This window comes from Protobothrops mucrosquamatus, unplaced genomic scaffold (genome assembly GCF_001527695.2).
Source record: "Protobothrops mucrosquamatus isolate PMUCROS unplaced genomic scaffold, P.Mucros_1.0 scaffold192, whole genome shotgun sequence".
In the NCBI taxonomy this organism is placed as follows: domain Eukaryota; kingdom Metazoa; phylum Chordata; class Lepidosauria; order Squamata; family Viperidae; genus Protobothrops; species Protobothrops mucrosquamatus.
This window is the reverse complement of record NW_015386548.1, coordinates 171,240-294,343: the sequence shown is the minus strand read 5'-3', so window position 1 is coordinate 294,343 and position 123,104 is coordinate 171,240. Positions and strand designations below refer to the sequence as shown.

General features: G+C 37.9%; 4 protein-coding genes across 4 annotated transcripts in view; 2 read left to right on the top strand and 2 right to left on the bottom strand.

Moving 5' to 3' along the window:
* Window positions 1-17,202, bottom strand: part of MCM3 (minichromosome maintenance complex component 3) — a 21,934-nt gene extending 4,732 nt beyond the window's left edge. The window contains exons 1-15 of the mRNA XM_015813764.1: window positions 17,037-17,202; window positions 14,256-14,368; window positions 12,182-12,390; window positions 11,416-11,546; window positions 10,866-11,104; window positions 10,171-10,279; window positions 9,040-9,193; window positions 8,432-8,563; window positions 7,186-7,394; window positions 6,275-6,449; window positions 5,961-6,087; window positions 4,931-5,081; window positions 4,359-4,499; window positions 3,063-3,166; window positions 2,214-2,305 (exon numbers count right to left, since the gene is read on the bottom strand). Of these exons, the coding sequence (XP_015669250.1) occupies window positions 2,214-2,305; window positions 3,063-3,166; window positions 4,359-4,499; window positions 4,931-5,081; window positions 5,961-6,087; window positions 6,275-6,449; window positions 7,186-7,394; window positions 8,432-8,563; window positions 9,040-9,193; window positions 10,171-10,279; window positions 10,866-11,104; window positions 11,416-11,546; window positions 12,182-12,390; window positions 14,256-14,368; window positions 17,037-17,120 (2,170 nt within the window). The 5' untranslated portion in view covers window positions 17,121-17,202. The remainder of the gene's footprint in view (window positions 1-2,213; window positions 2,306-3,062; window positions 3,167-4,358; window positions 4,500-4,930; window positions 5,082-5,960; window positions 6,088-6,274; window positions 6,450-7,185; window positions 7,395-8,431; window positions 8,564-9,039; window positions 9,194-10,170; window positions 10,280-10,865; window positions 11,105-11,415; window positions 11,547-12,181; window positions 12,391-14,255; window positions 14,369-17,036) is intronic.
* A 14,671-nt stretch (window positions 17,203-31,873) lies between these two features.
* On the top strand, window positions 31,874-43,901 carry PAQR8 (progestin and adipoQ receptor family member 8). Its single transcript, XM_015813763.1, has 2 exons — window positions 31,874-32,080; window positions 42,282-43,901. The coding sequence occupies exon 2, from the start codon at window positions 42,293-42,295 to the stop codon at window positions 43,352-43,354; it is 1,062 nt and encodes a 353-aa protein (XP_015669249.1). The 5' UTR covers window positions 31,874-32,080; window positions 42,282-42,292; the 3' UTR covers window positions 43,355-43,901.
* A 6,023-nt stretch (window positions 43,902-49,924) lies between these two features.
* Window positions 49,925-63,530, top strand: EFHC1 (EF-hand domain containing 1). The gene is made up of 11 exons (XM_015813762.2): window positions 49,925-50,023; window positions 51,085-51,306; window positions 52,363-52,650; window positions 53,271-53,420; window positions 54,464-54,656; window positions 55,221-55,441; window positions 56,321-56,461; window positions 57,770-57,983; window positions 59,266-59,413; window positions 60,950-61,163; window positions 63,390-63,530. The coding sequence occupies exons 1-11, from the start codon at window positions 49,961-49,963 to the stop codon at window positions 63,459-63,461; spliced, it is 1,926 nt and encodes a 641-aa protein (XP_015669248.1). The 5' UTR covers window positions 49,925-49,960; the 3' UTR covers window positions 63,462-63,530.
* Window positions 63,531-69,485: 5,955 nt separating this feature from the next.
* TRAM2 (translocation associated membrane protein 2) lies at window positions 69,486-108,585 on the bottom strand. The gene is made up of 11 exons (XM_015813761.1): window positions 108,409-108,585; window positions 84,851-84,914; window positions 83,535-83,644; window positions 82,508-82,624; window positions 76,925-76,983; window positions 74,042-74,126; window positions 73,071-73,141; window positions 72,583-72,687; window positions 71,941-72,084; window positions 70,610-70,779; window positions 69,486-69,831 (listed from the first exon to the last, which is right to left on the bottom strand). The coding sequence occupies exons 1-11, from the start codon at window positions 108,526-108,528 to the stop codon at window positions 69,758-69,760; spliced, it is 1,119 nt and encodes a 372-aa protein (XP_015669247.1). The 5' UTR covers window positions 108,529-108,585; the 3' UTR covers window positions 69,486-69,757.
* Window positions 108,586-123,104: the final 14,519 nt, after the last annotated feature.

Here is a 123,104-nt window from a genome sequence, read left to right as displayed (position 1 = left end):
CAGGCGGGAGGTGACGAGAGCTTGAGTGACTGTGCGCAAAGCGTCCCGGTCCAGAAAAGGACGCAACTGGTGAATCAAGCGAACCTGATAGAACGCCCCCCTGGTCACGGCCGACAAATGATCTTCTAATGTCAGCCGTGGATCCAGGAGGACACCCAAGTTGCGTGCCTTCTCTGAGGGGGCCAGAGTTTCGCCCCCTCTTATCTATAAACAAATCTTTAAAACCTCATCATTCAAGCTTAATTCAAAAATACATTAACCACCAGAAAGAGCAACATACTAAAAATCTTAATATTTAATCCCTTCAAATAATGTCCCACACATTTCTTATCATTTTTGCTTTGTCTACTCTCAGAAACTGCTTTCCAAAATTTAACAATACATCTTTCCTTTACTTTCAACACCATAGCTTATCACTGTCTCTAAAAATACAACAAAAAACTCTTCTTCCCATTATCTTATTTTTTTAAAAAAATCTTTAAAGCCTCATCATTCAGTTCTGGTCAAGAAAAACCTATTAAGAGCTACTAGAAAGAACATCATAAATATTTTAACCTTGATCAAATAAACCAACTTTATATTCCTTTCTTTTACTTTTAAAACTTTTGGTGTCTATTCTCTTTAAATAAAATCCTAGGAACTTATTTTTCATTTTTTCTTCTTTTCTTTGAAATTCCTTCATTAGTTTAACAAGTCTCTTTTGTAAGTCTAAGATAAGATAGTTGTCCAAGTCACTCTTCTGATTATTTATGTGTCCCTTTTAGTTATTAAGCCATCAGTCTGTTTCATTTGTAAGTAATGTGTAACCACTTTTTCCATATCATTCTTGTATCTTGTCATTTTTAAATTCATATTCAAAACAATCTATAGTAATTCTGAGTTGCATTTTCTTCTATCTTCTCATTTAAACTCATTTTTATGTTGGCAGATAATCTTAAAACAGATTTCTAAGTGCATTGTTGCCAAATATCCTTGAATTCTTCCAAAGTTAATTTTTTTTTCATTTTGTATTAGTGGTTCTCTACTCCTTTAATTATAGTATTTAGTTCCTTCTGGTTGCCTCTATTGTCCAGCCTTCAAAGTCTCCTCTTACCATGTTTTTCTCTATTCCACATTTGGATAACCCACTGTGATGAAACTTGTCATTCTAAAGGTTCTTAATATCCCAGAAGTAGTTAACAAGCCATTTATAGAAGTAATTAAGAGAGGATACATCCAGTGTCTATTTGAAGGCCCTGAACTACAACTTGGGCAAACCTGATTCTCTTGGCTCTCAAAGCATTAAACCTGCCAGTCTTCCCATGGGGGACACCTATATGGAACACTATTGGCAATTTCAGGTCCCCCCATTTATCCAGAGAGGAATTTCTAGGTGCCAATCCATTTGTCAGCTTGTTGTTCTGCTGCAATCATTGGTTCTGTTAAAAGCAGTCTCTCATTGCTTCCCCGGACATCCCAATCTTTCAGAATCTATAAAACCTCTTGGGAAAGGCAGCAATAAAGGCTGGCTCACAAGATATGAAGATGGTACGATATTTTATTATATAGCTACCCTAACCTTATGTGTAGCTATTACACATATCCCTGGATAACAATAATAATGAATAAGGAAGTTTTAGACTGCATCAGACCATATATGTAATTGGATTCCGTGATTGCCATGACAAAACATTTCAGTCTGGTGATGTTATGCACTCAAATTCCTTATGGAAAAAAAATCAGTTATTCTAGGAAGGATTGAAGATATCAGGCTGGCAAAGAACAAGCTGGATAGATACTATCAAATAAGATACAAATAGTCTTCATTCAGTGACTGCCTTGTTTAGCAACCATTCACAATTATGGTAGTGTTGAAAAAGTAACTTTGGGACCAATCCTCACATTAATGGTATTTTCAGGTCTGTAAAGCAAAGGACAGCTAAAATAAGATTGTAAGCACAGTTGTGATTTCACTTAATGACCAAGTTGCCAGTCACAATTGTGGTTTTAAATAAGGGCTACCTATAATGGTTAAAAACTGCAAACATTAAAAAATAAAAAAGATCAAATCTACCAAGCCTCTGAAAGATGTGATCAAACTGATGAAGACAGTCAGATATAAACGAAATCTTTTCCAAACTCCAGAAGGATTGCACTGTGCATCAAAACTCACAGCAGAACAGACTTAGTTTGCCTGAATCTATTCCTTTATCAGTCTGAAAGAAATGACTTACTTTCTGGCATTTCTGCTTCTGCGTCACTGAAGTCATAAGGATCCTGTGTTTCCCCTTCTGTGGGTGACTGCTCACCGGAATCTGTTTTCCTTCTGTAGAAGGACATTAAGTTAATAGTAAGCCTTTTAATGAATGATCTTCAAAATATATTCATTTAGAAGATTTACACAGCCATTTAACTTGGATAATTGCAAGTCAACACAACATACAATTAAAAACTCTCCCAAAATATAATAGTTAAGAACCAGGCAATATCAACACAAGGCAAAATCCAGAAACTAAGGTATCAACAACATGACTCTTGTCTCCAGGAAGACGGGTTCATTTATTGTATTGCCCCAACATCTAGGAGGAAATCCAAATTTTTAAAGCTTTTCTGCTGGCTAAATATTATTCCTTGGGGCTGATGAAAATGCATTTCATTTCTTCTAAAGAGACCATTCTGAAGAACAATTATGGATAACACCATCCATTAATAAAGAGGAAATGAAGTCTCTACATCTGTTTTGGTAACAGGAAATAGCTACTAATCTTAGGACTCCCAAGTGCCACATAGTTCAACAGTATTTGGTGCTAGCACGTAAACCCCAAACAGGTCAGCACATGCAAGACACAACAGGTCTCAAAAGCATTACCAAATTCCAAGGTTATAAGTACGCAGTTTCAGGGAAACAACTCCTCAAGTTAATCCCATCTGGACACGTTGATGAAAAAGGCCAATTATTCAATTCCATTTTAACGCTAACAGTCTGTTTGTCAAGTCTGGAGGATCAAGGCTTTGTTTTAAAATCAAGGATTTATTTTAAAATCTTGTTTTTTAATTTCCCCTATAACACTTTTCTTATCTACCTCTTTTTCTTTCTTTCTTCCCTTTCTTGGGACATTTCACCATCTGTCTCTTCTTCTGGGTCCTCTTCAGTCTGCTTTTTCCGCTTCTTTTCTTTTTCCAGAACCTTTGAAAGTGGAGAGAAATCAAAGAGTCCATATCTGGGCCAATCAACTGCTGCTCAGAAGCCCAGGATGGTCTGAGTTCCACAGAGGAAGACAGGAGCCGCATGTTTCTTCCTCCAAGGATGGGAATCCCTAATGGTTTTAAATACTAATTTCAGCCTCAAAAGAAATAAAACCATCCAGTATTTTAGTTTCAACAGACGTAATTGCCTTAAAAACATCTGGCATCTCCCGTGATAGGATTAAAGCTACAAAGAAAAATCTCAAACAATCACTAGAAAAGTATCACAATTTCCTCCTCAGCAAGTGTCATAAAGTTGCTGATGAAACTGAATTGTAAGTCTGGCTCAAAACCAGATGGCCATTTTACACACTGTGTAATCCTGTCACAAGGCTGTCTACAGGACAACCTCCATCTCTTTCGTAAGCACTTCAGACACACCAAAGAAATAATTAGTCATTCATTATGGGTATAGTTTCTACTGTCTCTACAAGTCTTGGCTGCTGGCAATGACTGAAAATGAAACCAATGACCTACATTGGCATCCAAATAAGGAGGGGCAGATTCCTGTACACGCTTGAGTGGGACATTTCATGCCATCTCTTCTGCTCATATCCTTTTGCTTCGGTAATTTTATCTACTGATCGCGGTATAAATTGAGGTATTACACGACAAGTAATGATATCAGTAACATCGGTTGAATACACATAGTCCTCGACTTACAACAGTTTGTTTAGTGATCTTTCAAAGTTACAACAGCAGTGAAAAGTGTGACTTATGACTATGGTTCAGTTACGACCTTGAAGCATCCCCATGATCATGTGATCAAAATTCAGATGCTTGGCATCTGGTTCATATTTATGACCGTTGCTGTGTCCCTGAGGTCATGTTTTCACCTTTTGTGACCTTCTGACAAGCAAAGTCAATAGGAAGCCAGGTCCACTTAACAACCAGGTTACTAACTTATCAACTGCAGTGATTCAGTTAACAACTGTGGCAAGAAAGGTTGTAAATATAGGGCAAAACACACTTAAGAAATGTCTCACTTAACAACAGAAATGTTGGGCTCAATTGTGGACGTACGTCGAGGACTACCTGTTCTGAAGACACTTCTATATTCAAAGATGCAAACCAACCACTATTCAGCATCAGCCCAGTTTTTAATTCTTTTCTTACAACTCTTGTTTACTTACCTTTTTGAAATAAGCAAATTGTACCAGCTCTACAGCAGCTTTGGCATCCTGCTTCTCAATTATTTTACTCATCCTGGCTTTAGCATGTGCAGTTGACAGCCGGATCAACGTCTCTAGAGTTCGGGCTGTAATAGGGGAAGTCTGAAAAGAGCAAGTCAAGTCTGAATGCTTTTGATGATGAAAAGATGATCAACATTCGAAGTGTTGTGCACATGTACAGACGTAAGCATGTTTGGTGCAGTACAACAGTATTTTAGGACTGGGTCCTATTCCTGAACTAGACTTCTCCATTCATACAGGTATTAGATGGGAATTCAATGAGGTTGCTGTGTATAAAAATGGGGGCATGCCTCCAAAATCCTGGCTAGCATTCAACACCATGCTAGATGGCCTATTTTATGAGCCTTTCCAGATCATGAAATTTGCAGCATTTCTGCATCCCTTATTCCACACAGAAGGGGATTTCCTGTCAAAATTCAATTGGACGTTAAGATAAAGAAAGATTTCTAGACTGAATTATGATTCTCAAAGCAGTGCACATTGCAAAAAATAGAGCTTGATTTGTGACTCACCCTGGCATTGTCAGAGCTGATCTGCTCCTGACTGCGAAGGGAAGAATATTCCTGGGCTATGAGGGCTGCTGCTTCCTCGGTCAAAACTGGCTTCAGCATCTTGGCAAAATGAATATACTTCCTCATGAACTCCATGCTTACGATCTTCTCTCTGAGTGTGATCAAACAAAATGCATAAGCTTCCGTTTATTAGAGGGTAATAGGAGTCTAATTACCATCTCTGGGGATTTTTGGCTGGGAATCACTGATTTGTAATTAAACAGAAACAGCATGCTCTGGGCAGATACTGAGAAGCGGAGCTAAAGAAACCAACAGGTTGACTATCCTTTAAGAAAATGTGGTTGCTGAAATTATGCTCCTTGATATTAGTCTTAATACCTGAGAGTGGAATTTTAGGATGCAACTATAAACCAATTCCTGAACTCAGAAACGGTCAGACTTGCCTTAGCTTTCTAATTAAGAAAGATCCTTTACAACAGACATGTCAAACTCGCGACGTCACATGACGTCGCACAACGTATCAGAGCTTTTTTGCCATTGCCGGCAATGGGGTGGGCGCGGCTCCGGTATGATGAAACCGGCCCACGGGCTGGCAGTTTGACACCCCTGCATTACAATATCAGGTTGAGAAAGATATAGTTTACTAGAAGTCAAGTGAAACATAGTAACGAGAAGCCAGAACTGAAATTCACATGCCAAAATCCCAAGTGTAACTTTTTCCTCCAAAAAGGTGCCTCCCGTATTTGATCCCCTCACGTCCACTCAAATTTAAGAGATATTTTTAGAATGGTCTCCTGAGGAATGCAGCTGGGCTCCATTCCCAGGCAGTTGACGTTGAGACAGGAATGGTGAACTTTCATTCCCCTGAAATATGCTTCCCTCCCACCTGGTCCCTAGAGTTCAAGGCAGACTGGCACTGAAGGAAGTTCTCGAAATGTAGTAGTGGAGTATCGAGGTGGCATCTGACAGAACCTCTATTCTTCATGGGCAAGCACTATTTGACAAGACAGTGAGTGAAGGAAATACTTACTTCCGCCTCCTAGGTCCATGCAATAGGTCGTCATGCCTTTCATACACTTGTAGCTCCTGATCTTCCTCCTCGGTAAAGGAAGGGTCCTCAGTGGCCAGCAATTCAACTGTACTGCCTAAAGGCATGGCTAGAAAAGTAAGGGAAAATATTCCTTAGGGTTATCTAGAATATATCAGTACATTAAACAACACTTTCGTCTATTGAAATGTATAAAATAATCTGAACTTTCTGAAATAAGTCAGAAAAGTTTTATCTAACATCATAGAGAATATGTTTGACCCAGTTGATAGATTTCAAGGAAGTCAAAGACTCACCATCTCCATCCTGTTCACCAGCTGCTCTGTAACGATGCATTCGCAAGACATGGTCTGAGATTTCCCGATCTTGTTCTGGATCCATTTGATCCAAAACAATGAAGAGCAAATCAAACCGGGACAGCAAAGAATCCTGAAGGCCAATATTCTCCATGGGAGTTTTGTATTGGTCATACTGCAAAAATGCAGGAAAAGGTTAGCGAGTTAGCAGCTCTTATCTGCTAGAATGTTAAGATTTCACATTATCTCTACAAACACATACACAGAGGGGGGGGGAGAGAGCTCAAATTTCAAATCTTGTATTGCTTCATTATGCTGTTGTTTTGAGCACAGCAGATGTAGAGGAAGGTCAATCAAAACTTCTTCTTTAGCAAAAATCACATAATTCAAAATTTTATTTCTTTTTCCCATCTGCATGCTACATAGGAAGTGATTTTGTATATGTTGTAAATACAAATATTTTTTCTACTACACAGACTAAGTACATTTATGAATCTATGTGATATATGGAGCTGAGAATACAAAAAAAACATTCAATAACAATGCAGTATGTAATAAGCAAAAAAACCCCAATGAAATACAGTATTAAAAGGAGGCAGACAATACTCCAGTAGGATGCCAATCTTCATAGATTTGGATGACCAAGTGCAAGGAAATAGTAATATATGGACTAACTCTGGAGAATTTAATGAAGTATTGCTGTGTTCCACAAAAGCAGGCACGAAAACATATAATCAGTTGAAAAATCATACTGACTTAAAAAAAATCCTCAATTTAAGAACTATGGGCAATAAGTAAGCAACTAAGAACTATGGGCAATAAGTAAGCAATATGATATCAACTAAAAATATAACAGTAGTAGCAGAAAGTTGCCACCTAGCTTATCAAAATGAAATCCCTTCCACGCTTACCCTTCCATAGACTGGATTCGCAGCAGCTAATACACTGCAACGGGCATTGAGCTGGGCCTGAATGCCTGCTTTGGCAATAGTAACACGGCCTTGCTCCATCACTTCATGGATAGCAGTACGATCAATATCAGACATCTTATCAAATTCATCAATGCACACTATTCCACGGTCGGCCAAGACCATGGCACCAGCTTCCAGACAACGTTCTCCTAAGGATGGGGAAACAAAGAGAGGGCTAGAAAGTATATAAAGGTTGAACAGAATGCTCTCGTGAGTTTCTAAGTCAGGATTAGACTACTAAAGTTCTCAAGCCACCTTAAGTACCGTTTTTCCACTACTGCTCCATTCTCTGAAAGAAATAGTAGTATTATCCCATCTACTGAAAAGCCAAGGTAATTAACTGAAAAGTTGACAACACAGTCCCTGTATAATCACTTCTCAAAACGGGACCCACAATCCTTCCAAAGTAAAATGGTTTAATTTTAAAGATTTAATTTTTTTAAGAAAACATTTTGTTGTTTTTAAATCTTAATGTGAGATTAACCAATTCTAGCAAAGTTTCAGATATTATAGGAAGGTCCTGGATTATCACACAATTAGACCTAGGTGGCTAAAAAACATGACAGTCCCTGATCATGCTGCTGTTGTTGGGGGCTTTTTTGCAACAAAATGAAGGTGGGTTGTTATTGCCGCCTACTGGGGTAAGTTTTCTTTTCCAATCTGACCTAAAGACCTGGAATTCCTGATACTTTTCTGTTCAAATCCTAACTAGGACTGACCCTAGTTATTTTTCAGTCCAAAGCATGACAGGATTTTGAGCTATTTCATCTATAATATACACTAGATGTAATTATGAAGGATTTGATATCCTCACTCTTTTATGCTAAATAATATTCTATTCCATGCCATGCCAGCAGCAGTCCAAATGACAAATAATGAATAAGAGGGAATTGTCTTGTCTGTCCATTTCAAATTTTGTGAATATAGCCCAATTCACGCTGGCTTAAGATTTAATTCCTTAGCATAATACTGCATCACTAGGTCACTGTTTTACTTATATCTCAAGCTCTTTGTTCACTGCTATTCAAATTTTCAAAATAGACATAAAGCAACTCATCAATAGTAGGCATAAATTGAATCAATCAATCAATCAGTCCTCTTGGCTGCAGTGAGACTATCAGCTGCTTTTTTTCTCTTGACTGTACCACCTGTTCCCTTTGCACATCATTTGCTTCTAAGTTCTCACCAGTTTCCTGATCTGTTGTGACAGCAGCAGTCAAGCCTACTCCAGAAGAACCCCTGCCAGTAGTGGGAATGGCCCGAGGAGCAGTACATAACACATAACGTAACAACTGAGACTTCGCAACAGAAGGGTCACCTGAAAGTACAAGAGATACTGTTTAGAACATAGAATCACAGAGCTGGAAGGGACCACAGAGATCTTCTAGTCCAGCCCTCTGCTCAAGAGAGGTGTCTTACACTATGCCAGTCAAATGATTGTCCAGTCTATTTTTGGAAACTTCTAGTGATGGAGCACCCACCACAGGTGGCAAGCTATTCCCTTGCTTAATTGTTCATGGTCAGAAAATTTCTCCTTACTTCTAGGTTGCATCTTTCTTTGACAAGCTTCTATCCGTTACTTCTTGTCCTGCTCTCTGGTACCCTAGAGAATAACTCAATCCCCTCTTTTTTGTGACAGCCCCTCAAGTACTTCTCCCCCCAATCCTCCTCTTTAATAGATTATAGACATATCTAGGTCCCTCAAATTCTACATAATTGCCAGCTGCACTCTCCTATTATAGGATATGATCAGTGTTTCTGGAATATTCAAAATGCAAGGCCTCCATGACATACCAATCAGTAGGATATTAATGTCCCCTCGGAGCCGGCTTCCATTCTCCAACACTTTTTCAACTCCTCCCAGGAGCATACACAGAATTGCCTTCTTGATGTACTCATGCCCATGAATGCTGGGAGCCAGAGATTTTGAAAGCTGTTCAAAAACATCCTAGATGCAGGAAACAAATGGGACAACATTGAACTAGAATATCCACATAGGAGTAAAGTCAAAAAACAGTATGAAGGGGGGGTTACCCTATTACTTCATAAAAAGTATTGCTTCATCAAAAATTAAAATATTACATGCTAGCTCAAAAATGTGAATTTGGGGTAGAAAGACCAAATTCATTTCTCATTATTCTTAACGGTTTGCTACATCACTGAAACTTGTGTGTGTGTGTGTGTGTATGCTTGATATATCACTGAAACCTATATATATATAGGAGGCTATGTTCATCTCACTGTTTAACATCACAGGTCATTTTGCTACAATATGTAAACAATTTGAGGGGCATACTTTTTTTAAAAAAGGCTAATGGAAAAAAGATTAAAAGAACACAAAGTAAAATTTTTATACAATCCAAACAGAAACAGGTATATATGCAGATGGTATGTATAGTGGTGTAAATAAATTTAAGCAAGAATGGACCCTATATATACTGTATGTCACACAGCAAGGCAAATACAAACATTGGTTTCTACAATTTATAAATACCGAAAAACAGTTGGAGTACAAAGAAGGGGGAAGACAGAAATCAAATATTTATCTATATTATTTTTAGTTGTTTATTTCTTTTCTACATGTTAATTACCAATAATACAGTGGAAACCTATACTTTTTATATCATAACAGTAATTCAATGTGTTTTGAGATCCTGGAAGTCAGACAGTGTATAAATTCAATAAATTATTTGCCTAGCACGGTCAACTGTACCTAGCATGAATTGTATAACTTCAGTTTTTGTTGTCCACTTATTATATAGTCTGAAACCTTTTTTAAAAAAGTAAAAGAATACAAATATCCATAATTTTCAAGTACTTTTACAATTAATCATATTTGTACTTTAAGACAAACCATCCCTGGGCATAACAGACCTGAATTTCTATGAACATGTGTAATGAATCAAATGCCAGCATCCAGTTTACCTTTGAGTGCTGTTTGCTAAATTTTTTAATCTTGCTAACATCTCTAGATGAATATTCAGGCTGGACTTCCTTGCTCATTTGCTTTACTTGGCAAGCAATCAGGATGGTCCTGAAAAGGAATAAATCAAGACAATCACTCTTTTTCCTTTTATGTTTAAACATTTCTCTGCAGCTTTACAGGAACACTAATACCAGTACTATAAATGTTATTAGCTAAACAAATACCAGATTAATTTAAGGCTTCTACTGCATTGAATTTCAAGAGTAACCATCGCGGGAGGAATCTCTTGGCAAGTTCTGATGTTGAGCACAGTCCAACGTGAAGACCCTATAGCTGTGTCAAAGCTAAGGCAAATATTTTAAAAATAACAGTTTTTATTTTTAACTCAGTTTAGAATGAAAGAAAATGCCTCAGGAGCATAGATTCCACTACATTCTAATAATTGCTGTATTTCTTTAGCACTATTTTATGTACGTGGCATGTTCACCGATAGACCAAATTATTTTCCCAAATACAAGGCTTGAAAGTCGCTGGAAATGCAGATTCTAAAAAGCCAAATTTTTAGAAGGACAGCAAAACAAAAGCAATGACATTATTCTGGGAAATGGTTTTGTTGCAGGAGAGCTTGATGCAACATGGATCTCAAGGCTTGGTACATCAGCCGAAAACCAATAAAGCAGCTTATACTACTAACCGAAATGTCCCTGAAGTGTAGCCACCTCTCTTGCTTGGCAGACAACGGAAAGTCCCAATGATCTGTATTCGGTCTCCTGGCTTTACTTTGTCTACCAGGTCATCATCTAAAATGATGTCTACAGAGCGAGGAAGTTGTCCAGCTGGTGCTTTCTCTGGCATCTCCTGGATTGTGATGGTTTGATGATCTTTGTAAGTTGACAGGCCAAATTCTGTCTCAAGAGGATTGTTTTCTTCATCCTACAAGAATGTACTTTTGTTTTTTACTAGTTTTTTTTAAGAGGGTTTTTTGGTTTACTTGCTAAAAAGTGGGATTTGAATTTATATTCCCCATATAAATATGCTATGCAGATTACTTGAATTCTTGGGTACATGTTGTGCCACCAACATTATTTATATTATTTATAGCATTAAATACTGAGCACCAAATTTGGGGGTCGAAAAATATTTAACTATATCATGTCTGTATCCTAATATCTTTTACAATTCTTTCATAATAGAGACACTTCTTTTCTAGGAGCTTGAAAGCCTTCTGAATCCACACAGCTCACCTTGGTGGGATAAACAGCAGAGGATGGAAAAGCTTCCAGGGAAGTCAAATCAGTGTATCGACGCTCAATGGTTTTCTTGGTCGCAGGGCAGTAATGCACACTTCGAACCACCTTTGGGCGCACCAAAGAGCCTACACGGGAATAGAAATAGAAAAGGCATCTGGAAATAAAGAAAAGGGCTAAGCCAACCCTCAGTCTGAAAACTTACTTCAGATGTTCCCATGCTAGATTGCAAAACATTACATGTTTTAAGTTGATGTAACATACCAGGTCTTTTCACATCAATTGCACACTCAATCCCATTAAATTTGTTTTAATCTATTCCTAGACTGTTTTAAAGATAACAGTGGATAACACTGCATCACAATCTGCTCTAAGCCCTTAAAAACACACACAAAAATATTTAACACAAGTACTTTCAAATGATTCTTCTGAATAACATTCTCAACATTCTCGTTTTGATCCTGAATGTATAATGTTTAGCTTTATTGGAACAATTATTACTTAAATGTCTATTTCACTCTTTTACAAAACCCTGGAGAGAAAGAAAGCCTCGTTATTCATGGAGTACATTGGATAATATATTGTTAGCAGGAAAGTAGGTACCACCATGTTCCTTCCTCCCCCCCCCCACACAAGTCCCAAAGATTTCTAAAACTGAAGGAGTTACTGCTTTTTAAACATAATCATTCACCAATCATATTCCATCCATTTGGAATCAAAAGCTGCTTTGAACAGCTTTTAGTGCACAGACTGCTTCACTCACATTTTGTAACAATACCCTCCACACAGACAATACAGCTGAGAAACTGGGATGTCAACGTCCGAGGTGTCACATGTTTAGATCCAAAGCTGCCTTCTAACCCAATATAAAAATCTTCATACTGCTTCGAATATGTAGCATCCACAGAAGCAACAAAGTCTTTCAGGGCACGCTGGAAAGCCACCAATTCCTCAAAGGCGTTGTTCAGCAAACTGCAGCAAAGATGAACAAGAGTTTTAATGTCCTGTCAGAAAAAGCCTATATCATAACAGGAAAACAATTCTCATTAAAACAACCCTATCAAGAATTAACAATGTTGTTAATTCCCAGTGCTTCTTTCAAAATAAAGATTGCATCTGTCACTGTAATCTTTAAGTAAGCTAACCATCTTTAAATTTTCCTATACTGCACTTACCTAGAACCTTTGCTATTACCCTGAGTCGTGGTTAAAGATCAGAAATTAGGCCCTCACTTGCTCAATGACAAGCATCAGAGAAAGTCTAGCCATACAAACACTAATTTTACAAAGTTAGAAAGGATATTTTGATTGTCACTGAAATTTGTTATTTTTAATAAGACCAGTACTGTAGAATATTTGGTTTATAACATGTGCCTTACTGTGTAACTAAAGGAATGTATAGATCAGTGGTGGCGAACCTATGGCACGGGTGCCAGAGGCGGCACTCAGAGCCCTCTCTGGGGGCACGCGCACTGTCGCCCCAATCCTAGGCCTTCAACTGGATTTTATAAAACCTTTTCACTTTAGGCCTCCGCCGCTATGTGCAAAAAAAAAAGATTCAATCAATCGGTCAATTTCAACTTCTCGCGGGAAAAAAAAGATCTTGCAAAGTTGGAATTGATTGAACTTTTTAGTCCCACCCAGTCTGCCGTTACCACCGCAGCCACGCCCACCCAATGGGCCACACCCAGTCAATGGGCCACACCCACCCAGCACCCTACGATGCATAAGTGGGTTTTAGGTGGCAGTTTGGGCACTCGGTCTCTAAAAGGTTCGCCATCACTGGTATAGATTAATGCCCAGATGGATTAACATATAATAACAAATATTACAATTGTTGACAACATTCCAAAAATAGAAATAAAGACTTCTGGATGCTCTTTTAATGATCCTTATTATTCTATGCACATCAGTAAAATGGGGGAATTAGAAAACCCTGGTCACAGCAACTGCCCAACTTTGTTTGGATTCAAAATCCTCCGAGTTGGCCTTGTTAGTACATAGACTAAAGATTTTCAGCAAATTCTCTCCTAGTATTTTACATACTGAGAAACCAAAACAAGTCCCAGAGGGTGACTCGTCCCTAGGAGTCAAATTCACCAGAATACCAACTTCACCATTTCATTTTGCCATCACTGAAGCAGATTACATTTCCCAATATGTTAACATAATCCAAATGACCTAGCTTTGACATTCAAGTATTTCAAAGATAATATATTATGGACTACTCTTCTGCCTTCTTATTTATAAAAGCCAAATCTCCAGGAGATTCTTCAAATCAAAACTTCATTTCTTCAAGTTATTGACTAGAAATCTAACATTACAAATAAGACCTGAAACATGGTAAAGCATTCAACAATCTTCATGTATAAGCAAAATTACCTCTGAAAATAGTCATTCTTTCCCATGATGGTAACCTTCATGCAACAAAACTGCCATTAAGTAACAGCATTTTGTCTTAGAGTGATATAAGGACTTATGTTAGCCTTAAAATACCTTACATAAAGTTCATCAGAGTGACCAGGAATATTACAAGGGCTGAGCCAGCCATTGTCTTAAATCAGAATAAAAGGCACAACCTAGAAAAACATTCTGTAGGGATTCAATCACACTATAATTAGCAGAAGGGAGATGGGTTAGTGTGTACAGACTATGATTATTGAAAACTTTCCTTATTCGGTTCACAAATAAAATAATGGTCCAGAGTGATTCCAAACACAAAGCATGGTTGCTTTCAAAAATTCCTAAATGAGACAGGGACTGGAAGACATACATAAGCTACCCCAAGTTCCTTTTCTGGGGAGGAACCAAATACTTTGCTAACATTCTTATTCTTACCGACTGGCTCTTTTCTCATTCTTTCTGCGGAGGTCATTGATATTCACAATCAGACGATGTCCATTGTCATTAATCATGTCCCGGACTTTACTCTGGTAAATTCCCTGATCTTCCTAGAAGGAGGGTAGGTAAGAAGAACTGTTTAGACAATGTTAATTCATTTATTCTGATTCTATGGAAAAATGGCCAAGAGGCCTTCTACTTCATCATGGTTTATTCAATGTTCTCTAAGTGAAGTTGGATTGTGTTTCCTCTCATTATTCTCAGTGACACAAGTTGAACTGGGTGGAGAATAACTATCACAATGCTTAAAGTTTTGCATTAAGTTTATTTAGTGAAATTGTATCATGCTCAAATTCACAAAAATAAATACTTTCTCTTTCTGCAATCACTTTAATAGGACTATATACTATAGAACCTGTCTACAAAACTCCCTAAACCACTTTTTAAGCTTCATACAGCAGCTGCATATAACAGCCACACAAGCCCGTGAAAAGACGCATCTGTTATATGGAATGGAAACAGGTGCTATACTTGTATTCTTGCATGCTTCAGAGCATTATACATCCCCTAACTGAATAATTTTGCCCTTGTTCTACAAATGAAGAACATGCATAACATGGTTTTGTAACCGGCAGATAAATACAGTAGATACGTTTTATGCAAAATACTGTGAAAGAATTGATCAGATACATCCCAGAGCAGACTGCTTTAATTTTTTTTTCTTTAAAATATAACACAATAACAAAAAGATGCTGAGTTTTCAAAATCTACAATCATTTAATTCTGCTTTTACATAAATTTTACATATTAAAAACTCTAATATGGGATCCACATACAGTACAAGCTTAAAATAATATATTTAACATAGTATTGTTTGCTTTTGCTAAAATAGTACATTAATATAAGTGGAAAAATGCATCCTGATGAAAAGCCAATATTTCCTTACAATTTGAGCAATTTGATTTTGTTTTTTAAAAAAATTATATAATTTCTGACAAAAATCAGAATTGGTCATCCAATCCAAAAAAAGAAAATTAAAAATGTGTAAAGCAAACTGTCTTTGCATTCATTGGAAAGAAAGTATTGGAATTCAGGGTATGTACAAAAAAATACAAGCAACATACAGAAGTGAACCTGAAAAGCTATTGACAATAAATGTCCCATTTTACAAAGCTCAAAGGACACCTTTCTAATAAAAGTGCACACCTTCCCAATTTCACCTAAAAAATGAAACACTCCTACTAAGCAATTCTTTAGATTTTTAAAGGTAGCTTTACAATTCTAAATAAAATGAGGACTCTCTGCTTGTCTGGAACAATAAGTGATAAAGAACTTCCAACATGACAACAGTTATTTCCCACCCAGTTCAACATGTATTACTGAGGACAATGAGAAGAGCCACAATCCCCATTTCTTCCATCCACTGAATAAGCCATGTGCAGCTAAAAATTCTCTTAACCCTTAACTGGGGAAAATTCCTGGATTCACTTATTCTCTCAATGAAAAGAAGGAAGCATCCATCTAATGCAAAATAAATAAAAGGAGGGCATACAGGTAATCCTTGACTTACAACAGTTCATTTAGTGCATTCAAAGTTACAATGGCACTGAAAAAAGTGACTTATGACCATTTTTCACACTTAGAACCATTGCAACATCCCCATGGTCACGTGATCAAAATTCAGATGCTTGGCAACTGATTCATATTTATGACGGTTGCAGTGTCCCTGGGGTCATGTGAACAGCTTGTGTGTTTTTCTGACAAGCAAAGTCAATAGGGAAGGTAGATTCAGTTAACAACCATGTTATTCCCGTAACTTAAACAACTGCAGGGATTTACTTAACAACTGTGGCAGGAAAGGTTATAAAATGGAGCAAAACTCACAAATGTTTCACTTAGCAACAGAAATGTTGGGCTCAATTGTGGTCGTAAGTTAAAGACTACCTGTACTCTTATTATATCAGTTGCCCTATCCAGATCTTTTCTTTTAAGAGAAGGAATAGTTTTCTTCTTTCTAGCTGACATTATTCTAGGCAGTTAGGGTCCCACATGGATTTAAATAGTACTTCAGGTTGTTTTGGTTTTAAGGAATTTATAACATTCCTATCCTTTCCTCTTGTGTATCATGTTGTTTCAGCTGAGAGCAGGCACTTTCCAGATGTTTTGGATTTCAACTTCCATTAGTTCTAATTAGCATGGGCAATAGCAAGGGATCATGGAGTTTTAGTTAAAAACTGACTAGCAAAATAAAGGTAGTCTTTTACAATCAAGTTTGGTTCCTCGTGATTTTATTAATAAAGTATTCCATATAAGTCCTGCATCCAAGTGAAAGCCTATATAAGGTTTAGCCTCTATTGATCGCTCCCTTCTAAGGGACTGACCTACCATGGAAGACAGCTGCACGAAAAGGATTAAAAACAACGTGCTTAAACCATTATTAAGCAGCTAAACCATTACTTATTTCATCCTTCACAAATTATTTGGGGCTGTGGAATTATACTCATATATTCTTAATGGAACAGATTTGAAACTCGTCAGGTTAAGTGCTATTCCTTCCAGGAATTGTAATACAACGTATCCGAGCAGAGTGCTTATCTCCTTTTAGAAAATAAATTATCTAATCCCATTTTAACTCCTCACGAAGTAGATTCCATCCATTATTTTGCAGAAAACTGTTTTCCTGAATTCCTCCCACGACAAGATCTTGCCAATAAGCATTTTTACGGCTTAGTAGCAAGACTGTCGCTTGGATAAGCCCAAACTCTGACCCCTGCTCACCTCATCATCCAAAAAATCCAAGTAGTCTCGCTGAGCTTCTCGCAATTCAGCATCATCCAAAGTAGTTGGCGCGGGTGCTGCCATCTCAGACTCGAGATGAATTCCCCCCTAGGCTGCTTTTTCTTCCACGCATATACAGGCAACCACACTAGAACTCTTCCTGTAATTCTACTTGGCGCGAAAACCTGATCCTTTTTCCCGCCAAACTGCACGGCGGTTCTGCCTTCTCCCCGCCCCCGACATTTTAGAGTTATTGCACCAGCGACCAATAAAATCGCGCATATTTTACTCTACGGGTGCGAACGCTCCGAAATAATCGCCAATCAATGAAGAGAAGGCTATGTGGGTGGGTTCGATGCGGGTATGTTTTGGCGAAAGGTATTGTGGGAGTTGTAGTGTCTGAAACTCAATTCTTTGGATTTTTGTTTGAATTATCCATTTTTCCATTTATAAGCTGAAGTCCTCATTTGGAAGAACTGTGGTTCGCCCACTTCAATTTAAAGAGGAAAAAGCACACGGGATCTACAATACTTTGTTTAGAGAGATAAAAAAAGTTTTCTTCAATGGCAGTAGACCGGAAAAGGCCGAGTGACTTTGCTTTCCATATGTATGATGGGAAGCGTAGTTTATTTGTATACCTTAACAATAACAATTACAAAATAACAGAGTTGGAAGGACCTTGGAGGTCCTCTAGCTCAACCCCCTGCTCAAGCAGGAAACTCCATTTCAGACTTTTAATTCAAACTATTGTTGGACGCTCCCTTTGCAATTCTTCATCCCGTTGTCTTCGTTTTATCAAAAGACTCCGCTGTTTCTTTTCTGTATAAATATTCTTCAGGAATAATATATATATACATATATTCCATGAAATATTATGGTATAATAATAAAAAATTACAGTGTTTCAAAGCTAGGTATCAGATCTGATCTGCAAAGATTCGGATACCCGCTAGATATTGGGAATGAAATTTAGAAAATCCAAATTGCTTGCTGTCATCTAGGGGTCATCTGGATTTTTGAATTATTCAAGACTTCGACATTCTTAACCCAAATTTGTCTTTGAATTAAAGGGAACGAGATGGAGAAAAATTAACATTTATTTCTATGTACTGTAGCAGCTACCGGTAGCTACCTAAGCGAAACCATCAGCAATATTTCCGGTTCTCTAAAAATAGTTTTCTTTATTCTCCAGGAGGGGGAGCATTTCTTCATCTGTTTCTGTTTAAATGTTTCATTTGTACCGGGAAAAGACCAATGGACAGCTCTTTAGAGCCAAAACCAACTGGAGGATGGAGGATATCAGAACCATATTAATTCGAAGAAAAAAAATTACTTCCTACTTTTCTGTAGTACCTCATTCCTGATCTTATCAAACTACCTCCATATCTTATCCTACAAGGTTGCTATTTACATTGTATAAATTAAGTATTCAGATTGCATTTACAGTCTACCTTTGTCATGAGGATACAGGTTATAAAATATCTCAACTATCTTCACTGGTAGTGATAACTAGCCATATCCTCCATACATTTCTCTCACCCATTTTTTTTTAAAAAAATTCCTGACTAGGTGAGCAGGATTGAATCTGATAAACAATTGGGTGGGAGATCATTAGAAAATCACAGGGTTATAAGCTAGACTGAGAAGATGAAAAAAGTTCCCAGAAGACACCAAATGCAAATCAGATTCTGACAGAAGACAATATTTGTAGCTCAGGGTTGAACTCAGGGATCTTTGGTGCTCTCTGAGATTGACCTGTGTAAACAAAGAACCTGGAAGTATTTTTTACTGCAATGAGTAGAAGAGGTGTAATGACCATTATCTTCTAGCAATAGAATGATTCAGCAGTGAAGCCTGGAGCAACAGAAGCAGCCATAAAAACCAGTTATAGGTATTTGCATTACAATTCAGCTCATGTTTAAGAAACAGGATAACATCCATTATTTTTCACCTCTAGGTTTACACTGAAAATAGCTGGGTGTGTTGAGAGATTTTATTTGGAAGAATCATAAAAAGGTCTTGTAAGCAATTACAGTGTCTTCAAGTCAATCTTGACTCTTTAAAACTGCTTGAACTGGTCCCTGCAGTTTTCTTGGCAAGTTTTTTTTTTTACAGTGGTTTGCCCTTGCCTGCTTCCTAGGCCTGAGAGACATTGATTGGCCCAAAGTCACCCATTTTGCTTTGTGTCCAGGACTGAACTACAACTTACCCTCTCCCAGTTTCTAGTCTGGTACCTTAACCATTATACCAAACTGCCTCTTGTAAGCAATTAAAATGCTGTTTATTATTGAGGAAGAGAAGTGGGGCAATAGATTTGTGGCCAGATATGTCAGAGAACACTCTTGTCAGAAGATACTCTATAGCAGACATGTCAAACTCGCGACGTCACGTGACGCCGCACAATGTATCGGAGCTTTTTCGCCATTGCTGGCAATGGGGTGGGCGCGGCTGTGGTATGATGAAACTGGCCCATGGGCCGGCAGTTTGACACCCCTGCTCTATAGCCTTCCTTCAGTGTCTATGTAGTCTTTAATAAGAGGGTCCTCAAAACATTGGCTCTTAAAGATACAGTCCTCAATGGATATGATGGTCTTTAATGGTATATGCCTCAAAAGGTCATCAAAACTATTTTTTTGTGTATCTTGTACATTTGCCAGTTTGCTTTCCTCATTTGGAAAGCCAATTTGCTATAGTGGTTAAGGCCTCCGGCTAGTAACTGGGAAATTTATGAGTTGTAGTCCTGCCTTAAGCATGAAGCCAGATGGATCACCTTGGGTCAGTCACTTTCTCTCAGACATAAGAAGGCAAGAGTAAACCATTTCCACAAGTCTTGACAAGAAACTGGCAGGGACTTGTCCAGGCAGTTACCAGGAACAAAATAGTAATAATTTCCTCATTTGGGCATTTCACATTCTAAAGTACTTTTTCTTGTAACTTGACACTGCTATAACTTGACACTGTACTGCATCGCATGCATCTCTTTTTAAAGCCGATAGTATGTTTTCTAATCCATGGTAACTATTCAACTTTACCTTTTATTACTGTATGTTTGGGAACTCCTCCCAGCTCTGGTGTTTTGAGAGAGATTATACTCGCTTGAATTTTTGTTCCAACTTCCTGTTTTATAGTCCCTTCATGTTTCAATGGTTTCTTATTTAATAGTTTGTGATCCTGCTGAACATCTTTGTCCATTTTCCAATTTCATATGTTGGTTCAGTAACACACTGTATGTCTTTCACTTTAGATCTGGAATGCATCTTAGAATTTGTTGTGCAGAGATTAGGATGGCTCAGTAGCCTAATCTGAATGTTTGGAACTAGTCTAATAATATTATCTACTCCATAGATAGTGTGATCTGTCTTGATTCCTGGATCTGGTGAGGGATTGAAAAATGGATTACATTTTTCCATAATGCAGCAAACAGAGGCAACTTTCACAAACTAGAATTTTAGGAGGCAAGATATGTCAAATTTCATAAAAACATCAGTGCAACAAATGTCAGACTACATACCTTTAATATAAGACTCCCTTGAGTTGAGTTTGACTCTTGGTAACTTCATATTTATATTAATGGAAGGCTCTTGGCAACAATACAGAAGTTGTCTGCCATTGACTTCCATCAGAATAATCTGAATTCCCATTCTGTCCCACAGCACTAATAAGGACTGAGATGACTTTGGAGAAGCTATGCAGAGTCTGTCACAAAAACATATGTTGAGTCTGGGAAACAAGGAAAACATTAAGAATTCAGCTTGCTTCTACCCTAATTCACTGGGGTATAAGAGAAAAGGAATGCAAAACGCAGTCAAGTTTTCAAGATTCTGTTTCTATTGCCTATAGAAATAAAGTACAGTTCCAGTTAGACTAATAGAATCGCTTTCCTAAGCCAGTCCTACCTGCTTGTATTTCACGAAGTCAGTGAGACTATGGCTGCCTATTGAATATGCATACTATTCCTTTAATACTGTAATGCTCTCTACATGGGGCTTCCCTTGAGGAGCACTCGGAGGCTCCAGTTAGTTCAGAATGCGGCCGCGCGGGCGGTGATGGGAGCGACTCGTCGCTCCCATGTAACGCCGCTGCTGCGCGAGCTGCACTGGCTGCCTGTGGTCTTCCGAGTGCGCTTCAAGGTGCTGATTATCACCTTTAAAGTGCGCCATGNCAGCAGGCAGGACTGGCCTAGGGGGTATTTTAATTGGTTTTAACAAAATTTTAATAGAGCGGCCAATTCAAATATTTATTCTTAATTATTTTAGATTTGTATTTGGTATTTATGTGGGATTGTTTTAAACTGGCTGTAAGCCGCCCTGAGTCCTCCGGGAGAAGGGCGGGGTATAAATGAAATAAATGAAATAAATGAATAATAGATAAAAAATGGCAGGGATAGAAGGTGGCAAATTCTGGGGAAATAACATGGGGAATCAAGGCAGTCAACTAAAATGTAAATAGGATAGCAAAGGAAGGGCAAATTGGAATGGAAAATGGTTGCAGTCATTTCTAAATAATTATTTGAGAAGGATAAATAACGATTTACTTTATTTGGAGAATGCTCACTTGAGTAGAACTGTAGGTTAATAAATGAATGTTTTAGAACAAGCAAGACTGGAGAAATAAAGAAAGGAAGGAATAGATAGCAAAGGATAGGACAGATCAAATGAAATAAAGAATAACTAAATTGCTAAGGTGGACTGGATGGCTAATGCAGCACTGAGAGATAGAGAGACAGATGGACAGAGATAAACTATTAAGAAGCAGGTAGCAAAACTAAGTCTTCTTCATTCCATTGTTTCTCAATTTCCGAAGAGACTGTGGTTTGGGTGACTAATGGTAACCTGATTGCAAATCTCACACATCCTTTTTCTAGCCCCCTCTCCCCCCCCCCAGTTTTCTGCCCCTGGGTTTCTCAAAAAGCCCCTTTTCCCTCCTGCATTTGCAAAAAGAGTTTCAGTGAGGATCTGAGCAAAGCTCATATTGCCCTGTCCACTTTATTTTAGGCCAGTGAAAATGGTTTCCTAAATGCCCTGCTCTATCTCAGGATTTGAGTATCTGCCAAATCCATGCAATGTCTGTGCCTAACATTGTCTAGACCCCTTGATAGAAAATTTCTCCTCTGTGATATTTTATTTTATTCTCTACCTCAAGATCCATTTGAGTATTTTAGTCTGAGGGAACAAAGCAAGATTTCAGAGCCTTCTCACTGATTTCTTTGCTAGAATCAATCCCTTTTGAACTTATTTTACATTTTTCACTCCTTGATGAAAAGAGTTTAGAGTTTGGCCTTTCTTTCTTTTTCTTCATAATTTATACGGAGAGATGAACATATCCCACTAATTTCTCCATTCCACCAGACTTCATGCAAATCAAAAACTCTTTCACAAAAAAGGTTACCCAATATACCCATCTATGATAAACAGTAATGAAGGGCCAGGAGGAGAGAAGGAAGGAAGGAAGGAAGGAAGGAAGGAAGGAAGGAAGGAAGGAAGGAACAGTGAAGAAGAAATGGAAGGAGGGACGAAGAAGAAGGAACAGTGAGAAAGGGAGGGAGAGAAGAAAAGAAGGAAGGGAGAAAGAAGGAAATAAGATAATGACAGAGAGGGAGGTGTGAGAGGACAGGCTACCTATCAAATGGCCAGCACCTCTCCCTTTAAGGCTTCTCCCTAGCCAGCTCAGCAATTGTTGGTTACAAAAGCAGAGAGACAGGTGGAGGTAGTGGAGTTGGTGTGTGGAAGGGAGGGAAGGGTATGTGTGTCTGTAAAGCAGCCTAAAGCAGATAGAAAAAGAGAGTGCTCTCCAGCAGTAGCACTCATAAGGAGTGGTAACTGAAGTAGTAGTAGTAGATGTAGTAGAAGTGGGAAAGAGCAGAGTAGTGATCAGTGAGTACTAACCTTTGAGTGTTTGTGTGTGTGTTGCATAAGGACTTGTGTGGTTGTGTTGGCTGTTGGGTTTTAGAGCCCACTGATTTGGGTACACATAAAAGAACTAGGAAGGAAGGGAAGGAGGGAGGGAGGAGAGGAAAGAGTAGGGAGGCAAGAAAGGAAAGAACTTATAACAATATAATATATAGCTGTATGACTTATTTGCATGGTGTGATGAATGCCATCAAGGCACTGCATAGCTAAAATATAAAAAGAAAAAAATGTAATTAAAAGCATAAAACATTTACAAATATTAAAAGCCACTAGTGATAACTATTAGTGTTTGAGGCACCATATTTTTAATGATTACATTAATCAGATATTTTTGTGTCTACACTATGATCTGGAGATTCAGCTACACTGATCATCTATAGAGATTTTCAGTCATCCAGGTCATGGTTGTCTCACGGGTGCTTTTTCAAAAGGCAACTCGACTTTCTTGTTTTTCTTTCTTTGAAGGCATTTCGCTTCTCATCCAAGAAGCTTCTTCAGCTCTGACTAGATGGTGAGGAATGGAAGGATTTATATTCCTTGCAGACAGCTGGTCATTTGCATTCTTTTAGAGAGTCATTGAGCCACTTGGGGTTTGTCTGTGTCCTTAGGGTGCAAATGGGTGTCAAGATTTCTTGGAACTGCTGAAAGGACTGTGTTGTAGAGCTGTGCTTTTTGCAGGATGTTTTCTGCCCCGTGTCCCTTCACTGTTGAACACAGGTACAGGCTGTTGGGGATGAGTCTATGTTGTCTGCATCTCAAATTGAAGTGCAAATGGTTCCTGTAGTCTCCAATTTTTCTGGAAACCCGTTATTAATACAAAGATTGGACTGTTTGTTGTGGGTCTCCTAAAATCATTGAGATTCAGGTGGCATGTAAGTTTAATAAATTATTTTGATTGGTTGGAGAATCAGCCAGATGTTTAGACTGATTTTGACAATTTTGTCCACCTATCAAGTCCTTCCCAAAGACCTGGGATAGGAAAATGTTGTTTGATGGTGCTAAAGGTATTATACAAGATATAAGCTTTCCAAGTAAAACTATCTCTTGCAATTGATGGATGGGGATTTAGTCAATGCTAATAGTGCTCCTGATGTTTCAGGATTGCACCTAAGGTGCCAATCACTATTAGTACCATCTTTACTTTCTTTTGCCATAACCATTCTACTTCTCTTTCCAGGTCTTTGTATTTTGTGATTTTTCTCCAGTTCTTTCTATCCTTATCTTATTCCTATTCTTTTGTCCAGGGATGCTTTGGGAAAAAATGAATTGGTTATATTGTAGTCATTTTCAGTTTCCTATCACAGCAAATTTCCTCATGCAAAGAAATAACGTATTCCAGAGAGAAAGAAATTCCCTGGTGATGGGCTTTAACACGTGTCCAAAAACTTGGAAGAATAAACCTTTGGTCCCGGTGACTGATTCAGACTGGATCTTGCAACATTATCCTGGGACACATGTATTTACCTTCATTTGCGAAAGAAGTTAAAACTTATTCACCAATATTCATCACTCTATGTCAATAAAGAAAAGTAAAGCAAAGGAAAAGAATTAGAACAATAATTGTTCTTCTTTAAGATTTCTTAATTTGGGAACCCTAGATAAAGAAAAATATAAAAAGAAATTATCTTGCTCTCATGCTGATATGACATTCTGCATTGACTTCAGCACTAAGGCCAAACATAGTCATATCAATCAAGACACACAAAAACTGGAACTCAAATGTTTGCACCAGCATTAATGAGCGGTTCTGTATATTGGTATAACAGGATGTGGAAGCATGTAGATTGATTAGCAGCCCTGAATGAAAGTAACAATTCAACAATTGTGGGAGACAGATATCATGGCCATTCATCCTGCATGGATTTTATAATTGAAAGAGGACTTGGCAAGGCAAGCATTGGACTACACGGTTTTTTCGTAACCTGAGGCTCCTTGGCCTGCATGAATTGAGACAGCAGTTCTCAGAATCTCAGCCAGGATGCAAAGAATTGCTGTCCCAACATACTGCAGTGAGGAAGGCTGGGGAAAGTGGAAAATATACTGCACATAGGCATAAGCTGATCAAAGGCAGAGTCGTGGTGTAACTTCTCTACCTCATAATTAATTGGATGTTATTTTCAGTGTCAACCAAAATATTTCTCAACTCTATTGAGAAATTGAGAAACTTAATCAAAAATAAAATTTAAAATAAAGTCCTTCCTTCCTTCCCTCTCTCCCAGTGCATCTGTAATGCAGCCCTGGACTATCTTCTGCTATTTATGTTCTCTGACAAGAAAATACTCTGCCTCATATTTATTTAGCTGGGAGTTCCTTTCTGGATTTAAGGCTGGGCAGGATTGTGACCAGATATCTCATCTTTCTGGATTCAAGAAATTGTACTGATTCCATTTTCAAATAAAGTACACAGCTTGTATTGCTACCATATGAAGTTCAACTGCACAGGCAGAGACCCTCTACAATGTGAACAGTAGACTCTTGCTAGAGTCACATAAAAGTGAAATGGTTGGCTATATAAATTGAAATAATTAATTAACATGCCCCCATGCTTTTGCAAATCAGTCTTATGTTTAAGTTTCACATAAGATGAGTCATAAACTGTAATGAAACAATATTTGGAGTAAAAATAGTGCTTCTCCTTTTACACCCAGTCTAAGTAAATTTTCCAATAAGCTCTGATTTGTATCAGCATGCCCAACTCCTTTTCTTCTGATCCCTCACATCATCAAAGCCTTGGCTAGAACCATAGTTAGTAATTTTAAATGGAGTGCCCAGAACATTTCCCTTGTCATCATGTCATCCTTGCTTCTGCTTTTTCTCTGTGTGTTTGGTTATCATATGAGATTCAGATGATATTTGGAAGAACAGAAATTCCCCTTTCTTCTTTTTGCTGTGGAAAGCAGTCTTCAAGATGAAACTTGAAATAGAATTTTTCTCCAAGGAACATTCATGGTACAAATTACTACTGAAGCAATACTCTAGATCTCCCCCTTTTAAATTCAGAAGCGCTGGCGTAATATGGGTGTCCAGGCTGTATGCTGCTTATCTCTTGGAATATTTTGGGACTTTGTTCCGGTAAATTGTGTGTGACATTTGAAGTATGCAGCAGAGTAGGATAGCAATGCTGAGAATCAAATTCAGTTTAAAAATCCTGTCTGCAATGAAAAGATACAGAGAAGGAGGAAGTACAGCAGTCGAAAGTTGTTGGACAAAGCGTGCCAAAAGTCTGGAGCTATAAAATATGTACAAAAAAACCCCACCACACCCTTGGAAAAAAAAAACCTCTGATGAAAATAGTAAATAGATGAGAATAGTAGAAAGTATCAGTTCAGTGTTGAAAAGCTGCTGGGATAGTAGAGAAAGATAAACAAGTAATGATTATAATCTATCTCAACTGCTGTTGTGAAAAGCAGCTTTTCATAGCTTTTGTCATGCAAAAGCGTCTCACACATAGTTTTTTTATGCCACCATCCATACTCTCCTAATCAGAAAGCAAGTAAGTTTTCTTTCCAATTTTAAATGTTGTTTTTCTAGTGGAAAGAGGACAGTTCAGCAAGTTTCTAGTTTGCCCTGTACTCTCTGCTTTCTTGACATGCCCCATGAACTTTTGTGTACAGCCCCTAGATCTTCCCCCCAAAGCTGGTGCATTATAATTTTTAATATGATAAGTCAATTTAATTTTTAAATCTTATCTTATTTTGCAACTTCTTTGTCCTCTTCTCCACCCTTCCTATTTTGGAGGACAGCCCTGCACATTCAGGGGCGACGTATGACCTTTTCTCCCATCAAATTATACAGAGATCCATACTACATTATTAATAGAAAGTTTTGATGTAATCATGGATTGGATATATAGGCATGGACCTTTCTTCAGAGGAATGTACACTAGCCTGGTATCAAAATATAATTTCAATTAATTGAAATAATCACAAGACCATACATCCAAGTTCCTTATTTAGTCATCTCCCACCTGTTGGTGCAAAATGAACAGGTCCATCAATATGGAATATATAATAACAGGGAACCAAGGAACTAAAAATAAATAATTAAAAGTAAGAAATTAAATTATGGAATTAAAACTAAGGAGCTAACTAAAAGTAAGAAAGAACAAATGGCTTAGAGTCAAGTTCTATGACCTTTAGTTGAAATGATTGTGATTGTTGGTTGACCTTGAAACTGGCTAATAGACAACATGTTAGGAAAAGGGAATGAATGCCAGGGTTTAGATGGAAAGTTAAGAATTAGCAGGGATATGGCCAATCCATTTTTGGGGTGTGAATCCCAGCACTGATACCCAAGGGCCAAAAAGTATATTACTGTAGAGAATGTGGTAGGTCTCCCAGGCATCATACAGGGAAATAATAAAAGACAGACTAGCCAGAGATGGTCTTCTTTCCAGCACTCAAAACCCTATAAAAAATTCAAATGGCGAACAGGATATTTGAAACATTCAAAAATTGCTTGTGAATTGAATAATCTCTACAATAAAGATTCAATGTAATTTTCTAAATCATAGTAAAACTAAGGAAGGCCGACAGCTGCCTGCCTGAGTAGATGCCACAAAATGTCATCGATAATTATAAACGTTCAGATGATTGGATTTATTCCATTTTGTTGGAAAAAATACCTGATGTAAGAAAATCCTTATAGTATAGTATCAAGGAATGACAAGAAGAACACCACACTTTGCAAGCAAGATTTTAGAATTGATAAGAAGGCAAAGACAACACCCTGCTGAGTCACAGAAATGATCTGTTACAGAGAAGGTTTGCCTTTTCTTCCAGGAATTTTTGTCAACTTTCCAGTCTAGCCTGTAGTCCTAGAATTAAGCCCAGGTCAACAACTGTTAGCTTCCGGTTGCTCTGATGTCTGTAGTTATGAAAACCTTTGAAAGGTTAGTGCTGGTCCACCTGAAAACTATCACGGGTCTGCTGTTAGACCCCTTGCAATTTGTCTACCACACAAAGAGATCGGCATATGATGCTGTTAATATGGCACTGCACTATATCAACATCTTGAATCTCCAAGGATTCATGCAAGGATTCTTTTTGTAGACCTCAGTTTGGCATTCAATACTATCATTCCAGATATTCTTCTCACTAAACTGACTCAACTAGCTGTGCCTGACCACACCTGTAAGTGGATTATAAGCTTTCTAATAGACAGGAAGCAGCAAGTGAAGCTAGGCAAAATCGGATACCTGTACAATTAGCACAGTTCCCCCTCAGGGCCATGTGCTCTCTCCATTACTCTTCTCTCTATATACCAATGATTCCTCTGTTAAAGTACTGAAGTTTGCAGATGATACAATAGTCATTGTAGTCATTGGTCTCATTTGAGATGACGATGAATCTGCATACAGATGGGAAGTTGAACAACTGGCCCTGTGGTGCATCCGGAACAATCATAAAGAGATAATAATATATTTTAAGAAAAGCCCTCCTATTCTACCACCTCTTACAATACTAGACAACACAGTATCAACATTAGAAACCTTCACGTTTCTGGATTCTATAATCTCCCATCAAAAATGTCATTAAAAAGCATAACAAAGAATGTTCTTCCTACGCCAACTCAGAAAGCTCAGACTGCCCGAGGAGCTGCTGATATAGTTCTACAGAGGAATTACTGAGTCTGTCATTTGCACGTCTACAACTGTCTGGTTTGCCATAAAACCAAACAGGACAAACACAGACTTCAAAGAATAGGTAGACTACAGATAAAACAATTGATACCAGCCTGCCTTCCATTGAGAACCTGTATGCTGCACGAGCCAGAAAGAGGGCTGTGAAAATATCTACAGACCCCTCACATCCTGGACATAAACTGTTTCATCTCAAATTGTAGGATATCCTTTACATGTTAAAGAGGATCCCATGTGAAGGATGGGACATGTAATGGCACCTCAACATTGCTCACATTTGATGAAAACAGAATCTAACCAAACTTTGATGATCCTGAAAAAGCCAAGCAGGGTCACATCAGGAAGGATGTGCAGGGGGGATGACGGTACAGGCAAGACTAGAAGTTAAAAATATCCAAGATATAACGATAAACCTGCACAGTTGCTAAGATAACTATGTGGACATGTTTGTAAAATCATAGTCAACTCAAGGAAACTCTTAAACCTCTGTTGTGTAAATAGAAACTCAACATAGATAGACAAGAAAACTATATACAAGAGGAAGATTTATTTATTTATGAGATTGGCATGGCCACCCAACTTAAATAGTTGTGATTCTGGACAATATATACTAAAAAAAATTAAAATCATAACTACAAATAGATGCTCAGCAACCCACAAAATACATTAGACGCCTCTACCTGGGAACTCCAAAGATAAGCAGCTATGTCATGCTCTACTGAATATTATCTAGGAAGGAACATCAGCCTTATTTTTTGGCAGGTACTTCCATTGTGCTAAAAATTGATTCATTTCCACATTTCAGCATTATTTGCTAAATATTGTTTTCCCTATAGCTAAAGGAAAGGAATGATTAAAAACTAAAAGTATACTTTCAGCAGTGGGAGACATTGACACTATCTCTCCGTTTTCACGTCCCAAATAAACATACGATATATTTTTTTAGAACATCAAAGGATTTTATTTTACAAGATGGTTTTCTTTTCACATGTGAAATTAAAATATAAATTCATTCAAAAGATATTGAAGGTCTAATAAGAGATCAAAGGCTTGGATTGTCCTAGTATTTTTCCTCCCTGTGGATCTTTTAATGCTGATGATTGCTGGTTATTGTCACAGAGCTTACAAATTAGATTTGAAGAGATATTTGGAAACATACAATAGGGGCTATTGAAGATTTAACTGTGGAAAAATACAAGTAGCACACCTTTTACAGTACTAACAGCGTAAAGAAATAATGAACATGTGATTATTTCAAATGCTACATCATGCATGACAATCAACTTTTACTGTGCCAAGCTGAATGTTTTTCTAGACTGCTTGTGTCTGTGGAAAACTATGACTCAGTATCCAGCTCACATTTCTCTCCATGATTGCAAAATATTGATAATGGTCTTCTAAGTATGTATCTAGGCATGCAGGTTTGTTTTAGTTCTAGTCCTATCTTGGTCACAAAGCCAGCTCGATGACCTTGAGCTAAGCACTTTCTCTCAGCCTAGGAGGAAGGCACAGGCAAACCAGTTCCAAAAAAACTTGCTAAAAAACTGCAGGGAGTTGTCCAGGCAGTCTCTGGGATTTGAACAGGATTGAATGAAATACAGAGAGAAAAAAGGGGGGACAGAGAGAGCGAGGGGGGGAGAGTGAGAGGGAGGGAGGGAGGGAGGGAGAGAGAGAGAGAGGGAGGGAGGGGGAGAGAGAGAGAGAGAGAGAGAGAGAGAGAGAGAGAGAGAGAGAGAGAGAGAGAGAGAGAGAGAGAGAGAGAGAGAGAGAGAGAGAGAGAGAAAATGAGAATCTGCTTTTTTGGATCAACCAAGTGTTGACCACTGGCTTGTTGCCCAAGCATGTTGTGGGATGTGTGAGAGAGAGACTGGCCTAAAGTCACCCAGCCGGCTTTCATGCATAATGTGGGACTAGAATTCATTGTCTCCAGGTTTCAGTCTGGTGCCTTATCCACAAGATCAAATTGGCTCTCCCCCAGCTCCCCCCCTCTGTATATATGAATATATTTTAGACTAGCTGTACCCAGCCACGCGTTGCTGTGGCTCAGTCTGGTAAAAGTGTGTGTTGCTTTTACGTCCAACAGATGACGCTGTTTTTCAAAAAAGCATGTTTTTACCTGTCACAGGTGTGACATGTATATAATATAGGTATATAAAAACATGCGCGTATTCGAATGCAATGTTGTGTCAAAATTTCAAAGCAATCGGTGAAGAACTTTCGGAGATTTAAGATTTTGAACAAATGAACATTTACATTTTTATTTCTATAGATTGATTGATAATTAATCCACAGTGTGCTAGTGCCCGATCACACCTACTACAGTATGTGTTACATACTAGTGCCTCTGAGAAAAACCCATTCTTCCCTCTGATTATATGAGTAATTTTCATCCCCCAGTGCCTTTCACAAGACCCCTCTAATCTCCTATAATTATGGTGACCTTATTTTCTTGGAAAAAAGTAAAGGACAAACCTGCAAAAGGGGCAAATCTGAAAAAAAGGTTTATAACAGTGAAAAAAAATGTTTATATTTATAACTTTTCTTTACAGAGGAAAATTCAACAGCTAATTCAAGAAAAAAAACTGTGCAAACCTCCATATTCTAATATAAATATGTGAAATCAAAGCGTATGTGTACATTTGTTTTAAAAAGACAATTCAATATCCGTATTTTTCACATGACTGGGAAAGACTGTGCATTAAGTGGGACCCTATATACTGTAAAAGTGAAATGACCAAAACAAAGGACAAATGTGAGCTTTTGAGAAGCAAATAAATCTAAAACACTACTTTCTGAAATACAGGACTATTCTTTACAATAAAGGACATATGTCACTATACCTATCTTATACAGCTTAACGCTATAAATCCTCCCCCCCCCCTCCGGCTGATTTCACCGGATAGGCCTCTAAACGCGAGAACTCCACGCATCCGCGGGTCCCCGTTTAGCGAACTTCTCAGCCGAGCAGCGCCGGGCCAGATGTCAGCGAACCTGCAGGTGTGCGCTTCGACAGAAGGGACAGTTGAGGCAGGGGCGGGGCGCTCTCATCGCGCGTGGCGGCCGGTGCAGGTGGCAGTTCCGAGCGTCGCTCGCCTTCCTGTCTTCGCGGACTGGGGAGCAACTGTCGGAAGGCGGGTGGGAGGAGTCGGTGTGCAGCGCAACCCGACGCAGCGCAGCTCAGAGACCCGGGCGGCCGTACAAGGCCCCGAGTCCGCGCGGCATCCCTGCAAGAACTAGGGAGGGAGGCAGAGAGAGAGCGAGAGGCGCTTGCCTCGCCTTTCCCAGTCCGGGGCAAGCGCAGGGTCGGTTTTGTCCAGAATCGCGCTGCGCATGGCGAGGGTGGAGGAAACAGCCTTTCGACGAAACGGGAGCGGGAGACTGGCATGAAGCGACTGGAGCAAGAGTCTCCCCCTCCATCCGTCGTCCCCAGAGGAGATGGCGAGTCATCTGACCTGAAGTGCCCGTAATCTCGCTGCTTCTTTGGGGTACTTTTCAGTGAGTGTTTGAACCGGGATTCCGGAGAAAGCTTGGGTTGCATTTCATTTGCCCCGGTAGCTTTGGAGGCAGCGCTTCGGAGCGTGTGCCAATTTCCCCTGTCGCTCCTGAAGCCGGAGGAACACGCTCACTGCAGTTGGGTCTCCCAAGCCCGTTTCAGTTCGCCCTGCCCGCCGCCTCCCCCCGCCCAACAAATTAGCTCCTGATTGAAAGGAGACCTCTTCGTGCTCGTCAGATGCAAAAGATCCTTGCTTGTTTTCTTCCCGGCAGACTCGTCTTTCTAGGTGGGAGTGTGCGTGTGTGTGCGCGCGTGTGTATGCGCGCGCGCCCGCGTGTGTTTTGTTTGTGTCTTGGATTCGTGGGCGGCGGTGACGTTATGCCGCTACATCTTCCAACTGCGATGCTTTGCTTACACGTAGTTCTTGCAACGGTTTGGGATAAGGAAGAAATTGGCAGCCCGCGGAGTAAATATGGGGAAGCAATGAAACCCCCCGTTTTCCTTTGGGCGATTTGGTCTGCCCAGGTATAAGGAGGGTATAAACCCTCCTTTCCTTCAGCTTCGCCCTGACGGCTCCCGAGCAACTTATAGAATTCAGAATTTACAGGCGAAAACTGCAAGGAGGCTTTGCAATTACAGGCGGGCATGTTCGAGGAAATCCTTTCGAAGTATCGCTTGCATAATATGATTTACTACTACTCAGAGCTGTGATAATTTCTATCCAGAATAGTGTAAGAGAAGGACTTCTTGGATGACTCTGGTGGAGATGAGGAATGCAGCCTTGGTAGGAGTTTTACCTTCATCGTTCTTCCTTTTAGTTCATTAGCCACAGGAATGCCTCCTGACAAGTCCCTGCACTTTTCTTATCAAGATTTTAGAAGTGGCTTGCCATTGTCTTCTTCACAGAGCTGAGAGAGACTGCTGACACTCAGAACTCACAGTGTCCTGATTTCTAGCCCAGTGCCTTAAGCACTATGCTAAACTGGCAGTCTTGCATCTTAGTTGTTCATAGGGGCTTGGAAATTCAATGATGGGTGCTTGGTGACAGGTAAAAGGGTAAGAGTTAGTCTTTCCTTCCAGCAAAATCCACAGTGAGGAGTTTAAAGTAACAATTGTAATGGCTGCTAGTATGATTTGGGGAACAACTTACAGTCAATGAAATGACCTCAGCTAGTTAGGCATTCAACCTGGATCTGGAAATAAGTTGCAAGCAAAGGAGTGGATTTGAGCTGGGAGAGCCAGCATCAGTTCATATGCTCCTGTTTTGTTTTGTTTTTTGTTTTTTTTGCTATCTGTATTAGAACTGAGTTGGTCCAAAGATCTAGCTCCTTCTTCACTGAATTTGGCTCCTTCTTCACTGAATTTGAGGGTCTTTTAATGACCTGCAATGTTTGGGGATTTTGGGATTGTTTTTTTTAAATATTGTGTTGGGATATTACTCTTTTTTAAAAAAGAATAATTAATTAAAGAATAATTTGGAGGTTACTCATGAACAGAAATCCAATGTATTAATCCTATCAGTTAAATACAGTTATAATGTTCCTCTCTTTTGCGATTGTAGAAAACTTCTAATTTTTTTACTTACTTCTAGTAGTTTTTTGTTCTTTAGTATATAATCTAAACCTGAGTTTCCTATTCTGTCCTGAATCTCTTATAGCGTCTTATTTATGACTTGTTATTTTAAATTTAATTTTTTAAAGTTGTTTAATTTTATACTGTCTTTTAAATTTTCCTTAGTGGCTTTTAAAGGCTTTGATAAAGGATAAACATATTTTAATTTTTTAAAATATGAAAATTTATTGCTATCACATGGACAACGAATGTTTGTTTATGCTTCTGGCATTGATTCCAGACAGTTTAGTGCCAAGTAATTCTTGTTCCTTACTCCCAATCTCTAGTGCAAAATGGACGAGCCTGAATGAAAATTCAGGAACAATCTTAATTTGCAGAGTCGAGATTTGAAAGTCATTAAAGACTGATGTGAATAGTTCCGGAAAATGAAGCTTGAACTGTTTGGGTACCTAATGCATAATTCATGTGAGAGCATGGAGCACTACAAGAAAATGGATTCCTACTGTGCAGTAAATAAGTTTATTTGATTTATGTCTTGTCTTTTATTTTGTATGTTAAGGTGGTATACATACTGTAGAATTTTCCCCACAACCCATGATTTAGGGTGATCTAGGATGGTGTGACTGCTCCAAAGTCACCCAGGAAGCTTCTACATTTGAGGATAGACAAGGATATAGTTCCTGCTCATAATCCATCCCCTCAACTACTAATCAGCTTGGATTAGTTTTTGATTTCTCAGTGTAAACATAATTATTGATGGACAAAGTGGATTGTAGATATAGAATACATGAAGCTATATTCTATATGTTTTTGTCTTAATCACCAAACAAATGACTGAATAATAAGTAAAATTAGAAGGGAGAACATTCCTCACTTTGGAGCCTTGTTGGAATTTGAACATTTCAGGAGTTGAAATTCCAAACATCTGGAAAGATACTAGCTTGGGAAATAGGACTCCCTATTCCAGTGGTGGCGAACCTATGGCATGTGTGCCAGAGGTGGTACTCAGACCCCTCTGTGGGCACACACACTGTCGCCCCAGCAGAATTTGCCAGAGTAGCGAGCATGTGGCGTTTGGAAGTGACAGGGCAGGAAGTGAGCAAGCAAGTGGCGTTGGCCCCCTGGGAATGCCCTGGAGATGGCGAGGAATTAGTCCCCACCACCCTGGTCCCAGCCCACCCACCCCGGCCATGCTCACCCAGTCTGCTGTGACCACCGCAGCTGTGACCACCACAGCTATGCCCACTCAGTGGCCATGCCCACCCAGTGGGCCACGCCCCCTGCTTCTCCTGAGAGCAACACAATGCTGATGTAGCCCTAGCACTTTGCAATAAATAAGTAGGTTTTGGGTTGCAGTTTGGGCGCTCGGCCTCTAAAAGATTCTCCATCACTACCCTATTCAGTACAATACAAAATTATATTTATCCAAATGAGAATTTTTCTTTTTGTGGTTGGGCAGTTTTTGGACAATAGGCATAGAGTTTGTCTTGGATGTCAGAGTTCCTTAATCCTTGAAAAATCTGCAATATTCTGTAAAATATTCTGCAAAATTCTGTAAAATTTATGGAACAGGATTTTCCCCACTATAAACAATTGCCAGATAATATTGTGTATCGAAATATTTGGTAAAGAATGCTGAGGTTTTACTTTGCTTCTTCCCATTTGCTAGCTATACTGGTTCTGCATATGGTATGGACCTTTCCTTCCTGTTCTCTGGAGCCTCAGAATGAATTTTACATAATCCTGTGGTGAAATACAATTGCAAGTGAACTGTTGCTCTCATTTGTATTTTTCGCAAACCCCATTTTTTTTTTACATTTACATCTTTTTGCTTGCATTTTTCAGAATCCTATTTTTTCAGTTCTTGGGGTTGCTTATATTTCTTTTCTTTTTTTCTTTCGTTAAAATGTGTGAACTGTGAAAATTCTCTTCAGCACTACCTCATCGTGTTCATCATTCCCTGTCTCCTCAGAAAAGTATTTAATTGATATATACTACACTTGATCTTACGGTAGCTAAAAGGCTGAGAAGCAATATAAACCATTATGAGCATATTTTCTTGCTATGTGAAAAAACCTCATACATTTTGCAATGAGTTTGTTTGAGTCATCTGCCTACTTGTGTTTCTTTTCTGAGCTACATAGGGGAAGATTGATTCCTTCCTCAGCCGCAAGTGGTGCTGGGCTCTTCTTTATTTTCTGTTGCTGAAGTTTTCTCTGTTGAATTTTAGTGGCTGAATGATGAAATATTGACACAATTTCCCATCATGCTGAGTTTGTTTCTTACAGAATTATAAAAAAAATGTCCTAAAATAAGCTGATTTTTAATATGATCAAACATCTAGAAAAAACAAATCAAGTGCTCCATCCTCAGTGTTAAATAGTGGCATTAATTTTCAAAATGCTTCCCAACCCTGTTCACAGTCTAGGATTTGACTATTGAACAATACAACAGGTGTGTTGTTTTCATTTTCTGGCAAAGTGCAGCTCACTGATTACACAAGCTAAGGGTTCAGAAACAAAGTTGGTTAATAGAGCTGAAAGAAATGCTAGTTAGATTGAAGGAAATATATGCAATCCTGTTTCCCCTTTTGGGGGTATAGAATACAAATTGACACACTTCTTGTATTCTCTGATCTGGAGACTCAGCTTGCAAAACTGAATCCATTGGGGCATTTTCATTTGCCTCCTGGTGACACTACTAAACATTAAGCAAGTTTTTACTGTATAAGAATAATGCTCTTTTTCACTCAAAAGGAGGAAAAAAGATACTAAGTCATAATAGCTGGAGGTTGCCACCTATATTCAAAATGCAAATAGAGATGCAATTTATTGTTCTTGGATTGACATTTCATCATAATATTAATCTTTTTTTAATTGTTGACTGTTTTTATATTATTATTTTATAGATTTTTATTGTATGTCACCCAGAATCATGTTTTATATAATGAGCAGCCATATAAATAGGATGACTAAATAAATATGTGTGTAAATATTTAGCACCTGGACATATATATCCCGATGTTGGAGAGCAACTGTCCCAGTTGGGAGGAGGGCTCAAGTAGGGAATTAGCCTGGACTCATTACATAAACACATGAGGGCAATGTCTGACCAAATACTCCACTCAGTATCAAGGATGCAGCTGTAGAGGTGGTCAACAGTATTAAGTATCTTGGGGTATAGATAACTAACAATCTGAATTGGTCTCTCCACACCTTATCCATAGTGAAGCGTGCAAACCAGCATCTGCACTTCCTGCATCAGATGAGAGACCACATCTCTTTCTTTCTGTCCTGGCCACTTTTTACAGAGGCACGATTGAGAGCATTTTAACAAACTGCATCACTGTCTAATTTGGTGGCAGCAGTGCCTCAGAGAGAAAGTCCATACAGAGATTGGTAAGGACAGTTGAGAAGATCATAGGAAGCTTGCTCCCTGGTATTCGGGATGCTACTTATAAACACTATGTGCTTAGAGCTCAAAGCATTATTAGAGACCCCAAGACCTACTATACAGTCTGTTTCTTTTGCTCCCCTCTGGAAGGAGGTTTCGAAGTATTTCTAGCAGGACTACCCGATTTTGTAATAGTTTTTTTCCCTATGCCATCCATCTGGTAAACTTGCAAGATTTGTTTTTCTCGCTATGCACATGTATACATAATCCGAACTAAACTGTTGTCTCTCTGTGTCATATAATATATGTGGGCATATGCATAATTCTGTATTTATTTATTTATTTTTGTCATACTTATGCTGTGTATATTGGAGGTGGTAACCCTTTTGAGAGCTGTATGCAACAAAATTTCATTTTAATGTATGCCGATTAGCATACATTCAAAGTGACAATAAAGTTATTATTCTATTCTATTCTATTCTATTCTATTCTATTCTATTCTATTCTATTCTATTCTATTCTATTCTATTCTAAATTAAAATATTTATAAATAAAAAGAAGAAATAAAGGAAAGCATTCATTACTTGAATTCAAATTTATTTTTCTCCTACAGCTATTTTAAAAGTTGGAGAGAAAAGTATTCCAGTTCCCAATTATAAAAGTAGAGAACTGGAAAGTTTGGGAACAGTTTAAAAATTAAAAATGGATAAATTCTGAGCCATAAATATTAGCTTTCAGAATCTACTATAGCAGGAAAGAGAAGGGTGAATGGTTATGACCTGTATTACTATCCCTCCTCTTAATTAGCATAATGATAGCATGAAAATATATTGAATGGACACCGTTTGTACAAATATAGAACTCAATTCTTTTTATGTAAATGTTCATTATTAAACAATTGTGCAGGAATGAAAAATCAACATGTGTTTATTTAGAACCTCTATTGTAATGTGGTTAAAAAAAGAAAAAAAGTGTACTTGAAGAGATATTAAAAAAACTAATTTTGTGCACCAGACAGTGTCCTTTCCTGCCTGCTTTTTTTTTTTTTTTTGCATTTGAGTTACCAGGCAACTTGCATACAAATGCTGTTGTTTGTGACTGAGGCTGAAATACATGCCCTGTAAACTGAATATAGCTTTTCAGCAAAATGCTACACCCACACAGAAAAGAAGAGAATAGAAGCTTTGTAGAAGTGGAACAGTAAATGCTGACCAAGGATTTTTCCTTCTGTAATGTTAATTGCCTATTGCTTTGTTCGTCATTGGCACATGACAGCTGAAATGAGACAACTTCTTATTTTCTAATACTGTAGCCTGGAATCTGGCATGAAGGAATCTGTGAGTTTTGTTAACTTTCTCTTATTTTTTATTTATTAAAAAGTTTATTTATACTGACATTAGGATGCTTATTAATTATTGTTGTTTACTATTGTTACCGTAATTGAAGTTTGCGTAACTGGAAAATTCATCTTGCTGGTCCAGAAATTACAGAACAAAAAGCATAATAAATTTTGTATGCTTCAAGAATAAATAAAATATTTCATGGAAAGAGAGAGAGAGAGAGAGAGAGAGAGAGAGAGAGAGAGAGGGAAGGAGGAAGGAAAGGAAGGAAGGAAGGAAGGATATACCTGGAATCCTGTTAGTTGAGATGAAACTGAGATACATTTATTTACTGCAAGGTGGAAGAAGTTGCACCTGTTGATAGACTCCAGATTTCTTCAGCCTACTGAGGATAGCTAGAGTCAGTTGACAGGAGGAGTTCAAAGCCGGTTACATATGAAGAAACACATCTTACCCATCACTAGGCTATGGAAGTATAGGAATCTGATAATGGATAAACATTCTAGATTTTATTGAGAAATATATGTTTGATGACCAGTTTGAACAAATATTTGGTATGCAGTATAATTCAGTAAAAAAACTCAGTGAAGTCTCAGTTAAGTTGAGCTTGACTTACATGGACACATCTGTTCAGTGTTCTTGTCATCATGCATTGCCTTCTTGCAGGACTTTTTCCCCCTGACTTCCTACTCTTGCCCAAAGTGGTTTTCTATTCAAGTGCTAGCTAGGCTATTCCTTTGTAGCTTTCTGGATTGGTTAAAGTCTGCCGGGTGGTGTCACTGCTGATTCAATACTTATAGAAAGTACTGTATAACAGAAAAATGTTTCTGTTCTAAGTTATTAGCTGTAGGAAAAGACTAAAGATAAGTTAGGTTGGCATAAGGAAAAATGGATGTTGATTAATAGACTTTTCTGCTCAGAAAACAGAAAACTATTAAAAACAGAGAGTGGAACTATATTAGTATATTACTTCAATATCCCTCCACCAGTGTGCTGTGATTGGAAAACTATGGTAAAATGATTCCCTGATTAGAAGCAAGGTGTCATGGTACAAAGCCAGCTGGGTGACTTTGGGCAATGGGCCAGTCACTCTCTCTTGGCCCAACCCACCTCACCAGGTTGTTGTAAGAAAAATAAGAAGAGGAAAATGGGTTGGATATGTTTGCTCCTTGAGTAATTTGTAAAAATAATAAAGGTGAGATACAAACAAACTAATAAATCATTCTCTCTCTCTCTCTCTTTTTTTTTTTTACCTTACCCTGGTGTCTTCCTTTTGGTGAAATCTTGGATCAGAATGCTACACCTTTGCGATCTGGTCTGTTTTTCTATCTGTATCCAAATTGTTAATTAAACTTGGACATCTCTCTGATATAAGCCATTACACTTAGCTAAGTGTAATGCATAAATAAATAAATAAATGCACTAAATGTAATGTGCAGGAACATTTAACTGATGTTTCTTCAATGTTTCATCTACTGTTTTGTTAGTAATGAGAGTACAAAAGAGGGCAAGAAGAAAAATGGGAACGCCTTCTTGATTTCAGTCTATCTATGATTCTATTGTAAAGCTAACTGTATATAATTTGTTTTATCATACTCGTATTTTGATAATATAAAGAGCCTCATAAGTACATGAGAGAAAGAAAAAGAGACAGAGGGATGGCCCTTAAAATAAACGCTGTAAAACAGTATCTGATTTTTTTAAACTCGGCTTTTAATTAGATTTAACATGACTATTAAAATTCTTCCTGGCATTTTTTTAATTTGAAGGGAGAAGAGTGTAGCAGATGCAATCCTCTTAATCTGTATTTGAATGCAAGTCTTCCCAACACTTTAGGAACTTTTAACATGTGATTAAAATTACATCCTCTGGGCCAACCTCAGTATCTTCCCATACTTGTATTTAGTAATCGAGTGTTTTTGTTTCGTTAACATCCGGCATGAACCAAATGAACTCAGAGGAGAATAATCGAGGCAAAAATTGTCCCATATGCTGTTATCCAAGAATAATCTCTCATGGGGGCCAGTAAGTTTTCATGTGTGTATATAGGTATGTAGGAAGATACTAATAGTAAATGGAAGAGATGTAGGAAGTTGGGAGGAAGGAGTTGAGCTGAGCTGTCCCACTCAAGTGTTACTGTTCTGATGAAATTGAGGACCATTTGCATCTATTAAGGATAGAAAATAGCATTGTTTCCCAAGCTCATTTATTACAGTATCACATCTAATTTCTTTTTTAGTGCTGAATGAATGAAATTGGCTATATGGAAGAGGATCAGTATTACAAAGCCAGAAAACAAATGGATGTAAGAAAAATCATTGTGGGATTTCCTTTAATGTGTGCAAGTAGTATATGCTGAACTTTAAGACATGAAAATAGAAAATCAGGCTAGGAGGATAATATCACTTGGAATAACTGAAAGTAATCTGAGTTATTTGTATTGAAGACCTTTTTAATTGGGAATGGTGAGTTACACTGTGATTGAAATAGAGTAGGTAGTCTTTTCTCATTTTAAGATGGAATGCTTTTACGGAAATCTAATAATGAGATACTATTCAAAAAGTGAATGTTTCAGAAAGGAACTTCCAGAGACTGAGGTCAGTGTAGAAAGCACTGAGATATTAGCGGTAATATAAAACTCAAGAACAAGAATATCACACAACGATATGATCAGAAGAAATATTCTTATTTTCCAAACAACGAACTTATTTCTCTTAAGTATTCCTCATGGTTTTATGAGATATGTCCATACCATCTAGCATCGTGCTTAAAACATAACCTTTAGAAATACAAGAATCCATCCTCCATGCTTGTCACTGAGATATCTGCACAGCTATCATTTTATGTTTCTGAGACTGTCACATTAGTCACTGCTCCAGTCATTATTGACTCTGAGATTCAATACATGGTAGTAACCTATGCACGTTTGGTAAATAGGGAATATTTGAAAAGTATTTGAAGCAGAAGTTGGACTCAGGATGTTGAATTCTGCAGTGATTTACTTGTACTGAATGTAGTAATCTTGAGATTTCAATCTTCATTATTGTTTCATTTTAACTTTCACCAAACTTGTTCTTGACATGTAGGGATGCAGCATTATTTTGGATACATATTACATAATTACCACTATAATACCACTATAATTATTATGTAAGACTGGGACATTGATGATATAATACCGTATTTTCTTATGGAAGTAATTTTTGGAGATGGAGGTGGAAATAATTTGGGGCTACTGTGTTTGAAGGGTTTGAAAACCCTTACTTGGCTGTTTCTCTGGCATTATTTTCTGATGGAAATAATTTCAGTATACATGCTGTATACATGCTGCAGTACTTTTTTTTTTTTTTGGTGCAACAGTCACAAATGTAAATGGTAGTGGTTTTTTTATTTATTTTTCTTAAAACTTTGCTGTGGGCTTCAAGTTATACACTTCCCAACTATATTAATTTCACAATGGCTGTAATATATCCAGATATTCTTTTCGGAATCAAGCGACTTTAAAAAAATGGAATAATAATGCTAATTTTGATTAATAAGTGGAAAACAACTTGTATTGCGAAAAGCAAGGAAGGCAGCTTGACTGTTCAATTAGATCCATTTATGTTCATTTATGATATAGGTCTATAATACAACACAACATGAAAGAGACCACTATGGATCAAGCATTTCTTTCTTTTTCTTTTTTTAAATGAAAGCTAGGAATGCAATTTTTGAATTCTAATTGAGTCCCATCAAACCACCTTTATTGCCATCTTCTTTCTCCAGTTGTTTGTCCAAAGGGCCTAACTTGGATAGTTTCTCTAAACAGGGTAGCATATAGAGATTGTAAATATTTGCCTCTTTGTATTCTTCATTTCCCTTCTTATTAATCATGTTCACGTTCTTATCATTTCAGGAAACATTTAAATGATGACGGCTATTCTAGAACGGATCGGTACCTTGTCCATCAGTGGACAACAACTCCGTCAACTTCCTCAGCTCCTGGAAGAAGGCTTTCCCAAGATGCCTTGCACAGTTAAAGAATCTGATGTGCCCCAACTTTTCAGGGAGCCTTATATCCAAGCTGGCTATCGCCCCATAGGTCAGGATTGGCGCTATTATTTCCTCAGTCTCTTCCAAAAACATAATGAGGTTGTTAATGTCTGGACTCACCTTCTGGCTGCTTTGGCAGTGCTGCTGAGATTTAATGTATTTGCTGAAGCAGAGGGCTTGTCTCTGGAGATCCGCTCCTTACCTCTCTTCATCTTTGTCCTTTCCTCTGTTACATATCTGACATGCAGCCTCTTAGCTCATCTCTTGCAGTCCAAGTCAGAGATATCACACTATACTTTCTATTTTGTGGATTATGTTGGCGTCAGCATCTACCAATATGGAAGTGCCCTGGCCCATTTCTATTACAGCTCTGACCAAGCCTGGTATGACAAATTTTGGCTTTTCTTCTTGCCAGCAGCTGCTTTCTGTGGGTGGCTGTCATGTGCTGGCTGTTGCTATGCCAAGTACCGCTACCGGCGCCCATACCCCATCATGAGGAAAGTATGTCAAGTGATCCCAGCGGGGTTGGCATTCATCTTGGACATCAGTCCCGTGGCCCACCGTGTGATTATGTGCCACCTTGAAGGCTGTGAGGAGTTGGCTGCTTGGTACCACACCTTCCAGATACTTTTCTTCCTAGTCAGTGCTTATTTCTTCTCTTGTCCAGTTCCTGAAAAATATTTCCCTGGGTCCTGTGATATTGTTGGTCATGCCCACCAAATTTTTCACACATTCCTTGCTATTTGCACACTCTCACAATTGGAAGCCATCTTCTTGGATTACAAGAACAGTCAAGATATCTTATTCAAGCGACATGGATCTCTTTCCATCATCCTGTCTTGTGGCTCTTTTTTTGGCTTAGTTGCTTGCAGTGCTGTCACTGCACTCCTACTGCAGCGCAAAATCAAGGAGGAACTGGCCATAAAGGCGTCCTGAGAGACTGACATAGAAACAGGGTTCAGTCCTGATGTGCTTGAAGAAAACTAGGAAGAGGGAAGTTTACTCAAGTACTGTATATAAGTAAATTAACCTAGTGGTTTTTCTCTATAAATTATAATTAAGGAATTGATTACAGGTGGGCACTAATTTATTATATCTGCCTTATGCCCTAAACATTTTTACTAACTGTACCTATTGCTGGGCAAAGGGCATTTAGAATACTTAATTTAAGAGTTATAAAGGCAGATTTTTCTAAATGGTTTACTTATTTATAGAAATTTGTATTATGTGAAAGAGGATACTATGACTAACTAGAAGAGTAGACTATTGCCATTGACTTGCACATTTGTAAAGCTCTTATCTCATTGGAAAATTGGAACTGTGTGGGTTATATTACTTCAGAATATAAATGGGGATGGGGTCACATAAGAGAGAAAAAGATTCCTTAACACATTGGGTCAAAGTCCTTAGCTTACTAGTTTATGTGTAGGGATTTTTTTTCATGTTAAATCATAAGACTCATTACTTGCAATCTGAAATGGTACAGAGTAGTCATGTTTATGACTTCAGAGATGATTAGAGCAAAGATTATGGAGAAGGTTGACATAATGTTGATAGTCTCGTTCAGTTGGTTTCATTTTATCTGTGGCCTTGAAACCACTGGTACCTATACAGCTCAAGTAGGGCTGAGTCTTCCCCCAAGTTATAAGCTTCAGAAATAGTATGGTGGTAGAATAACACTCATAATTTGATAGCTGTCACCTGTTTATCATTCAAGCCCAGGTTAGCTGAAGCAAAGAAGGGTAGGATTCTCAAAGGTAGCAGAAGTTAATAGCCCTACCATTCCCTTTGTATACATGCAAAGGTTTTTGCAGTGCAAACAGTTGCTCTCCTTTGGATAACTATCTCTCCACTGAGGTTAGTAGTGATCAAGCAGAACAGGAGATGCTTGTTGCCTTTAATGTGGTGTTTTGTGCTTTCTCAATGAATCTACAACATATTTTCAGAAGAGTTGAAGCCTCCTCAGATCTTAGTGCTTCAGTTTCCTTCAAGTAAGTTGTGCTGTAAAGTTATCTACAAATTTAGATAATCCTTTTCAATGCTGGGTATCTGCCCTGATCTGTGCCCTGCCGAGTTCCTGACATTCCCCCTACAATCACACACACACACACCACATTCCAGATTATTTGCATCTTTCCTATTCTAAGATATTTCAGGTAGGACTGCAGCTTCCCTCTGTGCCTCCTGAAGAATTTTGGGATATCAAAAACAGGAAGAGGAGTACAACTATCAATGGAATAAAATAAAACTTCAGGAAAATCAATCAGGATTTCTCCTGAAAGAAATTAAAGGCCACCGGTTGGTCTGCTAAGCATGCTATTTTCAAGGCTTATAGTGGTCCTCAAACGCACTATTTTACCATTTTAACACTGATTAGCAGCTATGACTATAAATATATCTAGTGTTTTTCATGTTTGTTGTCCATAAGACTCTGTTCTTCCTAATTCATTTCTGCATGCCTTCATTCATATTTTTGGCAAAATGTTAGTTTTCCTGGTCCCGTCTTGATTTTAGATATCATCATGTCATTCAAACAAATCCATTCGAGACTTTTACAACCTGAATGCTATTCTGACAACCAAGATAAGGGTACAGTATTTCTTCCCTGTTTGAGCACCAAGTTACTGTAAATAATTAGAGAAGGATCGGATTTATTGTAAAAAAGTATTACATGGATAAGTACCATGCCATTGTACCAACAACACATTTTCCTAACCACAGTTTTATTTGTCTTTTCATCAGTAAGAGTCCAGTTGAGTTGTGCTTTGAGTCTTGTATGGCTTTTAACTTCTGAACTTCTATTTCCTTTCTTCCAAACACAAACACCATACCCAAACAGAAACTGCAGCTGTAGAATGTTTTATTTATTAATGTTTCCTGTGAAATGTTATTTGTACATAGCACACTAGCATATAATTGAAAGATGTGTGCCAAACTTGGTTTTTGATGATGCTGGGAAGTGGGAATCATTTTGCATTAGTAGACATTCATAACAATGGATAACCCCATTTGCAGTCTGGCAATGATACACTCAGAATTTTAATTACAGTTTCCCCTCTTATTCTCCTTAATATGCAGTATATCAGTTGTATTCAAGATGTCCAGATTTATACCTACTCAAATTTTGGTGAAAGTAGTTAACATACAAAGACAAGTACAGTCCAAGATGGTTTCAAAAACCATTAATAATAGCTGAGTCACAAGAAATTTAAGCCATTTTCTGCCAACATAAACACTGAAAATTTTTGTTTAAAATATATAAACTATAGGAAGAAAATAAATAATTCCATCAATTAAATCTGATGGACTGTATGAAAATTCTTAGTGAGTTTATATCACCATCTAGTGGCATAATCTACTAAGAATTTTCTAATAGTTGGAATGGCTTTGAGAATTTTAATTATGTTGTTACTCAGCAGAAATACTTTTCATTAAGATGTTTCTAACTAACTAAATAATTATGATTATTTTTTGTAAAACATACATTATTCTTACTGTGAACTAAGTTGCATTATTTTCTGTGATTTCACAAGTGATATCACTTTTCATTGAACATGTATTTCATGCCTGTAACTTGGTTGCTTACAAGGTGACATTAAAATTTTTAAGCTACTCCAATTTAATGCATTGTAAAATGTGTACTATAATCAGCATTAGTCAAGCTGCAGGCATCCCTCAAACAATTTTAAATCTGTAAGCACTCTTAGAAAGTATGGTTGGTTATTTAAGGAAAATTACAGTGTACTAAGTTTCTTGAAATTGTTCTTCAGACTCTTTCATATATCTGCCTCTGATAATTCCCAGATCCTTTTACTGCTAGTTCTTTATATACACAAAATGTTGTATTTAGGATTGATGAATCCAAGTAAATGTGTTGTTATTAAAAACAAATATGATGCATAAAAGGATTGTTTTTAGCACATATTTCAAAGAGTTGGTTCAGAATGTATAGGAAGGGCACCTTTTCAAACAGTTAAGACAGCCATGTCTTTTTCAGGTTCGTTCAGCTATTTCAGGAGCTAATCTTGACTGATTTTGCATACTTATGCTTGCACAACCATTTTCCTTTGTTCCCCCCCCAAGCCCAGTGATGCAGAGATCACATGCAACACTCCTGAAGTAGCCACATGACATTTTGAGAGAATTTAGACAGCCTTACTGGTTTTACTTTACAGTTATATGGATTTAAAGCAACTTTTTCTAATTATTGCCTTTTCATTCCAAGGTGGTATGATCTGGCTGGTTTTAGATTTTGGCAGTTGAAGTATAGAATATGCAGAGAACAGTAGGTTGGGTAAGGCTAGTCTAGTATCAATGACAATATTTGCAGATACAATGCAATTTATTATTAGAGTTCCACCATTATGAACACATTTTTATAAAACTAGCCTTCTTTGCTATCTGCAGGTTCATGCCTATTTGCAATTGTTAATTTCCGCTTTATTTGGATTTGACATCCAAACATTGTGGTAGCAGACTTACATATTATTTCCAATATTTCAAATAATATATGGTGATGGTTTCAAGTGTGCCTTGGATGTTTATAACTTTCATATAATGCCTATATTTTAAGATAGGCATTATTTGTTATTAAAATGGAATGATAAAAGTTTTTTTTATTTTCTTTCTTTTTAAAAACGTGTTAATTTTAGAATTATATGAACAACTTCTTCTGTATTAAACTCCTGAAACCTGCATTGTTGAGAACATTTGAAAAACTGTACTGTGTTATAAACTGTTGAAGTGTGGAGTGGGAAGAGGATATCTTAAGTAAAGTTTAAAAAAATGATATTTTATGTGAAATTTGTTTATATCAAACTTTATATATCAAAATGTGCTTCTGCATGATTTGCAAGATTAAGGGAGAGTGTTAGTAAAAGATTGTCTTGGTGAAAACCTTGATCCTTCTGCAGACAGGTTTGTATTTAATGCTTGAATCACTTTAAAAATGCCATTTTTATTCAAGATTCTGATAGGTTTAACTATTATAACAGAGTACAAAATTATATATCACCTCATAAATCAAACCACAATCCATCAGAAAGTGTGAGAACTGAGTAAATATTCAGGTGAGCAACAATGTTTTCCTTTTGCATTAAACAATCTCATTGTGTTTGTAATAACAGAATATTCTTGTGGCTAAAGCAACCTGGAATGATTGAATTAGTCCAGTTTAGAGATTTGCACAATGCAGTGAATGTGCTAAACCATACTGGCTAGCTTTTTGCAGGACACTGAGCCATAAATTATATTTTAGCTTAACATATTGTGGAAACCCATACCCAAAGTGCCTTCACATTTCACATAATACTATTTTGTAACAGGGCTATTGTAAGAGTTCAGTTCATGTAACAATACATTAAAGACAGATTTACTATGGATAGAAGTCTATCTCACTATTTTTTCCCTCAAGTATGCTTAGGTATAAGCAAGTATGCTTAGGTATAAAGCCTTTTTCCAACTAATTCCCAATTTCATAATTTCCATACAAAGATCTGCCCTTGAAAAAAATGTAAATGTTTTCTGCTAATTTTATCTTTTAATATTTTCCCACTATCCTGTGAGTGGAATAATCATCCTATTGAACTTTACTCCTCTGAAAAACCACACAGATTTTTTATAAGTCTATAATCCATATAGATATATTTTCTATGATTCCAAATGACTCCCCTCTTAAAGTTTTATGAATCCTGTGGATAAACAGTGATTGGTATGCAAAAATATTATATAACCAGTGTACAAGTATTTTCCCGAATACTCATCTAACAGTGCTTTATCTTTTTTAAAACAAGAGTTTTCTGTCAACTTCATATTTTCTTGAATACTTTTGTGCGTATTGCTGTGTGGGCCAAAATGTGTGAATTTAAAGATAATGACAAAATGGGGGTGAGTTCTGAGTGGATCACGGAAGGAAATGAGCCTGGCTATGCTCAATAATGTTTGAGACCTTATATCATCCTGGACAAATGGTTGTTCAGTCCTTTCTTGAAAATCTTCAGTGATGGTACATCCACAATTCCAGGAGTCAAACTGTTCCATTGATTAATTGTTCTGTCAGGAACTTTCTCCTTAGTTCCAGATTAGAGATGTGGAGAAACTTCCTGAAAGTGAGAACAATTAATCAATAGAACAGCTTGCCTGGAGTTGTGGCTGCGACATTGCTGGACGTTTTCAAAAAAGAATTTGACAACTATTTGTCCAAGTTACTTGTTTTCAATGTTCTCCTATTTAATCTCTGCATAGAACTCTTGATAAACATTCTTCCAATCTTTCTGGTTTTGCTCTTCACCATGCTTTTGGATTTTCTGATTTGATTTGTTGCTAGCCACATGGATGAACAAGGTTTCAATAAGGCTGTTTTGTAGTGTTTTGAGTTTTCTAGTTGTTGTTTTTTTGTAAATAGATTTTTATGAAGGTGAAATCTCAGTTTATAGCACCTTTATTTAATCAATAGAAAAATATGCATTTCGCTCTCAAATTTCCAAAGTCTGTCCAGACATTATATCATTAAATGTAAATTGATGCAAGTGATACAAATTATATTATTTGAATATTATGCAAATGACATAAATTGATATTACTGTAATGGCATGCATTTAGATTCAGCAGACATTTAGGTATATAGATATCCCCACCTCCCAAATGATCCATTAATTCAAGTTTCACAGTAGATAAATTACAGCACAGTAAGTATAAATTATACTATTCCAACTGGGAAAGATTTCTGAAGTGTGAAAGGCTGGTTCAGAAATTACCCTCCATATTTTCCAAAATGATGTGTAACACCATGCAGACAAGAAATTAAGCAATGCTATTTTTCACAAATTGCATTTGAAGAAAAAAACATGGTAGAATACTGGAAGTGGGAAGGAAATACTGCATCTATGTAGTATTGCATACAGAGGACAATCGGAAAGGCTAATAAAATCCTAGGAGAACTAAAGTCTTCCTAATATATTCACATTCTTACCGTCCTAATTGCCGCACAGACTGAACCCGAGGTAAACTTTGCTCCATTGTATTAGGCTTAATCGCCCATGTGTAAATCCGCTACATAGGAGTAAAGCTGCAATTGCCGAACTACAATAAAAGCAATTACAGCAAAACCAAACTTCAAATCAGCCTGTTTATATTGAGACATTTCTTTCCCTTAGTCTAGCGCAGGGGTGGGCAACCTTGGCTCTTTTATGACTCGTGGACTTCAACTCCCAGAATTCCTGAGCCAGCCACGCTGGCTCAGGAATTCTGGGAGTTGAAGTCCACAAGTCATAAAAGAGCCAAGGTTGCCTACCCCTGGTCTAGCGCTAGTGAAAGACGATACGACGGGGTGGGGAGCATCGAGCCAAACTCAACCAAGAGCGGCATCTGAACCTATCAACCGAGCTGAGCGCCTCGGTCACTAGTGCGCAGGCGCACTCCTCGGGCGCTCTAGAAAAAAATGAAAGTGCAACTGTTGATGGTTACCGAGGAAACGGCGTTGCTTAGTTACCCGCGGTAGCGGATCCATCTCTCGCAAAGCCCTTCGCTGCTCGACCGACCATCATGAGCCTTCAGCCGGTGCAAGGCTTGCCGCTTGTTCCGGGGTCGTCCTTTCGGGACCCGACGGTGAGGAATTTTATTTTTTTTTCCACACCACATTTCCTCCGGAATAGCTAGCGGTGTGGCCCATTAGATCAAGCATCTCCCAGCGGCTCCGCTGAGTCTTGCGGGCCTAGTCAGAGACTCCGATCGACGCCATCCTTTAAGAGCGATATACTTCATAAATACTCCCACCTTTCTGTCACCGAATGTGACAACTCTGGGTCTTTAAATTATGGCTTTGCAGCCTCTGAAAACGCGTTCAAGCCATTTTGTAACCATCTGTATTTTTAAAACTGAAACCTGGTAGCCTCAATGTTAGAAGATTTCTTAACAAAAGTTACAGAAGGGCATAAAAAAATTAAGAGAAAAGCATTGAATAGCTTACTTCTTTTTCCTTCAACATAACTCTGTGAAAGTAGATTTTTCAGCTCTTACTACCAAATATTAAAATGATCGAATCTTTCACTAACATTTTAATCAATATCACTTCAGATGTTGATGTGATATGTCATCTTATGCAAACTCATACATCTCACCAATAAAGGAGAATATTTGTAGCTCAGGATTGAAATGAGGGGTCCTTGGTGCTTTCTGAGTTTGGTTGTTTTCTTGCAGACGTTTCATTATGTTGGGACTGATGATGTTATCTAGTTTGGGTAGTGAAATATCTGCAAGAAAACAACCAAGCTCAGAAAGCACCAAGGACCCCTCATATATCTCATTAAAATTTACGTCAATATGTTAAATGCAGTCTAAGAGTATTATTATTAAATATTATTAAAACATATTTTACTTTAATATTTCTTTTTTATTTTTTAAAATATAGTCCTCAATGTTTGAAACTCTATGATCCTGAAGAGTTTAAAACTGTTCTAGAGGTTGTGAACTATTATTATGAAAATATAATTCCATATTTTTGAGAAAAAAAATATGTTAATGTATTTTTAAAATTATGTGGGAGGGTCATAAATGAAATTTGGCTCTAAAGACAAATATATTTGAGACAAGGCAATTGAAAAATAAATGTGTTATTTTAATACACCAGTCTGGTCAGTATTTGAATCTGTATTTTTGTTGTTCTATAGAAAACTGCTTTTCATCGCACCCAGACTCTAGATTACAAGAATGGTTTTGCCTTTAAGAAACTTCCAACTGTGGGGATAGGTGGAAATCGGCTTTATGTAAATCAGTTGTCTCAAGCTGAACTTGATGAATTATCTAACAAGAGACCCACCTTAACTTATGGTGAACCTAAACAAGCCCCACCTTCAGATTTCATCCCAGCACACGTGGCTTTTGACAAAAAGGTATTTTCTCAAACATCTGATTTCAGGTACAGGTATTTATTGCAAAATTAAAAAGAAAAATATTGCTATGTGTCTCTTGAATCACAAAAAAACTGTATTCTGAATTTAAAAAGTACTTTTTCTATTTTGGATAAGTGTTTAAGATTAGCTGTTTATTTCTGATATCTATTTGTCAGACCATGAAAGTAGTCCATATCAAGATACAAACTTTGAAAAGACTGCTGGGTCTCTCTTATTTGCAGGTTATAATCATAGCTTCTTGAAAGACTGTCATAGTTCTTCCCTTTTTATAATATACAGAAATAAAAATGTCTTTGTTAGGCTCTCTTCTTGTTATCTATTAACCGAAAATGACAGTAAATATCTTGCTTTCTGTCACAATCATTATTTCTACTTTCCTCTATACTATCAATAGTTTATTTACATATTTTTAGACTTGTAGTGTAATGTAGTGGTAAATGTATTGAACTGGGAAGAGCCAGATTTAAGTACACCCTCTTTCTTGCAGCAAATTTCTGGGCCAGTCATTCAGTTTAGCTTACTTCATGGAGACAGAATGAATCAGCATATGAGCAACCTCCAAGTTATACATTGGGGAAGGGGGGATTTTAGGCAGCTTTCATTCTACAAAAATAAATGCTACAGTGCAGAATTAAATATAACTCATTAATGCTGGGCAAAGAGACTTCTGCTCCAGCACAGACACTCTTCTAGAAAATTAAAATATTTTCTGTTGGTTGTATTCTTGTCAGGCAAAAAATATTCCTATTTATATTTATGGATATATCTTCTACAATTGTACCATCACAGGATACAAAAGAAAATGTGCCATAATAATAGTTTGCCATTGCTATTTGCTTGGTGCTAAATAGAAATTCCCTACTTTCTATGAAGACAGCACAGCTTTTTGTAAACTTACATTTAATATTAATAGAATATACAATAATATATTTCTGTCACTTTATGATCTCACACAACATCAAGTGGGTTTCCTGTCATTTTTATCATTAATATAATTTGCCTTATATAGGGTTGTTTGTTTGTTTTTTTGGCTAGGTGCTCAAATTTGATGGATACTTTCAGGAAGATGTTCCTATGTCTACAGAAGAACATTTCCGCATTCGTCAAGTGGGCATTTATTACTATTTGGAAGATGATAGCATGTCTGTCATGGAGCCCATTGTTGAAAACTCAGGGATTCCTCAGGGCAAGTTCATCAAAAGACAGCGCTTGCCCAAAAATGATCGTGGGGATCATTATCATTGGAAAGATCTGAATCGAGGAATTAATATTACTATCTATGGCAAGACTTTCCGGGTAGTTGATTGTGATCGATTCACCCAGGTACTGTAATCTTGGTTGCTAATCTACAGCATTACAGTAATAAACTGTTCTTATTGCAGTGGTAAATAGGGGGATAAAATAGAGTTCTCATTGTATAGGAAAATACACAATTTGGAGACAAAACTTTCCACCATAAGTAGCATTGTGCATATGTGATTTGTTTTTAGAATTATGAACATGTTTTTACCCATGCTACATTATCAGCTGAGTTCTCATAATGGTTATTTTTGATTCTTGTACATGTTCACAGTAGTTTTAGTAATTTATTTCATTTACATTTGATTGAGATCTCTGTCTGTCTGTCCCTCTTTCTTTCTTGATAATATAGGAGGTATGTTTTGAGAATAAAAACAATGGGCTCTCTCAAGAGCCTAAACTTCATTTGTAGAGTAGCATTTTACTCAGTTTTGCTAAGATTAATAAAGCCATGGCAGATAATGCAGTGCAGTTTTTTGCAAGGTCTGAAGTTTCTTGTCTTATTTCAGTAATATGGGAAGACGTTTTTAGTATGCCCACCACAGATTGTAATTTCACTCCCAAATGCAACTTTAAGGCAGTCTTGCTGTATGATTTCTTTCTGTGTTTATTTGAATATTAACAACATGACTATCACTTTACAGACTTTTCTGGAAAGCCAAGGAATTGAACTGAACCCTCCAGAGCGAATGATTTTTGATCCTTATATAGAATTACGTAAAATGCCTCCACGTATGTATGTCACCCCCTCAGATTTTGATCAACTTAAGCAGTTTCTGGCATTTGACAAAAAGGTGAACTTCAGTTTTGTTTCATATTACACATAACCTTTTTTGTGTATTCAAAACATTTTAAACAGCAAAAAAAAATCTATTCCCCCCTCTCCGAGAAAATAAATAAAATTACAGTCAATGAAGTTGTGAAAAAATAGTAGCAAGTACAATTGTGAAACATACTTAAAATGGGAGAAAATTAAATTTTAGGGGCTATCTAGGTTTGCTTATATTTAGAGCATGCAAGAGGAGATGCTAAGTGCAGTAGTGAAACTCTGAGGGCCTCTTTGTCAGTGATAATAAAGCTATGTAACTACAGAGTGAGTTTTCTGCTTTTCATCTTCAAAGATAGTGAAGTTTAATGAAATTTACAAGTAATTTTACTTGTAGTAAAATTTTATAAATAGTAACATTACGAATAATTTTCATTTATCAGAAGTTGGGACTGAAATTCCTGTTGCTAAACAATGACATAAAGTGCACTGTCACATGATTGCACCACTTAGCAACAGAAATTCCAGCACACTCAGATGCCATTATTAAGCAAATCACTGTGGGTTGTTAAGTGAGGACATTACATGGTTGCCTTTTGTAACTTTGTGCTGACTTCCCCATTGACTTTACTTGTAGGAAGTTGGCAAAGGTCATAAACTGGGGTGCTGCAATCTAATTACAAGCCAGGTATCAAGCCTCCAATTTATGTTCACATGATTGTGGGAACGCAATGCTGTCCATAAGTATGAGGATTGGTCATACCTATCACTCATTCAGTGTCGTCATAAAGTTTGAATGGTCACTGAACAAATGGTTGTTAAATGAGGACATCTGTATTATTTGTCTCCAAAATCATATGAACCTGTACAGTTAATAGATTTAATCAATGGCTTGCTATTTTATGTTGTTTTGTTGAAGTTTTAATGTGACTTTCTTTCTTAAATTTAAGGAAGATATAATTTTGTCCTCTTTATTAAGTTGTGATTCACTTTGGTTGTGAGACATCATGTTTATATGAGAAAAGTTTCTATTCTTCCATAATGAGAATGAACCCTTCACGTTTCTTTCAGGTTCTTCGTTTTTATGCCATATGGGATGACACTCGGAACATGTTTGGTGAAAGCCGGAGATTTATTATCCACTACTACCTGGCAGATGACACAGTGGAAGTGCGGGAAGTTCATGAACGAAATGATGGCAGAGATCCTTTCCCAGTCCTGATAAGACGCCAGCGCCTGCCCAGAACTTTTGTGGAGAAGAAAGGTACTAACTTTCTCTGGTTGACCATTCAGATCTTTTCTAAGATAATATGTGTATGAATAAAAAAGTTTAGTGCCTTCAAGATCTTCATACAAATACTTTTAGATATAATATGAACCCATTAACATTTGCTACAGAAAGAATACATAAAGACGTGAGCATGGGAATCAGCTGTAACAAGAGAAGGAATGCATATGTTTTCAGAGAGGCTGATGTTCTAAAATTAGTAAAATAAGAGTACATTTATTCAGTCAGTTAATCAATCAGATGCACTATTGAAGCACTCATTTCTAATTACACTTTTTCTATAAAGTATTGAAATGAACCCATGCTTGCCTTTCCTAAAGCTGATACATCTTTTTCAGAAGCTGGCTAAATGAAATTTGGCAATATGTTCTCAGATGCTATGAAAATTAGGCCCATGATAATAAATAAAACTGATTATCTTAAAAACGTGAGAAAGCCAAGGAAGGACTACATTTTCCAGTGTCTAAATATATGTCTTCATTTGGAATAAATAGCAGCAATGAAAAGCTTACCAAACTGTCTTTTTTTTTTTTTTGCAAGAAAACTTTCCAACCTGTGTGCTGGAGATTTCTGATCAGGAGGTCTTAGAATGGTTTACAGCTAAAGATTTTGCAGTGGGCAAACCCACTACTCTACTTGGACGCACTTTTTTCATCTATGACTGTGATGAGTTCACTCGACAATTCTATCAGGATAAATTTGGCATCACTGACTTCCAGCCAGTTGATGTAAAGAAGCCACTCCCAGAGGAAATCAGACAGGTAAAGGGGAAAAACAAAGAAGAAGCTGCAAAAGAGGTCAGATTTTAATTAAAGGGCAAGGAAATGGAGGTCAGAACATGGAGTAGGACTGAGAAGAAGGACTGACAAGCGGTGGAAATGAGAGTTGCTAGAGAAATTCCAGAAAGAAACTCAGACTTCATAGATATAAAGAACTGAAGTACCAGGAAGCATCATTTACACTAAGTCAAAGTATTACTGTTTATTCACTTGCCAATAGATAAAAGTTTCAAAATATATTGTAGAGAGTTTAACTTCTTATGGTGACAACGGCTGTTTTTAAAATATTATTTATTTAGAAATAAGTAAGAATGTAGTGGAAGGAAAAACCACGTAGCAAGTATCAGATATCAGCTCAGCTAGACTATGTTTTTGATTATCCCTTCCTTCTCTTCTTTTCAAATGAAGAGTGCTTTTTGCTATTTTTTTTTACCCACTCCAAATGGAGTTCTTCCAGATGAAAGAGTGATTGGAGATGACCATTTCATTTGCATCTGTCCCTTTCATAAAACTAGGAGCTGATTATCCAGATTTATTAGAAAATAAACAATTCTACATTGAATTGTTTTGTCAGTAACTAGAAAGCTAAGATGAATAGAAACATGTGGAGGCTATTGCCTAGGAACAGAACTTCCTAGTTATAAACATAATGGTGTCTTACCCATCCCATTTCTGCTTTTACTGATGCTTCACAACAGAGTACAGTAAAGTTCTTTAAAAAATTTAAAACATTTATTTAAATTTATTTAATTTTTTTAATATTTTTTTTTAAAACTTTAAAAGAAGCCATTTTACAATATTGTGAGTGAAGTTTCATGGTTCAATATTTTAAATTTTTTTCTTGATTTATTTTATCTATAGATAATTCCTCCCTATAATGGTTATGGTTTCCTTGAAGACTCTCTTCAAAATTGTTTCAGTTTGATTCCACAACCTCCTAAGAAAAATATTATTAAGATGCTAGAGAATGACCACAAAATTTTGCGCTATGCTGTTAGAATGGTGAGATGTCATGATTTATAGTTTTCAGAGTGATTATTGAGTTGGGGATTAGAAGTTCTTCTTTTAATTTTACCTCCAGTGGTAAAGGTCCAAGTAGTAAACTTTTAGTGTAATACATATTCAAATATAGGAGTTTTTAATTTAAACTCTTGATGACTTTGATAACCTGATGAAATTGCTGAAAGAAGGTCAATCCATAATAATAATAATAAAAATTCTATTTCTCACAATTCAATGAAAAATAGAAGCAGATGTTAAAATATTATATCAGAATAATCTTTCAACTGAAAGTACTATGGTTACATAGAATCTGGTTAAAATATAGAGTTCTCAAACTAGGGAGTAATGGGAAACACATATTTCTGTTTATATACACAGTGTAGTTTGCCTTGGCTGGTTGAGGACATCTGTTGAGGCTCTACATTTAGTTCTCAGCTTAAGTAATTGTCCCTTTTTGTTGCTTTCATTTCAGAGCATCCAATCATTTTATTACTGTAAGATTACATTTCAGAAGGTTTTCAGTAGTGAGAGCAACTGTAATGTGTATAAAACCAGAAACAATATAAAAATAGATGTCCCATCAAAGGAATAAGTTGTCATTAAATATACAATGCACAAATCACCTCAAAATATACACATACAAAAATACTCAGGCCTGTCACACAGAATAGGAGCTTGATTAAATCATAAATTGCATTGGATCCAGCAGTGTGATGCAGCTGTTAAACAGATTAATGAAGTCTTAAGCTGCATTAACAGAATTATAAAGTCCAGAAAATTGCAGAACAAAATTTGTTTAAATATTAGGAGAAATTTTTTATGACTCAGAGCTATTTAACAGGGAAACAATTTCCCTTTACTGGAAGGTGATAAGATCTCCTTCAATGGAGATATTTAAACAGAGGTTAAATAGGCCCAGTGGTGGGATTCAAATATGTAAACAACCGGTTCTCTGTGTGGACTTGCTTCCGGAAGTCCATTCTGGGCCTGGGCAACAAAAAATTAGCTACTGGTTCTGCTGAAGTGGTGTGAACTGGCTGAATCCCACCACTGAATAGGCCTCTTCATGGAGAGTGATGTAAATGTCATTTGCTTTGAACAGAGAATAAATGACTTCTGAACATTTTAAATAATGATTCAGCTGGTTATTCAGGCTGCTTTTTACACAATGAATTAATTCAGTATGACTGGGAATTCTGAGAGTTTCAGTACTTTCAAGGAGATGTAATGTTGAGAATAGTCAAACATGAACAAACCTTTTAAGCACAGCTTATTTTGCAGTTTACATTTGATCTTTAATCTGTACAGGAATCCACAAACCCTGATGACAGCAAGAGACATTTTGTTCTCTCCTATTGCCTCGCTACTGACATGATAAGCATTTATGAACCACCTATGCGCAATTCGGGAATTATTGGTGGCAAATACCTAGGCAAAACCAGAATCCCAAAACCAGGATCCTCTACAGATGATCCTGTTTATTATGAACCTGCCGACTTAACCATAGGTGCTATGATAGAAGGTAAGTAGAAAGATGAAGTATAAATATTTTAGAAGTGAATATTTTGGCACATATTCATTCTTCATGCTATATTTTTGCATAAGAAATAAAGTTTTTCTCTGTTAGAATTATCCAAAAAACTGCAGCATAGAGAATTATGTAATTTGCATCTAAAACAAACTGGATAATTTTTCTCCAATTCCCCTTGCTTTCATTAGGCACTATTGAGCTATTTGAATCGTAAAGTTCACAAATGACATATCTTTTCAGATTAGTTACAGCCTGGGTTTTTGGAGAGGGATCTGACTTCGATTATCCCTTGGAATGATAAAATGCCATCTTACTGACAAATAAACAAAGCACTAAGAAATGGCAGAGATAAAACATATAGTTAGTCCTCTTACAGCTTATTCCTATAGCCTTACACAGTTTCCTCAGAGCAGAATAGAAATCAAAATGTTGATAGAAAGTAACTGCAATCACATGGTTCTTGTTCTGTTTTGGCAAGTATGGCTGTGTTGTTGTGCCATATCTGTTATCGGATGTTGGCGATCATGTTGGTGATCATGTTTTTATCAGCAGCCGCACGAAAAAGTGCTGCTGAGTTTTGTCCAAACCAGTCCCTTAGATTTTGAAGCCACGATGTTCTTCTTCTGCCTGGACCTCATTTGCCTTCAATCTTTCCCTGGAGGATTAAATGGAGTATGCCGTATTTTTCTGGGTATGGCATCACATGTCCAAAATATTCTAACTTTCGTTTTTTAATTGTTTTGATGATTTTCCTTGGCTTTCCCAGGCGGCTTGTTTCAAATTTTGCTTCAATTGCTTTGCAAAACAAAAATAGATTGTTGATCTGCAAGTTTAGTTGAAACTTTTTACTTCTTGGACTGCAGGGTTGTTCTTCTAAGAAAATAGCCAGTCATCTATGGCAAGGGTAGTTCAATACCACTTTTTCCATTTACAGGGCTTCAAGGATTCCACCAACGCAATTCAAAGGCGTATTGTTACTTTCCAGATTTCTATTTTTCATATTTTCCTTGTGCCACTGAAAAGGTTTAAAATAAACACATGTTATTGCTAGGCTTAAGACACCTATTGGATGTTTAAAAAAAAATCCCAAAATATTCACCACCAGTGTTGCTGAGAGTTTAAGAGGCTGAAAAAATGTGCACCCTTTCCACCTCTTAATATTTTTTTTTTGATACATTTTGTCCATCTGAAAAAGTTTGCACAAGTTTAATCTGTACTTCTCGAGCTGGCAGACAGTTGGTCATGATGGTGACTGATTGTCTCTTTCGTGCAGTGTTTGGCCACAGGTTCATTATTGTGGATGCCGATAATTATGTGTTGAATTATATGGAAAGCAATTTGGAAAGCTTCCCAGCATCTGTTGTGCAGTCTATGAGGGATCATTTCGCACCTCGCAAGGCAGCAATAGAGGAACTAAAGAGGTGAGCACTTGAAGAAAATATCCATAGAAAATGTTCCATACCTAATAACCAACCATGTGCATCTTTGGTGTAGGATGAAAGCAACTGCCCTTTATTAATTATACTGAATCTGCAGCTGTGTGTCTGAGGATGATGGAAGATACTCCCTTTACATGATCACATAGACAATAAATCAATAACTGTATCACTTTACCTTCAAACATCACAAGTAATTGCAACTTTCATAAGGAGGGGCTTACACTATGCACCCATTTCCAGTTACCAACGAATGGTATCAGGAAAGGGCACTTGCTTTCATCCTATACCAAAGATGCACATGATTGGTTATTGTGAGTAACCAATTGAAATGATAAACTATTCACATTTTTTTCAAGTTCCTAGATGAGTTAACTATCCCTGTAGATCAGTGGTTCTCAACCTTTTTAATGCCGCGACCCCCAACCGGTCGTAAGTCGAGGACTAAACCGGTCGTAAGTCGAGGACTAAACCGGTCGTAAGTCAAGGACTACCCAACCGGTCGTAAGTCGAGGACTTTCCCTGCCCGGGAGCACCGCGCATGCGTGGTTCCGCCCCCTGCGCCGGCCGAGGCGTAGCTGGCAAGCGGCAGAGACGGAGCAGGCCGACCACCAGCTAGCCCAGACCAAGGGAGGTAAGGCACCCGCCGGAAAAGGGGGAAAAATTGGACAAAAAAAATGGCGGACAGCCTTGCTTGGTGACCCCCGTGAAATGGTCGATCGACCCCAAATGGGGTCGCGACCCATAGGTTGAGAACCGCTGCTGTAGATCATGTTCAATCAGATCGAATAAATCTAAAACAATCTGTACTGAAATGTTTTATTCATGTGACTACTACTTGCATGGAGCTAGAAGTGACAGTTCTAGCTAGAGAAAAGTTGGAATTGAATTTTAATTAAAAAAGACACAGAGGAAAAGAATGATGTCTTACCTGGCAGAATAAGATCAGGATCTGTTTTTAGAGTCAGATAAATCTGCAACAGTTATGTTGAAATGGTTTATGATTTGTTTTCATCCATCTCATTAATAGGCTGATTAAAAATTTAGTAAAATTGGTCAGAGTGCATTGCAAATTGGGGGTATTCATTGTCAGTGTAAAATGTTCCTGCATTACTGTGACATATAAATACATCTTAAGAATGGATTTTCTTTTGAACTTTTTTTGAACTTATCAACTTCTTTTGATAACTTTTGTCCATTTCATTCTAAGTCCTAATATCTCCATAGGCCCCCAATGCTATCCATATAGAACAGGTGTCCTCAACCTTGGCAACTTTAAGACTTGTGGACTTTAAGTCCCAGAATTCCTCAGCCAGCTTTGCTGGCTGAGGAATTCTGGGAGTTGAAGTCCACAAGTCTTAAAGTTGCCAAGGTTGAGGACCCCTGATATAGAATGTATCTTGACATAGATTAAAATGCAGGTGATTAATGCAATCTATTAATCATAATTTTAGGAAGCCTTTCAAGATGCTTGAGTCTTTAAGGACACTTTATTTAAAGGAAGTTCTTGTCTCCCTCTAGGTTAGCTTCCAATGAGCCTGATCCTCAGGAGCTAGCTGCAGTATTGGAACAGATTCAGGAACACATGAGGCGGCATAATTATCTGCCAGACAGCAGTATGCAGGAAGCTTTCCTTCAGCAAGATAAAAATGGCTCAGGGCTTCTAAACAAAGCAGAGTTCTTTGCCCTTTGTGACCATTTTAAAATACCAACTGATGATCCAATTTTCCAAAAGGTAAAAAGGAGGAGCTGGCAATCTGTTCTATCTGTAAGCCAAGGCTGATCAACAGTGAGAACAATAATAGAAATATTCAAACAAAGAAATAAATGTATTTAGGCTGTTGAATTTGGAAATACAAGTAACAGGATATTAATATTGTATGGAGATACTGGTACACCTGTTCCTTTCATAATTCTACCAATATGATTCAGAGACTGGGATCAATCTAAAATCATTGTAGCTATACATTTGCTTTCATTTCTTTCTTCATAGTATTGATAAAAATATGGCATAATACAAAATAGAATACAGAATAATAGAGTTGGAAGTGACCTCAGAGATCTTCTAGTCCAACCCCCTGCTCAGGCAGAGGACCCTAAAACATTCTGGACAAATGGCTGTCCAATCTCTTCTTAAAAACCTCCAGTATTAAATATTATATGCTCCTATATCACGGAGAGTTACAATCTGGATTGTATCTTTATATAGAGATTTCTTGCCAATTCATGTTGTGATTAATAGAATTTTCCTAAGTTTATCAAAGCAATGGGCAGTTACTGAATATTTTCATGAGTGCCATTTGCCTGATTTCTGTTAGGATTTTAGGAGTGACAAATTTTAGAATTCAAGAGTGATTTGTATTAGCCATTTTCTGAAATCCTTTTGTATACTCAAAATTTAAGTATTATTAGATGATGTGCTATTGCAGTTAACTAGTGGCATTTCATGTTTTTAAAAAATTGATTTTATCTTATTTGAGTCCCAATACTGGTGATTTATTATGTGATAATTGTCATTTGCAGCACTAGTTATTTAGCTAAAACGTTCCAAAGTCTTGTACAAATAGGTATGGTGCCAGAATTTCATTGCTAAGCAATGTAGTTCTAAAGCTTGACATCATGTGACCATGTTGCTTAGCAACAGCAATTCTGGCACTCACCATTGCCATCATTAATTGAATTCCATTGGTCATTAGCCAAGGACCCACCCCAATCCAAGCCATTCCCAGCTTGATCCCTCTCAGCCCCATGCTCAGTTCTTCCAAGATAAGGGAATCTCTTCCCAACAACTCCTCCCAACTGCCTATTCCCCTAATCTCTGTCCTTTTGGTCAGCCTGCGACCTGCTTTGTGGGGTGGCAAGCAGCTTCAGAACCTCACAGTTGTGGGACTGCTTGCCATGTTGTAGCTCAGGCTGCAAGAAACCCCTGAGCTGCAGCTACCTTGGGAAGCCACACCCTGGCCCAGCAATGTGATGCATAGCCCCAGCTGCCCCAAGAAGTCCCAGCCACGGTAGCCTAAGTGGCCCTGCATTCAGAAGCCCCTGGTACTGTAGCTGAACTTTGCTGTCTTTCTGCTCCTGCTGCTGCTGACGCATACCTGGCCTGGCCACTTGAGGCCTTCTTCCCCAGGTCTCACAAGAATGCTGCTACTTGTGACATTGAGGAAAAGCCTCATGTGACCATCAGTAACAGCCTCGCAAAGGCTGGACATGCTTGGTCAGCATTGGGAGCAAGAATATGGTAAAGATCAACTGGGGTGGTGGAGCCCATGGCACAAATGGGGGAGATAGGTGAGTGGCAGGTGTTGAAGTGACCCTGTAGTTGTGTGGGTGGGCTGCTAAACACCTGAATTTTGATCACAGGACAAAGGTGGCCTTGCAATGGCCATAACTTCAGAAACCGGGTATTATTTGTTCAGTACTGCTGTAATTTCAAAGGGTCATTGAATACATCATCATAACTCAAGACAACCTGTATTTAACTCAATGGTATATGTTTGTTACAAATCCCATTGTTATTCTTTTTTATTTCAGTTTAAAAGAACATAGATTATTCCTGATTTTTTTTCCATTTTAGCCAGTTTGCTACTTAGATGTCAGATTTTATTTGAATAGCAGGGACTTCCTTTGGATTTTGTAATAAGTAATAGATTTGAAATTGAAATGTGAGAAAGAAAATGATAAAAAAAGTTCTCTTGGTAAAACTACATTATATAGCCAGTTGTTTCCTTCTCCTAATAGCATATTATGTCTATGTTTTCACATACCCCAAGAATCCAGCAATTTAGAGAAATTATCAGAAAAGGAAACAGCCTGTTTTTTTATGTTCTATTCTGAAGATTAGAAACAAAAATCGTATTACTGCAGATTAACTGTACATGCTCTTAGAACATGTGGCAATTAAAAAAACATGACATTATGGCATTTGCAACTTCTCATTGGCTTCTTTCTCTTTTTGCAGCTTATTAAGATGTGTTCTCATGGAGAAAATCAGATAAGATACCCTGATTTCCTCAGAGCTTTCCAGTGTTGATCAGTTCAAAACTAGCAGTTACCAGCTATACAAGATCAATTTCTATTAAAAATGCTAATTATTGAAAGCTGCTCTGGTATTTCTTCCTTTTTTTAATCATATACTCAGCTTTCCAGATTACATGGCAAAAACAGTCTATCACAGGTCTGATCCTTCTGGTAGAGTGAGGGTGGTTATCTTAATGCATGTAATTATGGGTAGTTCTCTTATTTTATTGCCTGGGAAGCAAAAACACTTGTGGGATTCTGTGTCAATGTAATTATCCTTTAGTCTTTTAGTAATAGACCTACTTCATTGGTTATGAACAATATGCCTGTCTCCCACAGTGTATCCCAGCTGGTTCAGTCTGGTAAGGTTGGCGCGCTCTGGGTTCCATCTTTCAGGTCCCTGGAAGTGTTCCTTCTATGTAGCAGTGCCTGTGCTCTGGAATGCAGTTCCTCCGATTTGTATGACTGCCACACTATTGGACTCCAAATATGTGGTTTTTCACTGAGGCCTTCAGTGAGTGAAATTGACACTCCTTTTCTTTCTTTGTTTCAATCCAGAATTGGATTGTTACTTGTTTTAAAATGTTTTTAACAATTTGTAAATCATCCAGAGTTACTGCGAGTCAGGTGGCATATAAAATTATTTTACTATTATATCAAATGCACAGATAAGTTAAATCCCTTAACCATTCATCTTATGCCCCAGTGAAATTGAAAACATGTATTAGAACATGGGTGTCAAACTCGATCGTGTCATGTGACGTATAATGACATTTTTGCCTTTATGGAGCCGGGATGGGCATGACTTGTGTGATGCAACTGGCCTGCGGGCTGCCAGCTTGACACCCTGTATTAGAAGAACCTTAGGACTCAGAACTTTTCAGTCCCTAAAGTGGGAGGAGAAGACATTTAATGGCAGTCTATTACTAATATGATTTCCTTTCTGTTGCCTGAAACAAGTAAAATTATAAGCCTTCATTTAAGAAAGGATAAAACTTACTTAGGTCTACATATAAGAACCAAGCAAGTTTTATGTCATATGTTTCAACAGAGCCACTACGCTTGCTCTGTCCAGGATTTTCTTCGTTGGGACTTCTCACAATCTCAGCATATTCCACAAGAGTTTCAAACATGTTCAAATATTCCGATATTCCTCAGGCAGGCAAGAAGGAAGCCTACAGCAATGAACACCAAGCTGGTTAGGAACCATGTTTTCATAGTTAATGGTGAGGAACAACTTAGTATTGAATAAACAATGATACTTTTCATCATTCTATGCCTTTTTTATTTCAGAAAAATAGTTGTATCACAGATTGCTTTCATAAAAGCTCTTTAACAATAACAAAAAATCATAAATTGGATTTTTCAGCAGTGGGAACAAAATGTTGAGAACAAAAATCCCCAAAAATTGTCCCCTCCCTCCCTACAAACCAGGAGACAACAAGATTAAATTTAAATATGCAAGATTAGGCTTAGATTTGGTCCGTAATTAGAATTACTAACAGGAAAAAACCCAGCCATGTACACTTCTAATGTAACATTTTCTGCTCTATACAGTCATTTGAAGAACAATTATAATACTTAATTTCTGAAGAAGGTCAACAAAACAAAGCCCTTAGAAATAACCCTGATGTAGCTGTGGTTTCAGGATAATAAAGATTTTTTTTTTCTGGAAGACACAAAAGAATGTATAGAGGTAAACGGTTTTCCACTTAATTGTATCAGAAACAACAAAATCTTAATTTCAACCAGACTGACAGCAAATTATCTGCAACCTTCACAATACATTTTACATAACACCTACAATTTGTTTAAAAAACAAAGCCTAAAAAAATTGTATGGGTAGGACATTTAATTGTTTTGCTAGCTGCTTTATCACATGGATACTTTGAAGAAAAGCAAGCCATATGCTATTTCCAAAATCACAAAGATCTACTAACTGAGCTTTGGAACGCTTAGTTAGATCTCAATATTATGCTACATATCTGTTGATCCCTCTAGGCCAGGGATAGGCAAATTCATGCCCATTGCAACTTCTTGAACCCCATCATGCTCTGTTCTAACTTTTTAAAAAGTTTCAATTTTACAAAATTAATAAAATTAGGACGGTGGCATACTTTAAAATGAAGCACCAGCCTCTAGCATTATCTGCAACCCTGAAGTCCCACTGGGTAACAAATAATATCTAGTGTATCATTTGTTAAATGGGTATTTTGTGACTGACCATATCTAACCTGACACTCATTCTGCAAGCATGCTCAGCATATGTTCTCAAAAATCCAAACATGCTTTGACCCAAAACATTTGCTTACCCTTGACCTAGAACAAGAAAGAAAGGAAAGGCACTATGAGGTTTTCCACACTTAATTCTGTATTAAATGAAGAATAAGTCCCAGAGCTAATGATGTTGCCCCCAACCCAAACAAATATAATTAAATTATGGAGAACTACTTTTCCCATTTCTTCTCCTCAAGATGAGGTCACTCACAACAGATCATAAATTGATGCAACCATTTTTAATTGAGTAACGGGAGAAGCAAAGTATAGAAGAACCAAGAAGTTAAGATTAAGGCTCTTATTGTTTAACTTAGAGTGAGACTATGTTTACTCATACAAAGGCACCCTTAGGTTAAAATCCCATTTGTGTTGGTGGGTTGTCTCTCTTTACATCCACATACATCTACTGAGACAGCAATCTGAAGCAGACCATTAGTGCTGGAGAGGAAAGGTAACTCCCTCTAAGTTATTTTCACTATTATTGTAACACCAACATCTTTTATTTTGAGAATGAAAGCACCCAAAAATAGAAGACAATTCTCCATAAAAAGTGGCACAAATTGGCGATGTCTTCTGTATGGGTAACTTCTGCTTAGAATTGCAGCTTAGTGTTTTTTAAAGGCTCCGTTCCTAAATAATTACAAAACTAAGCATAACTTCTAATTCTAGCAACATACGCTATGAAAGATGCTCAAAAGCAGTTGCTCAAAAAGTTTTAGAACTACAATGACACATCCAAAATTAAAACCAAGAGCATCTAGCCTGCTATGGAAATGTTTGTGATATTATGGTTTGTTCCGTATTACAAAAGGGATTCTTGGATCTAGAATAGTTCCAACAATTACACTCATCAGGCAACTACTTATGGTCAAAAAGGCATAGAAATTGAAGCAAAGCATTCAGCAAAAGCTGCCCCCTTGTTGAATAGCTAAACTAGTGCATACAGTATAAGTGAACTACAACAATACATATACAAAGAAAAACCAATATGAAAGATAAAAAGATTGGAAAGGCTATGTGATAATGTAAGGCACTTGCACAAAATTGTACTACAATTGAAAACCTGGTGCTGGATGAAAGGAGTTGGGCCAACTGGGTCAGAGTAAGGCCTGTTTGGAGGCTTTTCTGCAGCTTTTCAGAACTAGCTCTTTGGAAAACCTAAGTCTTTTGACTGAGCTTGGTGCAAAGTCAGAAAAACTCCCTTTGATAAGATAGATCAGAATTAATAAAAAGCATAAAGAATTCCAATTTGGAACACTGATGTAAAGAATTGGTGTAAAAGAAAGCCTACAAATTGCACATATATTTCATGGTCCCCAAAGCACTCCCAAAAAGATGTAAGTAAAATATTTGGCTAGATTTTTTTTTATTTTTATTTTTTGCATTTTGGTAGCTTTGGGGAAAAACTTAAAAGAGTAAAGTGAACTCATTATGTCTTCCAGAGACTCAAAACAATTAAAAATCAGGGCAATTTTATTGCACCCACTATTGCAAGGTGATCATCAACATGCCACACAGGACCAAGAGTTATTCTTCTGGTGGTAGAAGCCATACATACCTACTTTGCAATAGTGGTGGGCTTTCTATTGGGCTCAAGCAATATTGCTATTGCATTCACATATGCATGTAAGTTGGCCCGCCCACCTGACCTATTTAGCACCAACACTAACCCAGTTTAGTCCTTCACTCCTGTATAAAAATGGTACGGATGAGGTATATTTAGAATTCAATAAGAGCTAAGGAGTGACAGGCACAATATGGTATAGTTGATTTCAGCTCAGAAGGGCTCTGATCTGAAAATTTCAAGATTTTGGTGGGAAGAAAAAAAAATAGCTCTCTGTACGGTCTCAAGTAGTGCCAAGCAGCATTAAAGTCCATTGCAAGAGAAGGATAAAAAGAGACATATGCTTCTTCAGAGATACAAATATTGTAAGCAGTTTATAGAGTCTTGTTTACTTCTTAAACTCCCCCAAAATTTTACAGCTAAGCTATATCCCTGACTCAAGAAACTTATCGCTACTCATTAATCATGCACTGCTATCTGCTAAGACTGCAGCAATCCTCTTAGCAGTTGATCTAAATGCAAACCAGAGATGCTCTGGCAGGATGAAACTCATGGCTAATGTATTTGGTTTGGCAGGTCTTTAGATACAATAAAAGCATTCACAAAAAGGAGTAGTTGAGTTAAATCTTGCGACACCCAACCACTAAGTATGTGTTCTATTGATTTCATCCAATTTATTAATGAAATGGATCGTTCTATTCCAAATTATGGCAAAAGAGAATAGGAATCAAAAGTTTCTTCTTTGTATTACTTGAAAAGGAGAACAACATCATAAGATGATCCAGTTGCATAGGGCTTAAAATAAGACAGTCATGAAGCAACCCTGCTGGATAAGATGAGCTTAAGCACGCACAAAGGAGAACACAAGACAATTTTCATGAAAACAAAGAACATTACAGATGTACAAAGTAACTCTAAAAATTTTGTGTGAACAACCCCAATTGTTTTGTAGGTGCCAAATCAACTTAGCTAAAAGAAATGTAGGAATGGGTGGCTTCCGAGGTAGATTTCACTTTTAATAACATCCACCAACTTTACACATTGTGGCTCTCCCCTTTTGAGACATTATTCCTTCTCTCCCCCTCCCCTACTATCTTTCATAATTGAACCTACTAAGCAACTAGGAACTAAATTGCCTTCAATCTGAATAAAAACAATCTCTATACTTTTAGGAATAAGAACACTAGGGCAGGCATGAATTCAGAAACTTATTAGATGCAACTTAGAAAAAGAGGTGCTTGGGAAAACAAGTGACAGGTTGCAATTCTATACCACAATGAAATGGAGTAAGCCTCTCTGAATTTGCTGGAATTTACTTCTGAGAAAATATGCATAGAAGTACACTTCATAGACAAAATATTACTATCCTATGATTGGATGGAGTTAAACATGAATGACTCAAACAACAAGACTGTACTAGCACTTTCTTAAGAAGGTCAACAGATAAAATCTTCAACATAAAAGATATTATCCTCTTATGATTAAGTCACAGTCTTCTCTTCTTCACTAGTACAAATGCCCTGAGCTCCCGTTTAAATGAATGGAGAAGCTTCTTCCTTCCCTCAAGACACTACAGGCTGAGGCTTCCTAGAACAATGAAGATGGAAATCATACTTCACACATACTAAACTGATAGGACAAGTACATTCTCCTGCTTTAGGAAAATTCAATTGTTTCTAAGAAAACGTTAATTCTGTTTTAGGACCAGAAGGGAAAGATAAGAAAGAGGACCATATCTGTTCCAGTCTTCAGAATGTAGCTAAAGCTACAAATGAAACTTTAACTTTGAAAATTGTGCATGATAAATCACCAACAGATAAAAATAGCCATCTGTATCTTTCCATCATGTTTTGAAAACTTGACAAATCCTAACCATTTTACAAAGCTTACTGAATATCTAACACAATTACAGAATTTAGATCAGAGGATGCTCTTTGAACAGGACTGAAACTGCATTTTCTTTTTTCAAAACCTGTCCTTGCAAGAGTGCCTTTTCTAGTGAAACGAGAACTTACAGTCCCTCAAATTTACTCCCAGAACCAAATTCCATCATGGGCTGAAGCTGCAATCTCTCCAAGCCAAAAAACAGATGTAAGGAAGTGAAGGAGAAAAAAAAAGATATTATGTTGGGAACAGGGTTATAAAAAAACAAAACAAAACATTTCTGGGGGCATGAAAACAAGCAAAAAAAAAATTTTTTTTTTGAATTGCACAATACACAAAAGGACAAGGAAAAGCTTTTGGTGTCAAGGATGAAGGCCTTTTGGTTATTGCAAAGAGAGACAGAGACAGAAAGACATAGGGATGGGGGAGGAGAGAGAGAGAGAGCTTGGTTCACTCTGTGGGCGCATCACTTGAGTTGGAGCATTGTGAGGACAAAAGAGAGGAAGGTGCTTCTTATTTCCAGAGTCCTCACTCTTGCACCTCTGTCTCCTCCTCAAACATCCCATGTAGGCTGTGCTTTGGCTCTACGGAGACTTGAGTTTCTTGTTCCGTGGTGAGGTACCATTTTCTGCCTTTACTAATCCATTTTCATGGTAACCTGTAATGGGGAATGGGGAAGGGGAATAATAATGAGAAATTTGTTTTAACAGATTGGTTTCTCTATTATTCTCTTGAAAGTCAGACAGTGGTAGCTGATAAGAGGCTTCCAGTTAGGTCACCGAGAAACAGTCTTCTTCAGAAATGTCATGTCACCTCACTGCCCACTGCAGATTTCCTCAACCTCATGCTCCCCAAATGAGTAGGACCAAATTCCCTAGAATCTTTAACTAGCAGAGCTACTGAGTGAAATCACAGTGAAGAAGGCTTCCCTTGCAAAATCCACAAGACAATAAAATAGAAAGAAGCAGCATCACATAAGTATTTCTAGCATAGCAAGGGCATTAATGCCACGGCTGAACCAAAAAGCTTGAACCAGAGTAAGTCCCTTATTTGCATATTTTTATTCAGTAAAATCTTTGCATATTGATGTGCATTATATTGTTCATCATTGCCCTTTATATGTATAATAAAAGTAACCTATGCTGCATATTCATGGAAATAATATTTTGAATGAAATGCACACTTTGGTGCTGGGTGACTGAGTGCAAGTCACAGAAGGTCCGTTGCTTAAAGGAGACATTCCCTCTCTCCTGCTCCTAAATCTTTGATATTTTCTTGTAATGTTTTTCATTCTTAATAAATACTTTTATTAAAGCATTTAATTAAAAATCTACTTCCCACTTAGTCAGTTTAGTCCATCAACATTTTGCAATTGAACTGATCAATAAGAGGCATTCTGCAGCTTTAGTACATGGTCAATCAGGCTGGATGCTCACCAGATTCCCTTTTCATTGTCTTTACTTGCTGTTTGAAGTGGGCAGTGGCTGGAATCCTTTTTCTAGTGTTCTGCTCATTCCAGTATTCACGCCAGCGTCGCAACTGGAAATGAATGAAGCGCCACATCATCCAGGCCTGTGAGAAACACACCAGAAGCAACACGCCCATCCTAGGAGGAGGCAAAGTAAACATATTTGGAATAAGCACATTTGGATCTGGCCTGTTCTAGGGTGACAATCATCACCTCTATGCAGTCACAAGCTGCTTCAGGGGTGAGCCAAGGGGCACCTGGGGAACCCGGGTCGCTCTTCCTCAATGATCACTTGAACAGTCCTCTGTTAACTGGGAAACAGGGAAGAGATGGCTGTCCCTCTGCGGTTAAAGGGAGGAGCAAGTAATCCTATTTAGCATTACAACTTCCTCAGGGAAATAAGTCAAGACCACTCCCACAAGTTACAGCAATTTAACTGTCCTGGAAATGGTTTCCTTTTTGGAATGACTTAAGATGAGAGAAACTGAGGTTGGCAAATCCCAAGAAGCCGGGAACTCTGCAGTCAACTTTTACATTGGTAGGTAGGATTTTTGTTTCGCTCTGCAACTATGCACAAAATCTTTAAAATATGATAGCTGTCTTTATTCAGTTGCTTCATGGCACAAGACACTAACAAGCTTATTACTTTAAAATTATTGTCTTCATTTACCTAGAACATGAGTTCTATAATAGTATCATTATTATATTACCTTATTACATTATTATATCACAGCTTTAAACATACTCTTCACACCCATTTTTGTATGAAATAAAAACCCAGGAATGTAAGAAAATAGTGCCATTTGATTTTTATGATTACTTTATGATTAGTCAGTCACAGAAGATTGGGGTGGGCGATGGGAGAGTTCATGCCCACCCAATTTCTAGAATGAATTCCTTACATGCTTTCCTATTAATATTAATCCTAATTAAGCATTATATCAAAATTAATGCTACAAAGCAATTTCCCCTAGCCAGGATTGCTTTGTTCCATCAGATTTAAAACAGTAGTGAAGAGTGGACTTTTCAACAAAGGCCAATTCCTACTAACAATGGTGTCACTGTACTAGTTAACAAAATTAAAGCCATCAAGGCAAGGGTTTTTTTTAACTAAAGGAATATGTACAGAAGAAGAAGCAATAATGCTGCTACTTTCTCCCAATCTATTTATCATGCGTAAGAAATGTGAATTCTAAATGAATAGAGAGATGAAATGACAATCCCTATTTTTTCCAATCATCTTTTTTCCAAGCCATCTTTCTTCAGCATCCAGAAACACAACTCATAAAAAAAACTTACCTGAAAAGCAAAGTGTTGAAGTTTCCTTTTTCAGGGTTAAATGCCTGGTTCTCCATTCGAGCCAACCCAAAGCCAATGACCAGCACAGAAAGGGTGAGGGTGAAAAGCCGTGAGATGACAAAAACTACTGCCCATGCATTAAACCTTATGAAATTAAAAACAAAAAATGATTCTTGCATTAAAATGTGTCATATTTCACTTTATAGCAACTGTCATTATGCACTGTTCTCTGGAATATTGTCAAAGTATCCCGAATTCTGCATCAATAGATCTGATATATCAATCATTAAGAATGCAGATCTTCCAGTAACGTTGAAAGTTGAGATCAATCATCTCGTTTTTGATAAACAGGTTTGCATCAAGTATTGAATGTTTGAGACAAATTAATTTGTCCATATAATTCTTTATCTTCATAGATTGGAACTGGGAATCTAAGATTTCTCCTACTTAATAGAAAAAGGAATTTTACTTCCAGGCTAATAAGCCATCACATTCAAGTTATGTTAGCAGTAGCTTTATTTTAGCAGTGACACATGATATAGCACATTAGAAAGGGCGATCCAGTATTACAAAAAAAAAAGTTTACTGGTGAATTTTAGAAGATTTGGTCCCATTATCTAAAGTTCAGGAAAGAGCACTTACAACTTTTCATTGTTTTCATCTGTGAAATAAAATAGACGAGCCATGTGGAAGAGGAATTCAGCAACATACTGCAACAGCAACAAGATTAGTCCCAGGCGGGTGAGGCTAGAGACAAGGAGGAAGAATGTTTCATGCCTGTTGAACTTTCTCCACGAAAACTCTGTGAGTGAGCAAAACTGGGTACTGATGATGGGCAGAAGTGTTAATAAATCGTATCTCACCCTTCCCTTACAACGTCCATCAATGAATCCTGATGTGTTTTATCAAACACCGGCAACTTCTAAATTAAAATACCGGTAACATGATATGTGCAATATGGACCAAAGCCTATGGCATTTGTTTCCGAAAATACTTATATTTTCTAAAAATGTAAGAGATTGAGATTGGTCCAAAGTCACTCAGACAGCTTTTGTGCCTAAATCAGGACTGGAACTCATAGAACTCCCAGTTAAACTGGTGTATTAAATAAAGGGCTCAGTAACACTTACTTTAAAAGATATGCTCCTGATATATGCACTAGATAAAGGGTGATGTATTGCAACTGACGTGGAATTTCTTCCTAGGAAATAAGGAAGTCAGTGTTAATTTTAAAAATACAGGGAAACCAGTTGTTTATATCTGCATTATCTTAGGCCAGTAGTGGCGAACCTATGGCACGGGTGCCAGAGGCGGCACTCGGAGCCCTCTCTGTGGGCACACGTGCTGTTGCCCCAGCCTTGCCTCCCCCTGCGACCCCCTCCTCTCCAGCAGCCCCCCTGAAGGAGAGTTGCCCCTGAGCGTGGCCCACATGGAGCAGCGCAGCCAAGGACATGGCAGCCAGGCAGCATAGACAAGACTCTGCCCTCACACCCCATCATGCAGTTGATGCTGCAGGGCGCGGGCAGAGGGTGTGGCCGCATAGCACTGCTGGGCTGCCTGGGCGATCTGCGGCGGGCCCTGGAGGTGGTGAGTGGCCCTGTGGGCAGGCGGGACAGGGGATGGGGGGCAGAGCGGGGGTGGGGCAGGGGTGGGGCCAGGTTTTGGGCACTCCGTCTCTAAAAGGTTCGCCATCACTGTCTTAGGCTGTTCCCAAAGCAACTGGGGATTAGAATCAGGATTATTCGTAAGCTTTATACGAATCCATTTGCAAAATCTTCTGCTCAGCCTGATTCTGTGAGTTATCATGATAACATTATAGCCAAGTGGCAGGGAATGATTCTGTAAGTCAGTCTGGTTCCCATCCTAGCTACAGGAGCAGGAAAGCCAGCTCCTGGTATCTTCTGCCACACTGGCAGATTATGCATTTATTTAACCAACTTGCTAATGGGCTAATATCAGGGGGTCTCTGTTGTAGGTGGAGAAGCGGTCTTATCCGGGGAAAGGACAGTTTTGTAATGGTGAATTTGAGGGTAATTATTTCAGCCTCTGAAACGTACATTAAAGTAAAAGTGAAGAGAAAGCTCATTGAGTTGGCACTCACCTTCCGCACCTTCTGGAAATATAATTCAGGCAATGTATGCAGCCAATAGGACAGCTGACAAAGGTAAAAAAACTTAACCTGGAACCTAGAATGTAACAAATAATAGCACTGAGCAAACAGTTACATAGTTCTTCTGGTTCTTCCTACTGTGTTACGAACATGCCTTTAGGAAGCAGCTTGCTGTGAAGTTGTTTTGGGAAACAACATTTCCAAATTCACTTTGGAATATAACAACCAGCCATCAATATGTAGCATCCCACAGCAGTTGGTAATATCTATTCTACTCCCAAATAATTAAATTACCAAGCACCAGTGGTGTTATTTGCACTATAACCTCTTTCTATGATATGGAAAAAGAAGGGAAACAAGCTACTTTTGCTAATTGTAATACCCCACTGTATTTTGATTCCACCGACAGAGAAGCACATATCCATGTTATACTACTGTGTTTTCTCAGGAAGAAATGCAAGTTTCATGCTTGAACAGTTGGTGCCTGTGTAATGGGCATGACCTTTTGCTGGACATCATAAACAGGAATCGCAACATTAGTGGCAGTCCAATTTTAATTCAATGCAATTGTTTAATTCCTTAAAGAACAGAAACTTTAGGAACCCAGGGCTACATATAGTCACTGTCTCAACTACACACTGCATCCAAAGGATATAATGTAGAATCAGGTGGCAACCAACCAGATTAATAATATTTAGCAGTGGGAATAATGAAAGATATCTATGAACCAGAAGACAAGTGCTAGCTAAGGGTCCTCAAACTAGGAAGATCTTACTTTTATTTTCTGTTCTGAGAATCTTCTGGACAAATTAAAATCTTTCTACCTATCTGTGGAATACCAAGCAAACTTAACGACTTTAAATACTAGTGCCTTATTTTGCTGCTGCCTCCGCCCACAAAAGAAAGGTTAAAGACCTTTTAAAAACGTTTAAAAGTCCTTGAAGTATTAGGAGAAATGTTCGTAGCAAGAGCTTCAGATATGATTGGAGAGCAACTTGGCTCACTGGGAATTTTAGGATTTGCTGAAAGGCACATGGTCAAAGAAGTCTGTGAAACCACAGAGATTGATTTCTGAACTAGGCAACACACAGAGAAATATACATTTCTCTCTTCTTTTCACACAGAGTAATTAGCTTTGGAAAAATGTAATGCCTGACATGGCCCTTGGCTTCTGGTAAAATAATCATCAGAAAAAATTACCAGAGTAATGACCAAACAAGGGAGGATTACAACTGGAAGTCAACACCTGTAAAGTTCTTTGCTTGCACTGTAAAATAAAATTCTTATTTGGAAACGCTTCCCCCTTGGGGTTGACATAAAGCATGACAAATTCTTGGAGGGCAAAGAAATGATATTACGAAGCATATTAAGAAACTGCTTGCTTCTTCATTATGTACATGAGTTATATTACTATCATTTTTGGATCAACGTCAAGAGTGCCACCTTTTTTTTCCTCGCTGCATGTTCTTTGTGGAGCTATTGAGAGCGCAGTTTAAATGGAGAAAGGCGTGCATGGGTAGAGTCACCCCACTTCTCCATTTAAGCCAAGGGTGCTCTCCATGCCTTTTGTGAAAAAAATAAAATAAAAGTAAAACCAGTATCACAACCTACTACTTGATAAGATAGAAAAATGCAGGTTAGACAGCACCACCACCAGATGGATCCGTAGCTGGCTGACCGGCCGTACTCAGCATGTGGTCCTCAATGGAATTGCATCTACATGGAGGGAAGTGTGTAGTGGGGTGCCCCAGGGCTCTGTTCTGGGCCCAGTGCTCTTCAACATCTTCCTCAACGATTTGGACGAGGGGATAGATGGGGAACTCATCAAATTTGCAGACGACACCAAGCTGGCAGGAATAACCAACACTCCAGAAGACAGGCTTAAGATACAGAAGGATCTTGACAGACTTGCATTAACAGAGGGATAGAATCAAGATCACGTGAAATGTTAATACCACTTTACAATGCCTTGGTAAGGCCACACTTGGAATATTGCATCCAGTTTTGGTCACCGCAATGTAAAAAAGATGTTGAGACTCTAGAAAGAGCACAGAGAAGAGCAACAAAGATGATTAGGGGACTGGAGGCTAAAACATATAAGGAACGGTTGCTGGAATTGGGTATGTCTAGTTTAACGAAGAGAAGGATGAGGGGGGACATGATAGCAGTGTTCCAATATCTCAGGGGCTGCCACAAAGAAGAGGGAGTCAAGCTATTCTCCAAGGCGCCTGAAGGCAGGACAAGAAGCNTAGAACTAAGGAGAAACTTCCTGACAGTTAGAACAATTAACCAATGGAACAACCTGCCTCCAGAAGCGGTGAATGCTCCAACACTGGAGGTTTTTAAGAAGAGACTGGACAGCCATTTGTCCGAAATGGTATAGGGTTTCCTGCCTGAGCAGGGGGTTGGACTAGATGACCTCCAAGGTCCCTTCCAACTTTACTATTACTATTATTATTATTATTATCTCCCCTCAAACGTGAGAGAGAGAAAAAAGAGAAAACTCCAGTCTTACCCAGATATGTCAAGTGTCTGTAATTGCCTTGTGTCATCCTTCTACCCAATACAACTCCTGTTCCTCTCAGAAACATGAAGTCCCTTCTCACTGCCAGCTAGACTCTGCATCTCTTGGAGCTGGGGGTGTTCTTTGTTCCCCTTGAAAAAGCTAGGTTTTTGCTTGCAATCTTGGGATTGTTCACAGGAGGGAGCTATGAGATTGCTTTAGAACTCTGAAGCCCTGAATACCGTTTTTTGCCACCATTACTCACTGCGGACCTCAGATAACCAAGAAGGAGGAAGTGGTTTTGTTCAGTTGTACAATGATTATGCGGTGGCACTCTTGAAGGGTAGAAATAAAAATTACCAAATACTTACGGGAGATAAACATGAGGGTAGCTTTCCCACAGACGTTTGGGGTCTGATAAGTATCCTTCCTGGAGAGAGGAAGAAAATCAGAGGAAGACACATAAGTCAGCAGCCCATCTTTGCTGTAATGACCCTTACACAAATTCTTGTGGCGCATGCTAAAGTAGTCATCAGCAATCCGGATAATCCATCTAGCTGGTTTGGACTGGTTCTTATGAACTGGTTCTTAAAATTCTTCCTTTCCCTCAGAGGCAGAGCCCCACAAGCTCAGGTGAGAGAAGAACTTGGGGTCTCCAGCAGTAGGCTGGGCTCCTCATGTTGGCTCTCTCACTGGCTGCCATCACTGTTGCAAGGGATCAAGGCAATTCTGGGAATCCCAAGGGTTTCATCCAGAACAAAAGTCCAGTATGTTGACCAAACTAAAAGAAGAGGAGGAGGAGGAGGAGGAGGAGGAGGCAGGATGGAACTGGCTGTTGCCCTCAGAACCAATTGTTGTTTAATTCGGATAATATTCCCGCTGATATCCAAGTGGCTGGCAACTTATGTATCAAAAGCTAAAGAGCCTTCTGCAAAGGAAAATCAGTTGTAGATGAGGAGTCTAGCTTTTCTTTTCTTTGAGAGCCCAGATAATTCCTATTATTGAATGGTTTAAAAGTAAAGTCAATTTGTTTAAAAGAAATGAGAAAGGTGAATCAATCTTGGGGAAGGCTCACTGTACAAGTAGTCCTTAACTTACAACCATTTGTTTAGTGACCGTTCGAAGTTACTATGGCAATGAAAAAAAGTGACATGACTGTTTTTCACACTTAGGATCATTGCAGCATCCCCATGATCATGTGGCAATTAGTATATATTTATGACATTGCACTACCCTGGGGCCATGTGGTCACCATTGGTAACCTTCCCATCTGGCTTCTGACAAGCAAAGTCAATGAGAGAAGCCAGATTTGCTTAATAACCTCATGATTCACTTAACAACTGAAGTGATTCGCTTAGCAATTGTGGCAAAAAAAGGTTGTAAAATGGGAGCAACTCACTTAACAACTGTCTTGTTTAGCAATGGAAATTTTGGGCTCAATTGTGGTCATAAGTTGAGGACCATCTGTATCATATTTTAAAACTTAGTTAGATTATAGTAACAACTTCCCAAGCTATTTTACAATATTAATCACTCATATAAGCAATGTGGTGGGAAGGGGTATCTGCAAAGGGTACAGGATACCTCCAAAGATGGGAGGGGGTTAAAATAATTACTATTCTCCTTTTTTCCCTACACTCTTTTTTTCTCTATGACACTACATATGCTGCTTTAAAAGTTTAGATGAAAGGTGTCCAAAGTTTTGGGCAAATTTGGAATTATGAGACCATTTTAAGAGTATCTCCACAACAGCCACTCTGGAAAGGCTTTCCCATTCACAAAATAGATGCAGTGAGGATAATGTCACTTGCAAAACATCTATTAAAGTTCTGCCACCTCCCCTAGAGCTCTCAACCCATTCTGCAGAATTTTCATTACTTCCCCTTTTGCTAGACAGATATACATATTTCAGAAGAAAGCAATAGACTCCAGCTCCTATCATATTTGTGTTCTTCTCCATTATTATTATTTTAGTACACATTTTTTATAGATAACTCAAGGGGACTAACATATTTTATACTCCTACCTTCCAGTTTCCCCACAACAGTAACCCTGTGAAATGAGTTAGGCAGAGAGAATGAGTGGCCCAAAGTTAGCCAGCAGAATTTAATGTCTAATGGAAGTCGAGAACTCCCAGGCTCCTAGTTTCTAGGCCAGCATCTTGATGTTTCACCATTACACCAACCTAGGTCTCTTGGAAAAACTTAATGGCATTCTTGGAAGGAAAGATACTTCTCATGAATGAAGGCAAATATATGTATCCCAGGATAATGTTGCAAGATCCAATCTGGAGGGTCACTCGGAACCCCTAATCCTGGTGACCAACCCAAATTGGATTTTGCAAAGATACTTCTAGATTCTACTGCTTTGTTTTGCAGCATGTTACTTTTTCATTTCTTTTAATTTAAATATTTCAAAAGTAGTTATTTATTAAATGTTTCCAAAGAAGAAAATCCAATTTTATAATGTTATATTTTTTCCCTTTGTAATAGGCCACTCTATGCATTTCAGAGCTATCTCATACTTTTGTGGAAGATGATCCAGAATATGATGTAGTTCAATGTGTTAAACCCTTCTGAGTTTTATCTGTTCAGTTCTCAACACATGGGTTTCTGGATACACTGCAGCCCCAGAACATATTCATTTAGGAACACAAAGTTGTTCTTGTTCCAAGCAACCCAAGAGATGCACATATCGGCCTATTCCAGAGCAAAACCCTACAACATTATATATTCTCATGTGAAATGCTTGGTACATCTCTAACCACATGTCAGATGGATTGGAAACCTGGTAGGTCCAAGAAAGAGGTCTGGAGGGACACTGGTGCCTTCAGACATTATTTTTAAGATCTTCATGTAAATTCATAATAGAAACACCAGAAAAAGTAATGTAATCAAACAGGAAGGAATAAAGCAGTTTTTATTAATTGTGCAATCATCAACCATTTGTTCTGATAGCAAATAAGACTGCCACAGTAGCATTTTTCTAATTGATTACCATTGGGAGCAAACAAAAGAGATGGTTCCTAACTGTAAGGCCTGTTTTTGAGCAGCATGATAAGGAAAAAGAGAAAGTGGGAATAAGGAAAACCGACAGTTTCATCTAGCAAAAGGTTCACACACTCTTATGACTCTGTTCCTAGAAAGCAAAGATAGTAGGAACTAAACACATTAGTACTTCTTTCTATCCTGTAAACACAGGTTTCCACCAGGATAGAACAAAAACTGAAGGAAAAAAAAAAAGCAAAACCCAAAATAGATTGGAAATCTAGACACTAAAATTATCCAGAAGCCCATCAGCTGAGAACTGAGCTGACAAACTTCAGAAGTGCCTAAAGAAGCAATCTCAATTCCTAATATTGTGGCTCTGTAACCTGCAAGATTAAAGCACATTAACAGCTTTAAACAATTTCTTAGGCAACAAGAGGCCCTAGTTAAGACATCAAGGAATAAATGGGTGGCATTTGGAAAGAACAGAAAGGGAGAAGCTTGATTTACAAAAGCCACAAATAAAAGTCATCCAGCCCGTTTGCTTTCAAGGCAGATGGGCTGGAAGGTGTGAGAAATGGAAGCAATGGGACAGACACTCCCACCTCCTTCATTTTGAAAAGGACTTTTGGAAGCTCAGATGTTCGTCTCCAAAGCATCGTTTCAACTAATTAAATCAACAAGCAATAGAATGATAATAAATGCACTGTAATAACTGTAATAATAGCTGGTTTTAAAGTGGTTTTCTTGCAATTGCCAAAAACATTCAACTTGCCAGTATATTTACAGAGCATCAAATAATTAATGAAAAATTACAAAAAGAAAGCAGAACTATTTGAGGTTGGCAAGCTTGCTCACTTCCTTGGTTGCTTTATAAATGCTCTTTCACTTCCTTTTTCTCTTTTGTTCTGATTTATCACTGGCAAAATCTTCCTGTCTTTAAAGCTGCCTTATCCAAACTGGAAGCATGCATAATGATAATTGTGGTATTTCTTTCAATGTTTCTGGGTTATTCTTACAGAATAACTGGCTTTTTATGGATATGCCTTGACAGCTATTTTCCATTAAGATTACCTGAAATTATTCAGACAATGAGATTCATTTATTCAGCATGATTTCCTTTAGCCTCATCAGTTCTCAACAAAAGTTCTTCCAAAAAACATTAAATAAACCACAATCAGTTTATCCAACTTGGTGCCCACCACTGCAAAAAAACCCAAATGAAATAAAAATCCTGCAGTTTTAGAAGTGAGACTAAGTGGAAAAAAGTGCACTTTTTCATACAGAATTAATAATATTTCAGTATAATTTGGTTAAATCAACAGGAAGATTTGCTTATATTTATTTATTAACTTACACAAATGTATTCAGCCACCTAATTCGCTCTCTGTGACTCCATAACTGTAACAAAAATACTTATCATATACAACCCACATCAAGAAGATCAAGGACCCAAACCAAATGAGATTTCTATACCATTAATAATTGAAAGCGTACTTAGTTCACATCAGTGCACTCAAAGTTTTGCACATTTGGACATTACTTGAATATTTTAGTCCCTAATTCATTGGAGTATTTGCTCACTCTTAAGTACAAGATGCAAAAATAACCAAGATGGGGGAAAGATGTTCATAAGATTTGAAACCAGCTGAATTTCACCTAACAATCCAATCTGACACTTTTATGACAAGACATGTGCAGCATTTGAATCCAAAGTAGAAGGTAATTCAGATCCAGCACTGACATGCTAATGCCTCCTTAACATTAATGTTATTTTTTTTTACTAGTCTGAATACAAAATGGCATAACTTCTTAAGGGCACTACCAACAGGTAAAATTAGCAAGCCTATGATGAAGTACCTTTCTTGCTTTGGAACCAAATGCCCACCTCTAAGAAAAGTGTTTTAATTACTTTTTGAGATACTAAAATTTATCATAATATTCAAAGAAGAGGACTACAGTTCTTAAATACCATCCTCAGAATCTGCTTCATAATACTGCCACCATCTTTCAACCAAATGACAATACTGCATTAATTTTGGAGTGGTGGGAATTTAACATTGAAACTTCCCTTGATTACATCTGGTATGCCTTGAACTCATTCTTCATCTTATCTTCTCCATTATTCCTAAACTTGCAGTGTCTGTCTCTGCTGCTATTGTGTTGCTTTTCTGATTTACCACTCACTTTCCCCCAATATTTAATACCTTTGATCTTATTTCTCCACTTTCTCCATTCATGTCGTTTAGGTCCTGATGTATTCCACAAAGTACAATCGCTGATGCCAAAAATGTTTAATGTTGATGTATCAAAATAATATTACTGGGTGAGTTAAAAATATGTCTGCTTCCAACTTCTGAAAAAACCATATATTGTGAGCAGTCCAGAGTTAATTTGGGTCTGGGTGGTGTCTAAATTTAAGTAAGTAAATAAAACCAAACTCCATTCTCCTCAAATTCATCACTGTTCTGACACAGAGGATGATTTAAGCCTCTGTGGTACTGTACTGTCTCCATGCAAATCCTCATTCAGCAAAGTTCTGCTAAAGAGAGTTTTGACATTTACTGCAAGCTAAATATGGGTCTAAAATATCCTATTTGATACTAGGGGGAAAAGTCAAGCAGTAACTATTGAAACAAAAACAAAAGGCCTACAGATCTGGAATGTTTTCACTGGCTATAAAGAATTCCTTCAATCAATACACCACGCCTGCTTTTATTGTTCTATAAATCATTCATTTTCTGATTGTTTTGAAAGATGAAAATTCAGTTCTTTTCTCATCATGTCGTTAAAACTGATATAGATTACAGCTACCACATTCTTTTTCTGCATATATCAACAGATATCAATGCAGAAAGTATGTAGCATTCTTTATTACTAAATCTTACTTCCATAGTTTCTATCAGGAAAAGAGAGAGGGGAGTGGGGGAAGGGGGGAAGAAAGAAGGAAGGATTAAGGAAACTTACTGTTATTATTACATATAAGCACCAAACCATAGAGGCAAGATGAAATGCTACCAGTTGTCCAGATTCATTGAACTTGCTGTGCTTGATTTTGGAAAGATGAAGTCGACGGTTAATTTTCTAGGGGAAAAGAAGAAATCAATAAAAGCGGAAGAAAAACAAGCATTCCACTCGACTACTCAGGGAAAAGGCAAGGAAGAAGCATGGACAGAGCTTGACTGATATGCATTACACCCTCTCAGGAGAATCAAGTAAGTGATCTGGCGATCTAACATGGGGGCATCACACATTTTGACCTGGCTTACGGTTCAGCATCCATTATTGCTGCTGGTCATTCTCCTTCCATGCAAAATGAAACAGAAACCCCCCCACTCACTCATCCCAGGCTTCCCTGAGACAGGGACAGAATTTTATGCAGGGTTTTAGAGAAGGAGGCAAAGACAGGTATTTTCATCATGGGTGACAGTGGCAACTCTCTTTCACTTGGAAATAAGCAGAAGCTGCTGGATATTAAAACTGCCTCTCAGCTATAGCCAAACATGGTGCTTGGAGCAGTTCACAAGGGTCTTTGCCTCTCTCTAACCAAACAAACTATCTTTGCTAGCGTCCCATGCACAGGATGGAGAAAATAGGACACTGCAAACACCAGCTGTGACCAGAAATTCTCTTCCTCCCACCATATGGGGTGGGGGAAGAGAGCAAAAGTTTTCCCACTCCCTCCAACAAGAAGGAACATGCCTAAAGAGAAAACTGATTTTACCCAAGGCAAGGAAAATGAAAGAAAGGGGGAAAAAGGAAAAGATACAGAGACCTGATAGGTTAAAAGGACAGATTATATCATTCAAGAAGAGGAAAATTCACATCTGCCCACCTCATGCTTCAATAAAGTTCAACGCAAAACAAAGACTGTAAAGTAAAGTTACTTTACAATCTCAGTTGTAACACAGGATTAGAAATGTGGGAGAAGGGGAGGACTGTGCCAAACCTTCATGCAACTTAGGTTTTCTACTGAGCACGAGGCAAGACTTACATCCAGTGCATATTCCTGCACCACAGCATGCAGAATGATTGCTATGAAGATGTAGAAGAGGATTGTAACCAAATCCTTCAGCCCGTAGTGATAAAAAACAATTTCACCATCTAAAAGAAAGGAAATGGGGAGTGGGGAAAAAAGATCAAAGTCAAAAAATTAAGCTGAGAAACCATTTAGGAACCAAGCTGTTCAAGGCAGATATGAAGAAGCAGAACCAAAGAAGGAAAGGGTGAGTGTAATGCTGGCAAGAGACAGAAATCAAACCTGTGAATATTAATCAGTTTGGTCTGCATAGGAGTCAACTATGAATGTACACAGGTTTGTTCTGGGCTCCCACTAGTTCAAAATGAAAACTCATTTGATCATCCAAGTTATCAAATCCAAGTATTTGTATGTATAGATAGTCCTTGACTTACTACTATTTTTTTACTGACCGCTCAAAGTTACAATGGCATTGAAAAAAGTGATTTATGACCGTTTTTCACACTTAGAACCATTGCAGCATCCCCATGGTCATGTGATCAAAATTTGGACACTTGGCAACTGGTATGTATTGATGATGGTTGCTATGTCCCAGCATCATGTGATCAGCTTTTGTGACCTTCTGACAAGCAAAGTCTATGGGGACATTGGCTGCACTTAACAACTGTGGCAAGAAAGGTCATAAAATGGGGCAAAACTCACTTAAAATTGTCTTGCCTAGCAACTGAAATTTTGTGGTTGTAAGTCTAGGACAACCTGTACAGAACTGCAGGCACATATACCTGTTGTTAATCTCAGTATTCACTATCTGTGCTACATATGAATTGTGACTCATTCTAGACTGAAATGCTATCTAGACATTGAACAGATGCATTCTAATCTCTTTTTATATTTTACATTACAGAATTTACTAATTTTGGCCCTGTGTTAGATCATTTTACAAGATGATTAGAGAAATTCATAGAGGAGATGATGTCTGCACTCATTATCTATGATACATATGAAAGCTTCATTGTTTAGAAGCTACTATTTTGGGAAACTAAGGGATATGTAGTTCCAGCACATTTGGAAGGCAACCTGAAAGCTGATTATATGGTGCATATGGAAGTTGGAAAATTTCTATTTTAAGATGCCTTGATTCTGTATGTTTGTGCATATCTATACGTGTGAGCATGTGAATGTTTATGTTTGTTTATTTGATGCACAGTAAAGACACTTTACCCACAATTAATTGAAAGCCAGTTTGTGGTTATAACCACATACGTTTTGAGTTTAGTGAAATATAAAGACTACCAGGCAGAGGTTTTCAATTCAGTGGACTATACTCTTACCTGCTGTCAGCACACTGATATTATACTGAGGTAAGATGAACAAGAAGGCAGTCTTGGCTGTAACCTGTCAAGATAAAAATACATTTCTGGGTTAGCTTCCTTCAGTACAGTATCAGTAACTTTCCTGATAGTTAGAACAATTAATCAGTGGAACAACCTGCTTCCAGAAGCTGTGAATGCTCCAACACTGGAAATTTTTAAGAAGAGACTGGACAGCCATTTGTCTGAAATGGTATAGACTAGAGCAGGGGGTTGGACTAGATGACCTCCAAGATCCCTTCCAACTTTTATATTATTATTATTATTATTATTATTATTATTATTATTATTATTATTATTATTATTATTATTATTATTATTATTACAACAACAATTCTAATCTATCAGTCAAGCATTATATATATTCAATAAACAGTGGTTTCTGGCAAGAAATGTCTTTAATTGTGGTCATAAATGTAGGCAATCATGTAACCATGGGGGGGCAGACATTGAATTCAAGTCATAAGTATCTTTTTTGAGGGGGGCGCCATTGTGGTTGTAAGTCAAGGACTACATGTAGTAGACACAAAATATAATTTTAGCCTTCATGATTTTATGTTGACATCTGAGATAATCCAGATTCCTTGAACTATAGTTGGTAAGAAATATTTTTACAACCTTGAGTTCTCTGTCCTCCACCACTTTAATCTTTAAGAATGCCTGAGGAATAACAACTGAATAGGAACTTCCTTTTCAGTATATAGTTTGCTGCTCTATACAAATGCTTAATGAATCATATAAGACTGGCTCTGTTCTTTACAAAATATATTCTGAGGTCCTAGAAACTAGCTTTGGGCCTGGAGCTACTTTCCGGTAATTCATTTTATGCAAAATGTTAGCTATATGTGGAATATGATTTAGCTACAGGTTGGAATACATGTCTTTTTATATAAAAGTCTCTGAAATACATGCATTTCAAACCTAAAGCACAATACATTGATGAATATTAGAAGAACTGAGTACTACATAGACCCACTGGTTTGATTATCTAGCAATATGAGTTGTCAGAGGTTTCTCATCACTATACATCATCTGAATTTATAATTATTGTTGAATATTTCTGGTAAACTCTGAATACCAATTTATTAACAGTTTAATAGATTTTAAATTAGTTTCTTTGTTACAGATGCATAAAAATTATTGACTGAAAAGTTTGTAAACTGCTTACCTAATTTTATTTAATCAATCACAGAAGGACCTTAATTAAATTAAATCAACTTTGAAATTGATTTAAACTATTATATTTAATTAAATTTAATGTATGCATAAGAAGACATCCCATTTACTAGGGGTATTCTTTATCCTCATGCAAAATTTAAACAAACAAATATGATAATATTTATTGCAAGAGATTAGCTATCCTGGCAATATTAATCAAGTATTTCCATTACTGTCTGAATGTCTGGAATGCAGTTCAACAGATAACTACAAGTTTCCAAATTCCTGATGGCTGCTCTTCATTAGTAAACATATCTCCGGGACACAAATACATTCTCCAGCCTTCAGCAACCTGACAAGTTCCTCAAATCTGGGAGATAACAACTGTTATGATAGATAAATTATTATGCTTAAAACCATACAGATTCGATGCAAAGATCTGAATGTAGCCTTGAATAAAAGAAGAGACCTAGAAAGTTAAAATAACATAGCATATGAAGAGATTACTGGCCAAACTCTGTTTAAAGAAGGATAACTGAATTTGATAAACCTTAAACCTGCCAAGTAATAGTCCCTGAAAAGAACTAATCACAAAACAAAACATTTGCTATAGATAAATAATACCAGTATTTAAGGGCCATCCTCAGACAAAATGCTTGCTTGCAAATGACAATTTTGCTATGTGAAATTTTGGAAGGTTTATCCCTAAAAGATGGAATTACACTTGTAAATACAATTCTTTCTTCTAAGTTTCAAGCACCTACCTTTTTATAAGAAGAGGGGAGTAACTGATTCAAACAAACTTGCACCTTTCCTCATACAACTGAACAGGTTTCATCATCCTAGAAGCATTTATGTGCTTACAATTTTATCCCATTCAGTTAAAAAAAAAATAAAGAAATTACATCTACTGATGTTTTCCAAGTATGGATCGAGAAGAACCATGACTCTCGCTTCCACCAAAGTCCTAAGTAATTAGGCCTTACTTTAAGCCCAACTCAAACCCAATAACATGGCCAATATTATGTATTTACATTTGCTTGCTGCCCATCTCGCTTCACAGCGACTCTGGGAGCTTACAACATTAAAGCAATAAAACCATAAAATATAAATATTTCTAAAAATAATAAAAAAGATAATCCAAGGGAAGTTGCAGTTAACAGAGGGGGAGGGAGGGTGGAGATGGGATTTTCTCTTAATTCATTCATCAACCGACTCCAGTGTAATGTTGGGACCCCAAGCCAGGTGGCAGAGTCAGGCTTTCAGGCCTACAGGTAGTCCTCAACTTATGACTAGTCACTTAGTGACCATTCAAAGTTACAATGCACCCTGCAAAAGGTACTTACAACCCAGTTCTGAAGTTCCAATATATGCCCACACTTTATGATGTTTTTGCTGAAAACTGACATTTGCTCCTGTTTTGGGCAAAAATGTTGCATAGCAAACAATATGTCAGTTTTATGGCAATAGCGTTCCCTTAACAACTGCAGTGTTCACTTAATAATTGCCACAAAAAAATTGGGTCCAGTCACGGTCCATTACCTGCAAATTCTACTTTGCCTGCAATTCTATTAGTTTCAACTGAATTTAAATTGCCAAGGAAAATGCACAGACAAACTGGCCCCCAAACATTTGGAGAAAGTTCTACAAGTGGTTATTTGCTCAACTGCCCACCTCTGTGGGCACATTCTTATCAGGTACACAAGAACTGCCCCACCTGAATACTCCAGATGGTTCAGCACCCAGAACTTCCCTGCCAGCATCGCCATTGCTCAAATTCCAGCAACTGAACTCCATACATCTAGAAGGCGTCTAGACAACGATTGATCTACATATTTGGACCATATATAGAAATGGGATAGAAGGTCCACATTTTCTGTAAATAGAGCCTCAGCTTCCTATATTCGTTCAAGCTTCCTTTATTCAGGGAATAAAGCCAGTTTGGGGAGAACAAGACTCGTGACAGTACTGATAAGGAAATGTTGACTTCCACATGTTGAAAATTGTGGAACAAACGGCACAACAGAAGAAAAATGAAAACATGAAACAGCTTTCAACAGGAAAGAGGTTTGTTTTACCTATTACCCAGTAGTTGCCACAAGAAGAGGCAAATTTACTGTATTTTTCCATGTATAAGACACTATTTTTTCCTGCAAACACCCTGTTCAAAAATCAGGTGTGTCTTATACAAGTGCAGCATCTTATACACGGAAAAATAATGGTAACCTCCGCAGCCCAGGGCATGCCTGTGTGGGTTGCCATGCCACCTGGTGCAGGTGTCAAGCCCCGTGGGCTTGCCACTAACGGAAGGGGGGAGGGCCGGCTGAACTTCTGGATTTGCCGGCTCAGCTGTTCGGCGGATCGGCACAGAGAAACTTGCATGCCAGAGCATCTTATACAAGGGTGCGTCTGATAGACAGAAAAATACAGTATATCCTTTAGGTATTTTGTACCAAACTCTCACAATTCTTGGTCCTGCTGGATGGGGCAAATGAGAGCTACCACATTGCTTACCCAGGCTAAAGGTTTCATAGCTTTCATTAATTTGGAAAAGAAGGGAAGGAAATGCAAGAAAGCAGCCAGTTTAGACAGTAAGAAATGCTATTTTAAACCTAAGGAAGGATAAAAAAGCATAACTTTAACACAGCAATTTTGTACAAAGGATTTCACTCAAAGAATATTTAGTTGTTCCAGCTATTTACTAGAAAGAAAAAGGTAGTAGACTCTCAGATATTGGAGGGTCCTGGTCTATGAGTGAAGAAGGAATCAGAACCAAAATCAGAATAGAGCTGGAAGGGACCTTGGAGGTCTACAACACCCTGCTCAAGCAGGAGACCCTACACCAGTGTTTCTCAACCTTGACCATTTTAAGGCATGTGGACTTCAACTCCCAGAATTCCACAGCCAGCATTGCTGGCTGTGGAATTCTGGGAGTTGAAGTCCACATGCCTTAAAATGGTCAAGGTTGAGAAACACTGCCCTACACCATTTCAGACAAGTGACTGTCCAGTCTCTTCTTAAAAACCTCCAGTGATGAAGCACCCACAACTTCTGAAGGCAAGTTGTTCCACTAGTTGTTCTCACCGTTAGGAAGTTTCTCCTTAATTCCAGGTTGCTTCTCTCCTTTAGTTTCCATCAATTGTTTCTTGTCTTGCCTTCTGGTGCTTAGGAAAATAAGTTGACCCCCTCTTCTTTGTGGCAGCCCCTCAATATTGGAACACTGCTATCGTGTCCCCTCTAGTCCTTCTTTTCTCTAGACTAGCCATACCCAATTTCTGCAACCGTTCTCCACATGTTTTGGTCTCCAGGCCACTAATCATTTTCGTTGCTCTTCTCTGCACTTTTTCCACAGTCTCAACATCTTTTTTGTGATGTGGTGACCAAAGCTGGATGTAGTATTCCAGGTCTTATTAAGGTTTTATAAAGTGGTACTAATACTTCATGTGATTTGATGCTATGCTTGTTTATGCATCCAAAGATTGCATTAGCTTTTTTGGCTGCTGCTGCTGCATACTGCTGCCTCGTATTTAAATGATTGTCCACTAGGATTCCATAGTCCCTTTCACAGTTACTGTTTTTGAGCCAGGTTTTGCCTAATCTGTATTTGTACCTTTGGTTTTTCCTGCCTAAGTGTAAAATCTTACTTTTCTCCACATTAAATTTCATCTTGTTGGATAAGGCCCATTGTTCAAGTTTGTCAAGTACCTTTTTGATCCTGAGCTTGTCTTGTGGGGTGTTGTCTATTCCTGCCAGCTTAGTGTCATCTGCAAACTTGATGAGTTCTCCTTCTATTCCCTCATCTAAGTTATTTATGAAGATATTGAAGAGTACTGGGCCTAAGACGGAACCTTGTGGTTAGATATGGAATTTGGCACTTACATTTCTTTTAACAGAGTGGTTTAAATATATTAGGAAATAGACTCAAACAATATGGGGGCAATGACACTATGACTGATGATTTGTGAGATTATGTTGATGTTTTGCACAGAACCCAAAGGTCATAAGAGATGTCAGCCACTTTGTGCTGGTTGGATGCACATCTCCATGTTTCGTTTCTGCTGGGTCTGCATATTCTGTAGGACGTGTGCTAAAATCCCCACTCCCCAGCACAACGGAGATCAATACATAAAATGTAATTTAGGGTGCTATCAGCACTGCAATAAAATGTGGCAACAAGATCCCAATGTTCTTTACATTTTAAATTCGTTGAAACTTTTTTCCTAGCAAAGATCACAGCCGAATTTGAATGCACTGAGAAAGAAAAACATGACTAACATTTACTGAAACCCTTTGGTGTGTATTTTTCAGTTCCAAAATTATTACTGTTTCTCATGATAAGAAACTTGAAACAGAGACCTACAGCTGCATCCAGTCAACTGTAAGATACAGATACTATAAAAAAAAAGAAAAGAAAAGAGGAAAACACATTCCATTAGTCCATCACAGTTATTAATCAGGGCAGAAATTTCTCTTTGAAAATACTCAGTAATTAAATACTTTCTACTATTAGCTTTTCTTGTAGATTTTTAGTTTTTCAATGAATTGTTTTTTTTAAAAATAGTAACATTACAAATGGAGTAAAAAGCAGGCTTTTCAAGGAGGACCAGCATACTTCTGAGTTCTTCTAATATTGCTGGGCTACTTCACATCTTCTGAAGCTCAGCCAACATTGAAGCACAATGAAAATGTTGTGAGCAGAGATGGACACTTGGGCTGTACACAAAGTGAAAATTGTGCTTTGCTTTATGCTCTGATGAAACACAACATGACTGAGGAATTCTGTTGGGCCATTCTTTGCTTATCATATCCCAACCAAAGTGGAAGTTGGATCATTTAGATGAGGAGTTCCTAAATGTTTTGCTATCATACTGCCATCTAATCTTAATGTATACAGCTTCTCTAAAACTCCAAACAGAAATGAACAATGAGAAGAATATGATACAATTTTGGGAAATTTGTACATGCCTATTCTACAACATTAATTCTGAAGCTGAATTTGCTCAACCTCGCAGCTTATCAGCTCACTCATGACTTGCTGAGTTTGAGGGCCATGGCAGCTTCTCAACTTTCAGATTACAAGTGTTCCAATATCTCAGGGGTTGCCACAAAGAAGAGGGAGTCAAGGTATTCTCCAAAGCACCTGAAGGCAGGACAGGAAGAAATGGATGGAAACTAACCAAAGAGAGAAGCAACCTAGAACTAAGGAGAAATTTCCTGACAGTTAGATCAATTAATCAGTGGAACAACATGCCTCCAGAAGTTGTGAATGCTCCAACACTGGAAGTTTTTAAGAAGAGACTGGACAACCATTTGTCTGAAATGGTATAGGGTTTCCTGCCTGAGCAGGGGGTTGGACTAGAAGACCTCCAAGGTCTCTTCCAACTCTATTATTATTACTATTATTATTATTATTATTACTACTACTACTACTATTACTACTACTATATGTAAAAGGATGGAAGAGTACTGAAAAGCCTACAAAGCATGAATGAATTGTGACAATGGCAGAAATGGCAAAACTGACCTACAGGAAGTGCTTGTTTAGCGATCATTCAAGGTTATGACAGACCCGCCCCCCCCAAAGCTACTTACATCCTGATTCCAGAGTTCCATGGCTGCTTACTCCTTTGCTGTCACATGACCTTATTTTGGGCATTGGCAACAGGCTCACCTTTACAGCCTGTTGCAGTGTTCTGGGGTCATGTGACCATGATTTATGGGGTTTTTTTACAGGTTTCCAGCAAAAATGCCCATAGGACTACATGGATTCACCGAACAATTGCCACATTCATTTAATCACTGCCACAAAAAAGTAATAAAATTGGATCCAGTCACATGGGTGCCTTGATTTACAACTGTGAAGACTTAGGACAGAAATTTCAGGCTCCATTATAATAGTAAGTCAGGGCAAAAACAATAAATACTTTTTTTGAAAAACTGGAAACTTTTATAGACTTTTTACTAAAAGAAGAACAAAAGTGAAATGATGATTTAATGATCGAAAATGATTAGGATTAAATAAGGGACTGAAGGATTCTAAGGAATAGTTAATAGGAAGGAACATGATGGGTTTGTTAATATCTGTTAAAAATAATTTGGAAACAATTTAGTTTCTTTAGTTATCTCTCCTTTTTCTATTTTAGCTTTTTCTTTGCACTTTTTTCTTTTTCTTTCTTTCTTTTTAAAAATGTATCTTACCTGTGGAAAAAAAAATCTTTAATGAAAATTATTATTTAAAAAGACATGAGGAACGTGTGCCAATTACATCAACCTGTCTCACTCGGTTAGACAAAAGGAGAGTATGTTCCAGATCACATCGATTAAAGAATTTGACTGGCGGGATCCAGGAAGAGAGCCTTCTCTGGGGCTGCAGAACATTTTATCCCCATAGCTAAAGCAAGTCCACACTCTCTTGGCCTTCCCAAAGAGAGCTAAGACCTGGCTCTGCCAACTGGCATGTCGGTCAAAAACTGATATGCAACCCTGTGGTAGTTGGTGACATGAGGATCACTCCCCCCTCCTTTTAAATTTGTAACATTTTAATATTAATTTTGTTCTTAATATGATTTTGTTTTTTTTATTTCAGCCTTTATACCACTTTTTATTTTTTTATGGTAAACTGCTCAAAGTCATTTAGATGAGATGGCCAGAGTAGAAATGTAATAAATATAAACAAATAAATAAGCAAGCAAGCTTGCAATCCTGTGACAAAAAAGGAGAAAGAAATTAAGTGACTAATTGTTGCAAAAACAAACCTAGTGTCAGCCCTATGAGGGAGACACAGAAGACTAAAAACTACTTTTATTAAATTGCTTTGATAACGGATCTTCCTTAGATCATCCTTCTCTCCGAGAAGGTCACCCTCCTTATTCGCCACACCCAATGAGACAAAGATGAGGATGAGATTCAGGCTGAAGGTAATTTTGTGCCCTTCACTGGTCAGCTGAGGTAGATGGGAGATGCAGTCAATAATCCTCTTTCTGTGGGCAGTCATTATATATGGTACATGGGAAGGATGCATAACTCTGGCAGCTCTACCCCCTCATCCTATCAAGCATTCAGAAGAAAACTCCTAAAGTAGCAGGAAGCTACAGAAGGCTCACCACTCATTCCAATACTGTTGCACTGAATGGCAATAACTTGGAGAGAGGGGACTCTACTTCGGTTCATCGGAATTCAAACCAACTCCCTAACTGGCCAGGGAATGGTGTGTGTTTGTGTGTGTGTGTGTTGCTTCTTTTCTCAGTAACCTTGGTCTTGGAAATTATATGGGCTGAATGAAAAGTAATGACTGTACCTTCATAACTTCAATTTAAATAGTGATATTTTAATGAATGAAACAGGAAAATAATCCATGAAATGAGCTCTTCTATTAATCTATATTTACTTTTCCTCATAATCACAACCATTTGCTATGCACTTTTACTAACAATGAGCAAAATTCTTGAAGCCATCACAAAGGAACTCAACAAGGTTCTAAAACAGTGGTTCTCAACCTGTGGGTCGGGACCCCATTTGGGGTCGATCGACCATTTCACGGGGGTCGCCAAGCAAGGCTGTCCGCCATTTTTTCCCCTTTTCTGGCGGGTGCCTTACCTCCCTTGGGCTGGGCCAGCTGGTGGTCGGCCTGCTCCGTCTCTGCCAATTGCCAGATACGCCTCGGCCGGCGCAAGGGGCGGAACCACGCATGCGCGGCACTCCCGGGCAGGGAAAGTCCTCGACTTACGACCGGTTGGGTAGTCCTTGACTTACGACCGGTTTAGTCCTCGACTTACGACAGGTTTAGTTCTCGACGTACGACCGGTTTAGTCCTCGACTTACGACCGGTTGAGAACCACTGTTAAAAAGGTTGAGAACCACTGTTCTAAAAGTTCTTTCTATCTCTTCATTTGAGTCCAATAGATGCCCACAAAACTATTCCTTCAGTTCTGGAACGAAACAATATAAAGCTGCATGGTGTTAAGTCTGGACTATATAGCAAACTTTGCAATTGCATGTTGAATGGCTCATGCCAAATATTGTGACAAGCAATTCAATCACAACACTTTGTTCAAAGCACAGTCTTACAAGTACCCATTGCTTGTATTTTGTATTCAGAAAAAATAGCAGCACAACCTTTTTTCACAGCAACCTGTGACCAACTGAAGCAAAAGAATATATGCTAAAGAAAATATCAAAGCTTATAGAACAGCAGCACCCGTTGACGACTTATAACAATGGAGGTACTACTTTTCATTCACACCTTGGGGAAATAAGAGAGCTGATTTTGGAGGGAGGGAAGAAAGGAGGGAAGGGAAGAAGGAAAGAAGGAGATAGTATGTGAACATATAGTTTCATTCCATAAGTGGAATGAGTTAGAAATGTCCCAAATTTTTTTGCAGGCAATTTTATTTTCATTCGAATAATTGAAGTATTTTTAAATCAGTTGTTTGGAATAGCATTAGCAGCCATTTATATTAATAGGTTGTTTTGATCCATACTCAAACACAATAATACTAACTGTAATAATGTATATTGCATTTTCCTGAATTGCAATGTGAGAAATATATAGTTGAAAGGAGGATGTAGCATATAAAACATCTTCATACAGCTGGTGTTAGAAAATGAGTTCTGTGAAACTTCGATGCTTTTGAAACAAACAAAGCCTTTATACAACATAGCCTCTTTTTCTCATGCTTCTCAAATTCTTTTCATCAAAACAAAAGATGTTTGATGTTTTCAAGAAAATCAAAGCATCAGGCAAAAAGTAGAGGTATGAGAAGTTCCTTCAAATTTTCTCTTTCCTTAAACTCTAAATTTCAGAGCAAAACCTCTTAGTCCAAATTAAGGAATCATGCCTGTCTCAGACATGGTTTCTGACTGGGGGAAAATTATTATTTTCAAATATTTATTGACAAATATAAATTAAATACATATATACTTAATTCTATCTATCTAAAACTACAGTACAGATAGTCCTTGAGTTACAATTATAATGGAGCATGAAATTTCTATCACATGTTGAAAGTCAAGGCACCCATTTTGACACTATTTGCAGTGGTTGTTAAGTGAACCCATTGTCTACAATCTGTGTTTTTTGCTGGAAACCAAAAGTAAACACTGGTTGCCACTAAAAGCCACTGTAACTTGTGGTCAGGTGACCTTGGACCCTGCAAATGGTGATAAATGCTGACTGATTATTGAGTGCCCGAAATGTGATCATACTTAATGACTGGTCGTAAGTTGAGAACTATCCGTACTGTAAAACTTGCAGTATAAAATAAAGAAATAACATTGAAGCATAAAATGGTATAGTGTATCCAAATGTCCATTTGAGTTCAGTGGGATTAACTTACGTAGGACATGGTCACTCATAGACAGGACCAAAATTTTGAACCTGGAGTGAGGAACAAAAGGTGGGAGCCAACCGCTGCTTCTTTCCCCCATTCTCTTCATTCCCTCACAGAGTTCCAAAGGTCCATCTACACCAGACATGTCAAACTCGCGATGTCATGTGACGTCGCGCAATGTATCGGAACTGTTTTGCCATTGCCGGCAATGGGGTGGGCATGGCTTCCAGGTGACGTGTCCGGCCCACAGGCTGACAGTTTGACACCCCTGATCTATACCCAGGAACATTAGTGGAATTGTATCAGCACATTTTTTTGTTCATATATACATGGCATACATATGCAATTGTGTATAGGCAGATGTTGGATTTAAACAGCATTTCCCAGATGTTTGGCATGCACAATGCTTCAAGAAGGGAGAATATTAACCAATTAATTATTCCCCAAATCATATTTATTTTTTTGACAGACACAAGTACTAAAGGAAAAATAGCTTGGACAAAATACCAATTTAATAGTCCAGACTGGTATACTACTAACAATCCTAAAAAAGAAACAACAACAGCAAAAGACAGACATTGAGGAAGAGAGTTTTCCTATATGAGTACTCAGTAAAGGTGTTTTTGAAATGGTAAAGACCTATTAGGGAAACTTATGCTAGTGAAAATTATGTTCTTTGGAAACCAAATGGACAGATTCAAAGTAGCAATGGATAGAGTGAACAGAGAGTTAATTCTTAGTAGGATCCTCAGAATAATAATTTGGTATACTTTGGGATAGCAAAGTGGTTAAAAGATTGCATTTGGCTGATCACCTCCAATAATTGTTTCTCCAAAAAATCAAAATTCACTCTTCTGCCACTATAACAAATGGTATCAAAATTAATATATGACAGTTGCTTTCCTGGGACCAAAAGCAGAAACAGAGATTTTGCAGGCTCTACCACCCCATGTGTGGAATGAGGCTTTGGCTTAATGAATAAGAAGATAAAGAGTTTCTACCTAGCTATACAAAATAAATTGTATTCATTTGTGCCTTTATTAGATGTATTGACTATCTTTATCTCAAGCACAAAGGTTGTTCAAGAGGGAAAAAAAAACAAGAACATTACTCCAAGAGAACAGAGGACACGGAAAGGGTCTGGAAATTAAGTAACACTTGAGTCAATCTCAGAAGTGATCAAAATCCCATAAGCCTGAAGGACAGAAAAAAACAGACCTTTGGTATCCAGAGTTAAGAATAGTTATGTTCAAAATAAAGAATACAAAGACTCAAACCTATAAAGCTATATCTACAAAGAAGAAAGACAATAATCAATAAAGATCCAGTACAATGAAGGCAGCCACAGAGGATTCCTGAGTGCTCAGTTTATCTAGTTTTGATTGCTAAACAATATAAAAGCCACAAAAGCAAATACTGAGAGGAAAAGTATATGTTGTCATGAGAGCTGCCCCAACAGTACTCTGATAAGGTGATCTTTTTTGGAGCTGGGAAAGCTTCCAAATTATGCAACTTTTCCAGTAAAAACTACATATCAAATCCCCTTATCAGTAGTCAGGTGGTGACCGGACAGTCCAATAAGTATTTGCATAGAACACAGACCATTTAATGTAATCAATAATGGAAAACAAAGTCTTATTAATCAAACCAACAGAGGAAATGAAACACTGATCTGACCTTTCTACAATAATTTGGTATATTATTCCCTAAGAAGTATATGATGTGTCCATTTTTTTAATGAAAGAACTACACTGTAAAACAAAACAGGCCAATAATTTATAAGTACAGATAGTCCTAGACTTACAACCACAATTGAACCTAAAATTTCTGTTGCTAAGTGAAACATTTATTAAGTGGGTTTGCCCCCATTTTACAATCTTTCTTGCCACAGCTGTTAAGCAAATCACAATACTTGTTAAATTAGTCAAATTGTTGTTAAGTGAATCTGGCTTTCCCATTGACTTTGCTTGTCAGAATGTTGCAAAAGGGGATCGTGTGACCCCCCCCCCCAGACGCTGAGACCGTCATAAATACTTGCCAGTTGCTGAGCATCCGAATTTTGATCACGTGGCCCTACGGATGCCACAACAGGCATAAGTGTGAAAACTGGCCATAAGTCATTGTTTTCAGTGCCACTGTAAATCTGAATGATCACTAAACGAACAGTTGTAAGTCAAGGACTACCTGTACTATACAAAATAATATAGAATGAATAGAAAAGTGAATTATATGAAAGAAGTACACTGAAGTGGTTTAGTCATAGAGAGAAAATGAATAAGGATCAAATTGCAAAAATAAATATATAAAGAAACAAGAAGAGAAGATCAAGAAAGTCTTGGTTGGATGGAACTGAAGAGACCCTCAAGAAGAGAAAGGGGGGAAAAAAAGAACAAAAGACATATGAAATACAGGTAATCCTGAACTTACAATAGTTCATTTAGTGACTGTTCAAAGTGACAACAGCACTGAAAGAAGTGACTTATGACCGTTTTTCACACTTATGACCATGGCAGCATCCCCAGGGTCACGTGATCAAAATTCAGATGCTTGGCAACTGGTTCATACTTATGACGGTTGCAGTGTCCCTGGGGTCATGTGAACAGCTTGTGTGTCCTTCTGACAAGCAAAGTCAATGGGGAAGACAGATTCACTTAACAGCCGTGTTACTAACTTAACAACTGCAGTGATTCACTTAACGAATGTGGGAAAAAGGGTCATAAATGGGGTAAAACTCACTTAACAGATGTCCCACTTAGTAAGAGAAATGTTGGGCTCAATTGTAGTCATAAGTCGAGACTACCTGTAGTATATGAAGCTGGTGAAGGAAAGGACAATTTGCAAAGATAGAAGGTTTAAAGAAATACAGTAAATTATACTGGTATACATTACTCTTATGTTACTCTTTTTTTTCTTACTCCTGCTTTTTAAAATTTCTTTGGTCTACCATTTTTACTCTTTTATGTGCTTTTTATGAAATTGCTTCTTTGAAATTGTGACAGGGATGTATGCATTACAAACTTGTTGCACAGATCACAATTTAGCAGATGTTGGATATATTGTAACAGGCAAAGTCAATTGAAACTAAAATAGTCTGAATGGTTTGCATCATTTCTATCAATTTACACTATTGGACCTATCAACACACATGGATGGAAATGATACAGTGTACATTTAACAATTAAACAAATGTATACTGTATCATTTCCATTCATTTGTGTTGCCACAGAAAATGGACAGAAATAGCAAAAATCTGAATTTAACAGACATTTGCAAGTAATGGACATAACTTTAATGGTCTGTTGAACTGAGGATTTAGTGTATATATGTAGAATTAATTCTGCTTCCATGAGTTATCTATCTGTATGGCTCAAAATTTCTAGACATTTACAATATTTTTGTGATTACAAATACACAATGTAATTGTAAATTATTGTAAATTAAAATAATAGACAAGTCTGATATGGTAGAACCAATATCTGGAGAAGCCTTGAGTTTTCATTTATGTATAGGGCAGTTTTAAAGAAGGAAAGTATAAGCTATATTTATCTTTTATGCAACCTTTTGTGTTTAAAGTATTTTGCAAGATATGTTTCCTCATGTGTAAGTGTTGAGCAGGACAATGTTCACCCATTATAAATTGATGTCTGTATCTTCCCAGAATTGAGAAGCTTGAAATGAGATGTACTTTCATTTCTTTATGAAATCTCTCATGTTACAGATGGGGAAAAAATTCATTTTAAGCTAAGTGTAATATATATGTAGGAGAAAGGAAAGAGAAGCCCCAGTATTTTCTTGAGGCTCACCCTACCTTACTCTCTGGCTAGTTTAAACTGAGGTAATCTTCCAAGACCAACAAATTATTATTTTTTGCTTAAGCAGTTAAAAGATCAACAGCATCTTTCACTGATTGGTTATGTGATTTTTCACTGTTCATTTCTCACAGCACCTCCTTTCAGTACAAGTAGAAGCAAACAAGACAAAACTAATACAATACTCCAGTTCACAGGGAGAAAAGGTCCTTTGGAATTCTTAATGCTTATTTTTTTTAAAAAAAAAAACCCAGTCCACATGGTTTTCTGCATGGGATTTTGAATGAATACCTTTGCCAGCTCAGTTTTCTCATTAATTAAAAGGATCCTGTTCTTCCCTCCCCTTTCAAACCATTAATGTTTCTGCCCACTGGTAATGGCTTGTTAATTCAAGGGAATGGAACTGAAGAGGAGAGGAAGGGGGGCAGGGGAGGGAAGAGAGAGAGAGAGAGAGAGAGAGAGAAATTTATCCAAGTTGCAAGCTTAAAGCCATCTGTCTCTCTCCCTCCCTTCTCACCTCAGTTTGCTTTGAAACGTGGCACTGAGCTGCAAGGGATTGGGGGGGGGAGGAGGAGGAGTGTGCGTGTATGTTAACTGTCAAGTTCTCAATCACAGACTCCACTGAGCCTCTCGCAGAGGGACTGTTGGCAGGAGCATCCAGACTCCAGCCAGGATAGTCTGAAGGGCCCAGGCTTGTCTCGCAAGAGCCAGACCCCCCCTCCCTTGCCTGGAAAGCAGTGGGACAGAAAGCTGGGAAGCCGAAGGCGGAGCTCAGCATTCCTGGCATTTCTGTGCAAAGTGGCAGCACTGCAATGCAAAAGGCCTAGGTCTGCCTGGAGAGAGTACTTGGAAGGAACCCCAGCAAGGCAGAGGAGGGGGAGAGAAAGACTCCATTCACAACTCTCCAAATCTGGTTGCAGAGGTGGAATTTGGGATGGTCTGAAGTTCAAAAAGGAACCTTCCATTCTGTAGCCCCAAAAGGCAGACCGGCACTAGAACTAGACAAGAGCCGAGTTCAAGAAGGGAAATGAGAGGAAACAAAGGCTGAGGGAAATGTGCATTTGGTTTACAAAGAAGTGGCTGGAGGGGGGAAAAAAACAGAAAGCAAAAGGAGGTGGTGGAAATGATTTGGGAAGAAAAGCAAGTCAGCCTTTCTTTAAGGCCAAGCATGTATCTACAGTAGTACTGGCCTTTTTTGAAAACCTCATGAAGAGAGTTTGCTGGGCTGGGGGAACCGGGAAGAAGAACAAAATAAGCAGTAAAGAGGAGGGGGGGAAAAGAGTGGAAAAAAAAAAGCAGGACTAGGGTCAACTTCACTCTAAGGTAAAAGGACACAACCTGAGTTCTAGAAAGCCTTAGGTGCAAGTCACAGAAGGGGGGAAATTATGAAATCTGTTACATGTGTATAATCGCACTACTTCTCTTTAAATGGAAATGAATTGAAATGAACATGAGATCTAGGCATTTCCTGGCCTCATCCGCTATGTTTGCTCTCTTCCCAAAGTCAGTGTGACTTTCTTTTTTCTTTTTTTTAATAAGTTTTATTGACTTTTAAAAATTACAATCTTTAGAGCTTAGTAAACAACATGTTGTCTGAGTTCACATATTTAACATCAACTTTTTCAATATAAATCTATTCAGTACTGTACAATCCAATATTTTTTCCTCGATCTTCTTTTCTTCCCCATATTTTTTCCCTTTTCCCCTCGTTAAACAATTACAATTCTTAGTACTATTGATGTATACAAAATTAAATATAGGCATCTTCATATTTTACTAATATTATAGAAATAACAATCATATCAATTCATGTCAATATCCTGTTTTTCATGCTCTTATCAAAGTTTGAATTCCCATCAATATTTGAAGTATCTTTGTCAGTTATGATTTGCTCAACATTAATTACATTTATAAAGCTAAAAATTTTTAATCATGCCAATCCTCCTCTTATTTTCAAATTCCCATATCAAAAGAAGAAAAACAAAATGCTATTTTAATTCTAAATCATATCTTCCATTATAAAAAATCTAGTTATATCTAAGGGTTCTTTTAATCATATTCAAACAGGTATATTAAACAGATAGAGCCCCCTCTGATAGATCAAATCTTCTGCTTTTTAAGTCTAACTCTCACTTTCTTTCTTTGCCAAGTAGCTTTCCAGGCCAAGGCAATTAAATCGCCCGAAAAATTTCTTTCTATTTATGTGCAAGCTGCTTGGCATGGGAAAGGCAATTTAGGTAGAGTATTTTTTTTGGGGGGGGAAACTCCACCCATCCACATTCCCTGGGCCTAGACATTTCCCCTACCCGCTCTATGTTCCATTTTCTAGAATCTTCTTCCTTGTCCTCAGGTGTCCTCAGGAGAAGGAAGAAAGGGGTCTTTTGTATTTTCATTGTTATAGATAGGTCTTGCAGTATTTTATTTGTATATGGCAGTCCATATTTCCCTTCTTCTATCTCCTCCATCTCTAGATCCATTTCTTCTGCTTCATCCTCTGATTTCTGGTTTATTTGTTCATACTTTGTAATCGTTGTCTGGGAGCTTTCCAGTTGTAGCTTTAATTTGGAGATTTGGTCCTTTATATCATCTAGGTTATGTTTAATCTCATTGTGGTTTCTTTTTATGTCCTCTTTGTGTGCAACAATTGTGTGATGAATTTTCTGTAACATAGAAAGTATTTCCTTCTGAAAGATATGTTTTTTCTTGAGGCATCATTCCTAGAAATCCTCTAGTATCAGTAAGAGTGGAACAAAATTTCCTCTAGTTTTCTGGTATTTATATATAACCTTTATAATCCAGTCCTGATAGCAATATTTTATGTAATCTTTTGTCTCAAATATCCTGAAAATTATCAGTCAGACAATGTTGTAATCCACAATGTTCCAAGTGTTCAAAATGTTCAACCTCCCTGCAGCCAGATGTATTCAAAAGTCAAATTTTTCTTTCTCTCCCACTAGCTCTTGAGATTAAAAGTCCAAGTTCAGTAGGTATTTATAGTCCAAGAAGGTCAGGATGATAAATATGCCAAAATATTTTTCTTTATTGCCAGCTGTACCAAGCAGCCAAGGAGCTAGTTATGGTGCTGTACACAAATCCACCACTAGATGACACTCAAAGACCATTTTCCACTCTTAAAACAAAGGGTTGATTTCTTATATTTTACCTCAGTATTTTTTTTCCAAAGAGAAAATCTTAACAATTATTTCAGTTCTCAGATTTATCAAAACTGTAGCTTTGTATTACTTTCACTTTAGTATTGTGTATTTCTGTCCCCCATAACAAATTTAAAATACTGCTTCTGTTCACATCCAGAGGTTTTAAGCTTCTTGGGAGCCTTTCCCAGGAAATTCAGTTGTAAAATAGTAAAGAAAGGATCAATATTCTCACTCAGTCCAAAACATGCTATTTACGATGTGCTAATTAAACTTTGTTCTTCGGTTGTCAGCAACTAATGGCTGGCCGCAGAGGTGTGGTCGGTCTTTCCCCTGCCAGCTTAGAGGGCTTTCCTTGGATCTAACAGAGAGACTGCCATCTCTCTGTGATCAACAAGGCACCCCTCCTTCTTCATCACCTCTTTGGGACAATTTTAGGCCCTTTTCAGGGCCCCCAGCAGGGCGAAATCAGTGTGAAGGGCAGAGCTCTGCCTTCCTATGTCCTATCTCGCCACGATGCAAAACCGGAAGTCAAGTCAGTGTGACTTTCATTTCACTGAATGAGCACCTCATGCTAATACAGGTTGGGTTGGGTTTTGGTTTAGCAAGTTGTGTGAACCCAGCAAACTATGGTTTTTTTTTGCGGAATCAAGATGAAAAAGACACAGCTTAGTTTAACCCGTTAGTCATTTCTATAGAAAGCCACCTGGGTCAATATGGATCCAGAGAATGCATCTGCTGCTTTCCAAACAACACAAGTTTGAGAGATTAAAATTGGTCTGCTATAGTTTTCCTACTTGTATGTACAGATTATGGAAAGAAATAAGGTATTATATAGCCAGGGATTTTAACTGCAACTTTACCAGCCTGCATAAGTGATAGAAGTAGTATAATCCACACCATAGGTCTTTTGTGCCCACATCACAAGATGCCATATGAAGAAAAAAGCCTTTTCCCAGGACATCTGCCACTTTCTGGGTTGGTGCCCCTTCATTTTTTTTAACAAGCAAAAGGCAATCATCCAGATGCCCTAATTCCCTGAATCAAACAAGTAAATAGAGCAGCCTCCCCCCCCCCCCAGCAATTTGGTTCCCTCCAATGAACCAGAGATTGCTGGGAGTCACAGAACAACTTGGAAGGCATCAGGTATGGGAAGGAGATCAAGTACTAACATGAACCTCTGTGGGACCAGTGCCAGTATTGTAACAATGATCGGCATTCTTTCTTGGAAGAATAAAGCAAATGCAACTTGGATTTGCAAATGCTCCCAGCCAACCCAGAAAGGAGCCAGCTCCAACCTCCACAATCTGCATGCATCCAAGACACGTCTATTTTCAAGCCAAAACTGAGTTGATTACATGTGGAGAACTGATAGTGTGGAGAGTTGATGTGTCTGTCTGACTCCAGACCGCACTTCAAGGGCATAGACGGGTCAATCTAAAACTGCAAAAAATTATGACCTCAGATCCTAACAATTTTTCCTGAATTCTTGTTGCTGACATGTTGCTTTAAAACTTTTCTTCCTCTGTGCATGATACACTCACTTTTGCTCTCTTTATATATTTGTCTATATAGAGAGCCTATATATAATCTATATAGTCTTTATATATTGTCGATAGAGTGATTATTCTAATCATTTCAAGAAAAGAGACTGGCATAATCAGGAAATATTGGTTTTAGCCAATCCGGAAAAAGCAGGGTTCATGTTTCATGGTATGAACCATTCAATACTGTCTCTGATATAACCAAATGTAAGCTGATAATATTATAGGATAGTGGATTTAAATGGAGGTGGGATTTTTTTTTTCAAACTTTCAGGCCACAGAACTTGTTAATTCATATCTGTCTGTCTCTCTTCCAAAATCCCTGATCAAGAGGCAGTCACTCTCTGTAAATCTATTTTACCTCATAAGATTCCTGTGGGAAAAGCTAGGAAGATAGAATGTAGTATAGACCAATTTAACCCCCTTAATGAAAGGCAGGATAATAATCTAATAAATATACTAAAATAAAAGTAATGTCTTTCCCTGCCAAAGGAGAAAAAGATCTAAATAGAGTGTCCCTTAACTGCATCAAAGAGAGCTTAAGAACGCATCATATCAGTGGATCAGCAACTATTTATCTTAAAAAATATCTTTTACTTTCATGCTTTGAGGACAGATTATTGAAATAAATCTTTTCATCCATATCAGTCCTAATCTTGCTTCCATGTCATCCTGCCAAATCAATTACCAGTAGGTATATTGATGTAAGGGACAGAGTTATTTTACTAGTAACTCTACAGCTGTGTAATACTTTCTCCCATGACTGCAAAGATTTAAATAGGTTTTTAAAAATCAATACTTCAAAATAAACTGTGCATAACTTTTCATTCACTAATGATTTTATTTGAAATCTAATAAAAATACTATTCATATATAATATTGCAATTAAATAATTCCAAGAGGCTCAATTAAAGGTTGCAAGGCATAAAATCCATAAAGGATGCTCCTTAGTCTTGTTGATATTACACAACAGTACATGGTGAGGAATGCAATTCCTTACATTGTAGGCTACTACTGCTATGGAGGTGATAACATCTAAGTCAATTTCTGTTGCATTACTGATCTAAAGATCATTACTAAACATTACATTACTAAAGAACATTCTCAGAATTCTCCAGATTCCAGAGAATATTGAATGGAATGATCCAAGTACATCAGACAGCAATAAAATAACAAAATCCAATAACTGAACTCAGCCATAATACTCTTGATAATGTAAGGCTGCTGGCATCTCTGTTCTCATAATAAATATAAATGATGAGACATAGAACAAAGGTTCTAAATGCACATACCAGCCACAGTTGCTTGCTACTGGTGATCACATATAAACAATATCCTTAGATCACCCAGGGACGCCCAAATAGAAAAATTAATGGAAGATAAGGATAATAATAATAATGTTGATGTCTGCAGATCTCCTGCCCAGATCCAGAGGAGATCAGTTAAAATAAATCCATATAATAGATGTGTTCAGACTGAGGCAGGGAAGATTGAAGTTACATACCATGAAGATTGAGTATAGTAGGAAAATGAGCAAAGGAAGCCTAGTCAAAATAATTAGATAACTCAGGGAGATGCTTATAAAAGGATATTGAGAAAAAGCGACAAGTTGGGAACAAGTCTTTATCTCCTAATGAAGACTCATGGCTGTTTAAAGAAAGCTGCTGTTACAGAAAAGGGTAGAAATCAGAAAAATCCAGATCTTCCAGGCAGATTTAAAAAAAACTTTATCAATCCTCCTTTAGTTTTAAGGTTGTATAATTATCACACATCACTCATTACAGAAGTCAAAGGGGAAAAAACGCAAAATGTAGTGTGACATTGCATTATCTAACTTTCTCACCCTATATCAGCATTTCTCAATATCAGCAATTTTAAGAAGTTTATATTTCAACTCCCAGATTTCCCCAGTCAGCCAGCCACCAAGACTAGACTAGACTAAACTAGATGATTTGAATAGAGAGAATACACCAAAACAGAATGGAATTAGCCAGACCCACGAGTCCCTCTTCTACACATTGCTAGAGAACAGAATAAAAACAAATGAATAAAGGAGGTGGCCTGAAAGCCAGGATAAATCTTAATACTTTCAGTCCCTCCCGGTCACAGTGCTGCACATAAATTATGAACAGGAGGTTTTTGTGGGGTTTTTTTGCGTGGGAGTCATTCATTTCAGGATCAATTCAGAACAATATGTACTTATAGCCAGGATTCTGAACAAAACGGATTCAGGTTTGTCCACATTCTAAAGGGAAAATGAGAATGTGTCTGAAGTCATCTCATTGCTTCTCAAGGCCCTGGCTCCAGATGCATCTGATTCATGTCCTGGTTGGCAACTAATCCTCATGTCTAACTTCCTCCGAATAACAGTTATCAGGGAACGTAAGCAGAACAGTGTCATTGTACTCATGCCCTGCTGGTGAGCACTGACTGAGCAGGCTGTGGTCTAGCTAGAATGCTAGACTAGATTGGCCTGATCTAGCAAAGTTCTTATGGGGAACAGGAACTAGGTTCAAATTGCCCCTGGGTTGTGGAGATACAGGAAAGAAGTCATTAAACATTTAAGTGGTTCTCAATTCCATGAATTTCTCTTGATGAGTTATCATAGCTTCAAAAAGATCCATATCAGTTCTTTGCTCTTAGGGCATGTATGCTCTGCCTAATTCTGACTCCTGGTATCATCCCAAATTGTGGAAGGAAGAGCTGCTGCCTCTCTCTGGTAGTTCAATGCAAAGGGCTGGACACAATCTATCCAATCTTAACGGCTATACTATGGTAGGAGAGAGGAGCAGTTGCTTTTAATCATTTGCTTGAGTAGACAACTGTGCAGTAGAGACATTGCAACACACCCACTCCTCATAGTAGCAAGGCAGGAAGAATAAATCTATTCCCAATTGTTTTTTATTCAGGGAAAGAAGACAAAGACTGAGTGGGGTGCTGTGGACTCAGGTCTTGCTTGTTGCGCCTGAGCAGTTCACTCACTTTGCTTGAGAGGTGAACAAATCAATCCCTCCCCTCCATTTTTTCTCCAAAGGGGGGGAAAGCTGTGGTTTGTATTTGTTTAACTGAGCCTGGAACAAGCCACCCTTTCCTCTCTCCGGGCACTAGGGCTATGAGGAGCTGGTAGTTATGTTCACACAACCTGCTCATCCAGCAAGTTGAAAAAGTTTAAAGGAGAGCTGTGTGCCATTATCATAAACTGCCACCCTCACCTCAAACTTATTCACTAGGGCCAGAAGCTTTTCAATTTTTTTTTCCAAATTCAAAACAGAACCAATTCTGGTTCCAATAATCTGATGCTGATAGGAGTAAGGTGACAATGCATACATCTTTGCTGACCCCTTTTGATGATTAATTTGTTGTGTGAACATGGCCCAAGTTCGCTCTTCACCCAAAAGCAAAAGTCAGCAGAATCAGAAGTTTTTGGCAACTGTCTTTTCTGCTTGTTTATCTAAATAGGCCTGTGATAACAGAGATGGCTAAAAAAAAAGCTGCTGCCAGTCCCTTCATTCCCCCTAATGGCAGAATGTATGAGATTGAATTGCTTCCTCCAGCCTTCTGAAGGAAAAGAGCAAGTAAAGGAAGACTAGTTGTTTTTCACAGTTGCAGCAACATGGCTTGCTCAGTCAGCCGAGCTAGGAATCAGCAATGGGGAAGGTTGTCTGCACTATCCAAAAGGGGGCTGGGCTCAAGCTATACTGTAACTGGGTTTATGCAGCATATTGAGCCATAAACCAAGGTTTACAGAGCACATCAACTGGGTTGGATCACAAACCACATCATGACTCAGTGCAATGGTGAATTCATTCATAGGGTGCACACAACAGGTGCTCCTTACAACTGATGCTCTTTCATTCCCTATGGAGCAGTAACCTTCACCATGCCAAACCCAAGTCAACAAAGGGGAAGATGGCAGCTCCTCTGATCTGTCACTCCACTGTCTGCTTCAGTAGGTGAGGAAAGTTACTGACATAACCCTGGAGGGACAAACTTCCCAAGAAATTCTCCTGCTGACAGTGACAACCTATCAAGATTTGGCCTTGATGGCATTTGTCTGGCTCTCCGTGAAAGGCTCTGAATCAGGACAGGGCAAAGTTTTAAGGCTTGGGAGAAAAGTTTGGAGAATAAAGAGAGCGAAAGGCTCAGAATGGAAAGCGGATTTCCAGGCTAGATATTCAAATCCAGGCAATCAAGTTTAAATTCCAGGGGGCGAGAGGGCTCCCAAGTGGGAAGAATAAATAGCAGTGTAATTCTCTGGTTTAATACCGTATCATCCAGGAATTGAACCCGGGAGAAGATTGAGAGAGATAGAGATAGACAGAGAGAGAGAGAATGAGAGAGAATGTCCCAAGCGAGAAAGACAGAGGAAATGGCAAAAGCCTTCGCCGTGGAAGGAAATCGCTTGATACCTCCCGCCCCCGGAGCCAGGGGGAGCATTCATCGTGAGGACATGCAGCCATAGGACCCGGCAGGACCCCCTTTTCCGAAGGAGAAGACGACTAGTATCCCCCGGCCGGGGCTGCTCACCTCGAACATAAGCGATATCAACACGCAGAGCACCAGGCAGAAGCCGATGTCAGCGTGGTTGTGGATGAGAAATTCCTGGCTGAAGAGCGGGTGGCTTTTCGCCCGCCTGCGGAACGCCATGGCCGGCAGGGACGCGAGCGAGCGGCCCGGCCCCACCGCCCTTGCCTCCGCCCAGAGCCGCCAACTTCTCCCCGGCCCCTGAACAACTTCCGAGCAAGGGAGACCGGGGCCAGAACCCGACCCCCCCCCCCCCCTGCGCAGGCGCCGCTCTCGCCGGCTGGCTGGCTGGCTGCTCGGCCCCGCCTGGCTTAACCCTGTATCTGCCTGCCCGGGCTGGGGCGAGCGAGCGAGCGAGCGAGCGAGCTGGGGGGGGGCGGGCCGGAGGCGCTGGTCCTCGCGCGGCGTGGCGTGGCGGCACAAGGTCCGCCCTTGCAGATTCCCCCAGACCAGGACCTCCCCTGCTGAAGTCCAATCTAGTTTCGTGGCACCATCCTTCACGGGAGAGTTCCCACTGCTGGGGAGGCGAGCAAGCCTGTTGGACGGGGAATCTCTGACCACGGTTAAAAGCACCCCGCAGTTCCTAGACTCTACTAGACGATAGCTTTGACATAGCAGCTCGTTAGGCGTGCACGGTGAAAACAAAAAACGGGGGTTCAAATGGTTCAGTGTCTGAAATTTGGGTGTGTAGGGGGGCAGTCCAGTTCTATTCGGCTTTTATTCTGCAATTAGTGTTATAGAACTTATTCCCAAATGTCTATGCATAATGATATGCTACTGCCTACATGATCAATGTGCCTTCCAAAAGTGAACTATGCATATTTTCCAGTTCTCGCCCTGTTTAAAAACAAAACAAAACTTCTTGGTGGTCTGCTAATGGCAGCATTTTATCTCAATTTACCTTAATAAAACATCGATAAATAAGCTTATTTTTCCTCCAACTGGATCTTCCCCATAACTGTCCAAGTCCTTGGATTTATGACCTTTTCAGCATCATAACTGGCTTCTAACAAGCAGAGTCAATGGAGAAGCTGGCAGTAAATTCACAAGTCAGGAATGTGATGTCTCACTTAATGATCCATGATAATTTGTATAAAGACGGCAGCAGAAGTGATCTTCACAGTCACATGATGTCTCGAGGACTATCTGTATTTAAAACCAGTACAGAAAGAAATAATTTTCTAGAGTAGCACTGAGGAACAGCTGAAAAAATTAAAATGACTCTGAAGCCCGGGATCAAAAATTGTATTTCTATAATTGGATTATGTACTGTGTACTTATAATCATATGCGTCATGCCTCACATTCAATCAGAGGGGATGGTTTAAGTCAGTGTAATGTAGGGGCAAAAATATTGGGGCACCAATCTAATGTTAAAGCGTTTGATATTGTTTATGTCATTTTTCCTCTTTTTGTTATTTTAGAATAGTCTTGCTGTGTTTTTAAAATTTGCAAACTTTGTAAACTGTTATGAAAACTATTGTTGACTTAATAAAATTAATGCATAATTTCCAGTTTCAGTCATGAAGTTGCAGCCCTATGCAGAGTTATGCATTTGATGTACAGTATGTGTCTTTTAACCTATTTATTTTAATGATTTAACTGTCCAGAGGCAGTTACTCTCTTTCAGCCCCCAAATAGGAGGAGGGAATATACAATGGCTTGAACTCCTGAATAAAGAATAGGATATAAACAAAAGTAGACAAATCAATTTCCTTGCAGTCCAAATCATAGTTTAGGTATTCTCTCCTAATGAAAGTAAAACTATACTGTAGTTTGAACTCTCTTACTGTTTCATGGCAGGAGAAAACTACTAAATTTAGAGAAAATACAGTTTACACATGTCTAATATGTAGTGAGCCTTTTGAAAAATTTTCTGAGATTTAAATTCCACTCTGCATTGAGGCTTACTTAATGTGTACAGAGTGTAGTCCTTAAATATTTACTTAGCAATATGTTTTTTTTCACTTCATTTCTTAATATATTTGTGCCATGTCAGGCAAAATGGCATATGGTGGCAAATCAAGGTTTCTTGAACTTACTCATGTTGGCAGACATCAGTGGCTTTGCAGTTGTTCATGACTTGACCGATGCTTCTTGAAGATTTTTCCCCCTTAAATATGTTTTATATATATTTTTTTAAAAAAAGTAATTGGAGGGAGGGAAGGATGAGGTTCACCTCCTTGGTATTCTTATTTTTTCTCTGCACAACCACACAAATAAAAAAAAGCAGATGAAGACACTGTGGTTGGAATTTGGTGGCCACCTCTGCCTCCTGTCTCTATTGCCAGTTGTCTGAGGATGCTTTACCCTAATCACATTTTAATCAATAATAATGGTTCAGAGGTCATGATTGTCCTGACTTCCATTTTGGTGACTATTATGATTTCAGAAATCCAAACTTGTGTGTCAAAACAACTAATAGAAGAACAAATGGTTTTCATTATTTTTATTAATAGTTTTTAAATAGCTATTATTTCCTTGTCTTGATTTTGAATCCAGATATTTTCAAAGTAAAACACCACTGGAGGCATAATTAAACAAGCACAGAGAGAAATAAGGTGCTTCCCCGCTCCTAGATTTACACTCTGGTAATGGAACAGCTGAGCTTGCTATATTGCTATCACTTAACTTCCATTTTCCATAAAAGAAACTAATGCTGGAGTAGCTTTCTCTGTCATGAGACTGGCAGAAATTAGTTGCTGTTTTGTGTGTGTGTTTCTCTTAACAAAAAAAAAAACCATCCAAAATATCTGAAATTCTAGATTTTTTTTTAAAAAAAATCTTCCTTGGAAGTGCACATATGTTTCAAGTCCCTAAAGCTTATGCGATTCAGCAAAAAGGAAGAGACTGAAACAATCAGTTGGGCTGAGTTACATGCAACATTCCTGGACTATTACGTGTCAGCCTGCTCCTACACAGAACTGGGGGAGTTTGTCTTTCAAAACTTGCTTCAGTAGAGACATTTTACTATTGATAGTCTTTTAAATTTCCTGAAACATGACAAAGAGAGCAGAGAACTCAAAGGATTATATTTTCAAAATTATACGCAGATAAGTGAGACTACAGACATAACAAGAGGCTCTGGAGATGTTGTGGAAACAAAATCAACTGCTAGATAAAGGAGAGAATAGCAAGTCTCCAAACTCAAATATCAAGAAGTATTAAGAAATACAGGAGAATTCTTCAGCTAGCTCTGAAGCCTGCTTTCTCAGCAGTTACCTCCATTGATTTCTGCAGGAATTGCTACTAAGAAAGAATTGGGATACAGCCCTAATGCAGCTTGATCTATTTACAATTGCATCCAACATTTCCACTCAAAAAGTACCACTACATTCAATGAAATCAGGCTATAAAAATGTTTAGAACTGCAACTTTACTCATTTCCTATCCTCAAGTTAAATACATTCCTAGAATAAATAGACAGAAAAATTCTAAAAAAACCCCCATAAAGAAACAGATTCAGGGTTTTCCTTCCTTTTTTCTTTTTCTTTCTTTCTTTCTTTCTTTCTTTCTTTCTTTTTTTCTTTTGTTGGTTGGTGCCTTTGAATCAGTGTTGACTGTGGTTTGCCATTGTCTTCTTCCTAGGGCTGAGAATGAGTGACTGTCCAAGATCACTCAACTAGCTTTGTGACCAAAACATGGTTAAAACGTATGGTCTCTCAGTGTCTGGCTTGATGCTTTAACCACTACACCAAACTGGCTCTTAGCCCACTCTTATCTCTGTTATATTAAAGAACTGTTCAGGCCCCGGGTTTGCCCCGACCTAGGAGAGATTTAACAATACAATAACAATAATAGAGTTGGACGAGACCTTGGAGGTCTTCTAGTCCAACCCCCTGCTCAGGCAGGAAACCTATACCATTTCAGACAAATGGCTGTCCAGTCTCTTCTTAAAAACTTCCAGTGTTGGAGCATTCACAGCTTCTGGAGACAGGTTGTTCCACTGCTTAATTGTTCTAACTGTCAAGAAATTTCTTAGTTCTAAGTTGCTTCTCTCTTTGATTAGTTTCCATCCAGATTTAAAGAACATACCAAACTAGGAGAGGCTAGATGAAAACTCCAGACCTTTATCTGAGAAATGATTGATCTTTTGGCTTTTGCAGGCTAAATTAGACATTTCAAAGCCATATATTCCAAAAGCTGAACAGTGAACTATTTCAGGTTTTTTTAAGAATAATGTCACTAGCGCCAATTTTATAAGCAACAGCATAACCTATGTCAGTGGTGGCGAACCTATGGCATGCGTGCCAGAGGCGGCACTCGGAGCCCTCTCTGTGGGCACGTGCGCCGTCATCCCAGCCCCACCTCCCCCCGTGGCCCCCTCCTCTCCAGCAGCCCCCCTGGAGGAGCGTCGCCCTCAGGCGCGGCCTGCACGGAGTAACGCAGCCAAGGACATAGCCGGGCAGCAGGGACAAGACTCTGCCTTTGCACCCCATAGCGTGCAGATGATGCTGCAGGGTATGGGCTGCCTGGGCGATCTGCTACGGTGGGCCATTGAGGCGGTGCGTGGCCCTGTGGGCAGGCGGAGCAGGCAGGGTGGGAGGCGGAGCGGGGGGGCGGTTTTGGGCACTCGTTCTCTAAAAGGTTCGCCATCACTGACCTATGTGAATCTCAGTTATTTATGCAGAATAGATTGCTATTATAGATCAAAGGCTTTTGATGTTTAGCATTTATTATGGCAATTAGTTGTTTAATCAGAGTTACTTACCCTATTATGATTATAATCTCTTGATGCAGGATTATTGTAGCTCACAGAAACCCTATACTGAATTGCCATTCCAAAAAAAAAAGGATTTCTGTAAGTTACAGTAATCTTATGTCTAGAGATATTATAACTGACAACTATGGACCCAGAAGCCAGTTCCAAACCATACTGATTCTTCCCAGAACCTTTCTTAGATGCATCTTACAAGTTAATTATGAAATTTGAGGAGTATTACCCAAATAGTAACATCTCCATACGGTGTAAATTACTCTGTACACCCACTGAAATGGATTATTATATACTGCTAATGCATCACCTATCAATATTTGGAAAATAATGCTTAAATCGGGCAAGGCAATCCTGTCTCTTGGAGTCTGAAATATCATCTCTCTTTTTTGATCACATTTTTGTTTTAACCCCGGGACTGATCAGAGTAAGTTGGTGCTTGGTAGACATGCCAGAACACTTGATCTCACTGGATCCAGCATAGTCTTTTAGACATCCATTGCCCAATTCCACCCTATGCCCTTTGTCTAATGCAGTTTACCAGCATCAGAAAGAGTCAGCCTCAGAAAGGTGGAGGAAGTGGGAGGGAAATATGATACTGGAATGTATCCAATAAAGTTTAAGCTTACCCTCTTATCAAAAAAGGAAAAGGAATCAAACACAACTTTATTCTCTGGCATAATCAGCCTCTCTTGAAAAATGTGCCAGAAAAATGATGTGAAAAATGAGTGCCACCTATTGGTAGAAACACAGAAGATAAATTTCAGCAAGTGCAGCTCAAATAATAATTTTACACAACAATGTACCGCATTTATTTCACCAATATAAAACAGATCTTTTTCTCCTTTGATGCTCACTTCCCAAACCACAAGCTTTGCTTTGGACTGCTTATTCTTCTTTCATTGGTGCCATGACCAGCAGAGTTCTTACTGCTTATATTTTCTAATGTCTTCAGCATCATCGACACAGCAATTTCCCATCCCATTGTTGCATCGACCAACATAGACTTCAACAGGATGGCAGAGGGTATGTCGGCAAACCCCCTTCAGTCTTCTACATCGTCCAGTGCCTTCAAAGAAAACAGGAGGAGTTGTGATTTGTATATTTCCTTTTCTAATTTCCTGCTTTTAATGTCTTTGGCTTGGTATTTTTAAATCCTTTTCTACATTTTGCTATTGTTGCTGATCACAGAAAGGAGCTGCTTAATAGGAATGTACATCTGAATTAATTTTTCTACACTCCTATGCAGAAGAGAAACCTGAGAACACATATGCATACATGCATATTGATAAAGAAGATTAATAATTATATTCCTAAGTAGGTGAAAAATGTAAGAAAGGAATTTTTTTAAAAAAAAAAATATTAGCAAGCCAATATCCTTGCCACTATCAAATCTAGACAAAACCAGAAAACAATATGCAGAAATTAATTAAACATTTACTTTCCAACTATTACTGGGAATATCTAGTAATTGATTGCATTGGGAAGTCCATATACTTTTATTTTATCACAGAATGAGGCGGTTAGCTCTTGAGTGCATAGCCATGCTCCATACATCTTCACGTTCCTAAGTACTTAGTGACAGAGCATTGTTTGTATGAATACAAATTACAGTATATGGATAATTGATTTCCATTTGCAATTTCCTCACTTGGGCAAAAATCACTACAGGTAGTCCTTGACTTATCACCCATTGTTTAATAACCCTTCAAAGTTACAACAGACCCCTCCCCCCCAAAGGTAGTAATGACCAAGTTTCAGAATTATGAGAACATCATACAAGTTCTGCACTGTAGTTGTCATTTTTAAAGATTCACAGGAAGATTCAATCACATGGTATAGTTACCCAGAGGTTTGCTAGAAACTGGTGTTTACTTCCAGTTTCCAGCAAAAACCACCCCTTAGTAGACAATGGATTCGCTGAACAACCCACTCTACGACCGGAGCATTCACTTTTCAACTGCTGTATTGACTGCCAGGCTCAATTATAACAATAGCAATAGCACTTATATAACACTCCATAGTGCTCTACAGCACTCTCTGAATGATCTACAACGTCAGCATATTCTCCCCAATAATCTGGGTCCTCATTTTACCAACTTTAGAAGGATGGAAGCCTGAGTCAATCTTGAGTCCTGTCAGGATTGAACTCCTGGTGTGTGGGCAGAGTTAGCCTGCAATACTGCATTCTAATTACCATACCACCAATTATGATTGTAACTTGAGGACTCCTTACTAAGAAACCTTGGTATTACCTAACAGTTTAAATATTAGTTTGTTTGTTTTAAAAAAGACGTAATAGTTTTCACATTCGCTTCAGTGAACTGAGCAAAGAGTAGTACACATTTACATATAAAGTTTTTATGTTGTTCTTGAATATTTCTTCCAATTGTCACACTGCATTTTCTTCAGCATCTGCTTCTAGCTGTTTCCTAGGATAAGTTACGTAGCTTTACACAACTTTTGTTCATTACAATATCAATAACAGTTTAAAGTTCTAGTCTTATATATCTCTCCTGGAAACAATCCTGTGGAAAGCAAATATGTATGTAACTGGTTAGAAATTGTATAGAAATTGTACTGAGAAACACTAAGTTTAGAATTTAGTGTGAAATTGCATTGAACGATTGTTCAATTGGAACAAATTATCTAAAGATTTCATCTAAACAAAACTTAAGAGTTCAAAAATGAGAGAAAAATTAATTTTGATTGCCATCTAATGCAAACATGCATTTTTGCAGTCTACGGAATGAATCATATGCATACCAGGCTCAGGATAGATGGCAAATAAATTTAAGAAATTAAATCTTGGAAATAATAATTCCTGTTTTTTTAAATGTCATAAAACACAAATCAGTAGTGGAAATAGTGAAAAAGGAAATATCTCCAAAAGGAAATATCTGAGAAATGTTGGCATTCTCACCTGATTTGTCCAGGTACACTGAATGGAACAAGAAAAAGATAAGTAGAAAAACATAAAAAACCTTCATGCTGACTGAGGAATAACTGGGATTGGTATTTCACTAGAAAAAAAGAAAAATTAAAACAATATAAGGACACAACAGAGACAAAATGTTTCACTACATTATTTCTATTTTAAGAAGAACTTTCCTCAGGCTGAGTTTGATTCCTGGTAGGGACACAACCATGTGGCTTTCTTGCCAGCAGGACTTGTTTTTGTTTATTTGTTTGTTTGTTTGCAATCAAATCTAAGGTCTGGTATTTTCTCATCATGTTCTGTGAATCCCTCAAAATCTAATTTCTTAGAGCTTGCCAACATGGAACTGATGAAAACTGGCATTACAATTTTCCAGTTTTCAGGCATAAATTCAGGCAAGAAAGGCTTCACAGATATTTTTATTCTTTAAAACTCCTTACGTCCTGAACTGAAAAAAATGGACCCAATAGTTTCAGCTCCTCCCCCCTCTCTAGTGATGACTCCTAATTGTTGCCATATCCCAAGTGATTCCTGGAAACCAACGTTTATTTATTTATTTATTTATTTATTTATTTACTTACTTACTTACTTACTTACTTACTTACTTACTTACTTACTTACTTACTTACTTACTTTATTTATTTATTTATTTATTTATTTATTTATTTATTTATTTATTTATTTATTTATTTATTTATATTTTCAAAGGATCTGGGTACTTAACAATAAAAAATCACCAAGCAAAAAAAAAAAGCCACCTCAAAAGTAATAAATAAACTCACAAATTCACTCATAAAATAAACCAAGTACAGAAGCAAAATTATGAAGAAAGAAAGAAAGAAAGAAAGAAAGAAAGAAGGAAAGAAAGAAAACAAAAAAACAAATATATCTATCTGCCAAATTCAAATTTTCAGTCATAGCATGTGTTTCTGCTGCACTTGATAAATAAGCCAGGTCTTTCTGCCCTCCTAAAACCCTGAAGAGAAAGGGTAAACTTGATTTTGATGGGGAGAGTTCCTTGTATAGGAGGACCTGGGGAAAAAATGATCCTATTTGATCTGACTGGATGGGCAAATGAATATAGGAGAAGATGTTAGTTTTACCAGATAGACCAGACAGGAAACACTGTGATATAAGCTAATTCTATTTTATTGTAAGGCTACATTAGCTGAATTGTGCAACTGAACCTTGCAAGTACAATTCTCCCACAATCACCTTTACAGCACAAGAACTTAGGGAGAGTCCCTCCTGAGTCTCTTGCTCCATCCATTTTTCACTGTGAGCTATGCTCCCTCTTATCTGATTGTATCCAGAGGTCTGCAACCTTAAACACTCAAAGAGCTACTTGGACCCGTTTCCCAGAGAAAAGAAAACACTGGGAGCCCCGCCCAATAAGCTTATCAGGTCGCCGAACAGGGTGAAGCCGCTCTCTTTTTTATACACACACAAACACACACACAGAGAGAGCGGGGGGGGGGGGGGGGAGAGCAAGTGCAGCCAAATGGAAATCTCAGAACAGTGGAGTTAGCTTAGTATGTTAGGGCATTCTGCCTGATCTACCACATTTTCTATCAGCTTTTGTCCAAAGGCTTTTCAAGGACACATAAACTGTGTTGCAATAGTCCAAGTGGGAATTGATAGGTATTTAGGTAGATAAATAGATCATGTTTGGAAGAATGTTGCCTAACTAATCTGTGTTTGTCCATTTAATCTGGTGGTAAATGCCATTGAAATCAGTAGGATATTCTTTTGAGTAGATGTATATGGCAATATCATTCAAAATAGAGTGATCATTTATTATTCTAGTTGTAGCTAAGTATGATAAAGTTCTATTAAATGCCAAGATTTAATAGAGATAATATGGTAAACATACTGCTTCAGGGTACTCTAATATCTGATTATTCAAAAAATTATGTTGTGGTAAGTGTCAAATCTATAACAGAGTTAAATACTGCTAAAAATTTATATCTTAAACGTGTAATATCTTAGGATACATGTTAAATTGTATCTATGTATAGTGAAAATGGTTAAATTAAGACCTTTTATTAACCTGTAATAATTGTGTGAAAATAAACAAACACAAAAGATTTGTGTCCCTTGTTCTAAAGCAATCCCTGCATGTAGAGTTTATATCCACACCTAATTTCAATTTAATGAAAATAATGTTCTGTCATTTGGGTGGGGGGGTCAAACAAGCAAACAAACAAACAAAAACCTTCAAAAGTATTCATCCAACTGGTTTTCATGGTAAAAACTGTCTGACTTGGTAGGTCAGCATTTTTCAATGTTCACCTGAAATCTCAAAGTGATACAGAAGGTAACACATTTGATTACTCACTATATATCTTTTCATTATTGTATTAATGGATTGAAGTAATGAACAGGAACTCATTAATGAATTGTAATGATTGCTTAATTAATGAATTAATAAACTGGATTAATTATTCAATTGAATTCCTTGAATTAATGATTTGAGTTAATGAATTAATGAACCCACAATTATGGTATATGGATAACTGCAATTCTATGAAGATTTGTACCATCTTCAATCAGTTGGTTTCTTCTAGATAACCAAGAATGCACAAGCCAGCACAGGTGAAGTTGGACATCCATTAACTGCAAATGCTATAGAGTTAATGGACACCAGCAGGCCCATTCTTTCTATTTTTCTGAACTCTGACCAGATGACAGCATGGCCTGTTTGTTTATGATCAAGCCTCTATCTCTCTAGTCATCTTCTCCAATGGTGTAGTGAGCTCCAGGCATGATCTTGGAGAAATTAAACAAAGATAAGACTTGTATAAACAAAATCATGCTTTAAGCCTAGGATACAGTGACAGCATAAGAAACAAGCTCAGTTAGTTCCATCAGTTCTGTTACTAAGCCTATATCAATAAAAGATTCTTCCTGTCTAACTTGTGGAGTCTGTTTCCTGATCTGGACTACATTGGAGGTGTGAGAAACTGCTTCACAAATTGCTTTCCCTTGAAAAGGTCTGTGACCAATCAGAATGCAGTCAAAATCATGCACTCAGGCAGTCCTTCTGCATGTGCATCTTTAGTTCTGCTCACACTTAGACACAACTAAGGGAAACAAGAAGCACATGGATTTCTGAAAAGATTTTTATCGCTAGTAGAAAAGCACAACAGAATCTTAAAAGCCTACCCAAGTAGTTCTGCTATACAACTCATACCAAGTCTAATTTATGCACAGTTACTCTGAGTTTCTTTCTCATGCTTTCCCCCTCTGCTAGATTCAGGATTCTTTTATAACAGCCCTGTTTCATCTCATAACTGTCTTGCTGCCTCATGTTCTAGATCAAACATGTCAAACTCATGACATCATGTGACATCACGCAACGTATCGGGACTGTTTTGCCATTGCTGGTGTGGGGGTGGCTTCCACGTGACGTGTCCGACCCGTGGGCCGGCAGTTTGACATCCCTGTTCTAGATGGACTAGTGAGAAAGGATGTCATAGCCATCTCTGACTCAGAGGAGTTGGACACAGGAGGTGGCTCTGGAAAAGCCTGGTTGGTTTCAGACCAAGGAAGCTTCAAGCACCCAATCATCTAAGTCTGCATATCACCAGGAGCAGTCCCTCCCCCCCATCCAAAGATGATGATATGGGACTGGAAAGACCACTAGCCCCAGAACATCCTATATACAACAGAGAGCATAGCAACAATATTTATCATGTGTCTTTGCATACCAGATGTGTTCCCAGCCTTAATTAAATTCACCAAATTGGGCTCTATTTAAGAACAACTGTTAGTTGACTTTGAGCCACAGCTGACAACCTATTGACAATGCTGATACTTTTGGTCTGTGCCCCAATGATATGTCTAACCACTGCATTCAACTCTGGGTACTGGAAATTCTTTACAGGTAAGTTTCCAGGGGATTGGGGGACTACTCAAAACTGCCTTGCCTGCTGCTGCTTATATTTGCATCATTTAAAGTAAAGCCTTGCAAATGAACTTGATTATAACAACTAATACTTGATTATTTAATCCATGGTACTGTTAATGAAGGACAACTCCCAGCATCCTTTACCACGGCTACAGTAGTCCTTAGGTTGCCAAGGTGTACTCTAATTCAGGAACATTTAGAAAACCACAAGTTCTCCACCCTAGTTTAATGTCATCATTCAAAAAGTTCCTTTTTATCAATCCATAAAAAAAGCAAAAATGGCTATTGATGGCTTAACTCAATGCCCTCTGTATGTGTTGAACTTCAGCTCACAGGATTCCCAGCCAATACAGCCTTTAAGAATGGGGTTTGAAGTCCACTCAAGGGCACCAGGCTGGGAAAGATTGGCTTCAGTATACAGAGGTTTTTGTTGCCTTTGGTTCTGAGAGTATTTCAGCATATTTTCAAAGGAAATATTACTCATGAGGCCGGAGCTTGCTTTGAGGGAACCTTTTTCAACAAAGTGGCTTATATGAAAGTCTCAGCGGGCTTCTGGATTACTTAGACTGAAGTACAAATTATGGATATGAATTTTCATCTGCCAATGAAATAAAGTAAAGCTTGATTCAGGGAGAAAGAAATATACAGTTTTGGAGAGATTCAAAAGTATACTTTTTCAAGTATTAGAAAGTAGGAAATCGAGGAGTGAACATTCTAGAACAAATAAGTGGCTGCTTGTAACTAAGTGGGAAAGTGTCCACAATGAATTTTACTGAAAAATAAAAAGCAACTTATCTCACATATGACAAACTTTCTTTTCTTGTATCTCCTTTCTACCTCTTTTCCATGTTTGATGTATGTACAGCCAAATCTTATTTATTTCTATTCGCTAATACATCCCAGTGAATTTAGTAGGCACTTCCCATAAAAAGCTTCTCAGCAGATTTCACTGATTAAATAGTTTCTAAAAGTTGGGAAATTGTGGGTAATTTCCAGTTTGATTGGCACCCAACATACAGTAGCCATTCCCTATCATAGTAAGCACACATGCCACTCAGTTCAGTTAGCAAAAAATATAGCTTGAGGTTAATTTATTAAACATCAGCAAACTTTAAAAAATAGTTAATTGACAAAACCCAAATAAAGGCAATGAAAAAAAAGAGAGAGAGACATGAGACCTGGGTAGCAATTTATATTATTCCATCTACCTATCTCTATATATCAAAAGGCTTCACAGAGTAGCTTTTGGTGGTTCCAACTTCAATATAAGTGCACAGCAATAGCAGTACCAAGATGGAAAGCAGAACATCTGGTCACCTCTCCTATATTTTGTATCATTAAAGAAAGAATTTGATGGGTGGGCATGAAATATTCAACATTGTATTAGGATATAATTCTCATCATTCCAGTCATCAAGGTCAACTATGCTATCTTATAATGAAGGCACATGTAATCCAATATGTCTGGAAATCCTGAAATACATTTGGACAATTCCTAAGGAGCACCATCAAAGCAATTAAATTCAGTGGGGTAATATCATATAGAAGTGACCTATGAGTAAGTTGGACAGCTATATCAATTAATTTAATAAAGTTGGACAACTATATAAACTTGTTAAATAAATAATAAACAAAATAAATAAATATGTATCTTTACCTGATGATGAATCTATAATAATAGACTATTCCCCAGCAAGATGAAATTGGAGTTGTTGTGGTATTTATAAAAATATACCCCGTCCTTCAAGAGCAGCCACCAGCTTCTGCCACTAGTCTCAGTTTGGCCTCCAATAGATGCAGAATAGAACTTTCAGAGAGCAGCCCTGTGACGTCATCATTTGTGACATTCCAGGCAAGGCTTTAACTAAGTCTCTCCCTGGCTACTCACACCAGTGGCTTTGCTCATTTGAATATTCTATATTTAATCTTTATTTATAATGCAAAGGATGGGGAAAATAATGTATCATTCTAACAAATGGAGGAAAATATAGAGGGATATCCCTTAACGAAACTATAATTTACAATTTTCAGTTGCCCTTGGATTTGGCCGAAACTCGGCTCAAACTTACAAGGAGTCCCCATAGACCCTGGGAATATTATCAGGTGAGCCTTTCCTTTTGTGCCATTAGTTTTGGAGGTCAAACAGGATGCTGTAAATACTGGGCTTTATTAAAAATGGTGTGGTCCACGAGGAACTTGAAACTCATTTGATGAATGAGAACTTCCAGACTCTGTCATTATTGGTCATATTGCCTAAGGCTGCCAAATCTTGTAATACAACAATATCAGATAGGTTGGAGAGATCCTGTTATCTTCTAAAACATCTAATCAAAGAAAGTCAAGATACTTGAATTTGCTGCATCAGTTCCTCCAGCTGTTTCGTGTATGATATATTAGGAATAAGGGAATTGTAAAAGCCCAAGACGGTCCCCAAAATAAAGACAATTAGAGAGAAGGCTTTGCTGGCTTTCTTTTAGCCTTAGGATGGAGGGAGGGCTTGATCCCAGGAATTTCTTTGCCTAGTAGTAGAATCCCAAAGATGCATTTTCACGAGGCAACCAGACTTTCTTGTTTTTCTTTGAAGATATTTTGATTCTTGTCCAAAACGCTTCTTCAGCTCTGACTGGATGGTGGGGGAATGGAAGGATTCATAAACGCATGGCACAACATAGGAGAACAAACCCATCAGGACAAGATTCAACAGTCGGTCTGCATTTAAAAGACAAAGACTATTCTTTTGAAGACAGCAAAGCCCACATTTTGGACAGAGAGGACTGTAGGTTTGAAAAAGGGGTCAAAGAGACCATCTATGTCAAAACTGAACAGCCCTCTCTCAATAGAGGGGGAGGGATATGACATCGTCAATCTCCAGTTTACAATACAGTCCTTTCAACAGTTCCAAAAAGGCTCCACACCCATTTGCACTACTCAGGTGACCCTGAAGACACAGATAAACCTCCAGTTGTCATCAACAGCTCTCTAAAAGAATGCAAATGACCAGCTGTCTGCAAGAAGTATAAATCCTTCCATTCCCCCACTATCCAGTCAGAGCTGAAGAAGCTTCTTGGATGAGAAGCAAAATGTCTTCAAAGAAAAACAAGAAAGTCCAGTTGCCTCGTGAAAAAGCATCTTTGGAATA

Coding starts and splice junctions, on each gene's coding strand:
- EFHC1 (XM_015813762.2), top strand. CDS start 49,961: ATGAGCCTTCAGCCGGTGCAAGGCTTGCCGCTTGTTCCGGGGTCGTCC. Junction 51,307..52,362: donor ACGTGGCTTTTGACAAAAAG/GTATTTTCTCAA, acceptor TTTTTTGGCTAG/GTGCTCAAATTTGATGGATA. Junction 52,651..53,270: donor ATTGTGATCGATTCACCCAG/GTACTGTAATCT, acceptor ATCACTTTACAG/ACTTTTCTGGAAAGCCAAGG.
- TRAM2 (XM_015813761.1), bottom strand. CDS start 108,528: ATGGCGTTCCGCAGGCGGGCGAAAAGCCACCCGCTCTTCAGCCAGGAA. Junction 74,127..76,924: donor TACCCTCATGTTTATCTCCC/GTAAGTATTTGG, acceptor GTTACATTCTAG/GTTCCAGGTTAAGTTTTTTT. Junction 69,832..70,609: donor GACAATGAAAAGGGAATCTG/GTGAGCATCCAG, acceptor TCCCCATTACAG/GTTACCATGAAAATGGATTA.
- PAQR8 (XM_015813763.1), top strand. CDS start 42,293: ATGATGACGGCTATTCTAGAACGGATCGGTACCTTGTCCATCAGTGGA.